The sequence below is a fragment of the Amblyomma maculatum genome, chromosome 5, assembly GCF_055883805.1.
Source record: "Amblyomma maculatum isolate TAMU_Amacu chromosome 5, ASM5588380v1, whole genome shotgun sequence".
Lineage (NCBI taxonomy): Eukaryota > Metazoa > Arthropoda > Arachnida > Ixodida > Ixodidae > Amblyomma > Amblyomma maculatum.
The window spans coordinates 96,757,673-96,886,700 of NC_139348.1; the positions used below are offsets into that span (position 1 = coordinate 96,757,673).

The window sequence follows — 129,028 nt, forward strand, 5'->3', positions numbered from 1 at the left end:
CCGCCGCAAGCGGCGACGACCCACCTGTACCAGCCCCATCAGGGGAGATGCTCAAGGAAAGTTCACCAGACGCCTCTCGTAACACTCTAGGAGCGCAGAACGGACGCGCCATTCGCCGTCTGTATATCAGTGTCGTGCCGCCTGATACATGCATGCGGGCGGTCGTAGATTTTGGGCACCTTTAATATGCATCTTATGCTCAGTCGAGCAGTTTACGCAATCTAAATTGTCATTTTCTCGTCTCCTGTACAGAGCATGGCTGACGTGTTGAACGTGAACATGGAAACACTTCTAGCCTCATACAGCGTAAGTGGGAGTCTTTTTTGGGGTGCTCAGGATGGGATCAGTTCTGGTGTTCAAAAGCAGAAGTCCCATTCTATCTGGAACAATGTTGTTACACTCTAGATGCTTGTTATCTCTACTCCAATCTCCAGCAGACAACTTTGGTGCATCGATAACTTGTTCTCCATAAAAAAGCATGCTTTTGACTATTGCTGCGCTTAGATTCATGACTATTTTCAAATTCATCAGGTACTGACTTTATAAGGAATAATTCTACTTCACACGCATCGAAGCCCATCAGTTCAGGTGTCGAGTTCATCACATCGCATGTTCAAACAGCTGGCAAATGCCCAGATAATGATCTTGTTGATGTAAGTGAATGCATGAAGTAATTAGTGCCATGTGTGAATACAACGCGTTAAGTGATGGTATTTTATGGAAATAACTTATTTGCCATAGAAAAAAATTGGCAATATCTCAGCTCTGATATGCCAGTATATACGAAGCGGAAGCTTAGTTTATCTTCTTGGAGCGCCACGATTGGTGTAATGCGAGGAAGGCAGGTGATGACTACAGTGCCTAGAGTGATGACCCTCATTGTCTCTCGATTTGTAGCTTCCAGTCGATCCCATTGTGCCCTTGTCAAATGCTGAAATCGGGCTTGATAAACATGGCTTGTTCGAAGATTACCCTCTGCTGGAGACACACGATAAAGTTTCTATCGGATGGGTGCTGTATAGTGGCAGTGTTAATCTGAGGTTTTAGACGAGAAACTGGCAGCGAATGGGGAGTGGTTGGCTGAGCGAAGTCAAACAACGACACATGCTGGGCGAGAGCATGCTGCAATACAAGACGCTCGGATGACGGAATCGATTTGTCGATCATGCCGTCGATATTGGCCGACAACCCAGTGGCTGTCTAGGCAGCTTGCCTGTCGAAACAGAACGGATGTTCAGAGCGTGATATGCATCAAAGTCATGCCAGATAGAAGTACAACAGGGGCCCTATATATATTCTCGACAATTCGCCATTTTGTTCAAATTGTGGCGTACTCGTGGCGTGTACAGTAGGACGGTGCCAGGTTACGTAAGCACACAATCGGGTTACGCATTCTGAAGAAAAAGAGAAATAAAGTGACAGAAAAAGCGCGCTGTGGTCTGCTGCTATATATTGGCGCCAAGTATGAAAAACGGCGAAGCTCCTGAAGGAACCCTGCCGCTGAGGTGCATTCCGCGATTCGGAAGCCTCGGGTTGCAGTGAGGCGAGTGAATTGTATGTTGTGACGTTGCGGTATCAGTGTGTCATAACATACTTACGATCGAACATTCAGCATCAGCTACGCACGGAAAGGCTGTTGCGAGTTTCTGCTGAAGAGCAAGAACGGCAACGAAATACTCGCAGTGGTTAAAAATGGGAGCGGAAAGTAGCATTGCTGTTCATAAGCGCCGATGACCTCTCACGTTCACTTATCAGTGACTTTTAAATGCAGGAAATAAAACATTTAAGGACTTGGTCGTAAACAGAAGGAATCGACAGATTTCCAAAGTAGCTTCAGCACTGAAGAAGAGGCGCTGGCGCAGCCGGCATTGTCCATGTCTGAGAACAACGCTCGTAGTCTCAAAGTATCAATTACTGTTAGGTGCTGGCTGGGCTAACACCTTTTTCGAAAAGCCGCGTTATGACCAGCTACCGTCAGGTCACCAAGACTGCTTAAGTTTCTAACATATTGTCTCGGCATGAGTTGTTTAGAGCGCGGAAAGCAGCGCAGAGTAAGAGAGAGATGGAGAGAGACAGAGAAGAGAATGAGAGTCTTCCGCACACACACGAAGTGGAAGGCATACGCTGGGCCTTACACCTAGTCGGTTAAATTTTCATGCGCTGGCGTGCGAAAGGCTCTTGCGAAACGCAAAAGACGTCCGAGAAAGAGAAAGAAACAGAAGAACGAAATAACAGGAAGTTTAATTAGGCTATTCCCAGACTACAGCGCACATGCAGAGGGGGATAAACGTAGAATAAGGAAAGAAAGCGAAAGATTGCAGAGGAAATCGTGGTATGAAGCTAGGGCGGCGCCGCACGCGCGTATTCCTTACTGTCGAAACGGTAAATTGCAAATCAATAAAGGGAGATTATTTTCAGGCTGTATTAAAAAAAGTAATCAGCACAAAATGTCAATCAACTACATCATATGATTACAGCGTACCGTCATAACGTCCTTTTTTTTTTTTTTCTAAAAAATAAGCAAATGGTGAGCCCGCATGCACAATAAAAGAAAGCTTCCAACTTTGCCTTCTGTTGCTCTTTGAAATGCCTCGTTTTGCACAGATCAACCGCTTGAGTTAGCGGGCCGCATTGCTGCGCTTGGCAACGACGGCGCGGATCAATGGTTTCATTATGAGAGCAAAGCATTCGCAACGGGAGGGTAGCTACGACCCTCGTGCGGCTGTAACTTTGCGTTTTCATTATTAATCCTCTCTTCTAGAAGCGTTCTTATCGATGCCCAAAACGCAAGAGAATTGTCCTCTTCAATATCAATCGAATATTATTTTCACACGAAATATTTATTACTTGCAGCGCTGTGCCGCCCTTCATCTTCCTAAGGATGTCCGGTACATGCTGAGAACGATCACCTACTACATGGATTTTATTAGTGGCTAAACAACGGCCATCTTTCAGCCGCGTTTTCATGCTTTGAATAAAACCGTTTATAGCAAGTTTGTTTTGCAGCAGCGAAACCGATCTGTGATTCTTTGATGTGAGAATTCTGACACGACAAAACTGTACAGACGTACTCAATCGCGTCTCACTTTTGCGAGCTGTTTGTACGCACTTTTGTAGCACTTTGTAGCATTGTTTGTAGCACTTTTGTACGCGATATCGAGCTGTTTGACTGTTTTCTTTTTCAGAGTTCATAAAGAAGGAATATTACCTGCAGTGCAATTTTCCAACACAGTCTCTATGGCTTTATTTTATTATTACCGAATAAAATTCACTGCCGTGTATGGATCCTGATAGGTGATGTTTCTTTAGGGGAAAGTATTGCGGAAAAACTGAGATACAGTGACGGCAATTGATAGCTCCAGTGTTTTCTGATAAGCATTTATATTGGTACACTAGGCATATTCAGTGCACCACTCCGTGCATAAAATGTGCAAATTTGCGGAGAAAAATAAGTGTTTTGTTAACGGTACTCGGTGGTGCACTACCAGAGGTGACTAAATTACGCGGCGGCAAATAAAGTCGCTACCTTTAGATGCATGTATTGTTAGCGTATTTGGGTTTGCTCGGTACGGTGCCTCCGCAAGAGAGAAAACGACAGAAGAGACGAAGAAATCGGGCTGTTCTGACTAGCATCTACAGCCCCCAGGAGCCGAGCGGCCTAGCGATTCGCGGCGCATGCTTTTTCAATAGGCGTCATGTTGGCCGCGGCACTACTACAGTGGCTAGAGCACTACCTTGAGAGAGCCAATAATAATAATAATAATAATAATAATAATAATAATAATAATAATAATAATAATAATAATAATAATAATAATAATAATAATAATAATAATAATAATATTATTATTATTATTATTATTATTATTATTATTATTATTATTATTATTATTATTATTATTATTATTATTATTAATTGGTTCACAGGAAGGAAAAGGCGCCGCATCTGTTACACTTGTTTCTCTGGACACCTGAACCGCTTGCGCTGCCTCTGGGGGCGGTAGATGCTAGTCGGAACAGCCCGCTTTCTTCGTCTCTTCTGTCGTTTTCTCTCTTGCGGAGCCACCGTATCGAGCAAACCCAAATACGCGTATTGTTATAGGTTTGGTTTGTTTGTAGAGTTTAATGTCCCGAAGCGACTCAGGCTATGAGACTCCGTAGTGGAGGGCACCAGTCGTTTCGACCACCTGCGGTCTTTTAGCGCGCACTGATATTGCACAGCACACGGGCGCCTTGCTTTTCGCCGCCCACCGAAATCGGCCGCCGCTGCCGAGATTCAATCCCGCATCCTTGGGGACAGTAGTTTAGCGCCCTAACCACTGCACCACCATGGCGGGGCAGGTGTGTTGTATAGAAGGTGTATTTTTGTCACCCGTTAATAAATAAGGATTATTAACGATGCGCCCTCAATGGTGCGCACACTCACATGCAAGCAAAAACGCTAGCGATTTGTGCCGCGGTGGCGCAAAAACCTGCTTGGAGCGGCGGGGGCAGCTTCTGCGGCGCGAGCGGCGAGGTTCGGGAAAGTTGGAATCCCATCGCCGCGAACGAGCGGCAGCACCGCTTGTCAACCAATGAGACGGCCGCGCGTTGCCACGTGACCAGTGCGAAACTTGCGCGGGAAACCCTGGAAATGAGGCTGTGTTTATTTCCTCGCGTGCTGCTGGTGGTGCTGAAAAAAAATGTATATAAACAATAGATAGTAATCATGATTTAATTCTTAAAACGCAAGATTTGCATTTATTTATACAAATGTTTAGAAGAAGTGACGAAATCATATTTAAAACTGAGCTTGTTCGTTCTTGCAAGCCACCGAAACCGACTGCGAGCGTGCGTTGTTTACTAGCAACGTTGGTTTTCGTAGCGATGAAAATCGCGCTGACGCGACGCGTGTGAAACGAAGCCTCGCGAAAAGCTTCGCAGCGCCGCGCCGCTGTTCGCTCAGTTCGCTCAATCGCTTGCATGTGAACCGCGCTTTAGAGTGAGGGGGGAGGGGGGTAGCTATTCCGGTCGCAAAGGAGATGCCCTCGACTTGCGTGGTAAGCTCAGCCGGAATTCAACTACCTTGAGTTGACAGAAGGAGGTGGCCGTTTGGTACCAAGCTTTCGCCGATTCAAGCCAGAGTAAGGGTCGGAGTCAGAAGTAACAAACAAAACAAACTTTATACACAGCAAGAGACGATACTGAGAAATTCACACTAAAACTTAAAAAATACACAAACGAGATGCTCACAGAAAGCAACGCTAAGCATGCAACAAAAGTGGTATTGAATAACACAGAGGCTTACAACACAGAGGCTTATGAGAGAGTCAAATAAACAAACACCAAATTGTTCACTGGGCACCGGGCACTGTTGCAGACCGACACCTCGAGAGTCACGATGCGGCCGCCATTTAAGACGAGCGCCGCCTCCTCGCAAGTCTGTGGGCTTGCCAGCACCGGGTAAACCCCGGGCGTCGAGCCGTAGCACTTGCGAACACGCCGAAAAACTAGCTCAAACGCACTGACTCACAAAAGCGACGCGACCTCCATAAATAGGGCGTGCCGCGTATGTCTGTTAACGCGCCAATGCTAGCGCGCACACACACTTAGCTTCGCTTGTTGAAGCGTCCCCTTTTCCTCTCGTCGAGCTGCGCGTCGTCATCGGCTAGGCGCCGCCGCAAAATTTAGGGAAGTCTAGGGCTTTCTGCCACTTCATGGATCTGCCTTGTCGTGGCGGAGGGGCTTGCGAAACTCGATGAAGTCGTGAGCTTTGCTGTGTAGGGCCACCCAAGATAGACAGGTCACGGCAGAGAGTTCTGACAAAATGTGATTCACTCGAGAAGGTAACGGCAACCCACTCCAGTATTTCCTGCCAAGAAAACCCTATGGCCAGTCACAATACCATTAATGATATGGCGCCGGAAGATGAGTCCCCCAGGTTGGAAGGCGTCCCACGTGTTACTGGGGATGAACAAAGGGCGATTCCTAGTAGCTCCGGAACGAATGAAGCGGCTGGGATAACTGAGCCAAAAGGACGCTCAGTTGTGGATGCGTCGGGAAGCGACCGGAAAGTCCGATGTTGCAAGGAGATATATCACATAGCAACATGGAATGTAAGATTTATGACGCAAGGTAAATTGGATGTCGCCAAGCGAGAAATGGACAGAATGAACATTGATATCTTGGGTATCAGCGAGCTCAAGTGGACCGGAATGGGAGAATTTAACTCCGGCGACCATTATGTCTTTTATTGTGGGCACGAATCCAAGAGAAGGAATGGGGTCGCTCTCATAGTAAACAGAAGAATGGGCAATGCAGTGCTAGGGTACAACCCCAAAAACGACCGAATGATTTCACTTCGAATCCAAGGTCACCCTTTCAACATAACAGTTATCCACATCTATGCACCAACCACTACTGCTGAAGAAGGTGACGCTCAGAGATTTTATGCGGAACTGCAATGCCTTTTAGACCGCACTCCATCATCAGATGTCGTTTTTCTCATAGGAGACTGGAATGCTAATGTCGGAGTGAGAAATATCCGGTATTATAGGCAAGTTCGGTCTTGGCGAGCCAAATGAAGCTGGGCAGAGGCTAGTAGAGTTTTGTCAAGAAAACAACCTGACCGTAGCGAATACTCATCAACAACAGCACAAGAGGCGCCTGTACACATGGACTTCACCGGACGGTCTGTACAGGAATCAGATCGATTATATTCTTTGCCGCCAGAGATGGAGAAGCGCCATACAGGCAGTAAAAACAAGGCCTGGGGCCGATAGTGGCACCGATCATCAGCTTCTTGTTGCCAAAATTAAGCTTCGATTGAGGAAAACGCAGAAAACTAGAAGGCCTTTCAGGTATGATCTTGATCAAATTCCATCAGAATATGCTGTGGAAGTGAGGAATCGCTTTCAAGAATGAGATCTAGAAGACAGAGAGCTTGAAGAGATGTGGACTGATGTTCGTGATATATTACAAGAAGTTGCTACTAAGGTAGTTCCAAAGCAAAAGAACTGCAAGAAAACTGGTTATCTGAAGAGGCTTTGCAAATAGCTGCGGAAAAGAGGATGGCAAAAGTTATGGGGGAAAGAGAAAGATACAAGGTTCTCAGTGCGGATTTTCAGAAAATAGCAAGGAGAGATAAGAATGCCTTCCTGAACATAGAGTGCCAAGCAGTTGAGGACAACAGCCAATTAAGGAACACTAGGGCTCCGTATAAGACAATCAAAGATATCAAAGGAAGCTTCTGTGCTAAGCTGGGCGTGATAAAGAACAAACGAGGCAAGGACCTTACTGAAGCCTCAGAGATAAAAAAGAGGTGGCAGGATTACACAGAATTGTACAAGAAGGACCCGGATGTGCAAACCCAACATAAGACGGTTGTGATTACTGATCTCGAGCCGGGCATCTTGAAGAGTGAAGTTGAATGGGCCTTAGCCAGCCTTGCTAAGAACAAAGCTAGCGGAGTTGATGGCATTCCAGCTGAGTTGCTTCAAAACCTCAACCATGACGCTGTTAACATTCTGCATACATTATGTCAGAAGATTTGGACAACCCTGCAGTGGCCACAGGATTGGAGGAGGTCAGTTTACATCCCCATTCCAAAGAAAGGCAGTGCCAAAGATTGTTCCAACTAACGCACGATCGCGCTTATTTCGCATGCTAGCAAGGTGATGTTGAAAATCCTCCAAGGTAGACTGCAGCAGTATGTGGATCGGGAGCTTCCGGACGTTCAAGCTGGGTTTCGCAAGGGCAGACGAACTAGAGACCAAATTGCCAACCTTTTCTGGGTCATAGAAAGAGCAAGAGAGTTCCAGAAACCCATCTACTTCTGTTTTATTGATTATGCGAAAGCGTTTGACTGTGTAGATCACAGCAAGCAAGATTGTGGCAAGCTCTCCAAGAGATGGGAGTTCCAATTCACCTCATCTGTCTCCTCAGGAAGCCGCATGAAGGGCAAGAGGCCACAGTCAGAACTGGACATGGTCTTACTGATTGGTTTCCGATTGAGAAAGATGCAAGGCAAGGCTCTATACTGTCGTCCTGCCTATTTAACCTATATGCAGAGTGCATCATGAGGAAGGCCGGTCTGGACGAGTCTTCAGCTGGAGTGAAGATTGCTGGAAAACGTATCAACAACCTTAGATATGCGGATGATACCACTTTAATGGCAGAAAGTGAAGTAGAACTCAAGAGACATCTGATGCGCGTACAAGAAGAGAGTGAGAAGTTTGGGCTTAAACTGAACATTAAAAAGACAAAGATCATGGCGCCTTGCCCTATTAAGTCCTGGAGCATCAAGGGACAAGAAGTGGAAGCTGCGACAGATTTTCTCTTCTTGGGCTCCAAGATTACCCCGGAAGGAGACTGCAGCCATGAAATTAGGAGACGCCTGCTTCTGGGAAAGAGAGCCATGGTTAGCCTTGACCGCCTAGTAAAGAGCAGAGACATTAGTCTGTCAACCAAGATCCGTATAACTCGTGCTATGGTCTTTCCAGTTGTGATGTATGGATACGAGAGTTGGACTGTGAAGAAGGCTGACCGCCGAAGAATTGACGCGTTTGAATTGTGGTGCTGGCGGAGAGTCTTGGGAGTCCCTTGGACTGCCAGAAGATCAAATAAGTCGATATTGTCGACCATAAACCCTGACTGCTCAGTGGAGGGTCAAATTCTAAAGTTAAAGCTCAGCTACTTTGGTCATCTGATGAGAAGAGAGGAGTCGCTGGAGAAAGATTTGATGTTGGGAAAGGTTGAATGTCGCCGGATAAGGGGTAGGCAGCGAATGCGATGGTTAAATGGCATCCTCGAGGCGCTGCAGATGAAGTTATGTAATGATAGGAAGATAGTAAGATACCGGAAAGCGTGGCGTGACATTGTCTATAGGGTCATGAAGAGTCGGACACGACTGAACGACTGAACTGAACTGAGAGCTTTCTGGCCGGTAGAGTTCTTCGTTGTCGCATGATGAGAAATATGGTGACGTCGATGCGTACAAGGCAATGCGCTCTCCTCGCGCGGAAAAGGAGGCGTTTCTGGAATGTCGTCGAACCTTCGATGCGGCCAGAATAACAACTTGGGCTTGTTGCTTATGCATCTTGAGGAAACAGCATGGAACGTGGACGGGAGCACAAGATTAGAAGACGACACAACGAGCGCTGACTTTTAACAACGTTTATTTTGGAAAACTCACAACTTCTTATACCATTGCGCCACACATCACGTACAAGTGACTTGCACATCTCAGCATAGTTATAATCAAAGATAGATAGATCGATTTATTGAAAGCAAAAGGCAGAGAGGTTGGCCCGAATAATTCACATCTGGCCTGCTATTCTGCACTGGGGAAGGGGAAGGAGAGAAGAAAAAAGGTCATGATGGGTGACGATGTGGGAGAAGGCATATGATATATATATATATATACAGACACAGCAGCTTGCTTTGCAAGAGCGAATAAAGTCCGCTGGCGCTCAAATAACGGCAAAGAGCGCGCACTGCCTGGACGCCCTTCCCCTTGTCCTGTCAAGCGCCCAGCAGCAGTTCCTCCGATAGAGGCCTCTTGTCTAAACGCTTCAAGGAAGCAGCTAGCACATTTCTTTCGTTCGCATACTCTGGGCACACCAATAATACATGGTCCACAGTCTCTGGGATGCCACAAGTTGAACATTCCGGTGAGTCCATCTGTCCAATTAAATGTAAGTACTTGCGCGTGAAAGCCACGTTTAAACGAAGTCTATGTATCAAGCATGCCTGATGACGCGGAATATCACGCGGAACATTAATTTTAAATGTTCGATCGAGCCTTCTTAGACGGATGTGTCGGGCGTCTGGTTGAGCCCAGTAAGCTGCTGTAGCAATATTCACACAACTCTTTAGAAGATACGTCGTATCCGCTCTTGAAAAAGGCACAGCTGTTTAAAAGCCATTGATGAGTGCGCTTTTCGCTTCAACATCGGCGCTTCAACATTCCCATGGAGGCCGCAGTGGGCAGGGATCCATTGAAACATTATCATGTGGCCTTGCAGCTGGGCAGATGTGATGAGCTCCATAATGTTTAGTGCCAGGGACTGATAGGCAGTGTGGCGTAAGAAGTTTTCCAAAATTTGTAATGCAGTCTTCGAGTCCGTGAATATACACCATTTTTGAGGTGGTTCCCCACATATATAGCGAATAGATTCCCGAATGGCTACAAGTTCGACAGCGGTTGATGCAGAGGTATGTCCCAAAAGGAAATGCAGAGTCGTTTTCTGAGCTGGTATGACCACAGCTGCAGCGGCTGCACTTTCGTGTTCCCGGAATACTGAAGAAATCAATGGTACCAATTAGTGGACTCAAACAACTTACTCTGGCACACATCTGGTCAGAATATAATCAAAATACACGTGCCGCATAACCTTCTCTTGCACATAGCGTGGTACACTCACTTCTGAACACTCACGAAAAAGATTATGCATTTAGCAGCTCGATTTCTTTTTGTGTTAGCAGTAGGGACGGTTTGCTTACACGTTATTCCCGCAGTCTGGCCATTTCAGCAGCTTCAATTACCTCACGAACCAGCTGCTAGCACTTTACATTGTGTGAATTGCACGGAGCAAGTTCTCGATGCGCAGTCTCTTACACGGATCCCCAAATGCCTGTTTTCTTGTTCGACATTGTTTTTATGTTCTTTCAGCCTGTCAATGACAGGCTGAAATAACACGAAAGCAAGAGCGCCGAACCTTAGAGCAAGAGCGCTTAACCTGTAGTTTTGAAGAATATCCGTATAATTTTGCAGGCGCTCGTCCATGTTCCGGCAGTCGGACGGCTCCACAGTTACCCGCGGTAGTAGAGAGCTCGGGCTAACTCGTGGGCCGCTTCGTTGCCAGGAACGGACGTGTGTGCAGGGGTCCAAATTAGGCGAATTTTCCTGTTGAGTAGTCTACTGGCCAGAATCCTTGCCGCTTCCGGCAAGATTCTACCCTTTCCAAAATTACAAATACCTGTTTTGCTATCGCTGATTATGAAATTGGCTTGCGTTCCGACGCAAGCGAGCGCTATTGCAACTACTTCAGCCGTTTCCGTATTGTGGCTTCTAATGGTGGCGGCTGATACCGGGGCACCTCGGTCGTCGACCACCGAGGCGACCGCCGCCCCCGTTTTTCCACTTGCCGCATCCACGTACGCAGCCGACTTGCTGTCCATCGAATCGAAGCGTCTGATTAGTGCTTCTGCTCTCTTCTCCCTCCTCTCTGTGTTGAATATTGCCTGTTACGAGGGAGCGGGGGAATGATTAGATTTCCTCGGCAGTCCTGTGGGATGCTTGATTTTTTTTGGTGGACCCCTATCTGTCTGCAGGCCTACCACTTCGAGTATACTTCTGCCCGTGGTCGTTCGACTTAATATTTCCAGCTGCGAAACTCTGACAGCCTCCGCTATTTCGTCCAAGCTATTGTGGACTCCCATAGAAAGAAGCTTCTCTGCGAATGTGGTAATTGGTAAGCCAAGGCCCTCTTTATGCACCGTCGAATGAGAGAGTCTAATCTGTTCGTCTCCTCCGACCTGATATTTAAGAATGGAGTAGCATAACTCACGCGACCTAATTACTTAAGCTGGGGCTAGTTTAAGCAAGCTTCTTTCCTCCAGGCCTCGTCTTTTCAACGCGATCCTTCTAAATATACCAATGGCTTGCGTGGCGAATCCCTCTAGTTATTTGATTGTTCCATCATTATATCCATTCTCCTGAATGAATACTCCTACGATTCTGATTTGATCTACCTTTGCAACTGGTTTCCCTTCTACTTTAATGTCAAATTCCCAGCGGCGCTTGCTTCGGAGTTACTTTGGGTTATAGATGAATAATTCCGATTTTTGCGGCGAGCATGATAGACCACTTCTGGCAGCGTAGTCTGCGACAGTGTCCGCCGCCTGCAAGCGCTTCTCAATGCTCGCATCACTACCCTGGTTAATCCAGAACAAACTCAGTTTCACAGCTCAGCCCGGAGAGGTGTCCCCGGTGGCGGTCGCGTAAACTAACAGCGCTGCAGTTGACTCCAACAAGTATCTAGTAACGTTGGTTGACTCTTGCTCCTTGCCGGGCGCGTCGTCTGCTACACGCGGCACGGAAGCATGGAGCGGTAGTACAGTGCACGTAGCTTCGAAGGCATACATTACCTCAGAGAGCGCGTTTGTGTGATGCAAAATTTAATGCTGTGAAACAAGTGTGACAGCGTTGTCGACTTGCTCGCCAGAACCAGCGTTCTAGTAACGTTGTCTGCTCTTCGGTTTCTTTTCTGTTTATTACGCGATATCTGACGCGTGTCATTTCGTAATAAATTATGACGTAGTCGTTCACTGCGCAGCGTTCAGCGTGCTGTCATACAATGTTTCGCTTCTTATTTAGCATCTACCTTCTTTTCCAATTTGCGACAGGGATTCAAGCCGCCGGCATGTGTGCCTCTAATTCTATGCCATTCACTGTAAACTTAGGGTGTGCGCCGAGAAGATGCTGCGTCTTTTCCCTAAAATCAAAAACAAATAGACGTACGTTTTGCCAACTACGTGCCAGCCTCTAGATTCCTAAAATTGGCGGAATGAAGCGTCCTCTCTTAAGACGAAGCTTTCTGCTATATTTTGCTTTAGACGACAAAAGAATATATATATATATATATATATATATATATATATATATATATATATATATATATATATATATATATATATATATATATATATATATATATATATATATATATATATATATATATATATATATATATATATATACATATATTGCTATATACGGGAGTGCGAGAGTGCCGATTCGGAGCTTTGTTTCAAGCCATACCTCGAAAGAGACGTTATATATAAGAAAAGCGCTTGTGATTAGGCGACAACAGAGGCCGTTTACTGATGCGGAACCATTGCTTCGCTATGTTCACAGATTTCTGTCCGCAGAACGTGTCCGCAAAAATCGTGTCCGCAGCAGTTGTCATTGATGAGTGGTAGAGGCTAAATGAGCGGTGTCAATCGATAGAGGGTGACGTAATCTTGCGGCCGGAAAAATAATTAGGTCAATAAGTTATTAAAATTAAGGTAATTAATTAAAATAACTGGTTCACAGGAAAGGGAAGGCGCAATGTCTGCCACACTTGTTCTGTGGACGTCTGAACCGCGCCGTAAGGGTAGGGAGGAAGATGGGAGTGAAAGCGGAAAGAGAAAAGGTGCCGTAGTGAATATGACGTAAAGGATGTGACGTCACGCAACCGGAACTAGAGCCGAAAAAGGGCATAGGTAGGGATTGCCGCACAATTTCAAAGTACCAAAGAATAAAATGGGCAAACAAGAAGAGAATTAAGCGACTAGAAGCAACCAACAGCATCATCCGTGCTTTCGCATTACTCCGATGTAGATTCTGCAGTGCTCTTTAATTTTTTTTTGTAATCTATGTTCCCTATATCGTTTGACGCGAGTCGCCAGACTTCATGCACTGCATGAACAGGCTGCCCAAGCTAGCAGGTTTCTGCCTTAATGGAGGCAATCTGAGCAGCGCAGCAGTAAACGTGACACCCACTGATTTACTTTCTAATGTTAGAGTGTTCCTATGCACTGAAAATTTGAGTAATTTGTTTACATGAAAGGATCTATGCCCTGAAAGAACATACTACAAAACACAGGCCAGAGAGTAAAACAAGAAACAGTGCTTGTGAGCAAGCCGACGGCGCTCACACTTGTCCTAAAACATTAACAAGTGAATTTCGCATTACACAAACGCGTTCTCCATGGTAATGCGTAGCTTCGAAGACAAAGCTTTCGTAATGTAGTTATAATTATACTGCAGCCATGTAAAGTGCAATGGCAGTACGCAAAAGCTACGTGTGAGCTGGCCACTCCATGCTTTCACACCGCGTGTAGCAGACGACGCGCCCAGCAAGGAGGAGTTGACAGCAGTGCCGCTAGTTCTCGCGACCGCCACCTGGGACACACTCCTCTGAAGTCGTAGTAGTAGGTAGTAGTAGTAGTAGTAACTTTATTAAAACAGAGGAGTTTGGGGAGTGCATGTCCCTGGGTATGGAGGAAGAAAAGAACTTAGGAGATGCCCTGACGTCATTTTTTTGAAGCTAGGGACCCTGGCCTAGGGCCCTTAGCAACGCTGTTGCTAGTGGCCCGAGTTTTCATAGCAACAGCGTCGTCGTTGCTAATTGCCCGACTTGGCTAACCCTAAATTTTGACGTCACTTCCGCCACACTTTCTTCAATGCATTGGGAATGGCAAGGGCCTCATAGCCTCTCCTAAGTTGTTTCCTTCCTCCATGCCCCTGGCATGGTAGAAGAACAAATGGTAGCGTAACTCCCATAGAAGCCTGCGTGTCGACTCTGAGCGAGGCTTTAGTTTCCCAGCGCCCCCTGCGAACTGTGAGGCACAACAAACACGTGACGTTGCTTGTGACGTCACAGGGACGTACTTTTGGCGGGGAATTTGATCGCCTTTGTACTTATGAACGAAAAACAAGGCCAACAACGACGCAGGCAGAACGATGCTCGGATAAGGCAGAAAAATGGACACCGTAACTGTTCAGCCAACTTTACTTGACATGGATTTCTACAGTCAAGTTTTACGTTAACTGAAATGTTACGGCATCTTTAACCACCTTATCATAGCATCGTTCTGCCTCCGTCGTCGTTAGCCTAGTCTTTCGCCGCGCGTCATGTAAACGCATTCTGGGGCTTATTTCTTCGGGCACGTTTGTGAACAAGGGCCTTCAAGTGAATTCGGCAAGCACATGGATAGAATCACATGGCTTGAGGCATTTCACTAAGGGCATAAATGAGTGAAGCTGTGCTGCATAGAAAGCCAGGCTTTATTAATTCACGATTACTTACATAGACACTTCACGACAATGAAATCTTTAAGTGTAGGAAAGCGACCACCGCTCATTCGTCACGGTCTTCATGAAATCCTCGTGATAACAAAATGACTGCAGCGTAGGTCTCCTAACGAGACGCGGTGAGATTGGGTAAAAAAATCTTGCTAACAAAGTACATATCAGTGTCAAAGAACAACAAAAACAAACGAACGGAATAACTAACGCTAGCGCTAGAACGCCAACCTGTAAGAGCTTAGGTAAGCAATTCAAATTGGGATTGCGAGTATTTAGAAGTTAATGCGTCTGAGAAGTCAAAATATCTACGATATAGCTTTGCTCCAATAAATCTCGCCCTGTTCATGATTCCATTATTTTACTCGCGCTTCATTTGCAACTGAGAGGAGTCAATGTGAGGTTACAAATTTACAACTTAAGCATTTAACATGTTCATGAGAAAGATCCCATTGACAATAGGAACACCACTGAAATAAAAGCTAAAGCACGTTCAGCGAACGTTGGTGCGGTAATACGACGCAGTAAGCAAAACACGCAGCAAAGGGAGCGGAACGAAAGGCTTTGAGCAATGCGACACGCGTCTTGGGGGCAATAAAATCTCACCTTCACCGCTCAATTAAAACATGCAGCGATACGCCGCTCATGCAGACGTGTATCCGTAAAACAAGCCACCACTTTTGCGACGTGCCTGGGAGACCGAGCCGAGCCGCCGAGCTGTGACGCAGCATTGTCCCATCGTCCGGAAATGCGCACATGCAGCGGCAATCAGTTTCTCATCGAGCACAGACAGGGGCCGTATTACAGACGGCTCACACTCACAATCACACTCACACTCACAATCTTCCTATTGGCCAGCGGCAAAACGGTGGGAGTGGCCGTCCTTTACATCATCGACGTCTGCTGTTTACGTCATGAACACACTTGAAGTGGTGACGTCGACTACGGGCCAATTGTGAGCGGGGGATGTGAGCGACGCGAGCCGCTCACAACTCGTTTGTGAGCGCGCTCACAAAGGAAAAATGGCGGCGGTCTATGCGGCGGCCGGCGTTCTCGTGAGGCGGTAGCGGCGGCGCCCCGACGCGATCATCGGCAAAGGACGGTGTACGAAGACTGTTTGACGTGCCGGGCGAGATGTTTCGACGCATGTTGCTACTCGAGAAGGATAAAGGACAGTGACTGTGCGACGCGACGAACTGAGATAGGTGTGTGCGGCCGAGTGCGCTGTCTGTGTGGCGGCAGATAATGTGTGCACTGCGCTTTTTCCGAGCTCCTAGTGGCTTCCAAACCCCTACTGGCAACGAGGCGAACATCGGCCTCGCGCAGCCGACACTTCGAAAGCGTTTGCGGCATGCAGCAAGGCGGCGGCGAAGAAAGGCTTCCTTCGTCACGGCAGCATACCGGGCGTCGTCGGGTTTGTCGACGGCCCATCGGGCGTCTACGAGTAGCCTTGTGATGTCCCTGTTTTCAGATATGAGATGGCGACATGATTTGGGCCATGAACCTCCCTACGTGGTATCTTGGCATGATGCTTTCTTCTGGCGGCCTTCTCGGCTGCACACAGGCATGACACAGGCCGAGGAAGGCCTTCTGCGAGGCGTCGAATTCACGACAGTGAGCCGTGCTGCTCTTTGCAAGATAAGTTACGGTAGGCTCCGCATGCCTCACATGTATTGCCGTTCTTGGGCTTTTATAAAAGCTGAAACGTAAGACACGTCGTACATTTTTGAAATGCCTACGTAAGAAACGAATATGGGAATGCGTGTGTTTGATGCCTGTATTGAGTAGGAATATGGCACCATTTATACCGATATGAAGTGCAAGGCTGTCCTTACAGCAGTGTTGCTGAAACTTTCAATCATTCATTGTCTGCACTCCCATGAATGTCATCGTCAGCAAGACCTGGCAATGAGCTACTTGATGCGACTCTTCCATTGTGTCAGCAAGGCTGTTAAAGTTTATGAGGTTGTTGAGGTCGACAACGACGAAGAATGTGCTTAACAGCGTGCCACTTTCGGTTATGCTGGTGAAAGGGGCACCTGTTGGAGACATGGCTGCCAGTGTCATGGCATCCCGGTCCGGACTCTCCATAACGGCTATAGAACAAGGCATACACCTCCACAAGGTTAATGGTGGATAACTGTGTAGGCGTGCTGAAGAGCCGCTTCCAGTGCTTGCATAAATACTACACGCTCCTCTACCAGCCAGAGCGTGTAACATGTGCCGTGTTGCATAACTTCTTTGGATGTCTTCCTGCCTGCAGACGAGGAGGGTGCTGCTGGCTTGGACAAGAAAGGGTCACATCTGTGTACCGGCTACTTGGAAGTGGGATCACTATTGCCATGCATACCTCTAGGGAAAAGCCATACAGAATCATGTTAGCCTGTTCCACAGAACCTGCCACCAGAGCTGGCTGGCACAGCTGCGGCGTCAATGCCAGCACAACAATCGGCTATGATATACCACACGTAGCTGACCAACTCATCGCAGGCAGCCAAGTGCAGCGCCTTCTCGTTTCATGCCTGTGCCAGAAACCTTTGTGATAATGATGAATCTTCTCGAACCTCATCTGTCAAGTCAAATTTGTCTTCGTACCCCCCCCCCCCCCCCCCATTCACTGTTGCTTGCAACCGCGCATGTTGGTGTTTGTGTGTGTGTGCCTGTGTTTGAGTACATAATTAAAGTGTTTCACAACGAGGCAGCAATTGTGATGCCTATCGGAATGGGAAAGTCTCACAGAAGTTTTTTAGAAGCACGTGTATCAACTGTGCCCCTTTATTTTCCTGCAGCGTTTCACACGCTTGAATATGCAGCAGCGAAACCAACTGCCTGCAATAGCACAGGCAGTTATTTGCACGTGCTGCACGATTGTGCTACACAGAGAAGACATACACGAATAATTTTTTAGAGCCTGTAAGCTGGCACTGTACTCATCGCAGGTCTGACACGACACACTTCAGAAACAAGAAATGAAAGTATTGTGCATAAAACTGCGACTCAGAGGCATGACACAAAATAATAGTTGCTTAATGATTACAGGCTTGCATAGTAGTTGTCATAGGTTTGGCACATTTCAGAAGCAGGAAACAAAGTATGGCTCTTAACAGTGCAGAAACATGACACAAGTAGTGCTATGTACAATGTTTGCATAAGGTAGTCTCCATTAGTGAACCTTCCAGGACTACAGGCCTGCATATACTGTTAGGACGCATAGAAAGCATTTGCTTAATGCTAAAATGCTAAACAGAGTAAAGCTGACAAATTGAATGCATAATATTGCGAGTTTTAGTGCTCACAGTGATTGTAGCGTACGCAGAAAAACATCACATATGCATCAAGCAAATGGTGTGTGGGTAGAAGGTATCGCTCAAAAACAAAGCAACTCAGTCATGAGAACAAAGAAAAAAAAAAATACAGAGCACACTACAACGAAAGCTACATCGAAAGCCCTGTCACGGTGGCACTGCAGTGAATGAAGGCTTCGGGTTCAGTCACGGCAGGGGCGGAAGCATTCCCATGATCATGTTCTTTCCTAAACTATCCAGCTACATGCAAACAGATGATAATGCAAGGACAGAGCTTCATTTTGGCCTACACTACATGCTTCACAGTCGTCTTGCATTTCCTAAAGAGAAACAAATAGAACCACGGAGCCTGCACGTTGCACTTTAAGCACTTTTCTCATCGATACTAGTAGGCGCCGACCGAAAACACCTTCGCAAGTTGTCTTTGTCCATTTCCGTGTCAAGCGCTCCATGAAATTTTATCGCTGCAGGCCCTGGACTTCGACTGCATTCTATTAGATTTTCAGCATGCTCACGGCACTTGCACGGTACTTCGATTACCGACGACACTAAAAAAAGCAGCACCTTCTCGGGGAATCAGCTGTTTGCTTGCAGGCCGCCATGTGCACGCCATGACGCCGCCTGCGCACCCTCGCGGCAACAAAAGTTACCTAATAGCAAGTATAACTACACAACTAAGAACGCTTCAACTTGAGCTCAATGTTAATCAATACTAAAAATAGTATCTTGCCAAAATAAACCTTTGTTTGTTTTATTTATTGCGTATTAGTTGCGTCGTGTTAGAAAAAGTTAGGAGACGGTCCCTGCTCAGTTTTGTGCCACACTGTGGCATCAACGTTTGCCGAGAATTCGGGACTACCGGGGCGGAGCTACGCTAAAAGTCGCTGGTAATTGGAGGATTTCGCATTCACGTCACGATTGACGTCTCAAGGCTGCGTCACAGCTTCGTAATTTTGACGTCACGCTCACAAACTTGTGAGCGGAGTCCGTAATTCGGCCCCAGTCTTCGCCTTGCTGTAAAGCTCTACCACAACCAGCGTAATAAAATACTGACTGTTTGTTACAGATAACCCCCTCTGTACGCAGCACGCAGCGATGAACGTTGAACCGGGGCCGATGACGCACTGTACGTCACTCCGTCAAAAGTACGTCACTGTGACGTCACAAGCAACGTCACGTGTTTGTTGTGCCTCACAGTTCGCAGGGGGCGCTGGGAAACTAAAGCCTCGCTCAGAGTCGACACGCAGGCTTCTATGGGAGTTACGCTACCATTTGTTCTTCTACCATGGTTTAGCTACGAGTAGCTGTTTTAGCTCTTTTCTTCAAAATCTAGCTACAAATCTAGCTATTTTGGTGAAATCTAGCTTAAATCTGGCTACATTTTGGAAAATTACTATTCTGGCGTGAAAAATCTTCCCACAGACGCTACACATCATGCTACACATTATGAAACTGACGTCAGGCACATAGCGTCATCTGGTAGTTTTTAAACAAGACGCAGACCAGACAAAGATACCTTGCGAGAAAGAAGGAAACACTTGAAAAGAGAGAGGAGGATACATGCCTCGCCGCCTCTGCCTCCATGAGCTTCCTTCATGTCTGCCTCAATGGGAAAAAGAAAAAAATAGCTCACAAAGTAAAGAGGCGAGGCGATGCGGCTGATGCGGCGGCGCAGCTTGTGACGGGTGTCGCCTATCGCGCAGCGCTGGGGCTCCGATGAGCGTCGAAATCGTGCTCGCGGTACACTATTGTGCATGTGTGTACGCATTCTTGTTACTTAAACTCTTAACGTTCTTTGCACGCCTAACATAAGGCGCCTGGAATTGACTGTCTGATTCGACTCTCTCTGCGGATCATGCGCGGTCAACACCGAGCGGATAAAAGAGGCCAAGAGGCCCACCGGTCCGAGTTACGCCGAGTCGCGGAGTGAAGATATCGCCTGGACAGTCATTAAACATTTCATAACTCTCCGTTCATAGGCCTCTGTGTACACGCTAAAAGTAGATAAAAGACCATTCTTTACATGTTTACAGAGCAGTGATGCATTCGCACCTCGTCTTTTCTTAGCGCGCAAGCCTTAACGCTTTGCGAAATCGTCTGCGTAAATTATCAGAATCGAAACCTGAGCACATTCATCATTCGTTATTCGTTAGTTAGCACTTGTCATGCGTAGTCGCCTGCAGGAAACCATATCTTGATAGCTGTGTTTAATTTTTACAATAATAGAGCTGCCTATAAATGCGTTATATATGCAAAATATAAAATAAAATTTCTTAAGAAAAAATCTAGCTACCTTTAGTTCCTTGCTTGATTTTTTAGCTACTTTTAGCTACTTTCACGCTGCCATCTAGCTACTTTTGCTCGTCGACATTTGGCAACACTGGCACCAGCGCAGCCAAGCAAGCATTCGAATCAGTTCGATCCGATCGAAGCATGTTAGGAAGTATCAGTATCATGTAGGATGTCATAGGAGAAAACGGTAATGTATATGTACTTGGGGAAAAGAATCGAAAGAGTCGCGCGCGACAGTTTAAGTCCATGACATGACCGGCGCGGCGTATAAAGAGTGGTAAACTACAACGGCGTGCATTTCAATTCCATTGTTGTGGGTTCAACGGCTATCGTGACAGTATCGCAAGTTTTTAAAGGAAGAAATGCAGGATTTTGTGGACAAATGCTGGAACCTTTAGCCTCGTCGGAGGTCTTGAGAGTCATGGCATTCTCGTTGCTTTTCGGTGGGTTATGCAGTCGCACGAAATGTTTTGCTGCAAACCAGTGGGTAGCAGCAGGTAGCGGTCTATGAACACGTGGGTCAGACCAGCCCAAAGTAGCCCAAAGCGTACAGCAGTGCCATCGTCGTAGGTGATTACTTTATTTAGGAGCGCGGCATGTGTGCCTGACACTATGAGGTATGAAGCAGTGTGAAAAATAACCTACAATTCATTGCTGTAAATCCGGAGCGTCTAGCTTGGCTGCGCCGCGAAGGTTGCAATGTTATTTTAGCGCTTCGGTTTTTTGCGAGTGCGAGTAACATTTTGTTTAGATATGTAGTTGGCACCTGGAACTCGTCATTCTTTGCAAATTGTTCGAATATCAGAGACTTGTGGAGTTAGTGGCTGTGGTGTCATCTCAGAGAAAAAAAAAAGCAATTGTGGGGAAATACTCGTGGAAGCAATGACAGTCACACAGGTGAGCTACTGTGAAAGTGAAATGACAGACCATTGAGAGGTGAGAACGTAGTTTCAATGTTTCCTAGAAACAAGTGATTTGCAGTCTACGAAAGCCATTTTTGCAGGCAGGTTATGTGACCAAGTGCTCACAAAGAGGGTAACTATTTTTTTGACTGTTGAGTAAACTCAGTTGCCTTCTTGGCCAACTGTCAGTGTACATGCTTTACATTGCAAGTTGCTTTAGATTCTTTTGTTAAGTAGCTTTGTTGTCTTGCGCTTATCTTAAGTGGACGTGAGTGCAGATGCGGCTTTCAAGTCTACTTGTTTCTTTGCCAAATGTTTCCTGCTCTTCGGATTTCTTTGCCGTGCATTGATGTTACCAACTTTGACTTGCCATTTTGATGCAGGCACTGTTTCTGGACTTGTGCCCAACAGCTGGGGCAACGCACACCCATCCACAGCTTTATTCGTGTATGAACGCAGCTGGGCGATGTGTCCTTGGAGTAGATCACTTGCAGAATGAAGCAGCAACGGCTCAAGCTCACCAGGTTAGTTACATGGGTGACTCATCTTACGCAAAAAAAAAAAATGCTTCTCAGTACATTTTGAGACGGAGAATATCTCTCTCTCTCTTTCAAAACGTACTGCTCAGTTTGTGTAATTACATGATGCAGCTGTATGACGGCAGATGAAGCATGTAAGTGCTGCCTTTTTTTTTTTTTTCTTCAATGTTTTGCCGGTGAAATCCAGGAAATGTCACATCCAATGTCTTCGTCATGCCAAAGAGTAGTTAGTTCCCTGTCTGTTGCCGCGGCCTTGCATGCCTTGTGTGGAAATCCTGTGGAGTGAAAGGCCGAGTGACAGCCAAATGGAGCATGGCCTTACATCTGTGCATGTGGCTTGCCTGTCCTATTATTCATTGCATATTTTTGAGGGGGCCTCATTTCAACACGTTTGTTATGCCAGGTTTAATATGTGACTGCAGCAGACTAACTTATGCAGTGCTGTGTATGCATTTGGTTTGGTTTGGTGTGCAGTGTTGTTGGTATAGTAGTACTAAACAGTGATATCATAGATGAGTGGTTACACGGGGAGCAGTTCTTGCTCTTTGCTTAAACAGCAACCTTCATGTCATTGTTTAATCTGCATTACAGCAGATGCATTACAGCAGTTGCGCCACTAAAGGCTGGGCCTGAATGGTTGAATGGCCATCATTTTCGTTGCTTCATCGTGCACTGTGGTAACAATGTGTGTCGGGCCCATTGTTGCTTCCATTACATCTTAGCTATCTGCACATGATGTTGGCCATGTAGTGGATCGGGTTATTGTCTGTGGACATGCTTGCTTCCATTCCTCCTAGCTTGCTTGTTATTGGTGCTGTTACAAATAAAGGGTGGGGCTTTACTCCCACTCACCTGATCTGAAACCTCAAGTGTATTCCATCTCTGTCGAGCACGAATGGAGAGATATTTGCGAATCCTTTTTCTACAGGAGGTGTAGACAGGGTAACGATGACATGTTTTGTTTCATGCTGGTGGTTTGAAATTGCTGTAGAATCAAGAGCCTCCGAAATTCATAATCATGTTTGAACTCAAAGAAGTTAATGCGTTGATTGATGAGGCAGCAAGAATATGAAAAGACTGAACTTCGTGATTTGTCACAGTGACAGATGGAACTGTGTGCCACTGTGGCATTGGGCATCATTAGATTTTCGCAATAGCCAATTTTGGATATCTTAAAGATAAACAGCTGGCCATGCAAAGTAACAGAATTATGCAACAGAACTACAAAATCCGAAACGCGTCAAGGAGAAATAAGACAAGCAGTTATTTTCCTAAGGCTGGCCAGCCCCTGAAATTTTCACATGTCGTTTTCCAGTGAGGATCGTGGAGAAACTTCGTGATTTGTAATGTAATTAATTTTTAGGGGGATCGTCATTCCTCTTTTACCTGCTCTCGAAAGATTGAAAGCTACAGTCAAACGCGAATATATTGAACTCGAAGGGGATTGAAAAATAGTTCGATATATCAATAATTCAGTATACAGCAATCGGCTTGAGACACCTCTTGCAATTGTGAAAAAGGATTACAGATTTGTCACATAATCAAATCACTCGCATAATGAACCCACCCTGCACTTTTGCCCCGAGGATTTAATAAAAAAAAAGCATTAGTCGGTGGCGCGTTCCTCCATGCCAAGATGCTGCTCAGCGATAAAGGCACGGGTGTTTATCTTTTGACTATACTTTTGGTAGCTCCTGCGGTGGTGGGGAGTGAACTTGGCAGAATGCCCTGGTTCGATTTATCACGCCGCGCTTAGGGTGGGCTTAGTCCACTACCACAAAATCATTGGCAAGCGTGATAGCTGCAAAGGCCAGCTGCAAAGGCCGTTTGAAGTGAACAATGCTAAAAGCCGGTGTAATGATCGCAGTTGACCGTATGCTTTCATTGATTCATAGATGCGAGGATGGACTATTCTTGCAAAAATTAAAACAAAATGACGCTTCTTAATGTTCGCAGCCAACATGGTTCCTCTATGCCTCACATTCAGCAAAAAAAGAACAACAGAAAAACAAGAAAAATCTGCCACTTCTTGATGTCTGGAGCCGCCATAGGTTACGCTACGCTGCACATTCTGAACAAGGATGGTCGACTCTAGCAAAAAAAACAAAGCAAATTTGATGCTTCCTAATGTCCACTGTCGCCATAGCTTACGCTACGCCGCACGTTCAGCATGACGACAAAGATGGAACCCTCGAAAAAAAAAAAAAAATCTGCTGCTTTTTAATGTTCGCAGCCGCCATAGCTTTCACTGTGCTGCACGTTCAGCACAAGGATGGAATCGCAAAAGAAGAGCAAACAAAGAAACAGACCTGCTTCTTAACGTCTGCGGCGGCCATAGCTTACGCACGTTCAGCACGACGGCACGAGACGCGTATCGCACGTCAACCGCCGTGCTCAGAGTGTCGCAACACAAACTGGAGAAAGCATCTGACGTTCTGTCTTCCACTTGCTGAGCTGGCTTGTTGGCGCATGCGTAGTGCGTGCTGCTGCGAACGAAGATTGGGAGAGAGAAAGGAAGGAGTGAAAGCGCGGCAGAAGAATGGGCACACTCTTGCGCTTTTCCCCTCTCCCGAGCACCACGGCTGCATTGGCTGCCTCTGCTTTGTACCTGCGGTAACGCACATGGCTTGGCTTGCAAACGTCCTGTGCTGGCGCGTGGCAAACGATCACTGCAGATGCGGGTGCCTTTAAGGAAAGGGTGCGGCGCTGCTCTAAATCAGCAGTCTCTGAACTAATCCATCTCTTTTCTTCCGCGCGTGGGTTGAAAACGTCGCGCAGCAAACGGCCGAGAGTAATGCGATCGTCTTTGGGGAAGGCGCACCTTCCAGTGCGTGGTGCAGAGTTCGATGTATTGAATGACTGGTGAAATTGAGTTCGATATACGATGCAGCTTTCCTATACTTTTGCGTGGAATTTTGAAGGGGATATTCCGCGAGTTCGATATAACTAAAATTCGAATTATCCGTGTTCGGTATATCTGGGTTCGAATGTATAACGATTGATTATCGGCGGTACATCGAATACAATGATAGCTTTATCGCCGCCCGATAGGTGTTTACCACGAAACTTTGACCGAATATTCAATGAAAGATAAAACGAAGAGTGCTGCTGTGGCCGTATTGTCATCGCCATTACTGATTTTGCGTCTGTAAAAGATGGCGGCGACCACATTGCGAACTTTGTTTGCGATAGCTCACGAGATGAAGCGGTATACTCATCAGGATTTTTGACAGGGTTTCAAGGTTGGAAGCCTCGTGAAAAGTACAGACATTCACGCTCTACGAGTTTAACTATCAAGGCTGGTAATGTCCTTCAATTTATCCAGCCGGTAATCGGTTTTGTGCACGCAAAAAGGACTGCCGCCAGCGTACACGCTGCTGTAAGTGAGGCTCACAGCAGTTGTCAAGCTTCACCTGCTGCTTAAGCGAGCGCAAAGTTCTGACTTCTTTAAGTATGCTTAAGTTATTTTAGGGCTATTGATGTATACTGCAATAAAGTGTTTATTGCTCTTTGCGATGATTACCGTTGTTCAAACTGATTTACTCATCGCAGGCAAGCCTTCATGCATGGGAAAATACGTGGGTGTGCTTTCTTTTTTTTTTTTGCCGGTCCAGATATAACGATTGGATTTTCAGGTTTTCTCAATATCGTTATAAGTGGACTGCAGTGTAGACTGGACAACTTCGCCTTTATAGGCTACTGGGCTGTATTTAACAAAAACTTACATTAAAGGGCAGGAAGGTGATGCAGGTAACGAGTGCGACAGGTAACTTCCTTTTTCGTAGCATGGGGATGGCTTCTGCATGGTCCAAAAAACTCCATTTGAGCAGGAACCCAGTTGATTAGCTGGTCTAGTTTTTTTTAGAGGTTAAAATATCAAATTTGTCTACGCCGCATTTCACTATGATTGAAGATTGAACGAGTCCTTCGTTGCTAGGATGACTCTTGTCTTAAAGGAGTGGTGCATCGGTGCCAATCACGGGTCTGTTCCCTGCTGCAAAGAAGCTGGGCATCCAAGCAGACTGCACCGATAGATAGGGGAGCTGTGCTAGCTGCGAGCCCAAACAAGCATTGGCGCTGATCGCTTATGTGAACCATGGCGAGAAATGGTGCAAGTTGTGCTAGCCACAGGCCTAAAGAACATTGACACTGATTGCGAATACAGTTGCATGAATAGGGGAAATGCTAGAGGTGCTGCATACCCGGTAGCAATAACATTGGCAAAAACCTCATCTTCGAATCCAATGAAGACACCTTGGCATTTAGAGTTTGTTAAAACTGCTGGCTCAAAGTTGGAGTAAATATGGCAACTGCAGGGTAGGGTATGCACATTTTATTGTTTCTTTTTTTGCTCCAGTGTGGTCTTCACCTCGCTGGCTGAGAGCAGTCGGCCAACCATGGTTTCACTCAGAAGTGGTCAGCGTGGCCCCTGCCTGGAGCTGCAAGCACGGCTTATTTCAAACAGTGCACCTCGAGACTAACTGCGGCAGCCACTGTAACAAGTAAGGTTTTGAAACTACGGCTAGTGCCATACATTAATAGTCTGTAGGCAGCCCTCTCTGTCAGAGGCATGATGGAAGAAACAGATGTCCTCTGATGGTGCAGCCATACTGCTGAGAGAATGACTGCTCAGTGGGATCTAGTGAGTGCTGCCACTACTAGAAGCACATGTTCAGGGTTTCGGCTGATTTTGCTGGAATTCCCTTAGAGCGGCACATTCACAGATTGATTTTCAACCTCAGCCAACATTCAAGGGCCCCAACCATGAGGTATACCTCTTTTCAGTGTTTAGACGCTTAATTCTGGCCAAGGAGAAGGTAACATGCCTCTTACTGTTCAGTACCTGAATTTCTGACTGCAAAGGGACATGACTGAAGTGGACTATACGCTGTGCTCACCATCTTGGAGGATGCATCGGTGGTACTTCTAGTGAATTGCATCTTTGTTTGACCAATTAAAGGGAGATGCTCCCCGAAAAAGCTTTTTTTTTAATATTTGACCTACAATCATGAAACCTGGGTCATTGATAGTGATTTTAGTGCTGATTCCAAACATGGTCTTAGTTTTTATATATCATAAACAGTTTTTGTGTAATAGAGTCCTCAAGAGTAAAATATAGGGCTTTTTGTGCACACTTTTTTTAGTAGTAAAATTATGTTTAAAGCAGCCTGCTATAGCTCATTTTGCTGCTTAGGTGTAGTAGAATGAGCAAAACTAGGTGAAATTTATTCACAGTATACTTCATATGCAAAAAAAGTCATGAACACCAAAAGTGCATATTCTGAGTGCTGCTAGTCAAAGTTTTGAATTTTTTCAAAAAAATATATGAGAGATGATGATAATTCAGATAGATACTCCCATTCTGCACACCTAGAAGCAGCTGTGTACAAAATTTCATCCAAATCCGACAACATTAAGTACTTGGAAAAGTGTGCACAAAATGGCAAACATACTGAAAACTGCAAACGGAGAAAAACGCATCTGAAAGTTTGAAATGCCTGTATTCTTATGAAACATGACACAAGCACATGAAATTCCTTCCTATAATACAAAAATGGGTCTCCAACACAGCCAGGTTGTTCAAAATTCACCTGCCCCATACGTTAACCCCTCACGGTCTTCCCGAGTGGAGTCAGTCAAACGTGCCCTTTTGGCCGTGTTGCGGCGATGCGCGCGGGCTTCGGCTGTTTGGCGGTCAGCCATCTTTCTCATTCTTCGCTGATCACTGGAGCTTCCTAGCACAACAAGCTCGTCTGGTGGCAGCACTCCAAGCTCCTGGAGAACTTGCTCAAAGCTACTGTGTCCTCTATTGAACCACAACACAGCAATGGCAGTTGCAGTCTCGACAACAGTTCTCGAGGCAAACCTGGTTTTAGGACACAGTAGCCAGATTTTGCTGTTTAAGGACTCTGCTGCATTTTGCGTTTTTCCCTGTAGGCACCGGGTGAGCAGCTTTTCATCAGTCAGACGCTTATATATGGATAGCACCGCCAGCCCCTGCGCTTTCGTCAAAAGCGGAGTGTGGTCTGGTGCAGGCTCTCCCAGCGCTGTGGCTCGCTGGTGCTTGCACCAAGATTCTGCTCCTTCAGGGCAGTATTTATGGCTGTGGGCAGCATCCGTTGAGCAAGAATGAAAATATGATGCCCAAATGGCACGATACATTTTCTGGACTCTGCCCCTGTGATGGCTACCCTATAATAGTTTTGAAGTTTTTGAATAACTCCATCTTTCAACTTTTCCCCACGTGGGAGAGGAGTTTTTAGTTTGCGCAGAGCAGTGCCAAGACGCTTGGCCACATTGATTGATTGATTGAAAACTTTATTTGTCTTTTGGAAGTTTGTTAGCGGTGGAGGACGAGGCTTCTTCTGGAAGTCCGTCACCTCCCTGGCCGTGGTTGGGCCCCTAGTCCAGGGCTCCACTGAGTCGGGCCACCTCGCTTGCGTGTGCTATGAGTGCCTTCTGGGCCTCTAGCTCACAGCTGGTGAGCCGGCTCTCCCATTGCTCCGCACTTGGTGTTTTCTGTTTGTGAAATGCATGATTTCTCTCGCATTCCCATGTGATGTGATATAGTGTTGGTTTTGATCCGCACCATGGGCAGCTGGCGCTATATTGTGTTGGAAAAATCTTGTTTAGTATGTGTAGGTTTGGGAAGGAGCCCGTTTGTAGTCTCCTCCATCCCGTGGCCTCTTCCTTGGTTAGTTGTTTGTGTGGCGGAGGGTAGTGGAACCTCAGCCCCTTATATAGGTTTAGTAGGTCTGAATAGCTCTCTCTTCATCTGATCTGGGGGTCCTCCGGGGTGCGCGACGCTCCCGCTCGGCTGGTCATCCCTCATGATTCGTGCAATCTCCTTTCTTGACTGAAGTTCCACCATACACCTTCGCCTCTGAGACAGCACTAAATGCTTTGCTGTCCCCGTCACTCAGAAACTTGGTGAAGCGCAGTGGTGTCTTCTGTGATTGTGTCCTTGTCCATATTCGCACTGCTGCCTCGGTCTCCATTGCATGAGACGAACATTCCGTATTCTTCTCGCAAACAGGGCTGTGGTACGCCTGCCATATCTCCTCGTCAGTTTCGAGGTGTTGGTGACGACTGCACGCGAGGCAGAAGTTGGAAAGCACTTCAAAATCCAGGCATAAACCAGTGTCTACTGACACAGCTGTGCCAACGCCGTTATGGCTTTTGTGGCCCCGCTTTTGCCATGTGCCGTCAAACATTACGGCAACATCGCTGTCACCTACCTTGCTCTTTGTGAGAGCTCTAGCTGTTTCCATGTTTTCCGCTGCAGCTTTCATGGCCGCAGCGTGAACTTTCTTCCCGATCGCCGCAAAGTTTTTGTGATGCAACGGCGTCGGCAAGCCGAGAATGCCACAAAACCGGGACATCTGTTCATGCCCGATGCCTATCGCGCGCGCAGCTACGACCACCTTGATATTCACAGCGAAGCTGTCGCGGGAGCTCCCACTTCGATAGCTGCGGCTTTCGCTGACCCGATCCACAACTCCACTAGGCACAGCACGACTTGACGTATAAGTAGACGAAAGTACCGATGCAGGGCACTCGCTATTTTCACAGTGGAGCTCAAGAAATGCCGAAAGGCCCTTCCGCTTTTCAAGCGGCTCGCGTACTGCAAGACCACAAGTACGGCACATTGGGCAAGCAGCCCCGCTTACCAGTAACGTAAGCGCACTGACGTCACATATCACTGCACTTGATGAATGACAACTGTCCGCTGCTCTGTCGTTCTCGAAAAGTCCAGGCACTGACGAAGTTCACTGCGGCTTCAATTTCATCCAAGTGGCCGTTGCTCCGGTTAGGGCTAGCTGGCGTCGGGCGACTGCCTTCGGGGGTCGTTTTCGGTCGAAACTTGCGACGGCGTCCCCGGTACGCTTTCTTCGTGTGACCTTTCCGCGCTTGGAAATCTCGCTGCTTTCGTTCGTCCATCATCTCGCGCTGTTTAAAGAAACAGACTGTAGATGCTGTGGAGATCGAAATGAACGTGCACAATGCAAAAGCAGACGGTAGGAAAAGGACGGCTTCACCACAGTTGCGCATCAGTCTCGGCCAATGGCGGCTACGCTAGAGCCCCACGTGATTTAAAGGGCCAGTAGAAGCGCTGGAAATAGGTGTCGAAAATGTTTTTTTTTTTTATTATATTGAGTCAAAATACGGAACTGTGGAAGGTGCTCTCCGTGAGAAGAAGGCTTACTCTACCTCCCTCAGCAAACAACAATGGCGGGCGACGCCGCGTTCTCGAGCGGCAGACGCTCGAAAGTTTACAAAATCCGCTTAGTGCAGCAGTTTCTCAAGCCACCATGGCTCAATAAAATGCACTTTTTACTAATTTTGCGTTCGAATTTTGCCTTGATTTTTCGGGGAATTGTAGCTGAATGCCCAAAGATAATTTTAGTCAGAAACTCAAAACTGGAAATTTTCGCGAAAAACTCGCTTTTTCGACGCGCATCTCCCCTTAACTCTTTCGCTACCACGGGAAAAAAGGCAGTTTTTACTAGGTGCTAGGAAATATTTTTTGGCGACTAGACACTAATGCCTTATTTACATTGTTTAGTATCAAAATGTAGCTAAGAGAATCTTCTACTCAATAACACAAGCGTTGCATATATATTTATTACACAAATTAGTGAAAAAAAGTTTATAATTCAAAAATTTATACAGTGAGGGTATCATTCTTCTTGAAAAAACAGCAAAACTTAAAAAATACCAAGAGTAAAAAGTTTTGAAGATATACATTTTGTAGCTAATTATGTAACAAAAAGATGGTACAATTGTCGGAGGGTATTGCGCAAAAGTGTTATTTTGGCAAAAAAAAAAGTTAGCGGTGGTGTGTTGCGTGCCATTGTCCAAAGCAGTCCCTCGTAGGGATGAAACACAAATAAACACCACAGGGCTGACAGAAAACTCCAGTTTTCCTTCCCACTTTGCTTCTTTCATAGCAAAGCTTGCAGTTACGGCGCTTTTCATGCACCTGGGGCTTGTGCTCAGACTTCTTTGGAGGAGGGGGAGGGTGAACATGTCTGTCATCCATTCCAAAAATCTGGTTGACCAGCTCAACTCGGAATGCGAGCTGGTCAAAGCCACTCTTTCTAGTGAGCTCCTCTATCTCAGGGTGGTGTTGCCTATGTCCTTGGAATATGATAAAGCTGTTGACGACAGCAATGTCTATACAGTGAAAAAACAGTGTCTTCCACCACCTGACACACTTCATCAACACATTATAAGAAGCAATAAGCTGATCGGACTTATCAACACCAAGCATGCCATTATTGTAGTCCTCTATCAAGAGCGGCTTCCTGATGGGGATCTTTGTCCATCGGTCTCCTTGCTTTACTTTTCGCATTGCAGTGACGTGACTATTGGCAGTGTGTGCTGTGCTCATCATGTTTACGGCGCGCTTGTCTTTCCACTGCAAATACAGCACATCATGGCACCGCAGCCAGCGAATGTCCCCTCGCGTTGCTCTTTTCTCCCAAGTGGTGTCTTTCAACTGGGAGGGAAATCCCCGACGATCTTTGCGTGTTGTTCCACAAGAGAGAGTTTTCCTCTCAAGGAGATGTTCAAAGAGGGAGGTGGACGTATAGAAGTTATCAAGGTAGATAATGTAGCCTTGATCTAAATATGCATCACACAGGCGGGTTACAACGTCATAAGCTAGACCATTTGAGCTGGGTGTTTCTCGCTTCCCGGTGTAAACACTGAATTGCACAGTGTAGCCTGTGCTTGAGTCTGCAAGGACCCACAGCTTGTACCCCCATTTGACCCCCTTGTCACGCATATACTGCCGAATTCCCGATCGACCTTTTGATTTCACCATTCGTTCGTCCACGCACAAATTTCGGTATGACTGAAAATGCTGACGTGACACATCATTCATATGCTGCAGTAGATGTGCTATCCTGTGCAGCTTGCCGTCGCGGACGGGGTCGGTCTTCTCCGGGTCCATGACATTGAGAAAGGCAAGGAACGCAAAAAATCGGCTCCTGGGCATAATCTTAGAAGGAATGAGGCCCGAAAATAACTCTGAAGTGTTCCAGTATAGATGGAGGCGAGGAAGTTCCACAATTCCCATGTAGATCAGGATTCCTATGCACTGCATCACTTCGTCGGGACCAAAATTTTTCCATGAGCCGTCCTTTTCTGCGTACGACTGCCTCTCTAAAATATGCGTCCATGCATATTTGTTCGTGTTGTCGCAGATCGTGTTGATCAGCTCAGCGGTGAAGAATAGCTTGAAGACATCAAGGGCCCGCACGAAGCGCCGTGCGTCACTCCGGACTGCGCCGCCAACTTCGACTCCCGGGTTTCGCTTCGGTAAAAACTGCACGCGCTTCACAGCTGCTGGCAAGGAATCACGTCCGTATGACATTGAGACCCTGAAAATAAATACCACAGCTGTGAGCACATGCTCCGCCGCTCATAACTATTTATTAGTAACCGAAATATGCGCCGCGCATAGAGCCGACACTCACCCGCTGGATGTCCCAGCTTGGCTTGACACATCCTCCTCATCGGTGCTGAAATCAGACGGGTCCACATCTTCTTCTGGCTCACTACTGCTGACTGAATCCGTAAAATCAGCTCCCGAAGCGCTCGATTGGCGAGAAACACGACGTCTTCTAGGAGCGCCCGCGCGCGATGACGACGCCATGATCGAAGCGCGCGCTCGGCAACCCGAAACTTTCCCGGCACGTGGAGAAGCGCCGCAAAGCGAAAAACCAACAAAACAAGGCGGAGCACGTTGTTTGTTTCTTACTTTATAACCTAGATGGCACTAGGTGCCCGCAAACCGCGCGAGTGCGCGAGCGCGCGAAAATTTGAAACGTCGATCAGATTGATCGATTTGAATAGGCGCGGTAGCGAAAGAGTTAAGGAGTTCCTTTATCACATCGTGTCACCGATAGCTCTCCCCAATTGGGTGAGTGGCAGGTTGGCTGATAGGTGTGTATGCCAGTGCAGGAGATTCCCTTGCTCATTCCCTTCAGCTGTGGCTGTAAAGATGTGCTTTGACTCACTCTCGAATTTATTTGTGCATTTAGCTACCGCAGGGACTGCATTATGCGCTGATGTAGGCACTAATTGGTTTACTTTACACAAAGCTTCGCTAACCAACACCCCGGACAAGTTTTCGGGACAAGTGACGGCTGGCCGGCTTTACCGGTACACTTGCACCCGCTGTGGGCACTTGAGCATCGAACAGGAAGCATCAGCACTATACGGTCATGTATTCTGTGTTCTATGCAAAATAGGAAATTTATAGATGTGAAGGAATGCATGCTTCTGGTTCAAGGCCATGACTTTCACTCGGCGTTCATTTATTGAACGGACGTTCCATGAAGAAACAGATTGTTAAAACGGAAAATCGAGTAACATCATCATCGCCTATCTTTTGAGCGAGTTGCTGTCACAGACGATGGCTGCCGCTCTTTACCCGATATTTCCCAAACCCCCAAAAAACTGTTTTCGGAACAGTATGAAGCTCCTCGCCATATACAGTAAATGCTCGTTAAGGGGAGAGGCTACCCTTGAACACCAACCTTTTTAATTCTTGAGATGTTTGAATGAAATTTTCAGGGTATGCTCATAGTACACACATTTGAAGAACTACCAAGCTTCATGGAGCTGGGCTCATCAGTTCTCAAGTTAAAGGAGTATATCAAGATAGTTTACATAGGTCTCTAGGGGCAGTCCTGGAGAATTTGCAAAATGTGCTAGCAGTGTGAAATTTGTTATGGTCATTCCTGGATAGTTTCCCCAGGGCAAGACAATTCCTTTTTTTCAAATGTCCTCTCTGAAAAATTTTAGTACAGCCCCAAGTTTAGTGTTAAAATTTACACCTGACTTAATAATATTTTAATTGACTGCCCCTAATTGCGCATGAAATATTTTGAAAAAAAAAAAAAAACGAATTGTTTTGCCCTCAGAAATTCACTTAGGTATGTAACAAAAAAAAAATAAAAACTCATGAAAATCCAATAAGCGATTCTTGAGATATGACTTTCCCTAGCAGCCACACCCTGCAAAAAATTGATTCTGAGTAAACGGCTCTCAAAGGTTGAGAGAACAATAAGTTTTTTGTTTCTCAAGTTATTGTGATGAAATTTTCAGGACAGGCTCATGACATTAACAAATGAAAACCACCAAGTTTCATAGTATTGTGCATGCTTGTTCTCAAGTTACAGAAGCATATCAAATTGGTTCGGATAGGTCCTTTATATAGGGCCTGGAGAAATTGCGAAAGGCACTGGCATTGTGCAGTTTGTCATGCTCATTCCTTGAGAGGTTCCTCAGGGCAAGACAATGCCCTTGTTCTAAATTTTCTTGCTGAAAAATAGCATAGCACTGAATTTTTTGTTATCAATTAGTTGATAAATCAAATTAATTATGACAAATTTCAGACATAACATTTTGAATACATGGGCTTCCCTTGCCCTCAGAAATTTATTCAGGTACAGTCGAGCCCACTTCGGCCCCTGGGACACTGGTCTTAAAGCTATTTTCCTTAAATCTGAGCCAATTAAAATGAAATTGCACCATCTTGCTCAGTTTTTTGTGCAGATTTCAAATATGCCTTTATTATTTTTCCACATTAATTAGCACCAATGTTAGGCAATAATAATTACTCATTAATTAAGACCTCAGTAGAGAGAGAATGGCAAAGTAAAAATTAAATTTTTATGCGTGGCTACATAGTCTAATCAGTAGAGAATGCAATGTTCAAGGCAGTTTTTCCATTTTATCTATCTGTGTAATTTAATGGAACACTGAACATCTACATTCAAGATGTGCTTGTGAAGCATTCAAAAGTTTGCATAATCATTAATTTTTGAAGCCCGATAGAGTAATTCTGCCTTGAACATTGCTACATCTGCACCTTCAGCTTCCTTTAGCAAAAAAAATTACACCTCTATCTGCTCTAGATGCAGAGATATCAATGTCCCAAACCTGATGGGCATCCAAAATTAGCAATTTGAGAAAAATGAGAAAAACCCAAATGGGCCACAATTTATTAATATTCACGATAATATGTGCATATTTACATTCCCTAAAGGGTTAATAAGCGCCAGGCATGTAGTCTGAGTGCTGCTTGTGGGTGGAGTGCCGCTTTTTCAGTGCCTGGTGCACACTTGCAGAAGAGGCACGTTTGCGTGTAGACTCGACAGTTCGTCGCCTATCCTTCTCAGCCATCCTCTTCCTGGTATTGAGGCCAGGGTTGACGTCTAGCTCCCTCAATATTTGTGAGGATGATTGAAGGTTGCCCGCATTGAACCGGACAACAGCCTCTGCAACAGCTGATTGAACAGCAAATAATGATGCATGGCGTTCCTTTGGTGCCAGTGACCATATTAGCGAGTGCAAACTCTCGTTGCTATTTTGAGTTTTGCCACGTTGGCAACGCTCCAGCAGCTTTGGCTCTGCCAAGCGCTGGTAGATTGGCAGTAGTGCCTTGCACACATGTGGTGGCAAACTATATCTATGCTTGGGAGTGGGCTCTCCCTTTGCTGCGGCAGCATTTTGGCGGCACCATGAGTTTGGGCCTGTCGGGCACAGGCTGTGGTTCGACACGTCATCATTTGAGGTAATGTGATGAAATGTGGCCATCACTGCCTGCTGCATTGCTTGGACATCTCCGGCGTGAGACTTCAGAGCCCAGCTGTAATATGAAGTCAACTTATTCACAAGGTCGCCCGTGAGCTTACCTTTGCCACTGAGGCTCTGTTTTCCCTCGCCTTTGTGCTTTGCAATCACATTGCGCAGGGCCGTGCCCATGCGCTTCTGAACATGGTTTATACAGTCTTCTTTCGTTACTTTTATGAAGCCGTACACATCAGCCTCCTGCAGTGCCAGAAATGAGTGGCTGTCTCCATCAGACAGCACAGTAGTGTATCGAAGGCCATGCTTCTGCAAGGACCTTTGAAACAAAACAAGTGCAGCCTGCACTTCCATCTCGCCAGATTTTTTTTCGGTGTTTTTTTGACACCTGTGGCTGGCCTTCCACACCTGATACGATGGGTCGCGTTCCGCAGGCCCGCGCTCGCACCCCGCACAAAAGTTGCTCAACACAACATAGTCAACTACCAGTCCGGTGAACAGTTCAATCACTGCGCCCACACCAATGTGCGATGAATGTCCCCGGGTCATCCACGAACCGTCAAAAGAGACAGCGATGTTTCCAGGATGATCGAGGTGCAACTCTTGGTAGAGCTCCCGAACGGAACGGGCACTGTCCATCATCACTTTTTCGGCTGCGCGTGTAGTCGCGGGCGTCCGCTTATTTTTCAAATAACCTTGCCAGGTTTTATTATGGAGCCCCCTATGAGAAATATTCATTATTGCGAACACGTCGTTCTGCGCAGTTTGCCGATTTCCTGTAGCTTGCATTGCCCGTGCAGCAAGAATATTTACAGTAAATGGACTTATTTTTTGACTGCATTGGGCACGCGGCGAACTCCACGCTGCTGAAATGCCACCGCAGTTCACGCAAGTGAGAGTGAGCTTCACGGCGAGACCGTATTCACGACCTCCTTTTGAAACTTTAACGCCCTCCCCACCACAAACCTTGCACTTGACAGCCATCAACATTTCGTTGAAACATTCCAAATCCACAACAGTGAACGCGGTATCGTCCAGACCGCCGTCCGTATCCCGAAGCGGGCGGTCGTCACAGTCGTTGACGAAATCCAATTTCCTCTTGGTCGCTGCGGCCGAATCCAATTCTTGAAGCTTTTCTTGAGCTTTCGTTTCCAATTCCCGCAAGTCTGAAGGCTGAAGCATCGTAGTGTCGCAGCGTACGCGGCCGCTGCGTGTAGCTGTAGCTGTCACCGTCGCCGAGCTCGTTAGGCCTACTTGGCCTACTTCGACATCCGCTGACACTCCTTCAACTGCTGCTGGCTCTTGCACGTTCTTGGAGCGTTCCGATGACACATGACGCGTAGGAAGGTTGTTAACGCGCCTATTTCTCTTCTTTTGGCCGAACTTGTGGCGCGAGTGAAATTTGCTGGGTGGCATCGCTGTGCGTCGGTCTCTCGCCTTTCAACAAAATGGCGCCGGGGACGCGTCCGCTCACCCGCCGCGGCAAGCCTAGCAGACGATGCGTGCGGGAATTCGCCAATGGAACAGCTCGTTTCAGTCACGTGCGCGTATTAGCGAATCGGACCCCGCGGTTTTTTCGTTGTTTACGCTTCTTTTTCTCGGTGGCCATTCCGGGCAAGCAAGCAAGAGTGGCGGAAAATTGAAGCCTAGAGAGGCCTCTTTCAAACGAGCCCAAGATGGCTGTGATCGGCGCGGTGAAACGAGAGTTCGAAGGAGTAGAAAATGTACCGTTTTTATCGTCTGCTGACGCGAAAAATCAGGTGACGCGATGATTTAAATTCAGTAACACGCAAAAATATTGCTGTCCGGGAGACAAAAATTTGTAGACTTGAAGATTAATAGCTGTAGTTTGCAAAAATGCCATTTTCAAAAATTTGATTTTTGGGTCATTTTTTGGTCCCAAAGACCCGTGTCTCCCCTTAAGACGAACACTTTTTTCGCAAAAGCGGCATTGTGCTTACACCATGAGTTGGCACCACTCGGGCAAAGGCTGTGGTCATATTTCACATCATTCGATGTAATGTGGTTGTATGTCGCCATGACTGCTCTGCATATTGTCAACATCATCAATGTGCGATTTGAGCTCCCAACTGTAATAGCTGGTTAGTTTAATAATAAGGTCACCAGTGAGTCGGCCCTTGCCGCCGATGCGCTCGCTGTCCGACTTATTCTTTGAAACAAGGTTTCGCAGTGCTGTCATGATTCATTTCTGAACGTGGTTCACACAGTCCTCCTTCTCTTGAACTGTTAGGTATGACCTGCTGTCACCATTGCACAGCATCGTTGTGTATCTAAGGCCATGATGGGAGAGTTATCGCTGAAACAGAATAAGGGCCGCTTCAGCCTCCATTTGGCCTGATTTGCTGCTTGTGTTCTTTTGGCAAATGTGGTTTGTTTTCCTTTCCGCATACTCTGGGCTGCTGGGTTCTAGTCCGCACTCACACCCGAGACAGAAATTGGAAAGGACTACATAGTCTAGCACATAGCCAGAAAACAGTTCTATAACTGTGGCCACTCCAATGAGCGATGAATGCCCACGTGTGTGCCAGGTCCCATCGAAACAAACTGCTATGTTCCCAGGGTTCCCAAAGTTCAACTGTTGGTAGAGTTTTGTAACTGCTTTTGCACATTCCCCCAAACTCTCGCGGCATGCTCGTATCGCCGCTGGATTTAATTTGTCCTTCAAATAGTGCTGGTAGGTCTTTCTGTGGAGGCCTCTAGGCGACACTCCAAGATTTGCAAAAATGTCATTTAGAGGTGCCGCAAGTAGGTTAATTTCAAATGGCTTGCAGTTTGCCGCCGACTTCGTTGCGAGCCGAGGAGAGCTCCATTCTGTACATCGTCCACCACAGTTGCTGCATTCCATTTTTAGCTTTGCAGCCAATCCGTACTCACGCTCATCTTTCGTTATTTTTACTGTCCTACGACACACCCTGCAGGCAGCGCACTCGAGCAAACTGTTCACTGTGCGGAGATCTACAAGCGTGTACGCCGTTGATGAAGAGCTCAGCGCACTAGGCATCGCCGCAGGAAGCTCAGTTTTCCGTGTCGTCGTCGAAAGATGCCAGCTCAGTAGTTGCTTCCGCGGCTCGCTTCGTCAAAACGTCACATTCTTCACTTGTTAAAAAGTGCGTGTCAATTCTACTACGCTCTGGTTGAAGGTTTTCACTGACGGAAACCGTCGCATCGGCAACTCTCACGGCAGCGGCTGTCTCACGTCCAGAGTTGCGTTCGGCTGGCGTCGAGCATTCTGGCGTTCCAGGCGTGTCCGCAGTGATTACCGCAGGTGACGGTGGCTGTTTGTGCCAATTTTCGGCACATTTGTTGCGCTCTGATTGAAAGTTTTCACTGACGGAGATCGTCGCATTGGCAACTCTCACGGCAGCGGCTGTCTCGCCTCCCGTGTCGCGTTCTGCTGACGTCAAGCGTTCCAGGCGGGTCCGCAGAGGTTACCACTGATGACACCGGCTGTTTGCGACGCTTTTGGGCGCATTTCTTTCGCTTTTTGCCAAACTTGTGCACAGTATGAAATTTGCGAGGCATAGCAGCGGTAGATGTTTTGACAAGATGGGGCCGTCTTGGTGGCTGCGCTCGAATCACATGCAGAGAATTTATCACATGACGTGTGAGAACCAATAGCGTAGCTTTATACTCCGTTCAGCTTTTGCCTTGTATTTTGCTTGCTGGGCAGCTTGGGCTGGCTTGACTTTGTGGGAAAGCAAGTCAAAAGGAGCCTTTTTCGAATGAGCCCAAGATGGCCGCGATCCGGCAATTAGTTTCGAAGTTATGTATGCTGCAAAACAGACTACTTTCGCGCATTGCTCGCGCATATTTCTCATTACTTCGACCCTTTAATGATTCATATTAATTTAAAAGCGCATCTTTGGGCAATTAATTTTCACTAATAGATGCAAGAAGTCATGAGGAATCCAAATACAGTCGATGACAGATTTTTCGGACCCTCAACGGACCGCGAAAATGTCCGAAAAAACAAATGTGCACCAAAAAAGCTCAATTTATTGGGAAAAAGTCATGAATGCTTTTCTGCACCACGCTAGACTTCCATGATAACAGGTCCGCCTGAATTTCGGCGAGAGTCGTGTCGCCGTAAGCCGATGAAAGGGTTGCAACCGCTTGCATCAGCTCAGCTTGCGTCGGCTGCGCTGCTGCAGGTGCGCCGTCGTCGCTGTTCGACTCTGCAAGCACTTAACGAATAATTTCGGCATCTGTGAGCCCAGCGCACAGTTCCAACTCGCGGTCCACGTCTGCGAACTCTGAAAACAAAACGGTCGATGAAATTTTGACACCTGCAGCGCAAAGGTCGTCAATGAGCTGCTCACCACCCGACAGCAGCTCAACGACGCTCTCCTTGTCCAAGGCAGCCGACTCGTCTTTCAGCACAAATCCTGCATGGCGGAAGCGATTGCGCAGTGTTGAGGAACACAAGGAACACAATAAAACAAGTTTTGTGCTCCTGCCTTACTACAAGCCAAAGTTATGGAAGTTTTAAGTTTCAGCTTCACAAGTGCAACCACCCCCTTTCTACATCTTCTTATGTTTAAAAATTTTTTATGCAGTTGAGACATTGTATAATAGCTTTATTGTGTTCCTTTAACACTCACGAGCCAGTAAAAAAAAAATCATTACAATCTAACGAGTAGGAGAGCCACAATGCCACCCGCAAAATAGAAGGGTAGGCAAAATTTTCATTTTGAGAAAAATGGAAAAAACGAATTGCAATGTCAAACACTAATTTAATCAAACAAAAACTATAGAAATGCAGGCCACTGTGGCCTAGAAGGCTCCTGGACAGTAATCTGCATTGGGTTTGCCCTTCTGCTTTCGTTTTGCTGCAGTCTGAAAAGCTGCAGAGGAAGCACGCTTCCTCTCTGCTCTCACACTGCGGTGCAGATCTTTTTCAGCTGCTCTCTGGCTGCTTTTTTCATTTTGATTTAGCTGAAGCTCTTTCAAAATGTGTGAGCTGGCTTTATGGTTTCCCTCATTGAACCGCATTATTGCTTCTGCGACAGCTGTCTCCACAGCAAACAACGACACATTTTTGTCTTTTGGAACAAGACTCCATATCAAGGAGTGCAAAGCCTCATTTGCATTCTGAGTCTTGTTCCTTTGGCAACGTTGTAAAAGAGCCTTGTCAGCCAAACGCTAATACAGTGGCAACAGTGCGGTGCTGACACACTCGGGCAGCTTGTACTTATGTTTTGGTGGTTGCTCATTTTTTGCCACGGCAGCATTATGTTTGCACCAAGAATCTTCACCACTGGGGCAGAGACTGTGGTTGGGCCTGTCATCTGTTGAAGTAATGTGGTGGTAGGTAGCCATCACAGCTGAATGCATGGCCTCTAGATTGCCTGCATGAGATTTTAGGGCCCAACTATAGTAGCTAGATAACTTGGTGATCAAATCACCAGTCAGCCGTCCCTTGCCACTGATGCGCTCCCCATCAGAGCTCTGCTTGTGCACCAAGTTACGAAGCGCAGTGCCCATACGCTTTTGTACGTGATTAATGCAGTCCTCTTTATCAACATCAATAAATCCGTACACCTTGGCCTCCCTGACGGCGTTGTAGGAGCGGCTGTCGCCATCGCACAACATTGTTGTGTACTGTCACCCGCAAAAGTTTGCGGGATCTCCAGCGCTTGGCTGAGCGGCGGGAAACTGCATTCCTGCGCCATCTGCCGTCAAAGAGCACGGCGTCGAGGCTCACGGAAATGGCGCGCCAGGGGCGCTTTGCGCATGCCTGTCCTTTCTTCGCTATCAAGCATGTCTCGTCGCTCGCTTCCCCGTGATGCGTCCTTGCACCGCAGCAGCCGCTGATGCGCCGCGTGTCTGCTTTGGCGGGTAAGAGGAACGACAGAGCAAGCCGGTGTGTTTTGCTCGACGCGCAACGTTGTCTGAAATACTTGTATTACATTCCAAGGGACTTGCAGGTGGAGCATTTCTTCCCATTTGTTTTCAACTACGCTAAAGTATGTGTTCCTATTTACTACGAGCACACCTTACCTTCATCACAGGAAAACCTAACACTAACTTGAATGATATTTGTAATGAATTACCAGTTCCGAGTCTTGGTTCAGTTAAGATGAGGGTCGTGAAAGATGCAACTGATCAACTTCCGCTTTCACGAGATAATTTCACGAGATAATAAATGTTTTATCCAGTCATGAAATCTATCTGCACATTCTACACTGATTTGAATAATTTCTTTTTTATCGCTATTTTTCTCATTGCGCTCCGCACGTTGTTTTTTTTTTTGGAAGACCAAGCGGTAGATCACAAGACCTAACTGTAAATCATATATAACCAAGTTGTACGAAAGTACTTGCGCAGCCTAGGAGTAGCATGCTTGACACGGAATACAAGTGTCCTGGAGGGTTTGATTCCGCTTACTCTTCCATTTGATATGAGAAACCCAAGTTGTCAGCGCCTGCCAAATCAGCCATGCCATGTGGTCGTGTGATGTCGCAAACCCTACATCAAATCGGTGCGTGGCCATGTAAATTGCAAGCTCCGAATTCTATAGTCATGCCCATGATACATCGTTCACAACGCCGACAGCGAATTTTGTTGAGAAAGCAGCTTTAACGATGTCACATTAGAAACGTCACAATCGCCGCCTTAATTTATGGCGTCATCATAGAATATCCCCTGAATGCATACATCACTGAGCATCCATGGGGTTTCCAGACGTGAAAGAATACAATGTACGCGCCGAAGTCTGATTTTTGTAAATGTGGGAGTACCAAGGGATTTGCAAACATGAAAAGGATGCACCCGTTCGAGTGATAACGAAAAGTCACATTGATATTTATGTGCCTTACTCAAAGAAATATAATGACAACATTATGTCAGGTGTCAGTTAGTGACGAGTGTAGTGCCCTTCTGCATAGATGACTTCTGAGATTCGCTGCGGCATCGACTCGTACAAAGCTCTCACAGTTGAATGCTCTGCGCTGAGAGCACCCCATGCTTCCTGAATTTCACACCAAAGAGCATCCGCGTTGGGGATACGAAGATTTCTCCTGGCCAGGCGTGTTTTCATTATGCCCCACAAATTCTCTATAGGATTAAGGTCAGCACCGCTTGGTGGCCATGGTAACCGCAGCACACCGCATGAGTTCAGAGTGGCTTCTGTAAAGCGCGCAGTATGCACGGGACTGCGGTCGTGCTGGAGCCAGTAAAACCCATCAGGGAATGGACCGTCCAGGGCATACGGCACCAAAGTCTCCTTGATTATGGCGCAGTAGGACGGAGCATTGAAGGTCCCATTGATTCGGACTAGTGGGCCAAGTCCATCTCTGCTGACAGCCCCCCAGACGGCAACGCTGCACCGACCACTTGAAAGCACACTTTGTGTGTACTCCGGTCGGTACCTGTGAGGGAAAAGGAAGAGCAGCCAATATAAAACTCGCCCTGCCGTCTTCCTTTTGCCGTCTCAGAGAATGAATTTCCTTAAAACGAATCAGTGCGCGATAACGATAACTAAAACATTCTGAAAGCATATTGACTGCTTACCTAGTTGAAAAATTTGTGCTTCTGAGAAAAATTGCGAAAATTAAGAAAAATATCATGTGATATCGATGCTGCAAGAGGAATTAGTAAATTACTCTCAATTATGCCTGATAAAGCGAGTACAGTGGTTATTCACTTGAGAACTTATTAGGGTAGGAACTGCTCGCCAAAGACAATGAGGATAATTGTTATTCATTTTTCGTTATTGGTTTCAGTATATCGGATATCTAAAAACGTTAATTAGGTTAAATATGTCAACTTCAATCATACCTGCAATTCAGAGGCCGCCAAACACGCTGCTGTTGGTCCCATCTTGTACAAAAGGTGGATTCATCCGTAAAGATGACTTCGCTCCAGTCATCAACAGCCCAGTGCTGATATGCTCGAGCAAATTCCAACCTCTGTCGGCGTTGCTTGTCGGTTAAGTAAGGTTTTTGGGCCGCAGCACAGTTTTGCAACCCTGCTTCCTTTAGGCGCCTACGAATTGTGTCGCAGGACACATTCAGACCAAGTTCTTCCTTAATTTCTTGTGCACTTAAGAAAGGGTCCACCACGGCCGCGGCAACAATTAGCTCATCATCGATGTCTTCAGTCACCCTTGGCCGCCCGCTGCGGGGTGCATCCGCAATCCTCCCTTGATCTCGTAAAGCTTTTACGACTCTTGTGACTGCCGATTTAGATCTGCCTGTTATGCTGCATATCTCTTTCTGGGGTACGCCTTCCAGAAAGAGGCGAGCGATGTACCTTCTTTGTTCCTCTGGAACTCGAGGTGGCATTGTCGTATGACACGCAGTAACACTGAGTCGCAGTGACAGAATACTGATCATCGTGTTGTACCTGGTCTAAAAAAACACGCTCGAACGGCAGTACCTCTGGGAAGATAACATTTATTCAGACAACGTTGCGCGTCGAGCAAAACACACCGGCTTGCTTCGTCGTTCATCTTACCCGCCAAAGCAGACACGCGACGATGATGACGCGGCGCATCAGCGGCTGCCGCGAGTGGCAAAAGCACATCACGGGGAAGCTAGTGACGAGACATGCTTGATAGCGAAGAAAGGACAGGCATGCGCAAAGCGCCCCTGGCGTGCCATTTCCGTGAGCCTCGACGCCGTGCTCTTTGACGGCAGATGGCGCAGGAATGCAGTTTCCCGCCGCTCAGCCACGCGCTGGAGATTCCGCAAACTTTTGCGGGTGACAGTACCTGAGGCCATGGAGGGAGAGAGATCGCTGGAAAAAGATCAGTTCTGCTTCAGCCTCCATTTGACCTGCCTTACTGTCTGTGTTCTTCTGGCAGACATGGCGAGTTTTCCATTCTGTGTATTTTGGGCTGTCAGAATGTTGCGCACACTCACAGCCCAAGCAAAAATTCGACAAAACTACATAGTCAAGCACGTAGCCTGAAAACAGTTCAATGGCTGTAGCCACCCCTATGTGGGAGGTATGGCCTCTTGTGTGCCACGTGTCATCAAAACAAATGGCAATGTTACCTGGGCTGCTGAAAGCCAGCTCTTTATATAAGTCTTTCACGGCTGTGGCACACACAGACAAGTTCTTTTTGCAAGCTGCTGTTGCTGCTGGTTGCATCTTTGTTTTCAGGTAATGCTGAAAAGTCTTATTGTGCAGACCTCTATGCGAGATAGCTAGACCAGCAAAGATGTCATTAAGTGCCGTTTGTCCATTCCCAGTGCTTTGCATAGCACGCACCGCTAGCAGGTTAATTTCGAAGGGTTTGCAGTTTGCCTTGCTTTTGACTCGACTCGAGCTCCACACCGACGCGACTTCGTCACAGTTGGCACGTTTCAATTTGAGCTTGACGGCCACACCGTATTCGCGCACGTCTCTTTCAATGTGCACTGCACCGCGGCACACACGGCACGAAGTAAGCTCCAAAAGGCTGTTCACCAAATCCAAATCGACGATAGTGTACGCCGCGGGCGACGAACTCGGTGCCTCATGCTCGGTGGTCAGCAATTTCATTTTGCGCTTCGTCCCCGATACAGACGACAATTCCGCAGTTTTGGCTTCATCCCGTCGCAGCAAATCTTCGCGCTCGGCACTTGTCATGTACTTCGCATCGATCCTGACGCGGTCCGAGCGGCAGCCTCCGCTGTCTGAAGCCGACGCGCTGGGGATCGCTCCACGGACTGCCGCCTCGCCCGTCGTTCCGCGTTGCGTCGATGTCGTCATGGAAGCTTCGTCGGCTTCGTACCGCCGCCGCAGATCTCCGCAATCGGCACTTGTGCATGTTGCGTCGATCCTCGCGCAGTCCGTGCAGCTGCCTCCGCTGTCGGAAACTGACGCGCCGGGCACCACCGCAAAGTCGACCGTGTCGTCCGCCGCTGCGCGTTGCGTCGATTTCGTCGTTGAAGCTTCGTTGGTGTCCCACTGCCGCAGATCTCCGCAATCGGCATGCTGCATCGATTCTTACATGGTCCGAGCGGCTGCCTCCGCTGTTCGCAGCTGACGCGCCAGGCACCGCCGTAGCGGTGTCCGTCTCGCCCGCCGTTGCACGTTGTGTCCACGTCGTACTTTCCTTTGCGGTGCGAGTGTCCGCGGCCACCGTCCTTGATGACAGTGATGTCTCATTGCGCTTCGCAGCACGTTTTTTTCCAAACTTATGCACGGTAGCAAACTTCCGACGGTCGTCAGGCATAGCGCAAGCAGGCGAAACTCAAAATGGCGCGGCCCGTACGCGGCGGTTTTCATCACGTGATGGCTGAGGGCCAATAGAAGAGCGCGACTGTGTGTTCGTTTTTGCTTTGTATCTTCCATGTGGGGTCGCTTTGGCGGCTGATGTTTGGCGGGAAAGCATGCCCAAGGAACGCTCTTTCGAACGAGACCAAGATGGCTGCGCTCCGACTAGTTGTTTTAGAATAATGGGCGATGCAAAATGGGTTATTTCCCGGAGTTTCTCGGGGGTGTTCACAAGTTTTTGCCTTATAAAATCGCGCTTATTTTAATAAAACAGGGCACTATTAGTCTCAATTTTTGGCAGGTGGGTGCGGAAGAGCGAGAAGAATTCAAAGAGAATAAAATTGAAAAATCGATTTTTTCGCGATTTTTTCGTCTCCAAGACCCGTGTCCCCCCTTAAACATCGGGACCTCTTCGTTTTTCCTATCACAAGCGCACCTTGTCGGGTCCGTCCATGTTTGCACAAAACAAAACAGTTACACGCTTCTTTGACACCTTGTGGCCGGAGCAAGGGCCACCTTTCAGTGCTACGGTTCGGTTGGGAAGCATGTTGTAGCACACACCAGCCTAATCGACATTGTACACGTCTTTGTCCGTGTACGCTGAGAGTAGTGTCTCAAGATTAACGTCGAACCACTGGTTATCTTTAAATCACTGAATCCATCCATTCAGTGGATTGAAGCCATCATTCCAAACAGGTGCGCGAAGTTCCTAGCCTTCGTTTGGAGCATCGGGTCACTTACTGGGACGTTCTGTGCTCGCACTTCGCGGAACCACCTAAACAAGGCCTCACCAACGTCTTCATACTTGAGCGTATGAATCCTTTTTCTTGTGAGAGATGCGCAGTCTCTTTCTATCTGATTCCGTATGTTTTCACGGTTCTTCCAGATTGCGGAAACTTGTGTCAGCGACACCATACCTCCTAGCAACTGAAGCTTTCGCCGTACCGCTTTCAGTGTCCTTGATTATGCGCTCCTTCCTTTCAAGAGATAAGGCCTGTTGTTTCCCGGGCTTTTTTTTTGAGACACGGACGCCATAAAGATAGTAGCAAAACAACGTCGGGGAGAGAGAAGCATAGCTGTTGCGCAATCTTCTGCAAGACGAAGCAACTCGTGGGGCGTGGTGGGCCTGGGAAGAAAAAATTGGCAGTGGTTTACCTGTGGTTAAACCTGGATGATTGCGCAAGCAACGGCTGCACGTCTCCGGTGTGCACAGCTGGCAGGCAGCGGCGACTCCAAGTCACCCACGCAGCGACGGCGGCGGCAACTCTGAGTCACCCACACAGCAACGGCAGCGGCTCCGACGCACCAGCTGTGAGTCATGTGACATCACTGCCCCTCGTGCATGTGCAGTGTGGCATTTCTTGGGCTCTGCGAAATGGCTCAGCGACGAGCGTAGGGTTGCTTTTGCAACAAGAGTGGCGCGCCTACGGAGCCTGTAGTTGTGCCGCGCAGGGAAGCGCGATGCCGCGTAGGGATACACACATGCTGTTCCGCGCTCTCAGCGAGCGAATTTCAAAACTGCACTATAACTGGTATTTCGGTTCGTGCCACCGCATTATAAATGGTTTGATTTTACTTGGGTTCTATGAGAATCACACCGGCGGCCGGCAAAAAGTGCATTATATCCGGTCCCGCACTAGAAGCGGTTACGTTGTAAGTGGTCTCCACTGTATGAGCATAGGCTACAGGCTCTACCTAAAATGCTTTTTTATCTCAGAAGAACATAAAACAGCGCACTCTTGAGACATGGACATGGAGTGTTGTTGTTTCTCTGTCCGTCTCTCAAGAGTGCACTGTTTTTTTTTTTTGTTTTTTGTTTCCAAGCTAAAATGCTTACCTGATAACTTCATCTGGCGCTTCTTTTGGTACATAAAATTATAACTGGAATGCTCTATGTAGCCTCTCCACCTTTGCGCATAACTTAATGTGAGGGATAAACTGCATTCAAAACGACATAGTGAAGAACAAAGTTCACGGCACTACTGAGAGCCCTAATAGGCAGTTTCCCAATTAACAATTCAAGGAGAAACTGCATCCAAACAGCGTAATATGTGCTCGCAACAAAATATACCCATTGTTTACATGAACAAGCAGCAAAAACAGAGTACAACATGCTAGGTATACCTTACATGTGCCAGCGATAGTTTCTGTGATTTGTGATGACAGTTCGACTGGTGTGACAGAAATTCGACGAAAACAAATGAAAATATCTTAGCCAAGCGCAGCAAAGTAAAGCATCAAGTAAATTGCTTTCCCTATATTTTCAGCAGCCACCGGCTCGAGGTGGGCTGCGTTGGGCTGGTCGCTGCCTGCCTCCACTTTCAAATCGCTGGCTAGAGGATAGAATATGAAATGATTATCCAGGTTTGAAGTAGCGGGATCATCGTTTCCACAGTCACCAGCACTGCTATCACTGTTGATGTCACCATAGTCAGTGTTCTCGCAAAAATTAAATTCTGTCTTGTCAACATCAGACTCCGAGCGGGACATTTTTCCTAACTCCGTGTGCAGTGCGTGTTACCACGTGCACTTCAAGCAGACGGATGCGTCTACTCGTTGAGACGGATGCGTCTACTCGTTGACGTCACGAGTTTTGGGTCCAGATGACTTTTTCATGTTAGTCTTCTGTGCTCTGACGTCAAGCAAAAACCTAGCAACTACGAACGGAAATTGAAGCTGCTGCCTGCTAATAATGCAATAATAAATTCTATAATGTGAATTCGTGCTTCTAACACCGTGTTCTGTGCTTATGGAATCACTACGTACTGTTTACAACACAAAAATTTGATGTCCTTACCCCTTTAAATAATGCCCAGTTTCTTCTTCGCTTCTTTAAGCGAACCAAGCCAAAAGTTTTCCCTCTCCTCCGTGGTTTTCTTGAGAATGCGTTTTGATACTTGCACTTCCTTTTCACCTCTTGGACTGAGGAAACATTGGGCTTGACGTAAACGTTCGAAGTCATACAGCTAGGCGAAAAGGGCGAATTCATGACTGGAGAATTATGGGCCATTATCTGCGCATACCTCCATTGGGATTCCGAATCGAGCAAACATCGCTCCAAATTTCTCGATGATGCCAGCTGTCATTCGATCCTGGAGGTCCTCAACATCTGGAAAATTCAACATTGTATCGTAAGCGATGAGGTAGTATTTTCCATCATCATATTGGACTATTTCCACACCTGCACGGTGCCAGGCTTGGGCTGGAATGGCACGGATTATCAGCTACTCTGATGATTGGTTATAAGCACACTTTCTGCAGGCTGAACAACTCTTAATCATTGATGCAACGTCTGCGTTGATGTACGGCTAGTACACCAGCTGCCTTGCCGTTGCTCGGCACTTGGCAATTCCAGGGTGGCCAGCATGAATGTGTTTCAACGTCTCGGCCCTCATGCTTTTAGGTATAACGAACTTTGTTCCCTTAAGCAGTATTCCACCCACTACTGTAAGTTCAGCAGTCACATATTCGAGCGGACCTTCAACCGCGTTCCCATCTGCAATATTTTGCACTACCGCTTTCAGATAGTTATCGGATGTAGTCTCACGCGCAAGTAGTGCAGCTGTTCAGTTACGAGCACTGACTGCATGAGCGTTCGCATCTCGTGTCCAAAGGGCTGATGTCTGCAGGATCCAATGGCCTTGATAGCATGTCTGCCAACTCCATCTCTTCTCCGGGAACAAATGTTAGAATATAATCATATTCTAACATTTGCGCATCACTTTGCGCAACACTCACTGTTGTAGGCTACTCTGCTGACGGTAGGCAAACAGACGGTGTTTAGGCAAAATAAAAAAACACGTTTAAAACAGCACGGAAGTGCAGCCGCACACTGAAACATGCAAAACCACGTGCGAAGTGCCGCGCCACGCCGGCATAGCGTGGGCCCGCGTTTCGCAGCGCCCTCTAAGTTAGCGACCGGTTGCCATGGCCACGCCAAAAAAAGAATTCACGTCACTTGTGCGCAATTATCTGAGAACTGTCCACAAATGACTGTGCGTGAGCGGCCATTGCAGTTGTTTACGTTATAATCACAAAGCTGTATATACATATCTGTGCACGCGTTGCGTCCTGTCACAAACAGTTCGCAAGTACACGGCCGCTCGGTCTCCCTTAAGGTATGTCACCACCTTTTTTAAAGTTTTTTAAAATTTTGACCTTTAAATTTTTATTTCACACTGACCTTATAAAGCATCGTTTTATATGATATTCAAAAGCAAAAAAGAGTTTAAAAAATGATGCTAGAATTTGTTATTGACAAAAAATGGTCCAAACATAGCTGTTACGCAAACGTTCATAACTAGCCAATGGAGTGCAGAAATTCTAAACTTTTTGCCACAGAGTTCATGACCTCTTTCATGACCGAAGTTCATGACCTGTTCCAAGACAAAATTTCGCGGTCTTGTCACCATCTGCTGCAGCTTTGGACATGTTCATTGCAACCTGCGCAGCTCGATCATCTTCATAACGCTTCAGTCGTTGGCGGACTTCGTCGTGACTTTCTTGTAACTTTTGCAGTCGCTCATTAAGTCTTCGGGCTTGCATTTCAAAGCGATTAGCTCTTTTTTTAGTATCGTCGAAAAAGGCTGTCAAATCTAATGACGTCTGACATTCTTCATCTTTACACACCTTTATTTGGCGTACTTCTATAGTCAAGCACTCGTCCGAAGCAGGGCTTTCTTCTACACCTGACTGGACGAGGAAACTTTCACTCCCGCCGTGTTCAGCACTAGACTGATTGCACAAATTCCTGCTCCGCAAACATACCGCTCATCTGAGATGTGAGAGTTAGAGATTGCGCACGAGAAAGCGTTCTCCGCTTTTTTGAAGTCACCGGCTGCTTGTATGTGGGATAGAAAGGAAACTGCATCGGAACCGCCGCCGGCCTGAGCAACTTACGTTTCGTTCCTTCCCTATAATCGTCCTTATTAAAATGCAGTGAGCACACAACAGCTCTGGAGCTCGGTTGCCACTGGCTGCCCTTCTCACTACCTTGCCGCGAGATGTTGCGTAGCCACTCCTCCCGAAGGTTTGCATTGGACGGTATTTCATGGTAACAAAGCTCCGGGTTTCTTGCAGCATTTGATAGGCAGCGCGGCACACAACAGTTCCTAGGCATTTTCGGAAGCTCCTTAAATAATGTGGCAAAAGACATAGCTGATGCAATCACGGTCATAGTATGTGCAACAGTGCTTACCGGGGAGCATTCTTTCGCTCGTCGAAGTCATACGACAAGGAACCCCGTTTCCAACTCTTTGGATGCATGTATTGCGCAGCTTCGCTCGGATAAACAAGTTCGCAGTATCTGCTTTTGACGCACGTCTGTTTACGCAGTGAAGTTCAAGCAGGAACACTCAGAACACGTAAAAGAAAAGCACACACAGCCGCAGATTTCCAGCCTCCCGCCGCGCCGGCCCCCCAGGAGCTTTCACCGATGCCATGCGCCTCTAGTGACCGAAAGGGCAACCAGGCTCATCACACCCTCTCTTTTGTCCAGGCCGCGACTTGGCAGGCCGCACCCAAGGGAGATCGAGCGGCCGTGGCAAGTATGACACAATGCACAAGCTACTGAGGTGGGGCACTCGGCAGCATACGTCTGAAGTAGCACACAGAGTGTTCGTGTTACATGCGCACTACCTCGCAAAGAGCAAGTGGTACTTCAAGCCTACCTGCTCGACGAACGCAGTGTCCTGTCACAAGTGCATGCACTGCTGCGCGGCCACAGAAGCATCTCGATGCTGTTGGAAATGTCCGAGCGCCCTATAGGCTGCGAGCATCTCGTGATGTGGCTCTGCGGATGCGGTACAGCGAAGCATCATGCGTAATGCTTGCGTAATGGAGAAGGGCACTTTTGAACACTGTTGTTAATTATCCGAATGATTTTTCTGCCACCTTTAGGAGCTGGACGTTTTCCCTCTTTTATAGCATTGAGCACCACGTGCCCTAATGTCTCCACTGCATCTCAATCACCGCATGCCTCGCTTGACAAAAGTTCGTGGCAAACCCGTCTTACCTTGGACCACGTGCATTTGATGTGCACTCGGATGATCATTGCATGCTGACGGCATCACACTGAGCCCGCGCCGACTACAAAAGTGCACTCTCCGCACGTGATGAATGGGTCCGAGTGATGCTGGCGGAGGTAGTCATCGATCAATCACTACACACACGTCCTGAGCGAGAGATTTGTCGCCGAGAGGGAGCTGATGTATGGCGGTACGAGGTTGTTGGCGTGCTCATTGCCATTTATGCCACAGTGACCGGGCGCCCACTGTGCGCGAATGCTGCATTTGTGCCCTGCGAGACATTGAGGGCACAGCAGCGGTGTGCCACAGCCAGGAGTCTGCAGGTGGCTGAGGGCAGCGCGAGAGTCTCAGAGCAGTGCACATCTGGGTAGTGGGATAGCAGTGGTGGGCAAAATGTCCAGGCCCAGGTATGTCATTCTTCGCTGACGGTGCAACTGCTATCAGGGATGGCAGCTGCTGCGGTGAGCGAGCAAATTTTGCTTTCCACGGAGCCGTGAGTGAAAACCAAGCAGGGGGTTACTCAATTGCTCCTGTATGAAGGCTCTGGTTAGCTGTTGCACCGCGCAGAGTGGTATGCGGCGTTTTCCCGCGATGCCAACGATCTCCCTGTACCTTCATCATGAGGGGCAGGGGAGAGCAGGGGCCCGTAGGGTGATGTGGCGCACGTCAGCTGGTCATATTCCTAGAGCGCCGCACCCATTCTTGAGTGTGGGAAATGCCAAAGGCACTGCAGGAGTTTGCTGCGATCTGTTAACCTGGTTACCTTCCTTGTTTCGAGAGTCTTCCCTCCTGATGTCAGTGTGTGCGACAAGCTTGTTCAGCAAAGAATCATAGCCAGTTCTGATAAGTGTACCATCGAAAATGTCTTTAAAGGATGTTGGACGGGACATCCGTACTGCTTTTGCAATGACAGGAACTTGCTTGTGTAATGGAGAAGGGCACTTTTTGAACACCGTTGTTAATGATCCGAATCATTTTCCTGAGGCCTTTAGGAGCTACGTTTTCCCTCTTTCACAGCATTGAGTAGTGGTGTTTTTGGCATCGGGTCCCATGGTATGCTGAACGTCTCTGCCCAGTTTGGGCTAATTAATGCTCAGGTACCACTGCATTCTTGCTCCTGTATTGGTTCGTCTTGGCACATTGACGACCCTGATGCAAGTTCACCTTGCGCACCCTTTTTTTCCAGCTTCTTGGTTCTTTTGTGGAACTTCCAGGCACTGGGAATCTGCGCACAAATGTAAACATGAATTATGCAAATTTGCATTACTGGGGAGAAATAACCGCTCAGTGGACTGTTATTTAAAATGGTGCACTTTTACAACAGCTGTACCTTGCTCAGGAGTCACCAAAAAGGCACATAATGTGTGCCATTTCATGCCAACACAAGTTTTACAGTAATGGATAATATTGAGCATAAGAATTTGATGAATCGGGTTACTTAACCCTTTGAGGGTTGTTGCCATACATGTATGGCGGCGGTTTTCTTCCCGCAAGGCTTTTGCCGTACTGGTGCGATTTCACTTCTCGTTCACCGTACACACACACACTTTTCGAATAATTGACACAATGCTTGATTCAGCTCCACTCTATTTTTCTGCTGTGAATCTTCCAAAAAAAAAAAAACTGCACACAGTGACGACTATTCAGAATCTAATTGGCAAATAGGTATTATTTGCACTCCCTTACAAATCCTACTTCTGTACAGACATTATTAACATGACCACGCATCACCACAGTCACCACCACCTCCTCCGCCGCCACCACCACGTCCTTCACATCCACATCACCTCCTACACTGCAAGTTACTGCCTGATACTAGTTGATCCTAATGATCATGTGCTTTTACACAGATGCAGACACAAGTGATCACAGCATCCCAATGAGTCCTCTGTCTTTCCCTGGTAGACTGATCAACACACCCACATGCACACATTTTCACCTTTCCACCCACACACGCACAAAAGTGATCACAACACTCTGATGAGTCATCTCTCTCTTAGTGGCGTGAGTTTTACACATATATTCGAAGTCTGACAAGTTCCTCAATGACACTTAATCTTCATCATTCAAATGTGTGCTCAACCAACACCCTCTCAATGCTAAGGCCTCTCCACCGGCCGCGTGACGTCACGCCAAGGGACCGTGCCGGCCCTGCGCTCCGCGATTTCAGCGCGCCGCGCCCGTCTGCACTATTCAGGTACTGCCGTACGTAGCTGCCTTATAAGTGATTCCTTCATTTTCATTTTTGTCGTTGCTGCAGAAAAGAAATTCGCGAGTTTGTGCGCGCCTTAGGCTATCATTTTTTCTGCTTTATATATATATTTTTTATTGCACAACACCTTATTGTCAAGAAAGTTCGAGCTGCTAATCCAGTTTTTTATAATAAACAATTTAGCATACGGCCGCCAATTTCGCATTATTGGTCATTATAATAAAAAATTGATTAGTTAATTTCAATTAATCATCTAATTATTAGGCTCTATCACGTACATGATGTCTGCCGTGCGGTAAAACCCATCTGCACAGACCTCACATGTGTATATCTAGTTGTTAAAGTAGAAGTTCGTGAACATTGAAAAAAAAAAAACGCCGTCTACTGCGCATTGTGGTAGTTTTATTCAGTATTGTGTTTTGCTTAAAGCTTTCACACACAGCTATAATGACACTCACAGTAATGTTGCGCTGTTGAGTATTTGTACAGCTAATCTGACCCTTACAATAAAAAACGACGAGACACCAGCAATGAAGTGTGCGCAAAGCATTTTTATTGCTTTGGGAGTAAAACTTACTTCTTCTTAAGCATTGCTGCTTTCCGGGCTGCGGCCTTCTGCTGCGCATTGTCTTGTATGGCATCATTTCTTAGTTTGCAAAAGTTGTTTAAAACAACATTGGTTGCAACGCGTACTACCAAGCGCAGGAGAGTTTGTGCAGTGTGGCCATTTTCACATGTCTTAATGTCGTGTTCGTCCAGGAGGGAAATCTGTGAAATCACGACACCACGTTGATTTCTACAGGAGAGAAAATCTTCCGCGGTTGCTCCAAAAGACAACTTTTCTGCAACTACTTTAGTCATCAGTACCATGTGAACTGTGCATGGCTGGGGAAACTTCAGCCCTCCTCTCGACAGGTTAGCTATCATGGCAGTATTTTCCGCTTCGGTCTCTCGATTTTCAATCACCAATTTGCTGAAGCAAGCAGAACATGAAAGCTTCTTTAAAGCAGCATGAGCAGCGTATCCTGCAATGTAGACAATAGCATCCATGTCAGAGTGGGCGTGTGTAATATCGTCGTCGCTGACAGCCACAGAAAAGTTGCATGGGACAAGATCCTCACTTACGTCTTCAAACTCTGTTTCCTCGCGTGGAAATGTCAAAAGTTTTTGAAGACGAAGCTTGTTCTCACATTCGTAGAGCTGACGCACGGAAATGTGGTACTGTGATCCTGCCAGCTGGTGGTAACGGCCGAACCGGTCTTCTAGCGCATCCGTCTGAAATTCGCCCAGCAGTACGTACTTGAAGTGAAGTTCTTCTAAGCAGTAGCGCGAGAGTTCTACCAGAGAATAGCATGTCAGTCGCAAAGCACTGTGAGTCTCTTTCGTCAGCGAGCCACTGGTGATGTTTATTCTTGCCCAAGCGTCCAACCAGTCCACAACGCCGCTCAGGAAAGCTAACTGTGTGTCATCAGCAGACCTTACAGGGTCTTGCATGCTGTCCCTTAGCCTCTGGCCTTTGCAAGGGGTCTTAACGTTGACTATTTGCCATGTGAGGATAACGTCAATGAAAAGAGCAGTCGACTCAGCTTGAGGAATCTTGAACGCGGAACCATGTGTCCTGAGGGCATTTGAAACAAACTGATTAATGACGTTGAGAACAAGCTTTACATTTTGCCGCTCCGTTGAGGTTGGATTCACGGCTTTTGCGTTCAGTCTGTAAGCAGCCTTCACAAGCGACGTCTTCTCTGAAGAATAAAGCTGCCGCACAGCTGCGAAAGAAGCAGCTTTCATACGAGGAGGCCCTGCAGGCATTGCTCCACTCAAGTCCATTTCAGGGAAATAGAGGCATGTTCCAGGGTTTTTCTGGTTAATCCAATTGTTCCTGATGCACTTCAAGAGATGCACAGGATCGACCACGTAGAAAAGAGGGCGAGCGTTATCGGCTGGATGGGGAGAGACAGTGCTCACCTGAGGACTTGTAGCAAATAACGACATCATCTTGCGGTTCAGAGCATTGTTGTCTGTTATCGCAGCGATAATTTTAAGCCCCATTTTCTCAACATTAATGATTATGTTCTTAGCATGCTCGTGCAAAATTTCTGCGCTCAGTTTGCTCACAGGTAATATGTGAATGATGTCCTTGTTTGCAGAAAGGAGTGATTGTACCATGAACACATGGGCTGTTGTTGCTGGTTCCGTTGAATGAACCGACGATCCTACTATTGTGCCCCCTTTGTAGTCGAAGTATGGTTTTATGTGGATCTTATCGATCATCAGGGTCACTGTCTTCTCGTGGTCTTTCATTGATTTCACTCGTTCTCGGATGTAGGAGAGACAGTGCGGTTGATTTTGCTCCACAAGAGGGTCAGCTTTGTAATTTGAGCAAACACGGTGCAGTGTGGAAGGATGGGGCAGAATGATTCTTGATGCAGCTCTTGTGAAGTGATATGCGTGAGGAGAAATCGAATTCAAAATACTGGCGAATACCAGCAGCTCTGCGCTATACACATGCTGTTTCGCGAGGAGAAGCTCTATCTGCTCAACCAGAAATTTCAGCAAAGAAGACTTTTCTTTCGTCGTATCACTGTCCTCAATGAGGTCTGCAAGCAGTGAACCGACAAACTGCAATACTTTAGTATGTTTCGACTCTTTCGTCACCTCAGGTATATTATGCAAGCCTATCTCGAGTTCTTCTAGCAGCAAAGACAGGCTGGAATTGTCGCATACTTGAGTTGGCAGAATCCTGCCTGAAGGAAGCGATAGAAGCTTCACTCCATTCAAGAAAACAGAAAGTGACAGATCAGGGAGAACTACCAAGGCGCATTTCACATTAGGTGAAGGATCATTCTCGATGAGAAGGAACCTAACGCACTGCTCATCGACATAAACGGTCCAGAATTTTGTGTTGCAGATCCCAGACAGCTTAGATTTGAAGTCCTGGTAAGATGAAACTTTGTTTCTTTTCTGTTCAAGGTTATTAGACTGAAGTGACTTCCTCATAGCCTCCTGCAAAGCAGCGTTTTCCCTTCTTGCTTTTTTTGTCTCCGGCGATTCACTCTGTCCAGGCGTTGAGGACAAGTATTTTGGACAGTTTGGAAACACAGAAGGCGCAGCATCAATCTTCAACTGTAGTTTGTCGCGCTTCACCCCTATTATTTTCCCTGTCAGTTCATTTTGGTGTGACAACTTTGTAATGAAGTCGCCTGCGTGGAAGTGCAGTTCACACACCTGCACGAGAAAATGAAGCAAGGCCATTCGCCATGACTCTCCATTGCCTAAAACAAGTAAAAAGAGTTTGAATAGTGCACAGCTTTTACATATTTAATCAGCTTTTACACAAGCCTTATGCACATCCACAGAACTAAATGCTTCCTGGACAATTCATACATAAGTTAAAGAAGTGATATCATTGCCTACAAAGACAGCATGCCTTTCCGGGAGCGACAGCTCACAACTAAGATAATTACCAGCGCCTATTAAGCAATATTTGTCTTACCCTCGAATGCTCTGTAGGTGTGAAATCCTTCCGTGGAATGGCTCGCAACCAGGCTTTTCTTCGTACTTCGTCTCTTGGAAAGCAATAAACACATACTTTTGGGCCATTCTGGTAGTTCCCGCGGCACCCAGGAACACAGCACCGGCCAATGTTTCACGAAGTTGCACTCGCTACACGGCAGGCATTCAGTTTCCCATTCGTGCGCTAGCACAGGCACGCACGCCACACAAGAAACGGCCACACGAAACAGATACAGCCGTGCGAGGAACGAACAGAAATGCACCCAACGCCAGACTGAAAGACTCAAGTAGCAGCTAGACGCTCACTGCAAGACTGCGTTCGTGTCTGTGCTTGCCCGGGTAAGCGCGAGCACATCGAGGGAGACAACCGAGCGGAGCCGCGCTTGGTGAGCAGCCGGACCGGACACTTGGCGTGACGTAGCACGTGTAGAAAGGAGGGCCTGGAGAGGCCTGAAGAAAGTATTTAGAGGGTGTTGGCTCAACTCATCAGAAGAGGAGGTGCACATGTCACAAATGCTAAGACAAACAGTTCACTTTCAGTGTCGGCAATTTTATCGCGTTACCACGCTTCAGCCTCAACTTGCTTCACTTGAACACAACAGTTATGCCAGTTTTTCTGGCTTATAGATGCCAGCGCTTCTGGCAGGAGCTTTTCCACTTCAGTCAAAGTAAAACATTTGTTGCGACTAGCGATGTATCCCTACACCTGACTTCAAACAAGTTGAATGGGGTTGAACTCACAGTGGTACGGGGGTAAACGAAGCACTACGTGGCCGAGTGTCGATGCGGTACACAATGCTGGGTGTGTTTACCTTTTGAGAAAGCTCCAGCATTTCTCTTCATCAGGTCCTTTTTGACTATGGAACACCTCCCTTTGTGAGCCAAAGTTGAATATCAACTTTGCGCGCAGACTCGATAGGTGCTTTTTCAAGAGCCAAGCTATGATATAGAGCATTGTTCATGACAACACTGCTATTGATCAGAATGTTTGGCAAAAGCTTGTTTGTGAAACACTTCTCAAAGTAGTTGCCGTCCATCTCAGATTGGTAGTCAACATAGTTGCCTTTTTTTGATCTGAAGAAGTCAGTAGTGTCTTGCACGAATCCTGCTGGACTGCTCCCAGCATGTACAAGAATCAAACGGGCCCCTTTGCCCAAAGCCACTGCCAATCCCGTAGTTAAACCTTTCAGGAAGGTATCCTGCGGTGACTTGACAGTCTTGTCCTGCCAGACGTATTTTTTTGTGTGCCCTGCATTGACACAGGTTTGCTCTAGGTAGATGATGCACTGACATTTTTGGCAGTTGTTGATTTTGCTTGCCGCACCAATTGGGATTAAGTGATTAAATCTGACCCATGCAGACACGTGCGCCACCCAAACGTAGCGCAGAACTGGCTGTGAAATGTCACCTTTACACAAAAGTCAATTACTTTTAAATGTGTTGTTCTGAAGCAACACTTATGAGGTTGCAGTGCTAACATCAAGCTTGTTTTCTTGAAACCGCACTGGTGAATGTCCAGCAGTTCTTGAGATTCGAGAACAAACATCAGTCTTATATTTAGAATGCTTTCAATAATTGGCCTGGGGAGTTTGGCAACTTCCCAGGCTTCAACAGAGGCACTATAATAGCATTCTTCCAGGCCTTTGGAATTTTCCCGGATATCCGGATTTTATTAGAGCTTCAATAGTGCTTCTACTGAGGTTTCAGATAAATGAGCTAACATTACATAATGGACTTCATCGGGCCCTGGAGCAGTGTTTTTGCCTGATAACAGCACTATTTTTAATTCTTCAAGTGTAAGTCAGCATTAAAGGTTTCATTTACACTACCAGTCATTTGGGAGTTTTTGTTTTTAAGCTATTGATTTCTGCTTTAAAGAAAAATGTGTATAGTTTGCAGAACTTGAAATTGCAGCAAAATGTTTTTCTAATATGTCTGCTCGTTCTTGTGTACTCGTTTGTGCCAGGGGCTGTCAGTAGTGGCATTGCAAAGGGGGAGTATTTTCCGTCCAGTTTATGAACTTGCTCCCACATCTTTTTGGATGTAGTGGAGCTGTTTATCGATGACACATAATTCTGCCAGGATATTTTCCCGGCGCATCGGCGAGTGTGTCGTGACTTCGCTCTCGCCTTTCTGAAATTAATAAGATTTTCGTGAAGCCAATCTAAACGTGCTGCGTAAGAAAATAAGCAAGGAACGACCCGTACCTGCCTTGTCCTCGGAATTCCTTGATCGCCTGCAGCTGCCTGCGATGCCAGGAAATTTTCACTGCTCGTCAGCGCAAGGTTCCATGCGAATTCAATGTCCTTCACAACGTCGTTTTCTTGAATTTCTGCAGGTTGCCATCCTCATTGATAGCCTTTAGCACACTGTCCAGTGTTGTGACTTCCTTCTTCGCGTACATGCTGTGCACTCTCAAACGGATGGCATGGATTGCGTAGCTGTCATTCTTGACTGTCCGCGAGCTTGAAATCTTCATGACACAAGGCCTTTTCTTTGGAGACGCCAAAGGCCCACGCAGACACTCCGCCTTGATTTTGGCAATCATAAGGGGAGGTACTCCGGTGTCCTCACTCGCAGCATTCAGTACTTCCCGAACAGACTTCTCCGGAAAACGGATCTTGGTACGGGAGTACACGTTTGCAATTACTTGCTTAGCGTGCCTTAACAGCTTGGATGTACGAGCCTTTGAGAAAATGCATACAGGAGAAATGACTGGGGCCGCTGAACTGGACGCCATTTTCTCAAAAGTGAAAGGGAGCCGGAAAGATTAAAAATGACGGCCAGGGTTGCGAGGACAGCAAAAACATGAAATGAAAAAAAGCAAACGTTAAATACAAAATCACAGATCTCGATCGATTCGCTCTCAATAAGAGCGTTTTTGTCATGCTGATTACAAAGGTATTATTCACGAAGCCTGTCAGCAAAGCATTTGTTATTTTTCACTCACCACAAGCAACGCAATATTTTGTGCCGCGGATGCAGGTTGCACAGAAAATAGCGCTAGCTTTGGCAGTGTGCACCTGATGTATGAAATGGAGTTTACTTGAGTCTAAAGGTATTCATATAAATAGCAACAATAAACTTTTTATTTCATTAGTTATACATATGCATTCGTTACTTGTGCCTGTCAAGCAGCTGGACATGTCTGAGCGAATTTGCATGGTAGTTTGCTGCATGTAAGCCCTGCGGCATCACTGACTGCGCCAAATACTTTCACTGCAGTAGCAGCGCCTGAAATAGCCCTGGGACTTGCGTTCTTGCCAAAAGGATATCTGGCATCAACTTAAAGAGCGGAGAAGGAATAAAATAATCCAGTTCCGTGAGGACGCTGCCGAGTTTAAATTTCTTTTGGCTTGGTCTTGGCAATCTATTCTTCCTCACTGCATCACCCCATTGCCATGTTCTTTCTAAGCCTGCCTTGAACATATGTGTGCATGTCAGTGGTCCAGGGGAGCAAAGAGCATACCATATCAGAGTCCAAGTTCTATTTCATAAATCTGGATAATAAATGAGCGAGGGGCTAGTTTTATTTGGTTTTGTTTGTTCTTGACTAGTGGTCACTGATGCTCGGTCATCCGTGCGCGAGGCTTCTGGACCGGTGGCCCAACAACGGGTGCACTTGTGGAGTGCCTCAGAGCCTTGACGTTGTGGATGCAAGCTTTGGGGATTAGTTAGGTTGAACTACTTCGCGTTTTTTTTTCTAGGTCGACAAAAATCTTGAAAACAAGTTCTTCGAGCATTTTTTTTTTGCATCAAGCAGTGGTTATAATTTCAATAGATCGGATGGCACATCCTAGACAAAAATTTGTATCAATTTTTGATTGAATGCTTATAAACTCCTGGCAACATAATATATTGAGATCTAATTGAGAGCTTATAGAATTCTTGTTTCGAGTTTGTTTAAAATTGGCCACCATGTTTTAATTCACTACTTATTAGCTTATTAACATTAGAAAATAGGCCACCACGGCCTTACACCATCCTCTAAATCTCCAATTTGTACCAATATTAAGTGGCTAGTTACAATATGCAGTCATATGAAAGGTGACGTACCAAGGACAGGATTAAGCCGCACTGGATCGAAGGCTTCCTTGGGCTGCAGGTCCTTGCACACATTGCACTGCCTCCCGTAAAGGGATTTACCCTACAGCTTCTCTACTGCAAAGATAAGGCGGAGCAAGCCCCTTGCAAATTTTGGACACTGCCAGGGCATGTGCTTCTGAGCCGCCCAAATAGCACTCCTCTGCCAATGTCCACCTGTGCAGATAAGTGAGAGAGGGGTCAAATGTGTGTCGATTTTTATATACACAGATGAGTACCAATATAAAGTAGCTAGTTACATTATGCAGTCATATGAAAGGTGACATACCAAGGACAGGATTAAGCAGCACTGGATCCAAGGCTTCCTTGGGCTGTAGGTCCTTGCACACATCACACTGCCTGACATAAAGGGATTTACCCCACAGCGTCTCCGTTGCGAAGACAAGGCGGAGCAAGCCCCTTGCAAATTTCGGACGCTGCCAGGGCATGGGCTTCTGAACCGCCCAAATAGCACTCCTCTGCCAATGTCCACCTGTGCAGATAATTGAGAGAGGGGTCAAACGTGTGTCGATTTTTATGTACACAGATAAAAATGTGTGCTAGGAAATGAAAAACATTCACAAAATGGGCCTACTCTTTTTAAAAAGGCACCATTACAAGAGGAGCCTAAAATGGCTGCCTGTTAAGGGGGGACACGGGTATTAAAACTATTTTCGTTATATACTGACCATATTTGGTGAAACTTCACAGAATTGTTCAGTTTCTTTTGCTGATTTCAAATATGCAAAAATTTTATTCCTAAGACATTTAGTTCCAGAGACAGAATAATACTAGGAAATTATTGCTATTGTCTGCCCAAACAATAGAGAAATAAATGCTCCTCAGAAATTAATTTTTAATACAGGTGTTGCGAGTACGGGTACCCGGGGAGATGTCCGAGAGAAGTTTACGACTCAGTAGACTCTTTGCGTTTTGTAGCGCAAGCTGCTCCTGATTCCGACAAAGCTACTCCGTAGTTCTAATTTCGGACTGTGCTCAGGCGCATCTTTGACTTAGGACAGCGGGTGTTCGAGCTGTCGCTGGCATCTACAACAGCCGGTCGATGTCGTGGCTAAGGCTGCGAGACTTAGGACAGCGAGGAGCTGTCACTGGCGTCTGCAGCGGCGACTCCGACGACGAGACTTAGGACAGCGGGGAGCTGTCACTGGCGTCTTCGTCGACGGCTCGTTCGGGCGCTTCGGGAGGAGGTCAGGGTCAACCCAAGACTCTCGCTCTCGAACGCTCCCGGACGAGGTTTCTCTGGCCTCGTTTTCTGGTTCTCTTTATACCCCCTTCAGTGCCGAGGGCGTGGGGAGAGGTACTCCCTGCAAAGCGAGGGACGCTGCTTCCTTGCATAACCTTTCGTCCTTTCTATATTTTTGCTTCCCTTTCGACTGTCCTTGCCCTCTCTGTCGGGATGAGCAGCAAGCGCGTTTCTTTATTTCTCTCCACAACTCCCAGGTGGCGTGCGCCACGTTACAATCCTTCCCGGTGGAAAAAGATGGGCAAGTGTCCTCACTCACCTTACAATAATTATCATACATCAAAAGTACAGAAAGTCACATACCACAATGTAAGTCATACACCACAATGTAGCTAGTCACACACCACAATGTAGCACAGAGGTAAATCACCTGTGCGAGAGTTTGGAGTTCGTAAAAATGTTCTGATGTCCACTCAATCTTGTCGCTGTCACAATTAATGTCCTAGAGTCAGTGGATAATTTAGTCACAGCACACTGTCGCCGCGGTCTGAGAGTTTTTGTCCCTGGCTCGCACTGTGGCAGTCTGAGTCACATATACCCGCGCACACTTCTGTCGGTGAGTGAGTCTCGCTAGTTCCGATGATGAGAAAAAACAATAAATGGCACACATGGGCACACACGCAAAGCACTGTCGAATCCAGCCTGCACGGCTAGTAATAGACGAAGTTGTCTCGTCGGGGTGGCACTGCACTGCGGCGTGATCTTGTCCGAAGGGTTGGTTGTTGGGGTGGCACTGTATCTAGTGCATCGAAGAACTCGTCGTCGCTATCCGAGTCGGGTGTAGCAGGGTCCTGTCGGGCCGGGCATTGGGCTTCGCGGCAGGAGACAGCTTGCTTGGTCACCTCGGTCTCGGTCTTCTCGCCGCGGTCAACGTAAGGTTTAAGCCGGCTTACGTTTATCACATCACGGCGTCCACGACGATTCTCAACTTCCCAGTCGCTTTCTGCGGTTTGTCTCACCAACCGGTACGGTCCATGGTATGGATGAAGGAACTTTGAAGTTCGCCCCCGCTTTGCCACTGGTTTTCGTACATAAACGAGATCACCTGCCGTGAGTTGCTGCGTCCGGCGCGTCTTGTCATAGCGCTCTTTGTTAGTCTCCTGTGCCCTCATTTCACGTTCTAGCACCAGCTCCCTTGTTGTGTTCCATCGGCGCAGAAACTCTTCGTTCGAAGGTGCCGTGATACCCTCAGGATTTATCTGGAGCGCTGCGTCGATTGGCAGCGTCGGCTCGCGCCCATATAGCAGAAAGAACGGGGAATAGCCTGTTGTCTCATGTACCGAGGAGTTATAAGCAAACGTCGCGAACGGGAGGAATTGGTCCCAGTCACTGTGGTCGGAGGAGACGTACTGACTTATGATTTCCGCTATAGTTCGATTAAAACGCTCACAGAGGCCATTTGTTTGTGGGTGGTAGGCAGTTGTCCGGGTGTGATTCGTTTCGGTCAATCGAAAGAGTTCCTCCATCATATCGGCTACGAAGTGGCGTCCCCTATCCGTGATAATCTGTTCCGGAGCCCCATGCCGGAGAACTATCGCCTCCAGGAAAGCTTTGGCCGCACACGCTGCAGTGGCTTCTGGCGTAGCGACGGCTTCCACCCACTTGGTGTGGTAGTCGATCATGACGATCACATGCCGATTACCGCCTTACGATGCTGTGAGTGGACCCAAGAAATCCATTCCGATGCGCTGAAACGGCCGTTGGGCTGGTGGCACGGGCTGTAGCAACCCCGATGGTCTGGTGGGCGGGGTCTTCCGCGTCTGACAGTCTGTACACGAAGAGATGTACCTTGTGATATTGTAGAACATCTTCAGCCAAAAGTAGCGCTGGCGAATCTTGTCGAGGGTCCTCTTCATGCCCAAGTGGCCTGCCGTTATGTCATCGTGACAGGACACTAGGATTTCGTGTCGAAGTGACCAAGGTACAACCAGGGCCAATCTTTCTTCCTGGAAGCCTTTTGCTCTCCTGAGCAGCACCCCGTTTTCCAAGCAGAAGGCCCTTGCGGCGCGGCGTATTTTTCTTGAAGCCGGTTCGTCCTGGTGAGTCAGATGTGGGATGATTGGTTTCAGGAAGGGGTCGTCTTGTTGGAGGCTGGCTATGTTAGCTCTTTGCTCCTCAGCAATGAAGAGCGGCATCCGCTCTTCGTCAAAGGGGGCTTCGTCATGGGGAAGTTGTGACAGGGCATCGGAGTTTGAGTTCTTGCTTCCCGGTCTGTGCCGCAAGCTAATGTACTCTTGCAGGAGGAGACTCCACCGTGTGAGGCGACCCCTAGGGTTCTTGGTATTCATAAGCCATGTGAGACTGGCCTGATCTGTGACTACGGTGAACGGGATTCCAAAAAGATAGGGACGGAATTGTCTTGCTGCAAATACTACCGCAAGGCATTCCTGCTCCGTGGCACTGTAGTTTTGCTCAGCTTTGTTCAGATGCCGACTGGCGTGGTTGACGACATGTTCGTGGCTTCCATTCTTCTGGACCAGTACTGCACCGATGCCATATCCGCATGCATCGGTGTCAACCTCTACGGGTAAGCTTGGGTTAAACTGCAGCACCGGTGAACTGGTTAGGTGCTGCTTGAGCTGCTCAAACGCTGACTGGCATTCGTCATTCCATTCCCAGTTTTTCTCCGTCTTTGTAAGTTCAGTGAGTGGTCGGGCAATTCGGGAAAAATGTTTGACGAAGCGTCGGTAGTAATTGCATAGGCCCAGAAAGCTGCGAACTTGTTTCACATTCTTGGGTGCCGCCACCTGAGCGACTGCACATATGTTTTCCGAGTCTGGCCTCACCGTTCTTCCGTCGATGATATGCCCCAGATACTTTATACTGTCGGCAGCTACGTGGCGTTTCTTCGGCTGCAAGCATAAGCCAGCTGAACTAAGGGCATCGAAAACGCACTGCAGATCTCTTAAATGGTCGTCGGCGCTCTTGGAAAAAACGATGTCATCCAGATAAGCAAGGCATACTCTCCATAGCTGACTTGTCAAGACTTTGTTGATCATGCATTGGAAAGTAGCGGGGCATTACATAGTCCAAAGGGCAGCACGTTGAACTCATAGATCCCTGATCCCGTCGAGAACGCTGTTTTCTCTCTGTCTGCTTCTCGTATGGGCACCTGCCAGTATCCCGAGGCCATGTCAAGCGTTGTGAAGAAGCGAGAGCCCTGTAGCCTATCCAAGACGTCGTCTACCCGAGGTAGCGGATGTACATCCTTCTTCGTTATCAGTTGATTTTTCGGTAATCCACGCAGAAGCGCCACGCCCCGTCACGCTTTCGGACGAGTACTACTGGTGACGACCACGGGCTTGTCGACTCTCTGATGACCCCCTTCTCCAACATTTCGCCGACCTGTTCCTCAATGATTCGTCTCTCCATTGCAGAGTTGCGGTACGGGTTCTGTCGCACAGGTTTTGAACCGTTAGTGTCAATCTCGTGTTCGACTATTTCCGTGCGTCCCAAGTTTTGACCGGCGCTGGGGAAAAGGTCATATTCCCTGAGTAGTGCTTCAAATTTTTGTGCCAAACTAGGATCTAGGTTTTCTCTGTATGTAACCTCGCCTACCCCTCCTTTAGGAGCGCTAGGTGGCCCCATGGAGATTTCAACGTTCCGGAGGGGAGTCACTTGCTATGGCATTCCCCTTCACGACAGTCACATTGCTGGCTGTGGGGTTTGCGACACGTATCCGCGTGGTCTGCTCTCTTCTAACGTTGGTCAGCTTTCGTGCTACGCTTGGACGTATCTTTTCTGATAGTTGTTTTAATGGCTCGACGAAGCCTACACCCACTTCTGCGATCGTTACCGGCAATGTAACCTCCGAGAAAGGTGAGACTTGGGTGTCCGCTTGGCAGTACGCCGTGGTCCTATTCTTCATGAGGAGATCTGAATCGTCCAAATTAAGTTTTAGATTCTGTCTGCAAAAAGTGACCGTCCTCTCGGGGAAACTAATCACCATCTCCGAATGTCTGCAAGAGGGAGGCCGCCAGGGATGTCGTACGGAAATGCCTCAAGAACGAGTAGCTGCTCTTGTATCTCGTCCCGACCCACTCTAATGATAAGCTCCACCTCACCAGCAGCGCTGACTAATTTCGTTCACGTCCTTGATGAGTGCCGTACTGGGGCGCATTGCAGCGCCAATTCTTGACACAAAGCTGCGTGAGGCAACATTCACAGATGCTCTGGTATCAATTATCATTACTACGTCCCTGCCGTTGACAGACACTGGGATTGAAATTAGATGGGAGGGGTGATAGGTCGCGCAGATGGAGTTTTCTTGGGCTTCCCGGGGCGTAACTCCTAAGCCCCGACTCGTTAGTTTCCCTGGTATTGAGTTGGGCCGGTTCGCTCTGCTGGTTGCCTGCACTGCCGCATGATGTGGCCGGGCCGCTTGCACTGAAAACAGACCACTTGGCCGGAGAGATTTCTGTTTTGGCGAGACTGGAATCTCCGTGGCGCCGGCAGGGCCATTTTTTCGACAGCCGATGTGAGAGCTTTCATGCTCTCTTGAAGCGCCGCAAGCACTTGGGACGCGTCTGCTGATGCTATCTGTTGCACGGGGCGGCTTTCCCTACCCCCGCTGCCAACGGGCCCACCCGCTGAGCCGGCCGTTCCCTCTCCGATCTCGGGGTGAGATAGGGGCGGGGTTGTTGCGACTAGCCCCGGCAACGCATGCGCGGGTACGGCTGCCATTGCGTGGGCCATAGTGGTTACGTGGGTTAGGCGCTGCAGATGCTGCAGGAAATCCATCGTCTTTTCGGGTTAGAAATGGCCATTTTCTCCATCATAACGGCCGGTAGACCCCGCAGTAGGCATCATACCTTTTCTGCTTCCGTCATTGATGTGTTGGCCCGGGAGCAGAGCTGCAATATGCTGGATACGTACTGCCTTGGTGTTTCCTCTGGGAGTTCGTCTCTCCTGCAGCTGCCTGTAAGCCCAGTCTTGCACGTGTTCCCCGGCAAAGTCCTGTCGAAGGGTCTCCTGCCATTGCTGCCAATTCTCTAGTTGTCGCGTGCCTGACTCCTCCCGTAGGACGGCGTTATACCATCGCTGGGCCTCTCCCGGGAACGCAAATATGATATTATCCGCCTTCTGTGCCTCCGACCAACCGAGCGCCTTCGCGTACCGTACCGTTCGTGCAGGCGGATCCAATCCTCCATGTCCTCGTCTGCTTTACCCTGGAAGCAGGGGGGTGGGCCGTAGGGTCGCGCCCCGCTTTCTGGTGTGCTATGAGAGTTCATTGTCAGAACGGTTTGGCTCCTTAATATCCTCTCGGTGCTCATTGACTCACTGATGAAACGTTTTTGGACGCAATTCTGAAAATGTCAGCAAAGCGGTCATTAATGCTCCGGGGCGTTTCTTCAGAGTCCCTGTCGCACCATTTCTCTGCCGGGTCGATCCGTTCATCGTGAGTTTTAGTGCGCGTGCGTCGGGTGCGACGTTTCTGTCCGGAAGATAGCCAGTCCATATGTGTAACGTAGGTGATTCTGTACCCTGCACCTCCACCGCTTGTCGTGAGTACGGGTACCCGCGAAGATGTCCGAGAGAAGTTCAAGACTCAGTAGACTCTGCGTTTTGTAGCGCAAGCTGCTCCCGATCCCGACAAAGCTACTCCGTAGTTCTAATTTCTTTGACTTAGGACAGCGGGTGTTCGAGCTGTAGCTGGCGTCTACAACGGCCGGTTGATGTCGTGGCTAGGGCTACGAGACTTAGGACAGCGAGGAGCTGTCACTGGCGTCTGCAGCGGTGACTCCGACGACGAGACTTAGGACAGCGGGGAGCTGTCGCTGGCGTCTTCGCCGACGGCTCGTTCGGGCGCTTCGGGAGGAGGTCAGGGTCAACCCAAGACTCTCGCTCTCGAACGCTCCCGGGCGAGGTTTCTCTGGCCTCGTTTTCTGGTTCTCTTAATACCCCCTTCAGTGCCGAGGGCGTGGGGAGGGGTACTCCCTGCAAAGCGAGGGACACTGCTTCCTTGCGTAACCTTTCGTCCTTTCTATATTGTTGCTTCCCTTTCGACTGTTCTTGCCCCCTCTGTCGGGATGAGCAGCAAGCGCGTTTCTTTATTTCTCTCCACAACTCCCAGGTGGCGTGCGCCACGTTACACAGGGTTAGATACAGTAAAGTTGAAGGAATGCAATGTTGGAAATAGTTTTCAAATTGAGCTAAAATTTGAGATTTAGCGGCCCACTGAACTTGGGGCTCACAGCAGTGGCAACTATACAAGAGTTTCAAGATGAAATAAAAACAAATTACAGGTGAAAATAAGAAATCTGCTTCCAGCATTGCATGCATTGTACTTTCAGCTTCACAATGCAAAAGGAATTATAGCTTTAGATACTCCAGGTGCATAGATATCCTTTCAGCAAACATGTAATTCAACTAAAAACACAGTTTTGAGAAAAAGGCAAAAAACGCACAAAACTAATTTTAATGGCTGAAAGCATGAAATATGTACACAACTGCATTAGCAAAGGCTTAATAATTAATAAGCCCCAGATATATAGTCCGAATTGCCTTTGCCACCAACATGGCACTTTCTCAAGGATTGCTGCAGGTGGACACTGGATGCACGCTTGCGTGCCGATTCTCAGCTTCTACGCAAGTCTTTTTCCTGCATACGTTTTGCACTTTCGGCAGTTGGGGTCAGGCTGAGCTCGCTGAGGATGGCTGCCGATATTTTTTTTTGCGTTGCCAGCATTGAACTTTATGATGGCTTCAACTACAGCACCCTCCACTGTAAACAATGAAGCATGGGACTGTTTAGAAGCTAGCGCCCATATCATAGAGTGAAGGCTTTCATTACTTTTTGCGTTTTGCCACGCAAACAACGCTCTAGGAGCTTCTCTTCGGAAAGGCACGCGCATATAGGGGGCAGGGCCTCACAGACGTGGGGAGGCAGGTTGCGGGGATGCCGTATTGTTGGCTCACCCCTGGCCTTTGCCGCATTCTGCTTGCACCACGAGCTAGGTCCTGGGGGGCAAAATGTGTGATTAGCCTTTGTCTCATTAGAGGTGATGTGGTAAAATGTGGCCATCACTGCCTTGTGCATGGCATCCACATCCTTGTGAGTCTTCAGCGCCCATCCATAGTAGGAGCTCATTTTGTTGATGAGGTCATCAGTCAGTTTTCCTCTTCCAATAAGGTTCTCGGAGCCAGAGCCTTTGTGCTTGACCACTGCATTGCGAAGAACTGTACCCATGTGCTTTTGGACGTGGTTTACACGGTCTTTTTTTTTCCATGGGTATGTACCCATAAACCTTCTGTTCCTCCTAGGCAAGATGCGTCCTGCTGTCCCCATCAAAAAGTACCGTTGTGTACCTCAGGTTGTGGCACTCAAGTGACCTCTTGAAAAGTATGAGTGCAGCCTCCACTTTCATTTCTCCTGGCTTCTTTGAAGTATTTTTTTGGCAGAGATGGGTTGCCTACTTTGCTTGATAAGGGCCCGACTCACATCCAGCACAGTAATTGCGGAATACAACGAATCAAGCACCAAGCTACTGAAGAGCTCAGTCACCATGCTGATGCTGATATGGGACGAGTGCCCGCGTGTCATCCATGATCCATCCTAGGAAACAAATGTTTCCTGGATTACTGACATTGAATTCGACGTACAACTTGCGAACCGACTGCGCGCATTCGATCGGGAGTTTTTCAGCCGCACGACTGGCAGCAGGCATCAGCTTGTTTTTGACATAAGCGTGCCACATTTTTGTATGCAGGCCGCAATGGCTGATATTCATTTCAGAAAATACATCATTTAAAGCTGTTTGGCGGCAGCCAGTAGCCTGCATTGCCCGTGCAGCAAGCACGTTAACTACGAAGGGGTTCTGTTTTTGAGCGCCCTCGACGCTCAGCGAACTCCACGATGACGTCTCGCCGCAGCCTTCACACACAAAATGCAACTTGAATGCAAGTCTGTATTCTCGCTCATCTCTAATTAGTTTTATATAGGGGTGTGCGAATAGTACTTTTTCCAAACCGAATCGAATACAAATAGTGCACTCTTGCTATCGAATCGAATACGAATAATGTAGCTAAAAAGCGAATTGAATATGAATCGAATAGTGAAAGCAGCGAATCGAATACGAATCGAATAGTGAAAGCAGCAAATCGAATACGAATCGAATAGTGAAAGCAGCAAATCGAATACGAATCGAATACTCTGCAAGTTATGTTCATATCATTTGTACGTTGATTACAAAACATTAAAAGTGTCTGAAATTCAATTTTATTCAAAATGCTGTTTGATATATAGTTCACAACCATGTACAGTTGTGTCAACCTTGACTACAGCCGAGATAAAGCCTAAATATTTAAAAGCAAAAAGATTGCACAGAGCCATAAGCAAAAGAAAATAGCACTCAGTAAAGTCAAGTGGAGTTGGCAGGAGTTAATAAAATTACTAGATGCAGCTTGGATAGAAGTACAGCCTGGCACTATAGAATGCACAACTAGAAATTGAGTACTGTCAACATGGCATCAGTCAAACAACATCACATCAACTAAGACAAGACTTTCTCAGACTAGTCATCAAAAATTTTAAAAATGCTTGACTAGATTAAGGCTCTAACACTGCGGGGAAATCGCACAGAAAATGCAGATACATGTCTAGATTAATCTGCAGTTTTTATTTGAGCCTTTAATGACTAGGACTGAAACTTGTTGCAACAGTTATGAGAAACGACCATTCACAAAGATAAAATTTGATATCCCAAAAGGTGGAACATTAGAAGTAGTGCAGATGCAGTGAAACAAAGCGCATTTCACAAAGATTTAAATGAGTATATGGAACACTGGGCATGTTGCAATGGCAGCACTATACGTAAAAAAAGTGTTTTAACTATGGGAACAAAATAAAGGCAGTCTTGTGCATCATAATGTAACTAGGGATATTCACCAACAAATGGTTCTGGACTGTAAAATCGCACATTTCCATGCGAATGGACCGTGTCGCGGCCACGCTGAAGCATGTAGGCTCCCTAAGACGGTGATCTCTGCTTCTCGCCCAGGTTTATTGCGGAAGCAAGCTGTGCCTGCTCGGAGCTGACGCTGCCTTCGCGAGAATGGTCAGAGGTAACCGAGACGTTAATTCGTGCCAGTTATTGGAAAAGTATTAGAAAATTATTTGAAAATTTGCGAAGATATTCGAACAGTTTCGAATAATTTTCAATTTCCACTATTTGATTCGTTTAACGAATCGAATATTATGATATTCGATTCGATATTTGAAAATTTTGAATATTTGCACACCCCTAGTTTTAGAGCACCACAACACATTTTGCACTCTGCAAGTGATGCAAGCAAATCGTTCAACAAATATAAACTCACGAAGGAGAACGAAGTTCCGCCGAGTGGTTGGGTCCCAGTGTAGGCACTGTCAGAAGTTCTCTCTTCCAGTCCGTTGCCGCATTTTAAGCCAGCTGTTCGAGCTTCTCTGCTGCTTTCTTTTGCTGCTCTTCAGTTTCTGAAGGCTGTAGAAATGCCGTGTCGTGGCGTACGCAGCTGTTGCCAGAGCTACTTTCGGCCGTCGAGCACTTTACGCCTACAGTGGCTGCTCTGATGTCGGCTTCTACGCCACCGTCACCAGACGCAGGTTTATCGGCTTGTGCGTCCCGCGGTGTCCTCTTCGTGAAGCTTTTGCTCCGTGAACGGTTTTGTTTTTTACCAAACTTGTTTGTGGAGCGAAATTTCGCCAATGGTTGATACATCGCATACTGCTTTGATCACAACACAGAAAGAAAATGGCTCTGCCTTGCGTGCTGCGGCTGCCATTGAGCGCGTCCGTGCAGACGACAGAGGCTGATTCAGCCAATCGGGTAGTACGCTCATGTCACATACCTCGAGTAACAAATAAGATTGCGCTTTGGGACCTTCTTTTGGTGTTTTTTTTTCTATGGCCAATGAACAGGCGAGGACGTCGATGGCAGGAATTTGTAGAGGGAAAGCTGCTGATTCAATCGAGACCAAGATGGCTCCAGTAGAATGGATGAAACAGGAGCTGCGCGATGCAGGAAAATTGCCATTTTGGCATCGAATTCGGTTGAAATTCTGTCAATAGTGACACTATAAATCATTCTTGCGAGCAAAATACTGAGCTTAGAAGTGTGAAAGTTTGCAGACGGGTGCAGAACTGACTGAAGGCTTCGAAAATCACATTTTCAAAAAATTTATTTTTTATCAATTTTTTGGTTTCTAAACCCTTTGTCCCCCCTTAAGCGATTACCCCCTAGCAGACATGGGCTAGTCAGGCTCGTCACAAGCTGGCTCTTAATTCTGGCCCTTGAGCTGTCCAGTTCATGTATTTTGTGGCTTTCAGTGTTCAGTTTGCAGCCACTAGGACTCATCCAACAGAAATTTTAGATGAGACTGATGCTGTTGTGTGCACTAAAATACCACTCGCTTTGTTGACATTTGTCCAGGCACAAAAGTAGATTTATTTCTGAGAGATCTGGTTGAAACCTGAGACTCCCTAATTATGAAATAGCCAATACCACAAAGTGATGTAAAATGACATAAGTGAAGACTGTGATTGCTGGTATCAAGTGGCGCAGCCTAGCAGCAACTGTGAAAACTCTGCCACAGGCCTTATGAGCTTTCCCTACATTGTTAGATCATTTATGTTTGCACCAGCTTTAATATGGATCACATTCCCAATTGCAACTCGGAAAAACTGCTGTCCACACTTGGCCCAATACAGCATGTGAAGCTTTAGGGCTGCGGTGGTGTGCCTAGCAGGATAGGCCAAGCACCCAGAAAGCAGCATTTGGAGCAAGCCGGGCTATTGGTGCAGCAGTCGCTACCGAGCCACTGTCATGATTGACGACGAGTAGGCTTCCATGTAGAAATGAAAATTATGTAACAACTGTATTTGTAGCACTAGCTGTGCAGTCCATTTGTGGAGACTCATGCAACATTAGCTTGCCAAAGCTTTTTTCCTTCTCGCAGATGTGTGCCAATGAATGTCACATTAGAAACACCTAGATGGGCACTTTTCTCTGCTGTTCTGTACCGGTAAATCGAAGTGTGTCAACAATGGAACCATGCGGGCATGCAAAGTGCATAGCTGCAAAGTACTGGGTAATTGGCAATCAACTGGAGAAATATCCTGAAGTGGACGCCGTTGATCAGTTAAAACTGCTATACATGATATTGCGGTTGATAGAATTGCTTTTAACCACACCGAAGTCGTCTTAAGAAAAGCAAAATAAAATTAAATGCCAGGTCATATCTCAGAAAAGTTATGGTAGACATATTTTTTATATGGCTTAACATTGTCAGCCAATTGGTTTAGACGACAGAAGGCAAAAATTACTTTTACGCACTGATTTTCAACGCAAATTACATAAATGTTTTTAAGCTTACCATGGGATAGGGGCATGCAACTGTCTCCTTTCCTGCTGTCTGTTTTTGAGCCTTTTCATGAATGACTTCAAGGCGTTGCACAAGCTTCGAAGACTGAAATGTGGCAGTAAGGCAGTCGACACTCACAACGAATCTAGTGCATGAAAAACAAAGCTCAAGTGTTGAGAAACATTACACATAAATTGCAGCAACTTCATTTTTATAAAGAGAAATTTATATGGTGACATCTTGCTGTCTCCATGACAGCTTGCACTGTTCACATAACTGAACACATCTCTCACTGCAGCCTACATAGATGTATCGGTAACGATGAACTTGTCATTCAGTTTGTAATTGTTTTGCAATAACTGCTTTGCTTTCATGTTGCAGCAAAGCCTTGTAGCACTGCAAACTCAAATCACTGCTGACTAACCTTGAAAATTGTCCAAACTTGCCAATTGTTGCTTGAGAGCTTCATTTTCAGTACGGAGCAGTTCATTCTCTGTAACCTGTCAACATCAACAGAAGATGGAGTGCTTGGTGGGTCTGGCTGAAATAACATTTTTTACACTTGATGACAACACTCCTTGCCACTGCACTATGTATAATACTAAAATAACTAGGCATAGCTCCGTAAGTAATAAAAATTAAAAATTTTAAAAACACTTGCAATTTTTAATTGCATTTCCAAGAATATTTAAAAATGAGAAAATGAAAGTGTGTCATTTTTGTTGCTATTTAAAGGATATCGACTTGCTCTTGGGGATTCGGAAATAGCCATTTTGATTTCCTAGATTTGTGTTTAAATAACCAATGCTACAGCTGATGAAGCTGCGTTCTTGCAAAATAGCTACTGAAGCCTTCCTGTTGCCTGCATTAAAATGCATGACTGCCTCAGCCACAGCAGCTTGAACAGTATACAGCGATGCGTGGCGCTCCTTTGGTGCCAGGGCCCAGATCAGAGAGTGTAGGCTCTCATTGCTATTTTTGGGTTTTACCCCTATGGCACCGCTCCAGAAGCTTCCTCTCTGACAGTCGCTCATAAACTAGACGCAACGCTTTCCACATATGGGTTGGAAGGTTGTAGCTGTGCTTCGGAGGCTCACCTCGGGCTGCTACCGCATTGTGCTGGAACCAAGCGTCAGGTCCTGATGTGCACAAACTATGGTCAAATATCTCATCATTAGAAGTAACATGATTGTATGTTGTTATCACAGCCTTGTGGGTTGCCTCGACATCCCCCTTATGAGATTTTAATGCCCAAGCATAGTGTGAGCTCAGCTTTGTCATCAGGCTCCCTGTAAGTTTCCCTTTGCCTCCAAGGTTCTCCGTTCCCTTTGTTCTTTGAGAGCAAAGTCTGCACCTTGATGTATCCATATACATCTGCCTGCAGCGCAAAAAAAGCATGGCTGTCGCCATCTGACGACATAGTAGTGTAGCGAAGGCCATTCTTCTTCAGAGACCTCTCAAAAAGTATTAGGGCTGCCTCAACTTCGATTTCGCCTGCTTTTTTCTGTGTGCTTTTTTTGACAGGTGCCCAGCCCTCTAGGCTTGGTAAGATGGGTCACTTTCTTTGGGACCTTGCTCGCAGTCAACACATAAATTGCATAAAACAACATCGTCACTATGAAGGTACGGTATTCCAGGCCATGCATCTCTCTGCTCATTTTGAACCATTCCACAATGATTTCAGCTTCCATAGCACCTGAGCTTGCAGTCCAATTTTTATAGCAAGCATGCTCTTAGACCTCCTTCTGTTCCCTTGTGTAGTACTCACAGGTACTACACAGTTTGTTTCTCACAGCCAGGTAAAGCAGCTTCTGCGTGCATTCTCCAATGACTACTGCAACCCCAGAATTTGCTGAATATCTGTGGCCATGGCTTCTGTGTGACCAGCCGCCGTCAACTACCACAGTGATGCATGGGGTGGTCTGATCCTCACAGAACTCACCTGCTTCAGCAGCCAGCATTCGCTCCTCCTGGCCAGCTTTGAGCATCTGATCAATGAGCACATTCTTCCAATGCTGGAAACAGAACAGGTGGATCATATGAGTAAAGAAATTACCACACACAAGGCATAGTGCACAAACATTGTAAAGTGCACGTTAATAGGTGATTCATGCTTTCAAAGTGCAAATGACAAGTACAAAAAGACAGGCCTTGACAGAAAGCACGTGGTACATATCTCCAAGTGACATGACCAAATGCAAGCCCTGTGCTTCCACACCAGCAGCTTGCATGTGGTGGACTTCCCTGTGCATTGTTTACGACCTAAGCTTCGGGCTTCTGTTTGGTGGGAAGAGCTAAGTCAGTTACAAGTCAGGTGTGCAGTAGCAAATGACCCAAAGAGAACTGGTTTCAACCCTCTACCCAATGTCTATTGCCTGCTTCTGTGATGCCACTATGTAGGGTCAGTGCCTCATGTTTACTCTACTATTTTGTCATTGTCACTTTTACTGTTCGAATGCACAAATATGCCTCTCAAATACATCATTTGTGGCTCAACAGCAGTTTAGTTATCTCTGAAAAAAAAAAAGAAAGAAAGAAATTTGCAGAAGTGTCTTTACAGATTCTGCTGTCTGAAAGGTTGTGGCATCGTATACAACGTACGACTGCTTTCCCATGCCTCAGCACAGGTTTTACATTGCGACTACAACACCAGACTATTGCCAAAGAGGAACACAAGCATGCTTGTATATGAGTAAGAGCCCATGTCTGACTACCTATAAATGCTTTCCTCACCGCTTTCTCTTTTATACATTATGGTATCACGAGCTACAACACTGAGGAAAGCAATGCTAACAGTGCAAATATGTGCTAAGATTCCATTTCATGCTTGCTGTAAGTCATACCTGTGGACACATGTGCTTACAGTTATGAGGCAAAACAAGGCATGCAGTGCAGAAAAATGAGCAGCCTATTGCTAGCATGACAAGTCCAGAAGCACGTTTTCCGCTCCTCCCCCCAAATGCATGGTTAGCTGGGGTGTCGAGCCTGTTTCCAAAGACACTAGTAGTAATGAAACATACCATTTTTTATATTATTATTTTAAGCTATATTTATATCTTTAGCAAAATGGATGGGCAGGTAGTAAAACACTCAAAAATATGCTTCCTAAATGCAGAGATATCCAAGAAGTTTTGTTCATTTGACGTATGAACAACTGTCCCCAAACGTCAATGCTTAGAATTAATGCAGACATGCCGAGCACATTTGTAAACAATAGTTTGAAAAACAAAAGCATTTTATAAGAATATGCATCGTCCTACCTTTCCAATGCAGTCCTCCCTGCGCATAAATGCTCCTTTGCTCATGACTGGGACTTCAATAACTGACATCACCTCCTCCATGTGAGAATGGCCACACCCTATGCTCATAAATGCCCAGACAGCAGCATCATTGACACCAAGCTGCAGGTTGTCTGCAAGGGGCGTTGGTTCTTGAACAGGGTCTGTAGTGACCTTTCTGACCTCATCACAGCTACGTCACTGAAAGGTCAGCTCAGACCACAGTCCTACTTTTCGCTCTTTTTGAAAGACAAAGCCTCCTTCTTTTAACTGAGGACAATTATGAGGGTCAAGGTGCCGTATGGCAGCAATGAAGTGTGTTAGTGACACCACCCTCCTTCCCGCCATGGCCCGAGACTGGCGTCTCCACTGCGCTCCCCTGTGTTTCAAAGGAGACGTCTGGCAAGGGCTCGTTGTTAACTCCTTCTGCATCTGTGAGGCCTATATTAGGTTCCACACGTGAAGCAGTGCCCATTTCTGCGCTACCTCTGCTGGTGCTGATTTCTGGCATGCCTGCTTCGCTCCTGAAATATAAAGTTAACTCTTTTAGTGGTAACATATGATGGCATTCCTAAAAACTCATGGGTGTACTGCAGTGAAATAAACCTTACAAATGAAGCCGATAGTGGTCTTGAAAGGGAATTGGGAAACATGCAGCCGCCAAAGGCAACCGTTCAGTGGTATCACGAAGTAATGAAACCATAAATTGTTGCCCATGCTCATAAGCGTGCAGTCTCATTGACTAGAATAAACAGATTGTCCATTTATTGAAAATTCCGTAGAAGACGTGGTAAAGCTGTTTCGTACAAATCCTTGCTGTGTTCCACATCTAGCGAATGCTACCCTCACAGAGTAGCTATAATCTACTTTCCCCTTGTGAAGTTTTTATAATTTTGGTAGCATTGGACAGGTGCTTTGCATTAGATTCATTCTGTTTATTTTTTCATTTCGCTCATATGTTGTTATACTTAGCAATAGTAAAAGCACAAGGGGCATAAAAGTGATAAGAGCAGGTTAATTATTTTCACACTTCATCTAATTTGTCTTTTGATGGCTTTTGCTTTCTACTAACCCTATAATGTGGAATAGAAATGATGGCTATCAGTGTTCTCGAGTCAGCCTAATATTTATGGACAGCAGCCATGATAAGGGTTTGATGTTCGCAAGGCTAGTGCGGTAGACATGTATGACTACAAGTGTTTATCCATACAGAAGTAATTATGCTTTCCGTAACTAAATTAGTGCAGGTTAGTTATAATCACTCGTACCATGCCCGCCGATACTGTGCTGTTTTGGCAGTTTGCATCATTTTTTTGACCTGGGGTGCCTAATTTCTCTACCTCTTGGTACAGCCACACACAACATAAATTGTTTGCCTTATTCAAGGCAGGCTTTGTTCTTAATTGTGTCAAAAGAAATGCAATGGCTAGTGCACAGAACACAAAGTTATCATCTGGGGAACAAGGGTGCCTATCACTTCCATTGCAAGTTTTGCTCTCTATGCACTTTTTCAACACTTCAGCCAATAAAAAGTCAGCAGAGGTGAGGCTTTTTTCACCGCTAGTTCAAAATGCGATGGGGTGAATAACAACTTTTCTTAAACATCTGATTTTGTGTCTGCAGTGTGAATGCATTCTTCCAGCAAAAGACTAGAAAATCATTTTCACTGAGCAAGGAAAAAACTCGGCATTGACAAGCACACTTCTCCTGCAACAGTTATGTAATACATATGAAAAAATTCGTCTCGACGTCCAAAACTCAACATATATTTCTTTGAAGCACAATACTGGCCACAATTGAGGTTTTACTCACGTAATGAACCCAGTTTTCTAACAAACAAGTTTCACATAAATTGAGGGGGGCCTTCAATATGCGAGGGGAAAACTTCCAATCAACATTTCTGCGAGTGAAAATGTTATGTCTGCCCTCCCGCCTGCTGACCCGTCCATGCGTACACCCATACATCAACAAACGGCGCGGTCAGCTGCGTTCGTGCCGTTCAGCATCGTTCGCTTCTAAGATGTTTGCTGCATCACGGTGAGTTACGATGATTTGGTCGCCGGCGATAACCAATCGTGGCGACTGACGGTTACAGCGCAGGACGATTACTATGTATTTAATGCGATGTTAGATATGGTTTGTTTGTTTGATACAGGTTGGGCATTTCGTTCTCGATCTCAAATTCAAAAAAGCGCTTGAGGAGCTCGAGGTCCTGCCTCCACCATGGCATTTCACCTCCGAGCCCCGAGCGCCCGCCGACTTTGTAGGCACACACGGCGCACAGCAGTGCGCTGAGCAAGCCATCCTCACTTCTGCCAAGGGCGCACAGCCAATTTCGCCGAGCGTGCCGCACCCGCAGGCGCTCTCGTCCAAATACAGCGTGATGTTATCAGTGAGCTGCCGTGGTCTGCGCTGCGAACGGAGCGAAACTGCGGTAATGAAATATAGTGCGTAGATCTCAAGACAAAAGTGGGTTCATTATGCGAGTAAGTAAACTATGCGAGTAATTACGGTACATGCATGAAGATAACAACACTACAAGAAAATTTAACAAAGCAAAGGCGAGTTTAGGATGTGCGTTCTCCTTTATGACATAGGTTTCTGACTTCCATTTTAAAAAGTTTATACTTGGCATGTGCAAGCAGAATCTGATTGCGAAGTGCAAAACGCATAGAGGTCCAAAATGCTCGTTTTCCGGAACAAAACTTTTCATGACCAAATAAGGGCTGCCTTTCCATTCGTCGATTCAGCAGTGTGATGACTCTTTCCACATCGCACCGATAGCCTAATCATGAAAAAAAAAGTCCTACTCTCTCACAGTTTTCCAGCCGCATCACCGGGCGCCAATGCTGAATAGTTTTACTTTCACCTGTGCCTTCATCTGCCCGGCCACCCATCTGCCCCACAGAACAAAAACGTAAACAGAACAGAAGAGCAATATAATGTATTGGACCTCTTACCTCAAATTTTCTTCTTTTTGCAAAAGCAGCTCTTGGCGGCGGAGAGGTGCTCTTGTGTGCGAAGACAGAAGGCACAGCACCGGTTTTCAATCGCGCAGATTTGATCGGTATCCCAAAAGATCCCATCAACGACAAGCTTTGGTGATAGTCACTGTCGCGAAAATCATCTGAGCAGATCACCGACGATTTTGTTGGCTTGAAATCCTTCCTCTTGACCGCAGCAACCCAAAGCGCCGATAGCTTGCGCTCCTTTGGGAATTTATGAAATGCGACATCCTCTCGGCCGCCAGTGTTCGTGCAGCCATAGGCTGCGCAGAACCACGGCATGGTCGTTCTTTTCGTGAAGAACGGTGCAAGATGCACTTAAAAAGCTTGCGGTAACGTTCGCAAGAAGAAAACAAGCGCAAGACAAGAAAAAGGTTGCACTGCGTAGCCTGCAAGCGACAGGTGATGCACGGCCTGCTTGGGCAATAGAAGCAGAACAGAGGTAGACGCCGTCCTTGACGTCACTACCGCTTGTCGTACTTCTGTCGTCTGCTACTGACATCCCCCCTCCAGCACTGTGCACTGCGGAGAAGCCTGAACGGGGTAGCAACTTTAATCGATGATTACGTCACTATTTCAAAAGCTAAAGCCAAAATATTTCGTATACTTAACATACAAACCCTGCAGATTCGACCCTCTGAAGCGCATCAAATTCTAAAACTGGTGCAGCTTCCCTTTAAGGCACGGCTTGAAATTCAGGAGCAGACAATTTCAAACGAAGAGTGCAAGTACACACATACCAACATTGTTACTTACCCAAAGACCTAGGAGTTATGAAATCAATGTATTAACGTAAAATTAGCTATCGCAGGCATTTCATAGATAAAATTAAAACTTTCCCAAGCATGCAGCCAAGCAACTTGCACTATAGGTTAGAAACTAGTTCTGTAGTCAAAGCTTTGCTCATTGTGATCTTTGCGATGGCATACACGATTCCTTGTACAAATCATATCTGAGCATTTTCATTGCATATATGCATGCATTTATTTGTATTTAGAATAAAGACTGGCGCCTTCTTAATTTGGCGAACAACTACCATAATAATGTTTTGGAGGCAAAGGGTATTGTAGATAACTTGACCATTACTGCACAAACCTCTTGACTTTGTAACTATAAAACAATTTCTCCATTTTTCTTGAATGTTATGCAGCAGGCCCTCTAGGTCAGGTACCATAAGCTGGCATACATCTAGGCCGTAAGTCTCCAGTACAGCTTCAAGTGCTTGCGAGATGAAACATCCAGCAGCGTTAGGCCTTCTTAGATCTGCTTTTTTGCGCCCCTCATTGATTTTATACCTTTGTTGAGTAGCATTGCACTTTGTTGCGATTTCTATTTTTCATTTTGCTGCTCAAGGCTAAGACACTTAGCCTCACAGTAAAGATGGTGTCTCTGAGCTCATTTCTGGCCTTTTCCAAAACCATTTCCATTTTCTCGAGCCCTTCTTGTAGAGCAGAAATTATATTCTCTGTGAATTCTTCTTTTCTCGTTTCAGGTGGGCTATATTGAAACTCGAAATCAATATTTATGTACTTCTTCTTGTTTGAGAAGTACACTTTTATGGCCTGTCAAACCTCAGTAGAGCCTATCGGCACCAATGCACCGCAACGCAATTCGGTCCTCAAATTATATGCCATAATGGAAAGCCTAACGTTCAGTGGCAAAAATGATTAAACAGTTTTGAAGTGATCTTTTTTTTAAAATCCTTTCCTGTCGTCTTTATAGCTGTCCCCACTGGTAAGTTCTTGGCCATTTCACAGAACTATAAAAATAAATGAAAAATAGGAAAGCAACCAGAGTATGTTACGGTAGGTCTTGCAAGGTCACACATTTTGCAGAACAAGACGAAACATAAGAAAGCAACAAATAGAGCTGTCTCAGAATAAAAACTTATAATAGGATTACCATACACCAGAAGTCATCTTTGTCATGAAGAAAACCTATGGTTTCATGAGTAAATACACTTGGAAAACTCTTACAAGAGTGGAGACTTCCGACATGTTACCACACCCTTAAGTCGTACTGGAAGCTCGCTCAATAGCGACCGTGCTTTCAAGTTTCATTTTCTGCACAGGCCATGCAGACAGAAATTTGAGCCTCAAAAAGGCTGCTTCCTCACAGAGTAGCCAATTTTGTCCAAATAGTTGGCTCTTGCCGTTAAGAACACTTCAAAAAACGTTCTGCTTAACGTTCCCCTTGAGTAAGCGCGCTTGATCATCGGTGGTGTAATTAAGAGCTTTTCTGGGTTTCATAAGGAAATTTTCACATGCAGGTGTCTGTTCGACGGTTTCCCAAGTAAAGTTCACTTGCGGAGGATGTCATTTATCTGAAAGGTTGGGGGAGAGGTGGTGGTGAAACCAAAAGTGGAAAACTTAAACAGTCTGATCAATATGTTTGTTTTGTTGTTTGGCAACCTATCAGAAAAATCTGCATGTTATCTCATAAAATAAAAATATTCTGCTGCAATTATGAAGGCAGTTTCATTTTCTGCACAGGCCATGCAGACGGAAATTTGAGCCTCAAAAAGGCTGCTTCCTCACAGAGTAGCCAATTTTGTCCAAATAGTTGGCTCTTGCCGTTAAGAACACTTCAAAAAACGTTCTGCTTAACGTTCCCCTTGAGTAAGCGCGCTTGATCATCGGTGGTGTAATTAAGAGCTTTTCTGGGTTTCATAAGGAAATTTTCACATGCAGGTGTCTGTTCGACGGTTTCCCAAGTAAAGTTCACTTGCGGAGGATGTCATTTATCTGAAAGGTTGGGGGAGAGGTGGTGGTGAAACCAAAAGTGGAAAACTTAAACAGTCTGATCAATATGTTTGTTTTGTTGTTTGGCAACCTATCAGAAAAATCTGCATGTTATCTCATAAAATAAAAATATTCTGCTGCAATTATGAAGGCAGTTTCATTTTCTGCACAGGCCATGCAGACGGAAATTTGAGCCTCAAAAAGGCTGCTTCCTCACAGAGTAGCCAATTTTGTCCAAATAGTTGGCTCTTGCCGTTAAGAACACTTCAAAAAACGTTCTGCTTAACGTTCCCCTTGAGTAAGCGCGCTTGATCATCGGTGGTGTAATTAAGAGCTTTTCTGGGTTTCATAAGGAAATTTTCACATGCAGGTGTCTGTTCGACGGTTTCCCAAGTAAAGTTCACTTGCGGAGGATGTCATTTATCTGAAAGGTTGGGGGAGAGGTGGTGGTGAAACCAAAAGTGGAAAACTTAAACAGTCTGATCAATATGTTTGTTTTGTTGTTTGGCAACCTATCAGAAAAATCTGCATGTTATCTCATAAAATAAAAATATTCTGCTGCAATTATGAAGGCAGTTTCATTTTCTGCACAGGCCATGCAGACGGAAATTTGAGCCTCAAAAAGGCTGCTTCCTCACAGAGTAGCCAATTTTGTCCAAATAGTTGGCTCTTGCCGTTAAGAACACTTCAAAAAACGTTCTGCTTAACGTTCCCCTTGAGTAAGCGCGCTTGATCATCGGTGGTGTAATTAAGAGCTTTTCTGGGTTTCATAAGGAAATTTTCACATGCAGGTGTCTGTTCGACGGTTTCCCAAGTAAAGTTCACTTGCGGAGGATGTCATTTATCTGAAAGGTTGGGGGAGAGGTGGTGGTGAAACCAAAAGTGGAAAACTTAAACAGTCTGATCAATATGTTTGTTTTGTTGTTTGGCAACCTATCAGAAAAATCTGCATGTTATCTCATAAAATAAAAATATTCTGCTGCAATTATGAACGCAGTTTCATTTTCTGCACAGGCCATGCAGATGGAAATTTGAGCCTCAAAAAGGCTGCTTCCTCACAGAGTAGCCAATTTTGTCCAAATTTGGCGTGGTGTAATTAAGAGCTTTTCTGGGTTTCATAAGGAAATTTTCACATGCAGGTGTCTGTTCGACTGTTTCCCAAGTAAGGTTAACTTGCCGAGGATGTCATTTATCTGAAAGGTTGGGAGGGAGAGGTGGTGGTTAAACCAAAAGTGGAAAACTGAAACAGTCTCACCAATATTTTTGTTTTGTTGTTTTGCAACGTATGAGAAAAGTCTGCATGTTATCTCATAAAATAAAAATATCCTGCCTCAAATATGCAGGCAGCATTTCTCTATAAACAGTTCAAGTTTAGTGAAGGACCAAGTTGAAAGTGTTAGATATCACATTCGACATTGTTCAGGTCAAGGCACGGCTTGAAATTCAAGAGCAGACAATTTCGCACGAAGAGTGCAAGTACACACATACCAACATTGTTACTTACCCAATGACCTAGGAGTTACGAAATCAATGTATTAACGTAAAATTAGCTATCACAGGCATTTCATAGATAAAACAAAAGCTTTCCCAAGCATGCAACCAAACAACTTGCACTATAAGTTAGAAACTAGTTCTGAGTCAAAGCTTTGCTCATTGTGATCTTTGCGATGGCATACACGATTCCTTGTACAAATCATATCTGAGCATTTTCTTTGCATATATGCATGCATTTATTTGTATTTAGAATAAAGACTGGCGCCTTCCTAATTTGGCAAACAACTACCATAATAATGTTTTGGAGGCAAAGGGTATTGTAGATAACTTGACCATTACTGCACAAACCTCTTGACTTTGTAACTATAAAACAATTTCTCCATTTTTCTTGAATGTTATGCAGCAGGCCCTCTAGGTCAGGTACCATAAGCTGGCATACATCTAGGCCGTAAGTCTCCAGTACAGCTTCAAGTGCTTGCGAGATGAAACATCCAGCAGCGTTAGGCCTTCTTAGATCTGCTTTTTTGCGCCCCTCATTGATTTTATACCTTTGTTGAGTAGCATTGCACTTTGTTGCGATTTCTATTTTTCATTTTGCTGCTCAAGGCTAAGACACTTAGCCTCACAGTAAAGATGGTGTCTCTGAGCTCATTTCTGGCCTTTTCCAAAACCATTTCCATTTTCTCGAGCCCTTCTTGTAGAGCAGAAATTTTATTCTCTGTGAATTCTTCTTTTCTCGTTTCAGGTGGGCTATATTGAAACTCGAAATCAATATTTATGTACCTCTTCTTGTTTGAGAAGTACACTTTTATGGCCTGTCAAACCTCAGTAGAGCCTATCGGCACCAATGCACCGCAACGCAATTCGGTCCTCAAATTATATGCCATAATAATGGAAAGCCTAACGTTCAGTGGCAAAAATGATTAAACAGTTTTGAAGTGATCTTTTTTTTAAAATCCTTTCCTGTCGTCTTTATAGCTGTCCCCACTGGTAAGTTCTTGGCCATTTCACAGAACTATAAAAATAAATGAAAAATAGGAAAGCAACCAGAGTATGTTACGGTAGGTCTTGCAAGGTCACACATTTTGCAGAACAAGACGAAACATAAGAAAGCAACAAATAGAGCTGTCTCAGAATAAAAACTTATAATAGGATTACCATACACCAGAAGTCATCTTTGTCATGAAGAAAACTTATGGTTTTATGAGTGAATACACTTGGAAACCTCTTACAAGACTGCAGACTTCTGACATGTCACCACACCCTTAAGTCGTACTGGAAGCTCGCTCAATAGCGACCGTGCTTTCAAGTTTCATTTTCTGCACAATCCATGCAGACGGAAATTTGAGCCTCAAAAAGGGTGCTTCCTCACAGAGTAGCCAATTTTGTCCAAATAGTTGGCTCTTGCCGTTAAGAACACTTCAAAAAACGTTCTGCTTAACGTTCCCCTTGAGTAAGCGCGCTTGATCATCGGTGGTGTAATTAAGAGCTTTTCTGGGTTTCATAAGGAAATTTTCACATGCAGGTGTCTGTTCGACGGTTTCCCAAGTAAGGTTCACTTGCAGAGGATGTCATTTATCTTAAAGATTGGGAGGGAGAGGTGGTGGTGAAACCAAAAGTGAAAAACTGAAACAGTCTCATCATTATGTTTGTTTTGTTGTTTTGCAACCTATGAGAAAAATCTGCATGTTATCTCATAAAATAAAAATATTCTGCTGCAAATATGAAGGCAGCATTTCTCTATAAGCAGTTCAAATTTACTGAAGGACCAAGTTGAAAGCGTTAGATATCACATTGTACAGGGTTAGGCACGGGTTTAAATTGAAGAGCAGACAATTTCACACCAAGAAACAGTGCAAGTACACATACCAACATTGTAACTTACCTAAAAGATCAAGGATTTATGAAATCGTTTTTGACATAAGATTGGCTATACATAGGCATTTCATAGAATAAAGAAAAACTTTCCCAAGCATGCAACCAAGCCACTTGTTCTAGGAGGTATTCATATGATGTAGTAGCAACGTCTCTGCCCACCCGACGCCATTTTGATATTCATTGGGTATCGGTCGCATAGCGCAGCTGTCTGCACATGCGTACGTGCATCACCATATTTTTGTCCAAGCTCGCTCACCTTTCTGCTGCAGATCAGATGAAAGCTAGGAAACCTATATGGAAGTGACCATTTCCTGATCTCTGTAAAATATGCAGGCAATATCTTACCCTAGAAAGTTTAAAGAACATGCAGCCAACTGGGACATGTTCAGGAAACACTTATTATTGCCTTGTTCGTCAGTTGCTGACTTAGGCATTGATGAAACTCTGCACCTAAATAACGCTGCACGTTATAGAGGTAGCTGAAAAATACATCCCACAAACGCCACGTAAGACAAGAAATAAACGACCCTGGTGGAACGCAGAATATAGGAATATAATAAGACTGCTTGTGAACCTCAAAACGGGGCTTGATCGAAGCTACTCCGATACCCACACCCGAAAACCTAATAGTCTTTAACCTTTAAAAGCCCATAGTGCTTCTACTATGAAATAATCTAAATGTTTCAAAAACGCTCTTTATTAATCTGTGAACACATTTTCAACAACAAAAAAACGCATCAGCTTATAATTAGCGGAAAGACAAGTGTGGGAATATTCTTCCCTATGGGCTTTGAGCACTGACCTACTTCTGGTGAAACTTCATGAAGCAGGGAACAATGCAGCGGTGAACCTTGCATACTGAACAGATGATCCTTGACCTCTTATCATTCTTGGCAGTTGAACAGTATCTGCAGCGCTTGTATGAATTTGCCGCATGCGGGAAGTGGGGTGTGGCTGAAAGAGAAGGTCGTCGTGGAGCAGGGGCAGCTGATCTTTTCCTGCTACTGTAACCATTCACAAGCTGCCTTGACAGCCTTATCAGGAAGCGTAGGTGGTCATCGCAGCCAACGTTTGAAAGTTGGTACAGCAAATAGCTGTTTACAAGAGCGCAGTCTAAAATGAATTAAAACAGGTGCATCCGCCACTTTCGAGACTTTCTGCTGACAGTGTAATACTCCCTAAGCTGGTCAAAGCGGTCTACTCCGCGCATGTACTTTGTGTACTCGATAACAGCCAGAGGATATTGGATGTCAATTTCAGAGCCGTCCTTTGCTTTTTTGGAAACTGTCACTGTGTGCGAGGGATTGTGGGCAGTCGTGAGTACATTCACAAGCCTCTTGTCCTGCCACTGCAGAGCTGCAACATTACCCTTTACACGGTAGGTATGGTCCCTTTCTTTCATCTTTTTTTCTTGAGAGTGTCGGGAAGCCCGCTCTTTTGCTGTCGCACAGTGGCAACTGAATATATCCCTTCTTCAAACAGGTTTTGCAGCAGTTCTGGTGAAGAAAAGAAGTTGTCGAACACCACTAGGCACTCGGTTTGTTCAAGTCCCTCAGTGAACTTCTTCACCACACAAGTGCCTAACCCGCTGCCATCACTCTCTTTTCCAGTGTACACATTAAACTGGATCACAAAATCAGTAGTGGCATCTGCGCGCACCCAGACTTTGAAGCCGCGCTTGATCGGTTTTAGAGGCATATACTGCTTGAAGGACTTCCGTCCCTTGAAACGAACCATGCTCTCGTCGATTGAGTAGCAGGCAGATGGAGTGATGTTAAGTTCGTGTTCGGCAGGTAGAGAAGCAGAAAACGATGATCTGATGATGGTCAGGAGGAGATATATATTTACAGAAGCAAAATAGTTTACATTGGCAAACTGCAAGTTACAGTAACAAGAGTCACACAGACAACTGCAACTTAAAACAAAATAGACTCTCACACAGAGAAGTCACTCTACAAGCCCTTACTTTTCTACCGAGCATTTCGGTTAACGCCTAGGGACATTAAATACGTGCTAAGCACGGAGCCTCAATCTTGACTGTCGAACATGGTCCGAGGACCACTTTTTGATACCAGACATCAACAAAGACCCAAGGGCGGTCACCTTAGGTGATCCGCCCCGAAAATGAAGCAGCCAATCAAATTATTTAAAAACATGCCACAACCCCAGTGGGCTGGGAATAATCTCAAACCCAGGTCCTTAATTACGTCAAATAAAAATACAACATTCAAAACACACTCTTTCCACTCGCCGGTCCCCAAACCCTCTCACATGGCGCCTGTCTTGCCTCCCCTCCTCAGCGTGTTTGCGACGCGACCCCGCATCTGGCGCCTTTGTGAAAGAAATGCCGCGGGGGCTCTGGAGACTAGGCCACCCCGCCGTCCCGTTCGAGAAAAGGGGGAAGGGGGGGGGCAGCACCGTCCCAGAGAACTGTAGCGTCGTCGTTGCTCGCACCCGATGAGCCGCTGCGTGGGGGCTAAGTGCCGTGCCCATTGTCGCCTTCTACAGGGCGTTTAGTGAGCGCTTGGGGCAGGGCAAAACGGCTTCATTATCGGGGTCTCTCTGCCCCGATGTTTCGCGACACAGCGGGAGATCGCTGGGCTGATTGCCTACTTGGGAGGACCGAGGGTCGTGCCTATTGTCGCCTTCTGCAGGACATTTAGTGAGCGCTTGTGGCAGTGCAAACAGCTTCATTAACGGCGTCTCCCTGTACCCATGCTTGGCGCCACGGCGGGACATCGCTGAGATTGCTGGACGAGCTGGCCGTAAAGTGGTTCGCAGAAGCGTGCCACTGTTGTTCCCGGCTGATAATTGGATGCGTCTGTCGTTCGCTTCTTGGCGACGCCTCGGGGCGAAAGGACGAAACAAACCAGGCCTCCCGTGCACCCCGTGAGCCCGCTCCCAAGAAAAGGGGAGAAAAGGAGAAAAAAACAACAGCGCTCGCTCCTTGGCCTCGGCGCGGGGGGGGTTCGACCGCCAGCTCGACTCCACGTGCGAATCGCTTTTCACTGCGGCCTTACAGATGGTTCGTAGCAGTCCTCAAATTTCCTCATTACTGATGTCATAAGTAGCCGGATCTTGTGCAATGGCTCATGCCCTGGCTCACCTTTTGGCACTGAAGTTGCGTTGTCATTGGCATGAAGAGCCCGCAAAAGCATAAAGAACCGGGATCTTGGCATGATGCAATTTATAGAAGGTACGGTCAGGTCGCTGTCGGTGCACCAGTAACCTCTTCTGTTCTCGAGCTTGTGAAAACCCATCTTTATAATCACACCTAGGAGCGCACGCATCTGTTCGTTTGTAGTGTCTTGCCACACTTTCAACTTCGCTTGTTTTGCAAACAAGTTAGTTTCACGCACAAGATTTTCCACAGCTTCACCGAACAGTGCATCAAAAATCTGCAAAGGTGTGAAGTTCTCAGGGAGCTTTGATGAAGCTGGTGGTAGAGAAGAAAACTTTGGAATGCTTTTTTCTTGCATAAGAGAGCGTATTCCCCAGTCTTCGTCATCACTCTCCAAATTTTTTTCTGGGCTGCAAATAATTCATGCTAAGCTGTTGCTGCACGGGCTTGCTGGCACTTTAACCTTCGCAGCTTCCAGGTTTTTTCCAGATATGTATTATACTGCATTTTTCTTGCAGTTGCCATGCTTTGCTTTTGCTTCTGTCGGATGAAAACAAAAATGCACAAGAAGTGGCATGAACATAACTAAGCACATACAAAACACATCGTTGTCGATATTCTACTGCATTTTTAAAAACTGCATGTGTGCTTACCTTTTTTTTCTGGGCTGGCGTCTCTGCAGCTTCATCGCTCAACAATTCCTCTGCAGCCTTGGGGATTTTAGGCAGAGCCAACCTTTGTGCAGCCATTTTGCCTCTAGTTTCATTTTCCGTCTCTGCAGTGAGAAGTGTGTACATAATTATCCCATGCAGTGAAAAAATCTGATACAAAATTCAGTCCTACCTCCCCAGCATGAGGACTTGGGCACTGAATTGCCACTGTCTTTATCAGCAGGGACCTGCCAGAATGTAGAGTACACAGTGTGCTTATTGAAATCTGTCTTGTTCCTTGGATGAAAATTCACTATATCCTTTGCTGGGATGACATACAGTTTTTGGTCGATGGCGCGAACGAATCGCACAACAAACATAATTCACGTGATCGACGTGTTCACAGCAACAGCAGACAAAGAACGACAGAAACCACAGCAGAGCCAGAAACTGGTTGGATTGGATAGGTATGGCAGTGGTGATATGGCACGTTAGTCACGTACCATAATGGGTAGTCACGTTTGTAATCTTTATAATACATAACTTGTTCCCAGTTATTTAGATAATAGAATAAGTCTTGTCAATATGTGGACGCGGAGCATAAACGATGGCATGAATATTCCTACGTCTAATAAACTTCCTTAAAGAGTTCTGGAAGGCTAAAAACATCCTGTGCTAGAATAAAATGTCTCACAGATGTCGACGAAAATAAGCTTCCTGGAAAACTTCTGTAGCACATCTATACTATGACGTTTTTTCCTCAGAGATGTTTTTCCGGAGATGTCAATTAGATGGTTTTCACAGACCTCTCAGAGATGTTTATTCAGTAACGTTTCAGAAATGCTATGTAGAAATGGTTCGCAAACTTCTAAATGTCCACAAAAAATACTTCTTGTTTCCCTTATTCAGAATGTTGAAGCCATATACAGTACCGTATTTTCCGATGTATAAGACGCACCCACCACATATGCAGGGTTTCAATGAAAAAGTTGGTATATAAGACGCACCCCAATTTATCTAGATAGGCTAACGAAACTAATTAAACACGGTTTTGCTACCATCGCGAAATGCACCGTACCTGTTAAAAGTCCTTATGCAGCGCAATGTGATCGAAAAAGCCACACGCCCCACCCACCCACCCCTTAGCAAAAAATAATAAAAAAAGAACTCTCATATGCCCAAAACATTTTATTTCTACTCAAAACCTTCGAAGTCTTCATCTTTGGACTCACTGTCAAAAAGTTCCGCAATTTCTGGCGGCAACTCTGCTGTGACAGTCTCTTCACACTCGCTCAGGTCGTCGTCGTCTTCATGCTCAGGCAGCGCTGGCTCAGGTGGCGATGAATGTAGCAGGCCAGCTTTACGGAAGCCTCCACTTATGGTTGCCACTGTAATTGCACTCCAGGCCTCATGGACCCACTTTGCAACTTCGCTAAACGAAGCGCGCCTCATGCGCCCAGTTGCGGTGTAGCTGTGCTCGCCTTCCGTCATCCATGCCTCCCAAATGCGTCGCAAAACAGCTTTAAAGCTGTGGTAGCAGGCCAGCTTTACGGAAGCCTCCACTTATGGTTGCCACTGTAATTGCACTCCAGGCCTCATGGACCCACTTTACGGAAGCCTCCACTTATGGTTGCCACTGTAATTGCACTCCAGGCCTCATGGACCCACTTTGCAACTTCGCTAAACGAAGCGCGCCTCATGCGCCCAGTTGCGGTGTAGCTGTGCTCGCCTTCCGTCATCCATGCCTCCCAAATGCGTCGCAAAACAGCTTTAAAGCTGTGGTTTACAGATATATCTAAAGGCTGTAAAATCTTACTCATGCCGCCGGGTATTATCGTGGGCATGCAGTTCTTCGCCTTCACCTTTCTTAGTGTCAAGTCTGTCATGTGTGCCCGCATGCTATCCATGACTAGAAGGCCCTTCTGGGCATGAAAAAATCCATCCGGGCGCTTCGAAAAGCAGTTTTCGAGCCAGGCTGCCATCATTTGCTCGTCCATCCAAGAGCTCACTGAGGCGATGGATGTGCTGGGTGCCACGGGACACATACGACGACTACGTCGCAATGGATGCTGCCGTCGTGACATCGGAGTGCCGGAGTATTGGTGATATTGTTGCGAGCTCGGTCGCGAGTGAAGCCGCAGATTGTGATGACGAGCTCGAGCCACACAATTCCAAGGATTTGTCAGATCCGAGCTTTGGAGAAGCGGTCGCGGCTCTGGACCTCCTTCGTAGGTATGTCGCACCTCAAAGCAACGCGGACAGCAGTGCAGTTTTCCAGGCTATTGAGAAGCGCCTGGTATTTTCTAGCGAGCGAAAGAAACGGCAGTCTATTATTCTTGATTTTTTACTTCCTAACGTCACTTTGCGGAAATAAATTGTTTGAAGTGAAAGCTGCACCGTTCTCGTTCCTTTTCGGAGCCTTGCTCACTGTTGCGTTTTCCCGGCTGTTACGTTTTTTTTTCTCGGACTGGTGAAGAACGTATGAAAGGGATTCTACTGTACAAAATATGTTCACGAATCACAGCGAACATTTCGTAACGCATGGTTTATTGCAGCCACAGAATATATGATAAGTACAGCACAAATTGTTACACAGCTTTGCAATACTCCAATGTCTGAATTTGATTATTTGATAAGCAGGAACAAAACGTAAAAGTCTGTTTTTACCCTTGAACTCTCAAACTGGTTTGTTCTAGTGAGAACCAGTCTCGTCAATTACTGTCCAGCTAACCTACTGCTCTTAAGGCTGTACTGGGGTTACACGTGGGTCCTGAAAGATGAGGGGAGGCACGCGAATGACAGCACTTCTTTCATGCTACGAATGTCTCTTCATTCCGGTTTGCCTGGCTGGCACAAGAAAACCACCATATTTGCGCTCTTAAGGCTGCGCTGGTATTGTACACGGGTCCTGAAAAACGAGGGGAGGCACGCGAATGACATGTTTTTTCATTCCGGCTTGCCTGGCCAGCACGAGAAAACCACTGTACTGTCAGTAAATGCATGGCAAATTGTATCAATTATATTGCTTTGACAGGAGACCAGTCACCAGGAGAGCCGGTGGCGCGCACAAGCATCGTTCCGCACGCTGAAGCCTGCTGCGTGGTGGCGCTCTGCTCGATGCCAATGCAATGTACAATTTGTCAACATTGTTTCACTGTTTCAGGCTTTTTTTGGTAAACCATTAGCTTTACATTTAAGCAAAAAATATTAAACTAAATTGGTAACTGTTTCTTGTAGTTGTTGGCCTTTTTAAGCAAGTATTGCTTTATTAGCATCTTGGCATTGCAGTCACTGGTGACTACTGGCTACCCGCGCCCACCTAATCTTTTCTCGCCTCTCGACACGCCGCTCAACCATAGCTCAACATGCTTTCGATGGTGTGTGTTTGGTGTGCTGTCTTGTCTTTGTTTCCCGTGCTTGGCTATTTACGCTGATTTTTGCGCTGTATTTTACAGCCACTGCTACACTAATATGGAGCTCATTTTCCTCAACAGTAACTTTCCACTTCTCTTATATGGTGAAGCAGCACGCCAAGGTTTAGCCGCAAATGCATCTCACTAGCTGTATTGTATTGGCCTTGTTAACTGCACTGACTCATGCTAAAGTATGTGCGGTAGTAAATGTAGAACTGAAGTAATATATTGTTACGGTGCTCAATATCTAGATGACGCACTGGTGTGGTGTTGTGAAGAAGACGACGCTCAGGCTAAGCTGGGTTCATGCTGGTGGTGTGTGCTTCTGAGAGTTATCTGGCGTTTACCGCTGTGTAAGTTTTCCTTAACATTTGGTGGAGGATTGCTGGAAGTGCACCCGTAGGAAACCTGGATCTCCGTAGTGGCCGCCAGATTGGTACCATCACTATGCCATCCGATGTAACATCAACTTCAGCTACACCACCGGCTTCCACAGTCGTCATGACGCAGCCTCGTAACCCGGGCACCTTTTGCGGCACCGATCATGTCGACGTAGAAGACTGGATCGGTATGTACGAGCGCGTAAGCAAGCACAATCATTGGGATGCGGCCCTCATGCTCGCAAACGTCATCTTCTATCTGGTGGCTACGGCGCGCGTCTGGTTTGAGACGCATGAAGATGATATCACATCCTGGGATATGTGCAAAGAGAAGCTTCGCGATCTATTCGGCAAGTCGATCGGACGCAAGCTTGGCGCACAAAAGGACCTCGCATCCCGTGCCCAGTCTTCCACGGAATCATATTTGTCTTATATTCAAGATATTCTATCCTTATGCCAAAAAGTGGACAGTGCCATGTCCGAGTCGGACAAAGTGGGCCACATATTAAAGGGCATTGCAAATAATGTTTACAGTCTGCTGCTTTGCAAAGACTGTCAGACGGTCAGCTCAGTCATCCAAGTTTGCCGGCAGTTTGAGCAAGCAAAACACCGTCGCATTACTCCCCACTTCGACCGCTTGCCAAACACAGCTGCTACGTCTTCGTGCGAAGACAGTCCAACACTGCAGCAGCCATCTCATCCCTCCAACTTGACCAGGATTGTTCGCCGAGAGATAGAAGCTATGGCGCCCGTTGCGTTCGCTCCTCAGCCAGCAGATGCTACTATAGCTTTAATACAATCTGTCGTTCGCCAGGAGTTCACAAACGTGGGCCTCAACACGAACGTGGGCTTCAACTCTGGCCAGTCTTCCGCACAGCCCTCGTTCCAACCTAACGCACAGCCATCTGTCGAACTCACCGTTTCGGTGGTAGCAGCTGCGGCTCCAACTGCGCCCTTGCCGACGCGATACCTCTACCGCAATCCGGACGAATGGCGAACCTCGGATGACTGACCCATCTGCTTCAACTGTTCACGTGTCGGCCATATTTCTCGTCATTGCCGTAGCCGTTGGATTCCGCCGCCTCGACCCTGCTACTTTCCTGATCGCAGTGCCGAATATCCACACCCAAACCATTTCCAGGATACGCGCTCTCGTGACTAACTCGCCAGCCTCGCGCATGTCCAGCCGCTCACCGTCGCCTCAGACCTGGAGGTCCGCCCGCCCCTACCTCACCGTCCATCTCTTCACTTCTCTGGCTCTCTTCCGGAAAACTAACCAATGCAGCTCCCAGAGGTGATGCTGCATTGACGACCCGGCCCGTAAATCCTCTGCTGACCCTCGCTCATCGCCGCAACCTTCTAGACATCTGTGTAGATGGTGCACCTGTTACTGCCCTCATTGACACTGGTGCCCAAATTTCAGTCCTCAGCTCATCCTTTTGCCGCCGTCTCAGAAAGGTTGTCACACCCGCCGCTTCATCCGCTGTTTGTTCGTCTTGCCGATGGAAGCGTCGCTGCCGTTGTGGGACTGCACTGCGCGCGTCAGTATTTCCGGTCGTACTACCCCTGTCCTCTTCACTGTTATCGACCGCTGCCCTCACGACGTGATCTTCGGCATCGACTTTTTAACGGACCATTCTGCCCTGATTGATTGCTCAACTGGCCTTCTTCGCTTAGACCTGCCCTACTGCCCCGAAAACACCGATGTCAAGCCCTGCCTCCGATCTGCCGAATTTGTTCTTTTACCACCTGAAGCTGCTATTTATGTTGCACTGGCCCCGTTCCCCGCAGTTCCTGACGGCACATACGTCACTTTCCCAATTACCGATGTTCTGCGTCGCAACATCATACTCCCTCATACCGTTGTTACTCACTGCTAACCGCACCTCTCTTCTCGTCCTTAACTTCAGCCGCTCGACCCAAGTTTAACCCCATGGCGTCGCACTTGCTGATCTGGTTCCTTTGGCGGACTGCGAAGTTGCTGCTCTAACACCTCAGCATCTGTCGGAGCAGCATATATCAGCTTCACATTCGAACCTCTTTTCAAGCATGATATCTTCGGATCTGCCAGATGACCAAGCCAGAGCTCTCTCCAACCTTTTGCTGTCGTACGCTGATATATTTGATTTTGGGGACCGACCATTGGGCCAAACATCCGTTGTGACCCATCTAATCAATACGGGTGACGCCAGCCCCATCCACAGACGGCCTTATCGTGTTTCCCTTACTTAGCGGCATGCTATACAGAAAGAAGTTGACAAGATGCTGACGCAAAACATTATTGAGCCTTCCTGCAGTCCCTGGGCATCCCATGTCGTATTGGTCAAAAAGAAAGACCAAAGTTGGAGATTTTGTGTGGACTATCGCCACCTTAATCAAATAACAAAGTAGGATGTTTACCCTCTTCCGCGAATTGATGACGCGCTTGACTGCTTGCATGGTGCCAGCTATTTTTCTTCCATCGACATGTGTTCAGGCTACTGGCAAATTGCTGTATATTCAAAATTTACACTTAGCTCGTGTCATTATTCAGCTGCTGGTGATTCAAAGTAACCCATAGCTTATAAGAGACCATTCGTTATGTATAAAATGCATGGAGGAGGAGTTCTTGGGAGGTGGCTCGGGCCATCCAGGGGCGGGAACAGTGCCCATATGGAGAGGATGCATGGAAATCTGGCGACCATTTGAAGAGGAAATCCTGGGAATCAGAAGCAGCCATTCCTTGCTTTCACTGTGGCACCTGCAAAAAAAAAAACAAGCATTAATGAACCACGTAAAAATCCATTTATTGTTGAATTACGAAAGCAAGTAAGGGGGAGCATAAATGTCATTTCTAACAATGAGTCCCATGCTGCAAGCATAATGCAGTCAATTATTAATTTTAAAATGTGACAAAGGTCTTTCATAAAAGGCTGCATGAGCTATTGCCACGACTTCGTTGTTCTTGCGCTGGTTGGTATGCTGGGTTTAATGATGTCAAAATGGCATTGTAGGCGGCTGAAAATTTGCAATAGCACCTTGACAACAGATTGATTCGAATGGCAGCAGAACTCTATGCCGATGTTAGGGCATCTACTCTTCCACTATTGAGTTGTTTGCAGTTCTAAAGTCTCCATAATTAAGTACACAAAGGACTTATTTATCTCCGCATACAAAACATTGGAAGGGTTGTGAAAATTGAAAGTGAACGGGAAACAAATTGCAGGAATACATGCTAAATGTAAAAGAAGTATGTCAGTATTTTTGGAATGTATATCTATGCTAATTAACTGTCTGGTATCTAATTGCTCTGAATAGAGGGAGAATGTTTTACCCGCCTAAATCCATGGAATGCATGAATTTCAATGCCGCTTTGTTTTGTACAGCATAATTTAAAGCAAACACGAATCTACGTCGCTCATGCCATAGCACAGAAGAAAACAATTTGAAAAATCACATGCGACAACCTCCTGATAAAGCAGATATGGATTTCTCATGGAAAAAAAACTTAGGCAGAAAAAGCTGGAAGTATGAATTTATTTTTGTTTACGAAAGTATTCGATGCTCTAGGCATACTAGACAAGGTTCAAGTGCAGTGTGCCTTTGTATAGTAACCATGCATGGGGTGAGCGGTGCCATATTTTTTGAGTTCACTTTTCTTGGCTGTTTCCTAAATAAACATTATATATCCATTGGTCACTGTCTTTCTCTGTGTCTAAAGAGCCGCTCTGTCCAAACCACGTAGCGATGGATTGCACCGCGGCAGTATGGCTTTGCTCCAAGTTTAACAAAACAGTTCAGGCCAAGTCAAAATCAGAAATTACATTTCCAACTTAGACATGGGCCCCCGGGCATTTAGCTCCCAATCAATTTTTACCGATTTTAAATGGGACGTCCTTAACAATCCTCTTAGAAGTGATCATTTGCCTGTCATTATCACCGAACACCCTCACCCTCCTTCACTCTAAACAAACCCAAGTGGTGGAAGCTGCACCTTGCGAACTGGGCTCTATTCCAGTCTGAAGCCAACCTGGCAAAGGTCTTTTCCGAAAACCTCAGTGTTAACGAGTTAAATGAAAAATTTACGGCCTGCATCATTGACGCAGCACTTGTAACTATACCGCAGTCTTCAGGAGTGGTACTGAAAAATCGCAGTCTGGTATTCTCAGGAGTGCAGAGAAGCAAAAAAGAAACAAAACAAAGCTTGGGGAACCTTTCGCAGGTACCCTACAAACTAAAACCTCTTAAAATTCCAGCAAGCGAAAGCGAGGACACGGTATGTCGACCTTAACGCTGAGAAGGCTTGTTGAGCTACCGGATTGTTTACCTAGTATTGCCCTCTGCCTCCTTGGTACCTGGTTCCTGCAGTCTGCGACCTCTCACACTGTTCCAAAAAACTAACCCCACGAGAGCACATCATACAAGAATTCCTTCAGCTGAAAGAAAAATACAGTAGCTTCATGGACTTTTACACGGATGGCTCGAAAACAGATCATTATGTCAGAAGCACAGTTGTTCAAGGCGAATGGAAGGAGATAAGACTTCCACAGTGCGCATCCATCTTTACTGCTGAATGTTATGCTGTCTTTGTTGCCATAGAGAAAAAAAAGAAAACCTCAGGAGAAGTATTATTTACACAGATTCCGTAAGTATTGTCACAGCCCTTCACCCAAGAATTGAAAGCTGTACCAATACTGAGAAACATCATACACAGCATAGCAACACTTACAGATGAAGGACGAAGCATAAAAATTTGCTGGGTCCTGTAATGTAGGAATCCAAGGTAATGAAAAAGTAGATATGTGCGCTGCCAAAGCTCGAGACAAGAAAGTAAAAGAAGTGCAGATACCATCTCAATACTGCATGAAATTGATACAAAGTAAACTGATGCAAATATGGCAGTCCACTTGGAACACTGAAAGAAATAAACTACACCTCATAAAGCCTGTCATAGAAGAGTGGAAGTCGAGTACCCGCCTCGAATGTTCCAAAGTGGCTCTATGTCGTCTTCGCATAGGACACACACATTTAACACATAGCTTCATTTTAACAAAACAGGGTAAGCCCCTGTGTGATTCATGCGGGCACGAGCTAACAGTCACCCGCATTTTACTCATGCAGACAACTTGAACTAAGAAAAAAACATTTTACGCAGTTTTACAAAGAACACATTCCTCTTCATCCAGGGTTGCTTTTAGGTGAAAATGCGCTCGTCGATTTGTCCTGTTTTTTCAGGTTTATAATAGAAGCAAACATTCTAAACAGAATGCAAGTTTAAATTACGTAAATGCAACACTCCTAGCCTTGAAGTTGGCACATTATAGCCTAAGTTGCTTATGCACCAAATACAACATCAGCAGTTCAATTTAATGGCAACAGTTGGAGTTCTATTCAGCTCTGCCAACATTTCTTACAAGGGAGTCGAAATTCTGGGAATGGCATGCATTTGTGAAAGTCGAACAAATATGCTTCACCTCCAATGAACACCATGTCACGAATGCTAATAACATAAAAGCTAATATTCTATCAGGGAGCACTTCACGCAATCTGCTAGAGCATGGAGCATGCGTTAGATATCTTGAATTACGCACACTCGCAAAGGTATTGAAAATGATTGAAACAATGTGTGCTGATGATAATAGCGTGTTTATTACTGGCTTTGATCTCGATGAGGCTGCTTTACATTGAAATGATTTACTTGAAAACTTGTTTGCCTGGTCCAATTTCATAAAGAAATAAATGCAGAAAAAACTTGTTTTGAGCCTGCAATAAGAAATTGATCGGAGATGGCTAATGATCTGTGATATAATATCGACCTTGTAGAAACTCTCATGAATCTTAGTGTGAATGTTTTTCATTTTAGATGGGATATTAATGTAAACTGAAAAAAAAAGATTTCAGCTTTATCCTGATGCGGTACTGTCCTTGCCTAAAAGGTTAAACTTTAATTAGCCCCGCACATAAGGTATTGCAGTTTTGTGTGGGCAAGCACCACAAGAGCAAATATCAACAGGTAACGCAAAACGTTGCTTGAACATTATCTGAATGGTCACAAGTGTCTGAGAGTAATGTTGCCTGATTATTGCTAATGTCTTTATTTTTGATCACCAGATAATGTCGTAGAATAATGTTTATGCTACATTCAGGGGACGTTGACGTGACATTATTATGACATTATACTAACAAATTATATTAAAAGTTACGTTGCCTGAATGTTAGTAGAATGTAATCTGATGCAATGCATGCACTAGCTCCTTGAGGAACATATGGGTAAAAGCTACATAACCAGCACTGTCCGTTCATACTAGGGAAAGTGTGGCCAGTGCTGACGAATTGTACGTGTTCCTGCTGCCTTCCAGAAGTGGCTAATGTGTATGCGCTCGCACATAGACGAGGCACACACTGAGATGTGGTTACACAATAATTGTGGTCTATAATAGAATTACTCCAGCACTGCTCACCGGTCACATTGAATGACAGGCACTACAGTGCAAAAATTGCACACGGTGGACATGTGAGAGCCCTTTACATCATTTGTTTTGCATTACACATCATTCGGGTCATCCATTCCATGAATGAGACTGCACATCGCTGGGTTATCCACTCCACTAGAGCCACTGGATTAAAAGAACAAAAACAAAAATTACCATTCAGCCAAAGTTCGAGAGCACTTACAAACTACTAAGATATCTAAATAATTTGTAGGGTCAGAATTGTGTATGAAATGTGCCAATATTTATTAGAGATAATGCAGAAACCAAGAAGACTAACCCCTTCTGAATTTCTGCTTTTAAAACCATCAAAATTGCCACTCATGCAACACTGACGGCTTTGCATTCAACACTCATGCTTTCCAAGTTTAACATGTCTAACCAAGTCGCCCGAACGCAGCCATTATTTATATTGTAACCTTAATTTTTACTTGCATTTCCCATAGGTTTTGCCTCTTCTGTCCCATATGACATACTTCGCACTAGAAAGCCAAGTGGCTGTGAGCAGTTGTTGCAGAGCTCGACACATGAGCTCTGGTAGTCCAGCTTCCCTACACAAGTATAATAGACTTGCCGTTTTTTGCAGCGTGCTGGCGCATGACGAAAATGGCCCCCATATCACGTCTTAAGTCCACTTTGCCCAACAGGCAAGACCACCGCAGGGCCACTGCAAAAACAAACCAATATGACTGACTTACAGCAGTAAACCTAGAAACTGATATTTGCTACAAATATATCAACCCCCCTTACATCTTTTATGAACTATGAACATGCATACATTGAACCGTGCACCTCATTTTATTACATGACTCAAAATTCACTTTCAAATTGGAATCTAAAGTAACCTACCTGAGTACGAATTCATCTCTAAAATAACATATACAAGGCTGCCTGCCCTTGACTTGATCGATATTGTGACATGCAAACTGAGTCTTTTTTTTCCGTGACGATTCCAAATCACAGATTCCTGCAAAAATGAATTTCCTCTGCTGTGAAAAGAAAATTGGTACACACCCATAATTACGCTCATGATATTAAGGTTTGACTCCGCAGGGGGCACCTGTTAAAGCATGTGTTTGCGTGTACTGTGCGACACCACGGACCCCAGCACCCACGCTTAGCCGTGCGTGGCATCGCCGTGTCCGGGGAAAAGGGGATCCTGGTGGTTGAGCCGATGCCGAGTGTTCGGACCTTTAAGGCCCCTCGGCGGAGGCAACACACCACTTTGGCCCCAGCTTCACGTAGACGGCACCTCCGGGCTGACCCACCCGGGGGAAATCGGCAGTCGCCTTTTCCTATCCTCCCCTCCATCTTTCACTTTCCTATCCTCTTTCTCAGAACTTTCCTGTCTTCTCCTCCCTTCTCGCTTTTTCCTGGCGGCGAGGGTTAACCTTGTGTGGCTAACCACCCTGCGTTACGCCGTATTTGGTTATAGTTAGAGTGTACAGCTGACGTGGTTAGGACTCTTTGTACAAGCTCCTTTCCCGTCCCCTTGTTGGGCTCCATGGTGGGTGGCTGCCACTTTGGCCGAAAAATATCACATTTTATGGCTGCTTCTCTTTCTGGAACTGATCGCCCTCTCAAAAGAGGGCGGACCGATGTAACCCATGAATTTTTCCAAAAAAACAAAGAAGTTTTGCCAAAGTACTATGTGATACATAGTGAAGAAGAGCAAAAATCAGCGAGAATTATCTCCCCATTCATAGTTGAGAAATCACTGACAAGTGCACTAGGTACAGGTTACAAGGTGAAAAAACTTGCAAGTGGAGACCTACTGCTTGAATTGAAAGACTACATGCAATACTTGAAACTGTCCAACATTGAGTCTATCGGGGACATACCTGTCTCGATCACTGCTCATCGATCACTGAACACTGTCCGAGGTGTGATTTCAGAAAATGATTTCATACACTTGACAGAAAAAGAACTGTTAGAAGGACTTGCTGATCAGAACGTTGTAAATGTCCAGAGGATTAAGATAAGAAAAGAAAACAAAGAAATCCCGACAAAGCACATTGTCCTTACATTTGCTTCCAGTGCTCTCCCTGACACCATTGAAGTAGGCTATCTGAAGATAAGTGTAAGACATTATATACCGAACCCTAGACGATGCTTTAACTGCCAGAAATTCGGCCACGGCTCACAGAGTTGTCGCGGTCGCCGAACTTGTGCGAAATGCGCTTCAAAAGAACACTCAACGGATGAATGCACCGAAACCACATTGCAGTGTGCTAACTGTGAAGGAGAACACCCTGCTTATTCAAGGTCTTGCCCCACGTGGAAAACTGAAAACGAAGTAATCACTATCAAAACAAAAGAAAACTTGTCATATAAAGAAGCGCGACAAAAACTGGCCACTACTCCTGCTTTTCAGTTCACTGCAAAACCAAGTTATTCTGGTACGGCACAACAGCGCGGGGTGCCACACCAACATTTAGCACCTGCCCAGGCCACACAGAGTGAGCCTCGGGCAGGGCTACCCGCGCCCCAGGTGGAAGTGGCTCATGCTGCTCCCCCACCTCCATCTCAAAAGAAGGCTATGCAGCCCTCCGGGTTGACAAGCCTGAAGGTCTCTCCTCATGAGGCGAGGCCTAACACGAAAGAACACTTATCTGGGGCGCGCTCCTCCGCTGCCTCTGAAGAGGAGGCAATGGACACGAGCCCCGGTAGGGCTGTGCCTTCGACGTCAGACGGACGACGGCACAGCTTAGACCGTCAAAAAAAAGACAGGCCCCGAGTCGTTGGGCCAAAAAAAACCTAAGCTAGTTTTTTACATTTTTCATAAAATAAGATGGCGTGTATAATACATTGGAATTGTAGAGGACTACTAAATAATTACAGCGACATAAAGGACATCCTGGCTACATTCTCCCCATTGGCTTTGTGTCTCCAGGAAACCAACTTAGGTCCTCAGAACAAAAATTTCCTTAAAAATTATAAAATCATCCGCCGGGACCGGGAGCTGTCCAGCAGACTCTCGGGTGGTGTAGCCATCGTCGTGAAAACTGGAATCGCTGCTCAGGAGCTGACTCTTAATACCAGACTTGAAGCGGTAGCAGCCACATTATTAACACTTAAAACCATCACAGTATGTTCAGTATACCTCCAACCACACATCAAGATAACACTAGATGATTTAGAAGACCTTTTACAACAGCTTCCCGAGCCATATCTTTTAGTTGGTGATTTTAATGCCCATTCGTGTCTTTGGGGCAGCGAGCAAACAGATACTCGGGGTCAGCTTATAGAAGATTTTATTTTATGCAGCAACGTGTGTCTCCTAAACTCTGGCAATCCAACATACTACTCCCCAGCCACAGGCAAAGCGAGTTGTTTAGATCTGTCTTTTAGTTCACCTTCTATTTTTACCGATTTTAAATGGGAAGTTTTAAATAATCCGTATGGAAGCGACCATCTTCCTGTCATGATCAGCTTATCCTCACCATCAGTCATCCCGACAAAACCCAGGCGGTGGAAACTGCATTTAGCTGACTGGTCTTTGTTCAGGCAAGAAGCCAGTCTAAATGAAATATATTCAGAGAAAATTGATATAGACAAAATGAATGAAATATTTACAGCATGCATTCTTGCGGCAGCACGTCTATCTATTCCCCAATCCACAGGAGTAGTGCACCAAAACCACAAAGTCTGGTGGACACAGGACTGTAAAGAAGCCAAAAAAGAACAAAATAAAGCCTGGGGTATTTTTCGGAGATACCCAACATATGAAAATCTGACAGTTTTTAAGAAAGCAAGAGCCAAAGCTCGATATATTCGTCGTAATGCCGAAAAAAAATCATGGCAGAAGTATGTTACATCTATAAACAGCTCCACAACATCAAAAAAAATGTGGGAACAAATTCATAAACTAAATGGCAGCTTCTCCCCATTCACAATTCCAATACTCACAGCTCCTAATACACAGACAAGCATCGAAGAACAAGCTAATATATTAGGTGTGCATTTCCACAAAATTTCGAGTTCTGAACACTATACAAAAACATTCTTAAAGTACAAGGACAGGATTGAAAAATATAGGCTTCCTACGAGGGGCAGCACGAACACACCTTACAATAGGCTGATTACGCTGCAAGAACTGAAAGATGTTCTCGCTTGCGGTAAAAAAACTGCACCTGGTCCTGATGAGATTCATTATGAGATGCTCGCCCATCTATCAGAAGCATCTGTAGAAGCGCTTCGAAAGTTTTTTAACAAAATCTGGGTACTAGCTAAAATACCGGAGACTTGGAAAAGAGCCATAATTGTGCCGTTCCTAAAACCCGGCAAGCCGCCGACCTGTCCTGGGAGTTACAGGCCTATAGCCCTAACTAGCTGTTTAGCAAAATCTTTTGAAAGTATTTTAAACACTAGATTAACCTTTATTTTAGAATCAAGTAAACTTCTTAATATTCATCAGTGCGGTTTTAAGAAAGGATGCTCAACTACGGACCACCTAGTACGCCTCGAAAACACTGTCCGCGAGGCGTTTATACATAGACAGCATTGTCTTGCTGTTTTCTTCGATCTAGAAAAGGCATATGATACAACTTGGAGATTCGGCATCCTACGTGATCTAGCAGCTTTGGGCATCCGTGGTCGAATGCTCAGTGTTTTAAAAGACTTTCTTTCACATCGTTCATTCCAAGTGCGCCTCGGTACCACCTTGTCAAGAAGCTTCATTCAGGAGAATGGAGTACCTCAGGGGTGCATTCTAAGCACAACGCTTTTTGTTGTAAAAATCAATTCCATTATCAATGAAATCCCAAATTCCATTATGTGTTCACTCTACGTAGATGACCTCCAGATAGCCTACACCTCTGCCAATATATCAACGTGTGAGAGACAAATACAAATAACAATAAATAAACTAGTGGCATGGGCCGACAAAAATGGGTTTCAGTTTTCCCCCCAAAAGACGGTGGCAGTTATGTTTTCACTCAAACGGGGTATTCAGAACAACCCTGTCTTGCACTTAAATAGAACCGAATTACCATTAAAAGAAGAGCACAAATTCCTAGGCATTACTTTTGATAAAAAACTCACATTTCTACCTCACATAAACACACTAAAAAAGAAAGCCTCAAAATCTCTTAACATACTGAAAGTTCTTTCGCGGAAACATTGGGGTTCCGACAGGGCATGTCTTTTACATGTATACCGTTCTGTTGTACGCTCCCGCGTGGACTATGGGAGTATAGTGTACGGCTCAGCTAGGCCTTCATATCTAAAAAAACTGAACCCTGTACAGGTCTGCGCCTTGCATGCGGTGCATACAGAACATCCCCTATAAGCAGCCTGTATGTAGAAACAAATGAGCCTTCACTGGAAGACAGACGAATAGCCATCACATGTGCTTACATTCTAAGAATAAGGTCACAGGAAAAACACCTCTGCTATCCAGTTGTCACAACTTGCCCCTCTCGATTAATTTTCACAAATAAACCCAAAGCAACAAGACCACTGATCATGCGATTCGAAGGAATGTGCAGTGAGCTGCAGATCCTGGACACCTTGCCTGATGTCGCACAAAACAACAGCCCTCTACCTCCATGGTACAGTTTTCCTGAAATCTGTGACCTCACTCTCACACAGTTTCCAAAAACCAAAACCCCACAAGAGCACATTATTCAGGAATTCCTGAACTTGCAGGAAAAGTACAAAAACTTCACAGACTTTTATACCGATGGATCTAAAACTGCTGTGTACACAGGAAGTGCAGTTGTGCAAGGAGATTCTGTGGAACTCATAAGACTTCCACACTGTGCGTCTATTTTCACTGCTGAATCCTATGCCATTTCTGTTGCCGTAGAGAAAATATTAAAAGAGAATGTCATAAACAGCATTATATTTACAGACTCTCTAAGTGTTCTCACAGCTCTAAATTCCAGAAATGCAGCTGCTCCTTTACTTGGAAACATAATACACAATATAACAACAGCCATAGCTCGAGGATACAACGTAAAATTCTGCTGGGTCCCGAGTCACGTGGGCATTAAAGGCAATGACAGAGCAGACACATGTGCTGCTGAAGCCCGCGACAAGCAAATAAAGAGTATAAGCATACCTTACAAAGACTGTACGAAACTTGTACATCTCAAATTAAAAGAAAAATGGCAGTCTGCCTGGGACAGTGAAGTGGGAAATAAACTACACTTAGTAAAGCCCATTTTGGGAGAATGGATGTCGTGCCGGCATCAGGAGCGTTTTATAGAAGTGATCCTATGCCGTCTCCGCATTGGACACACGCACCTGACACACAATTTTTTGTTGAAAAAAGAAGAGAAACCACGATGCGAAAAATGCGGAGAGGAACTAACTATTAACCACATTTTATTCACATGCGCAAGTCTTGAAAGGATAAGAAAAAAATTTTTTGCAAAATTTTACAAAGAATACATTCCTTTTCACCCTAAACTGATTTTAGATGATGATGGGCTTGTTGATTTATCTTGTGTTTTTAGTTTCATAAGGGAAGCAAATGTTTTACACAAACTGTAGGAAAAAATGAAACATACGTCACTAAGAGAAACTGAAACCTTGTGCTAGGCACATCATGGTGTTGGCAGCTTAAGCGCCATTGGATCTAAAACAACCCAAGTTTTTAAAAGGAGATTTTTTAAACAAATTAGTTTTTAACACACTCATTTTCCCATTTCTTGCAAAACAAAACTTTCACCTTGCTCGTGGCGCATGATAGCCTTAGTTGCTTATGCGCCAAAAAACCCAACACAACACAACACAAATAAGGTTTGAAAATGGCTTCTTGCCCTTTCGGCCAGTTAGGCAATATTCCTTTGCCAACTCGTCCGTGATGCAGTGCTTCATCATTTGGTGCACTATGTTCGTTTGCCACGACCCTCTAAATAAAGCAAGGTGCAAAATCTGAACAGAAAAAAATACAAGCAACTTTTAGATGGTGATCTAAACACAACTAAAATTGGGGCCGTAGTGAATAATGCATCAATAGCTAATAAGTCCTTTACTCACAACTATATACCCCAAAATGCTGGCATTATGCGTTATTAGCTGTTTTAACAGCCCAAAGCAGAGCACAGGCTGAGAAAATTGTAAGAGAGCTTGATTATTTAAAAGATCTTGTATACTTCACTGTACGCTAACATTGCACAGCATTTTTTGCTCCTCCAAATGAGGCCATCGCAGCTAGAACTTGATACTGCATTTGGATTTTGCAGCTAAGCCTTACAACTATTAGATCATCACAGCAAGTAAACTGCCTTTTCTCACAAGTGACAGCAATTGAAAATAATAGTGTAGCTCTGCAGTAAGAAAAAAAAGCCCACTAGCAGAACTGACATGAGCTAAATATGCACTTGTCAAGGTTTTTTGCTTTCTTCATCGCCCAGTGTGTTCCATACTGGACACTCCTGCATTTTTGAGAGGCAAATACTGAAGGACCTCTACTTTTGCTGAAGGATCCACTGCACTTTCCCGAGCTTGTGCTATTCTGTTGACCTTTTCTGTTAGGGAATCAATTTTTTTCTTCTACCTTTGCCATCACTTGTGCAAGGTTCTTTAGAAGCCCTAGAATGAGCAAAAGCAAGGAATTGAAAAAAAAAAAGAAATACCACAGCCCAAATGGACTGCTGGCCAGAATTTCGAAACTAGCCAAACTTTTATTTGTGCCAAAATGAGCACATATAATAGGGGCTTTGCAAAAATTCAGGCAACACTGTGCGTAGCAGACCGCCGGCGCCATTGTAAAGGGTTGGCGGCAGAGAACACGCAGTCGCTCGCAGCAACTCGTCTCCGTATTGCCAGCTTTTACATCACTCTGACCGCTTTATTCGTCCCCGCAGGGGGCACCTGTTAAAGCAGGTGTTTGTGTGTTTTGTGCGACACCACGGACCCCGAGCACCCACGCTTAGCCGTGCGTGGCATCGTCGTGTCTGGGGAAAAGGGGATCCTGGTGGTTGAGCCGATGCCGAGTGTTTGGACCTTTAAGGCCCCTCGGCGGAGGCAACACACCACTTTGGCCCACGCTTCCCATAGACGGCACCTCCGGGCTGACCCACCCGGGGGAAATCGGCAGTCGCCTTTTCCTGTCCTCCTCTCCATCTTTCACTTTCCTGTCATCTATCCTACAACTCTCCTGTCCTCTACTCTCTTCTTGGTTTTTTCCTTACTTCCCGGCGGCGAGGGTTAACCTTGTGTGGCTGACTACCTTGAGTTGAGCCATATTAGGTTATATTTAAGGTATACAGCTGGCGTGGGCAGGGCTTTTTTTAGGCACCTGTCCCGTCCCCTTGTTGGACTCCATGGTGGGTGGCTGGTACCATAACCGAACAATAAAATAAATTTTATGGCTTCTTCCCTTTCCGCAACTGATCGCCCTCCCGCCAAGAGAGGGCGCACCGATGTGACGAACAAGTTTTTCACTAAAAATGTAAACAGCTTCCCCCACTTTCATGTCATTCACTCTGAACAAGCAGAAAAAACTGCCCGTCAAGTCTCACCGTTCCTTGTGACAAAGACTCTCACAGACACAATAGGTCCAGGCTACAAAGTCAAAAAGCTACCAAATGGTGACCTCCTCTTAGAAGTGCTGTACAACCACCAGTGCGAAAAGCTAGCAGCTGTTACATCATTCGGTGATGTCCCTGTCACAATCTCACCACACCGCTCACTCAATACAGTTCGTGGGTTCATTTCAGATAATGACCTCAAGTTTCTGACCGAAGAAGAATTGCTCGAAGGACTCAAGGACCAAAATGTCATCAACGTTTACCGAATCAAGATCAGGCGAGACAACAAAGAGATCCAAACTAAGCACATCGTCTTGACATTTGCGCTGAGCACCCTTCCAGACTCCGTTGAAGTAGGATACACAAAGCTGCAACTCAGACTGTACATACCTAACCCACGTCGCTGTTATAACTGCCAGAGATATGGCCACAGCTGCCGAGGCCGACTCACCTGCGCAAAATGTGCTTCAAATGAACATGCCACTGACAACTGCCAAACTGAACCAAACCTTTGCGTAAACTGTGAGGGCAACCACCCAGCATACTCAAGATCCTGCCCAACATGGAAGAAAGAAAAAGAAATTGTAACCTTAAAAGTCACTGAGAACATTACATTCGGAGAGGCGAGAAAGCGGCTTTCATTGGTCCAAAGCCCAACTTACTCCGTTGTGACGCAACAGGGCGCAGCGTCACAGCGTGCTTCGGCACCCGCCCAGGTCACGGGTAGTGACCCTGGTGTGGAGCCATCCGCGCCCACGGTGGCTGCAGCTGGCGCTGCTCCACCACCCCCAAAGCAGGCTTCGCGACCTTCCAGGTCTGCGGGGCCCAAGGCCTCTTCTCACACGGGGAGGCCTACTTCAAGCGTTCCGGTGTGTTGTCCGCGGTCATCCAGCGTGTCTGAAGACGCGATGGACACGACAACACAGGGTAGTCCTGTGCCGTCAAGACGGCGGGACTCCTTAGAGCGTGCAAAAAAGGACAAGCCCCGAATCACGGGGCCAAAAACAACGTAGTCTCTATTTTACTCATATAGCTTAAGATGGCTTTTGTAATAAACTGGAATTGCAGGGGACTGCTTAATAACTTAAGCGACATAAAAGACATTTTAGCAACACATTCACCTGTGGCCTTATGTCTGCAGGAAACAAACCTGAGTCCTCTACATGTGAATATTCTTAAAAAATACAAAGTCTTCCGCCGTGATCGAGAGCAGGCATGCAGGCTCTCGGGCGGTGTTGCCATCATAGTTAAAAACAATATTGCATCTCGTGAACATAGGCTCAAAACTCGGCTAGAAGCAGTAGCTGCCACACTTATCACGTATAAAACAATCACAATTTGCAGTATTTATATAGAGCCACACTTAAAAATAACACTCCATGATATCGAAGACCTTTTCAGCCAACTGCCAGATCCATGCGTAGTAGTTGGCGATTTTAACGCCCACTCTTCTTTCTGGGGCAGTGAAAAAACTGACACGAGGGGCCAAATTTTAGAAGACTTTATTCTGTGCAATAATATCTGCTTACTTAACACCGGAAAACCCACTTACTGCTCCCCGAGCTCCGGTAAAATGAGTTTTATTGATTTATCTTTCTGCTCATCATCGGTTCTTAGCGATCTTAAATGGGATGTCTTTGATAATCCGCATGGAAGTGATCACCTACCTACAACAATCAGTCTAACATCATCACCATCTATAATTCAAACCAAACCAAGATGTTGGAAGCTGCATTTAGCAGACTGGAAGCTTTTTAAAGAGAAAGCCGACTTGAGAAAACTATTTGCCGAAGATTTTAATGTCGACGAGTTAAATGAAAGATTTACCTTTTGTATTTTAGCCGCCGCACGCCAAGCCATCCCTCAATCATCTGGAGTTGTGAGACAGAACTGTAAAGTGTGGTGGACAAAAGACTGCAGGGAGGCAAAGAAAAAACAAAATAAGGCGTGGAGTATATTTCGCAGGTACCCCACACAAGAAAATCTCCTAATTTTCAAAAAGGCTAGAGCTAAAGCCTGCTATGTGCGTCGTACTGCTGAAAAAGCTTCATGGCAGCATTACATCTCTTCTATAAACAGTCATATAACATCCAAGGATATGTGGGCACAAGTAAATAAATTAAATGGCAAGTACTCCCCGTTTACAGTTCCTCTCCTTACAGACCCAAATACCCAGACAAGCATTCAAGAGCAAGCGGACATTTTAGGTGAACATTTTTTCATGGTATCTAGCTCATCACATTATTCAGAATCATTTTTAAAGTATAAAAGCCAAGCAGAAAGACAGAAATTACCTACTACTGGCAGCGTTCACGAATCATACAACAGTCCCCTTACACTACAAGAAATAAACACAGTTCTCTCTTCCGGCAAACGTACAGCACCAGGCCCAGATGAAATACACTATCAAATGCTAGCCCATCTTTCTGAATCCTCAGTTGAAGCACTCTTAAAATTTTTTAACAAGGTATGGATGTCAGGAGAAATACCGCAGGCCTGGAAGAAAGCCATTATTGTTCCGTTACTGAAACATGGAAAGCCACCAACATCCCCAAGCAGTTATAGGCCCATAGCACTAACGAGTTGTATCGCTAAATCGTTTGAAAGTGTTCTAAATATCAGGCTCATGTTTACACTTGAATCTCGCAAACTTCTCGACACCCGCCAATGTGGATTTAGAAAAGGATGTTCGACAACTGATCATCTTGTGCGCTTGGAAAATACGGTACGAGAAGCATTTATACGCAGACAACACTGCCTTGCCGTATTTTTTGATTTAGAAAAAGCTTATGACACGACGTGGAGGTATGGAATCCTACGTGACCTGGGAGACCTTGGCATCCGCGGCAGAATGTTAAAATGCTTGAAAGAGTTTTTGTCCGACCGTTCTTTCCAAGTTCGTCTCGGTGCTACTCTGTCAAAACGTTTCACTCAGGAGAATGGTGTCCCTCAGGGGTGCATCTTGAGTACCACGCTGTTTATAGTAAAAATGAACTCCATAGTAAAAATAATCCCAACGACCATCATGCATTCAGTCTATGTCGATGACCTACAAACAGCATGTACATCCTCTAATGTATCAACGTGTGAGAGACAAATTCTATTAACAGTGAATAAACTAGCGACATGGGCAGATAAAAATGGTTTCAGGTTCTCTGCACAGAAATCAATAGCCGTTTTATTCTCACTTAGACGAGGTTTGCAAGTGGACCCTGCAGTTTACCTCGATGACATTGCTCTCCCAGTAAAACACGAAAATAATTTTCTAGGCATTACTTTCGACAGAAAGCTTACCTTCCTCCCCCACATAAACACCCTTAAAAAGAAAGCCTCCCAATCTTTAAATATACTCAAAGTGCTGTCACGTAAACGCTGGGGAGCCGACAGGACATGCCTTCTGCAGATTTATCGTTCAGTTGTACGTTCGAGCTTGGACTACGGTTGCATAGTCTACGGTTCCGCAAGACCCTCATACCTAAAACGACTAGACCCAGTCCACAACCTAGGTCTGCGTCTTTCGACCGGGGCATACAGGACGTCGCCTGTGCGAAGTCTGTATGTAGAAACCAACGAACCATCTCTTGAGGACAGAAGAACCATGCTAACTTGTTCATACATTCTTAAGATCCGTTCGCTACCAACACACCTCTGCTACCCCATAGTAACAAAGTGCCCGTCCAGAACCCTGTTCAACAACAAACCGCAAGCAGTCAGACCCCTCCTCCTCCGCTTCGAACAGATGTGCGAAGAAATAAAAATACTCGATACACTCCCCGACATTGCACAATGCCCTGATCCATTACCCCCTTGGTATAAATTTCCCTGTGTATGCGACCTTACTTTAACACAGTTTGACAAACAACAAACTCCACACGAACACATATTACAAGAATTCCTGACATTAGAGGAAAAATACAAAGACCACAATACATTTTATACCGACGGTTCTAAAACTACCTCATATGTTGGTAGCGGTGTCGTAGAAAACAATCGCCAGAAAACAGTTAGGTTGCCCAATTGTGCATCAGTGTTCACTGCAGAAAGTTATGCCATATCCATAGCTGTGGAAAAAATAATAAAATGCAATATTGAAAAGAGTATAATCTACACTGACTCCCTCAGCTTAATCACAGCATTACACTCTAAAAATGCAACAGAACCTGTAGTGGGAAAAATAATACATTGTATAACATCAGCCGAAACACGAGGTTACAAAATTAAATTCTGCTGGGTACCTAGCCATGTCGGAATCGTAGGTAACGAGACAGCTGACGAATGTGCAGCAGCTGCCCGAAAAGCAAAAATAGAAAAAGTAAATGTACCACGCAAAGATGTTTTGAAATTCATACAAAAAAAGCTCAGGGAAAAATGGCAAGCCTCATGGAAAAATGAAATAAACAACAAACTACACGTCGTGAAACCAGTTGTCGAAGAATGGAAGTCATGCAGTCACCAGAAACGCTTCATGGAGGTAATATTATGTCGCCTTCGAATAGGACACACGCATCTTACTCATAGTTACATTCTCAAAAAAGAAGATGAACCCATATGTGAAGACTGTGGACATGGACTGACGATAAACCACATTTTAATTTCATGTAAAAAACTCGAAAAGCTACGGAAAAAGCATTTCACTCTATTTTACACCAAACAGATACCATTCCATCCATCACTTCTCCTAGGAGAGAATGCAATTGTAGACATTTCATGTGTTTTTAGTTTCTTAGAAGAAACATCCTTCCTGAACAAACTATGATATCTTAACACTTCATTCCTTTTAAAAAAAACCATAATATACCTTGTGCTTGGCGCATGATAGCCTGAGTTGCTTATGCGCCATAAAACACAACACAACAACATAACTTTCTGCTAATGAAATATAACAAACCGACCTGTGAAGAATGCGACGAGATACTCACTGTAAACCACATTCTAATTACATGCTCAAAACTTGAGGCACTACGGAGAAAACATTTTACTATATTTTACAATCATACCTTCCCATTCCATCCCACCTTGCTTTTAGGAGAAAGAGCACTTGTAAACCTAACATCTGTTCTCAGTTTCCTAGAAGAAGGAAGCTTTTTAAATAAACTATAGATTAAACATATCCATTTCCTCTTTTGCAACCAGAACATACATTAACCTCGCTCTTGGCGCATGATAGCCTTAGTTGCTTATGCGCCATAAAACCCAACGCAACACAAGCTTTATTCGTGTTTTTTTGCCGCACCATGCTGTTCTGGCGGACTCGATATGCCTACTTACTGTTGTGTACCCTTATGCAACCAGTCCGGATATCTGGACGAAGCGGGGAACAAGGTATAGTATGCGTGCACACGGTGCTCGAAACGGCGCTGTTTTTTTACGCTTTTGAATATGAATCGAAACATCCGTAATTGTCTCTGCGGCCAAACTGCTGTTCTCGAAGAGCCTGCATAGCTTGGCAAGGTGTGTTTCTTGCCCGTGTCGATCGCTACTGAGCTTTACCGAGGGATATACACGGTCGCTTTTTCTAGCTTCGATTTTTAGTTACCGTACCTCTGGAGCAGATGTAGTTTGTGGGGTTTAATGTCTCTAAACAACTGAGGCTATACGGATTGCCGTAGTGGAATGCTCTGGATTCTTTAGACTACCCGGTGTTCTTCAGTGTGCTCCGAAATCACGTGGCGCACGGGCGCGTTGAGCATTTCGCCTCCATTGAAACGCGGCCTCCGTGGTCGTGGTCGAGCCCGTGTATTCAGCTTATGGATACGTTCCGCGGTAATGCAGTGGTCTGTTGAGGGCTGCAGCTATTTCTAGCTAGGTCACGGTCATGTTTAAAAAGCGGAAAGGACCTGGTCCCTTAATCAAACCGTCCCGATCCCACCAGGACGGCGTCTTTATCATGCCTTGTGTTTAGCTCCTGCCACAAATGCCCTGAGGACTAGTCAAAGGTATTCAGCTGGCACTATGGTTCTCTATGGTTTTTCAGTTGACCTCCAGAAATTTTCAGTGTGCTGTGGTCAAGTTGCGTTTTACTTTTTGTGTTGATAAAAGAGACAAGAGCACATTTTCAACCGAGCCTTTGATTTGCAGGTTTCGTTCCACAGATTTCCTGCAGATGAAGGAATGAAACAACGGTGGATAGTGGCCATCAAGCGGGACGAAGGGCTACTGTTCAAGGTGTCAAAGGCAACTAAAGTCTGCTCAAAACATCTCATTGATTCCGACTTTTGGATAAGTGTGGCCAGTGGCTTACGTTTACTGCGTCAGACAGCCGTGCCATCTGTGTCTGCATTCAGTCAATCAAAAACATCAAGGAAACCGCCAAGTCAACGTACTGAGTGCCCACGACCTGCCAAGCGGCGGCGAAAGACAACAAAGCAAAATGATGCTCAGGAAAATGTCGAAAATGAGAATGATGTTCCATCATTGGCTGCATCTCCCACTGTTCAATATACAGAGCAGCAGAGCAGAAGCCCTACGAACTCATTCGATGAAAATTACACTCCACCTAGAGAGCAACAAAGCAGAACCCCACTGCAGGAAATTTCCCCCATGAACATGGCTTCACTTCATGAACTGCAAGTACAGCTTGCAACAAGCAAGGAAAGAGTGGCAGAGCTTGAAGCACACAAAATCAATTACATAAGGCTCGAAAAGAAGCTACAAGACTCTGAGCTAAATCTCCACATGCAAAAGCAGGAGCTAAGCCTTGTTCGAAATGAGCTTATAAGGTCTCGGAACCAAACAGAACAACTCAGACAGGATTCTATGCCCTTAGGAGTTGAAAAATTTCAAGAGCGGGATGATGACTCAGTTTAATACTGACTACCCAGCTACGAGTGCTTCAACTCTCTTTTCATGCTGTTGAACCCTGGAAAAAATGGGGAAAATATCAAAGACGAGACACAAGCCATTAGTCAGATGACTACAGTGGCCGACCACGTAAGTTAACCGTGCAGAATGAGCTGTTTCTTGTTCTTGTAAAGCTATGCCTGAATCTTTTTCACAAGCATCTCGGCCACCTATTAATCTCGACAAGCACAGTCTCACGAATCTTCTCATCATGGATGGATTTTATGTATCTGCAGATGACAGAATTGCCAATATGGCAGTCACGAAAAGCCATAAACCGAAGTATGCCAGAGGCATTCATTGAGAATTATGCTGCCACACGCGTGTTGCTTGATGCGACAGAAATACGCTGCAATGTACCAACATCGTTTGTCACTCAGAGCTGTATTCACGCTACAAATCAACACATACATTGAAGGGGCTCATTGGAGTATCCCCTAATGGCTTTGTAACTTTTGTGTCCGAGCTTTTCTCTGGATGTACATCGGACAGAGAGTGCGTAGTTAAAAGTGGTTTTTTAGACTTGCAATTTGGTAAAGACGACGTAGTCATGGCTGACAAAGGTTTCCGCATTGGAGATCTGCAGGAAATTGGTGCCGAGCTCAACTTGCCACCCTTTTTGCAAAATTACCAATTCACTGCCGAAGAAGTTGAAAAGACTCAAGAAATTGCGGCACTTCGTATTCATGTTGAAAGGAGAATTCAGCGCATCAAGAGTTATCACATTTTGATCGACCCTTGCCAATTTCACTGGCTCCATTGGCCAACCAGATGTGGACTGTGCGCGCAATTCTGAGCAATCTTCAAGGACCACTTCTGCGACAGTATGGTGATGCTGATGAAGATTGAATCCTGCTTTTATTTCTGATGTTCTGGTCACTATTTTCTGATATTGATATATAAAATATTTTTCATACCTGTGCAACAAGTCTACCATCATGGATTCACATTTTACTTAAGCCCTTCAACCCATTAATGCCCATTGTAGGGCATGAGTAACAGGCAAGTTGTGTTTTCTCACATACTACGTGAGTGTAGGTTTCTCTGGAACTCACTGCTATAAAGGCCTATCGAAGTGCATGAAAGACAAAGAGTACAGCACGACTGTTGTTCTAAGGTTCTGTTCATCTATTCTAACAGAGGCAAGCAAAATCTTGCTAACATGACAACAGAACATATTACAGAGACACCATACTGCATTCTAGCATTAAAGCTGTCACATGCATTGCAGATAGTCATGTTCAGCTTTGGACTGACAAGTTTAAAAGTGTACTATTTGTGTTTGTCTAGCATGAAAAACAAAGGAAACTAAGGAAAAACGAAAAAAAAATGAACATATGTTGAAAAAGCACTAGTCATTAACGCATAAAGCATATTCGTTCCTTTATTATGATAAAGTGGCCTTCAACAATAGTACAAAGCCTGAACATTTATGAAGGTGCTGTGCCAGGCAGCTATTTTACAGAAACCTGAACCATTTCACCTGTAGTAATGCGCATCCCGGCGGTGTGGGCTGGGCACTTATTTTTCGGTCCACTCCAACATGCTAAAACTGCATCATGTGCATTCCCATTTTCCGAGTTTTGAGCTCTGTAGTGCAGGCTAACAAATTGTCGATGACTTATTTTTGTCTGATTGTTGCACAGCGCGTGTAAATAAATTACCACTGCACCTAATAAACACTGACATGCACGTGCAACATCGCCGATCATAAACGGACACACTGATGTCCGTCCGGACATCGGCGCACTGATCACAGCACTCTTCATAGTCTCACACAGCACTCTAGTAGGACGTAATCCGTACATCACAGCATCTCACGGTAAGCACAAACCACACCTCCAACAAACACGAACGACGCGATGCTTGGGCTAGAGACACGCCGGCGGCACCCAGCTTTTTCAGCGCCGCTTATATATGTACTACGTAGAACTTGCAGCACCAAGCCTCAATGCGAGCAGAAAGCGATGCGTTACGTGACGCATCTCATCACAGATGGAAGTGACGAAACGTTGAAGAATCAAAACTACATAACGACCGTCGTAGACGTTAATCCACATAATAACGAGGACCAAATGAGCGGGCGGTGCGGGCCGCGGGCTGGCCGTCAACACCGCGATTACATGCGCTTGCGCTCTGGTCGTGCTTGCCACCCTGCCGCGGTCCAACTCACGTAAACCTATCATCATGCCATCACGTAGTATATCACCCATTCTAGGCACTATTCTTGCCACTGTACTATTCTTTGTAATGTCACATTTCACATATGCAGTATCTAGTACATAATTCTTGCACCTCGCACGTACACCTCATACCAACTTCGATTTGGCTACATATATGGCTACCATGTTGTTGCTACCAACGTTACTAGTTGCTACAACCACATCTGGGGATCTCGGATCCGTCCGGCTTTCCCGATGGATCCCAAGGCCCATATCGGAGAAAAATGCGTTGGGTCCGTCGGATGAACCCTACCGATCGGGTCCGTCCGCCGTACCTCTGAAAAATATTTCCCGGATCCGTCCGTCGTATCCCGAAGACAAACGCACCGGGTCCGCCGGACGTACCGTCTTTGCCAAAAGTAACCAGGCTGCTCCGAAGGCTGCCGGAGCAAGCGCGGGGCCGTGTGGCGGCGTTGCGCTCTCTGTGGCTTATCGGTGCTCGTCAGCTCCGAGGGTACAACAGCTGACGTAACTTCGCACCCTCACTCTCGCCCGTTGGATGATAAAAACTAGGCCTGAGCTTGCCATATTTGGCTATAGTCACGGTATATGGTTGGCATAGGCATGACTAATATGAAAGTTCTTGTCGTGTCCCCTAGTTGGGCTTCATGGTGGGTGGCTGCCACCGTGGCCGAACACTAATTCCTTTCATGGTTCCTTTATTTTCAAAGCACGATCGTCCTCTGATGCGAGCACGGACCGATGTAACTGCAGAGTTTTTGCCAAAAACAAAAGAGACATTTCCTAAGTATCACATTGTTCGTAGCGAAGAGCCTGATAAACTAGCGAGGACAATTTCCCCTTTCATCGTTGCAAAGTGCCTCAAAGAAGCCCTAGGCCCCTTTTACAAGATTACAAAACTTGCTAGTGTAGGCTTGCTCTTAGAACTGAACGAGAAGCACCAAGTGTCCAAACTGTCTAACATCAAGGCATTTGGGTACTTTGAAGTGTCGATTACACCCCACAGGTCTTTAAATACAGTCCGCGGTGTTATCTCAGAGGTTTTCATTGAACTCAGTGAAGAAATGCAGGAAGGGCTCGCTAACGAAAACGTAATCAAAGTGCAGAGGATAAAGATCCGCAAAGACAACAAGAAAATTCCAACCAAGCATCTTTTTACGTTCACCAGTTCCACGCTCCCAGAATCAATTGCAGTGGGCTACACAACAATTTATGTCCGTCCATACATACCAAATCCTCGCCAATGTTACAACTGCAAGAGATTTAGCCACGGATCTCAAAGTTGTCGCAGCCACCAGACATGCGCCAAATGTTCTGCGAAAGACCACAGCTCAGAGAACTGTGCAGCAGCACCACGCTGCACTAATTGTGAAGGGGAGCGCCCAGCCTATTCTAGGTCTTGCCCGTCATGGAAAAAAGAAAAAGACATAATTACACTGAAAACAACAGAAAATATAACATATAAATAAGCTAGAACGTGCATTGCAACCTCGAAGACATTCTCTCTAACTCCGAACACTAACTTCGCCGGTACACATATATGAAGCGACGCATCGCACGGGCTTTCGGCACCTGCACAGACCGCAGACCGCGGGGCTGTGGCAGGGCCATTCTTGCTCCAGGTGGAAGCAGTTCATGCAGCTCCACCACCTTCAAAGCAGGCCACGCAGCCCCCAGGGTCAGCAGGCCCCAAGACCTCGGCCCACGGGACGAGCCAAGGTCTACTGGAAACTACAACGTGCAGCATGCACGCACGTCCAGCGTCTCTGATGACGCAATGGACGCGACCCAAGGTAGTTTTCTGTCGTCACAGAGATTGCAGAACTTCTGGATCAGCCAAAAAAAGACAAGGCCCAAATCACAGGGCCTGAAATAATTTAATTTTTCCTTTCATACACAAAAGATGGCATAAATAATTCATTGGAATTGTAGAGGAATTTTAAATAAATTAACTTACATAAAAGACATTTTAGCATCCTTTTCTCCTGTGGCCCTGTGCTTGCAGGAAACAAACTTATGCTTGAAACACACTAGCCTACTGAAAAAATAATGTCTTCCGCCACGACCGGGAGCAGACAAACAGACTGTCAGGAGGAGTAACCATAATTGTGCAGAGGCATCGCAGCGCGTGAAGTTCAACTAAAAACCAGGTTTGAAGCTGTAGCAGCCACCCTCCTTACAAGACCATTACAGTGTGTTCTATATACTTACAACCACACCTGAAAATAATGTTAAAAGAATTGGAAAACCTTTTAAGCCAACTACCACAACCATATTTAGTTGTTGGGGATTTTAAAGCACATTCTGTATTTTGAGGAAGCAAAAAAATGCACAGCAGAGGCGAAATTTTAGAGGAACTTATTTTTTCCAATAACGTTTGTTTGCTCAACTCCGGTAAACCAACATACTGCTCTACATCATCTGGAAAAATGAGCTGTTTAGACTTGTCATTTTGTTCACCAACTGTGTTTAATGATTTTACATGGGACGTTTTAGATAACCCATACGGGAGTGACCACTTGCCTGTATTTATTAATCTATCATCACCACCTGCTGTCATCCCAACGAAACCGCAGCACTGGAAACTGAATTTAGCAGATTGGGAAATTTATAAGGAAAAAGCCAGATTACACGAAATATATTCAGAAAGTCTTGACATTGATGAACTGAACGAAAGGTTCACAAATTGTATTCTCGCTGCAGCACAAATTGCCATCCCACAGTCTTCCGGAATAGTAAAGTCAAACCACAAAATGTGGTATAATAAAGAATGCAGGGAAGCAAAAAAGATGCAAAATAAAGCTTGGGGAACATTCAGGAGGTATCCAACCTATGAGAACCTAATAAACTATTTAAAAAGCAAGAGCAAAAGCACGGTACATCCGAAGAAATGCCGAAAAAAAACTCGTGGAAAAGTTGGGTTGTCCATAAACAGCTCAGCTTCGTCAAAGATAATCCAAGCAACCCTGGAGGAGCAGGCAAACATATTGGGGGAACATTTCGAGGCAGTTTTTAGTTGTTTCCACTACACACAGTCATTTTTAAAATACAAAAACATCTCTGAAAAACACAGACTTCTAACACAGACTTGAAAAACACAAAGTTGTAGCATTCAACTGCCATGTTTTGGGCATCCAATTTATTATGGCATTGTTTAGTTCACAACAAGAGCACACTGCAGCAGAATATAAATAAATATAGTGTGTTAAATATTTTCTGTCTCTATATTTCATCTAAAACAGTGCGCATAAAACACGAAACACAGAGCAGAGCAGGACGGACAAGAGCACACTAGCAACTGATGCTTAGTCGAAGAAACAACTCTCACTCAGTGAGCATGCACCAGGAAATTCAGCACGTGTTTAAAACAAAACCAAATCCAAAACATGACATAGTTATGCTAAGAACATATGGAAGAACCCCCCACCAGTAGAAGAAAAACCTAAAACCATAGTGTGACCAGAGCAAACAATCAGTACATGAGAGAAGCGAAAACTGGATGTGTGCTACAAATTTGGCAGTCAGCTACCCAGGATTCTGCGTTCTTACTCGAGCAATAATACCGATGTAGAACTAACGCACACGTCGTTACCTGCGGCGATTGCGTTCCAGGCCTCCAATATCTCTGTCAATTCTTTGCCTTCCACGCCCGATGATGCTTGTCGTTCCCAAGTTGGGCACACACCCGCCTTCATAGTCCTTGCATTTTTTGCAATTCAGAGGAAGGTTCAAACCATCACCTGTCCATAGTGATATAGCATGGTCGCGCAGCCTCTCGTTCACGCATTTCCCCATCTGTCCCACGTAAATACGGCCGCAGCTAAGGGGAATGTTATACACGACACCTTTTGCGCAAGGAACAAACCTATTCTGGTGGTTTACCCTACAGGAAGCTTCTTTGTGTGCCCTTCATGAACTAGCCTGCACAGTTTTGAAAGCTTAAGCGGAGCGGAAAGCACAAGACGAACACCCGCCTTCTCGGCTACCTTCTTTAGATTATGCGACACCCTATGCACGTAGGGTATCACCTCAAAGGCCTGTTTGGGAGTATTCTGTTCCTGAGTGCACGGTTCACTCACCATTTTTTTTCCTCTTTAGGTAGCCCCTCAGTTATTACTCAAAGGCTACTTAAACCTTCTGTCAAGAACAAAAATTATCTGAAGAATGGGCCACAACCAGAGGAGGCCTATACTAAATATAGTTATATATTTAGCGGGCTGCAAGAAATGGCGAGCTTTTTCATGCGTCTGAACAATGGAAAGATACTGAAGACTACAGGTAAAAAAGCGTGATGCTTCACTGGTACTTGAATATTACCTCTCTGGTGAGCACTTGTCTCACCTTGTTTTTGCAGTTCTTTTCATTAATTATCTTTACGATGTGATGGACCCTGATTTTCAGGTACATGTTAGCAACCTTTTTGGACAGGACGTAAATGTGATTATCGAGGGGGTCGCAGTCCAAAAGGTGAGGTTCAACCTCGCGAAACAGCGCCTGCTCAAACACAGTTGTCACCATCTGCCAAGATACTTTGGCATCTTATATGCAGGGTTTTGACATCTTTGCACTAATGTTGAAGAAGTCGTATGCTCTTTTCCACAATGTTACATATCTTTACGACATCCTTGGATGGTGCAACGAGACCGCCTCGGCTTTTTGCGGCTACCAAAGCCGGGCACTCGGTTGACTGTAATGCCATGCAGCACTCCTCACATGAAGTCGCATTGCGCACTCTACGGGCCACAAACCCTGCGAGCGAACTCCGACAGGCTCTTTGGGAGATCCACGTGATCTGTAAAGTCGTGCTCATAATCCCAGGCTTCAAGCACAGACAATCTCCTTTGCGTTGCAATCTCTGTAGACGATTCGGCATAAGTTACAGTGCTTGACACGTTAAGATCTTTAGAGCAGTACTAGATCTTTAGAGCAGTACTGCTCTAGATCTTTAGAGCAGTAACCGGCTTCAGATGAGGTGACCTCTGTCTGTATCAGAAGCCTTTTGTATGCAGCTCTGAACTGACAGGCAGTGGGGTTGTTATTGTAACCACCCCTTCCTCTTACACAACCAAAAAATGTTTCCAAATGGTCCTGTGACATCTTATGTGTCAGCAAGTACCTGAGTTTTCCAGTAGCCACCAGAGTGTCGAAAATAGCTGTCACGCTTTGAATGCAAATGCTCCGTTCAGTTGTTCAGTCGTGTCCGAATCTTCGTGACCCTATCAGGCTCATGTTTACACTTGAATCTCGCAAACTTCTCGACACCCGCCAATGTGGATTCAGAAAAGGATGTTCGACAACTGATCATCTTGTGCGCTTGGAAAATACGGTACGAGAAGCATTTATATGCAGACAAAACTGCCTTGCCGTATTTTTTGATTTAGAAAAAGCTTATGACAGGACGTGGAGGTATGGAATCCTACGTGACCTGGGAGACCTTGGCGTCCGCGGCAGAATGTTAAAATGCTTGAAAGAGTTTTTGTCCGACCGTTCTTTCCAAGTTCGTCTCGGTGCTACTCTGTCAAAACGTTTCACTCAGGAGAATGGTGTCCCTCAGGGGTGCATCTTGAGTACCACGCTGTTTATAGTAAAAATGAACTCCATAGTAAAAATAATCCCAACGACCATCATGCATTCAGTCTATGTCGATGACCTACAAATAGCATGTACATCCTCTAATGTATCAACGTGTGAGAGACAAATTCAATTAACAGTGAATAAACTAGCGACATGGGCAGGTAGAAATGGTTTCAGGTTCTCTGCACAGAAATCAATAGCCGTTTTATTCTCACTTAGACGAGGTTTGCAAGTGGCCCCTGCAGTTTACCTCGATGACATTGCTCTCCCAGTAAAACACGAAAATAATTTTCTAGGCATTACTTTCGACAGAAAGCTTACCTTCCTCCCCCACATAAACACCCTTAAAAAGAAAGCCTCCCAATCTTTAAATATACTTAAAGTGCTGTCACGTAAACGCTGGGGATCCGACAGGACATGCCTTCTGCAGATTTATCGTTCAGTTGTACGTTCGAGCTTGGACTACGGTTGCATAGTCTACGGTTCCGCAAGACCCTCATACCTAAAACGAGTAGACCCAGTCCACAACCTAGGTCTGCGTCTTTCGACCGGGGCATACAGGACGTCGCCTGTGCGAAGTCTGTATGTAGAAACCAACGAACCATCTCTTGAGGACAGAAGAACCATGCTAACTTGTTCATACATTCTTAAGATCCGTTCGCTACCAACACACCTCTGCTACCCCATAGTAACAAAGTGCCCGTCCAGAACCCTGTTTAACAACAAACCGCAAGCAGTCAGACCCCTCCTCCTCCGCTTTGAACAGATGTGCGAAGATATAAAAATACTCGATACACTCCCCGTCATTGCACAATGCCCTGATCCATTACCCCCTTGGTATAAATTTCCCTGTGTATGCTACCTTACTTTAACACAGTTTGACAATCAACAAACTCCACACGAACACATATTACAAGAATTCCTGACATTAGAGGAAAAATACAAAGACCACAATACATTTTATACCGATGGTTCTAAAACGACCTCATATGTTGGTAGTGGTGTCGTAGAAAACAATCGCCAGAAAACAGTTAGGTTGCCCAATTGTGCATCAGTGTTCACTGCAGAAAGTTATGCCATATCCATAGCTGTGGAAAAAATAATAAAATGCAATATTCAAAAGAGTAATATCTACACTGACTCCCTCAGCTTAATCACAGCATTACACTCTAAAAATGCAACAGAACCTTTAGTGGGAAAAATAATACATTGTATAACATCAGCCGAAACACGAGGTTACAAAATTAAATTCTGCTGGGTACCTAGCCATGTCGGAATCGTAGGTAACGAGACAGCTGACGAATGTGCAGCAGCCGCCCGAAAAGCAAAAATAGAAAAAGTAAATGTACCGCGCAAAGATGTTTTGAAATTCATACAAAAAAAGCTCAGGGAAAAATGGCAAGCCTCATGGAAAAATGAAATAAACAACAAACTACACGTCGTGAAACCAGTTGTCGAAGAATGGAAGTCATGCAGTCACCAGAAACGCTTCATGGAGGTAATATTACGTAGCCTTCGAATAGGACACACGCATCTTACTCATAGTTTCATTCTCAAAAAAGACGATGAACCCATATGTGAAGACTGTGGACATGGACTGACAATAAACCACATTTTAATTTCATGTAAAAAACTCGAAAAGCTGCGGAAAAAGCATTTCACTCAATTTTACACCGAACGGATACCATTCCATCCATCACTTCTCCTAGGAGAGAATGCAATTGTAGACATTTCATGTGTTTTTAGTCTCTTAGAAGAAACATTTCCTGAACAAGCTATGATATCTTAACACTTCATTCCTTCTCAAAAAAAAACATAATATACCTTGTGCTTGGCGCATGATAGCCTGAGTTGCTTATGCGCCATAAAACAACACAACACAACACTCTTCGTGACCCTATGGACCATGTCAAGCCACGCTTTCCGGTCTCTCACTATCTTCCTAACATCACATAACTTAATCTGCAGTGCCTCGAGGATGCCATCTTACCATCGCGTTCGCTGCCTACCCCTTCTCCGGTGACCCTCAACCTTTCCCAACATCAAATCTTTCTCCAGCGACTCCTCTCTTCTCATCAGATGACCTAAGTAGCTGAGCTTTAACTTTAGAATTTGACCCTCCAATGAGCAGTCAGGGTTTATGGTCGACAATATCGACTGATTTGATCTTCTGGCAGTCCGAGGAACTCTCAAGAGTCTTCGCCAGCACCCCAATTCAAAAGCATCAATTCTTCGGTGGTCAGCCTTTTTCACAGTCCAACTCTCGCATCCATACATCACAACTGGAAAGACCATAGCACGAGTTATACGGATCTTGGTTGGCAGACTAATATGTCTCTGCTCTTTACTAGGCGGTCAAGGCTAGCCATTGCTCTCTTTCCCAGAAGCAGGCGTCTCCTAATTTCATGGCTGCAGTCTCCTTCCGAGGTAATCTTGGAGCCCAAGAAGAGAAAATCTGTCACAGCTTCCACTTCTTCTCCATTGATGCTCCAGGACTTGATAGGGCAAGACGCCATGATCTTTGTCTTTTTAATGTTCAGTTTAAGCCCAAACTTCTCACTTTCTTCTTGTACGCGCATCAGAAGTCTCTTCAGTTCCACTTCACTTTCTTGCCATTAAAGTGGTATCATCCGCATATCTAAGATTGTTGATACGTTTTCCAGCAATCTTCACTCCAGCTGAAGACTCGTCCAGACCGGCCTTCCTCATGATGCACTCTGCATATAGGTTAAATAGGCAGGGCGACAGTATGCAGCCTTGTCGCACTCCTTTCTCAATCGGAAACCAATCAGCAAGACCATGCCCAGTTCTGACTGTGGCCTCTTGCCCTTCATACAGGTTCCTGAGGAGACAGATGAGGTGAATTGGAACTCCCATCTCTTGGAGAGCTTGCCACAATCTGCTGTGATCTACACAGTCAAACGCTTTCGCATAATCAATAAAGCAGAAGCCTGAAAATCCAGTTTTCTTCAGTCCTTCGATCATAGGTCGTCCCGCAGCATCTTTGAGCCCTCTTATATAGGCCTCTGCTGTGTGACAAAATGCCTTCCACGTGGCTGCATTCTCTTTGCGGAGGGGGGCTTTATATGACCGTGCTAGAGGATTCCTAGAGTTGAGAATGTCAAAAAGATGGTCAAAAATGCGAATGAATTCTGCTGTAGCGTGCGCCCCTTGGAACTGCGGCAATTTCAGCGGGAACTCGCAGAAGTCAAGTGCATCTGCAATGGATGAACTCAGGGTTTGAACTGCCAATTTGACTCATTTTCTGCTTAGCCCACTCTATGTGAACCTTTTTCAGTTTGTTGCAAAGGTGGAGTCTTTCTTGCTGTTGCAGTGCTTCCAATTCTTCAATATATAGCCATTTCACATGTGAGGATCCCCGAGGTAAGGAACCGATCCTATGTAGTTCCGTATCAATTTTATCATGTAATAGGCATCTAGTAAGATATCTACTCTTTCTGCATCTTCTGAGAACTGGAAACTGGTGTTGAATGCCGTCCAGTTGCAGTTCAACTCTGCACCGAGACATTTGGCCATAGAAAAACTTGACGCTGCCCCATCAAATGTAAGCGAAACTATTTCGATGCCTAGTGATGATAGTCTGGAGAGGCATTCTCTTGCGAGCTCAGCTCTCTCAGATCCGGAAAGGGAATCTATGAAAAAGTATGCAAGTGGCAATTTCAGCCTCATATCCATGGCCACAAGCATAGAAACACAAGCATTTGTGGCTTCCGGCAAGCTGTCGTCCGAGGTTTCAATTGCAAGGTCCACATAGCCAAACACTTTGTGGCCCACAAGTTGTACATACATGCTTTCTAATAGCCATGCAGTCAATCAGTAGTGCAACGAGTAGTGGCTTCGCTCGGCTCTGCACTATTATTCTTCAGGAAGGCAAAGGCTTCAGAGGTAAAACCTGGTTCGCCGTTAACTGACCTGTAATATTAGCGCAGCGTACGTTGAGATGGCAAAGCGTTATTGAACTTCAGTCGCACATACTCACAAGCAGCTGGAGAGTAGTAGTGCAGTGTTAGGGCGAATGCACGAAGTTCCGGGGGATACTTAGTGCTCCTGGGCTCGTGCAAGAAGCTGCTGAATATAAGGTGAAAAGGTAGCTTCACAAACCTCAAGGCCCTTCTCTGATAAGTTTTTGTTTCTGCGTTTCGATGGAAGCGAAACGAAGTGGCGTCCGTGTGCTGTGCGATGTCAGCGCACGTTAAAGGTCCTCAGGTGGTCGAAATTACTCCGTAGCCCTCCACTACGGCTCCTCTTTCTCTCTTTCCACTTTCACTCCCATCTTCCTCCTTTCCCTTTCGGCGCGGTTCAGGTGTCCACAGAGCAAGTGTGACAGATACTGCGCCTTTCCCTTCCTATGAACCAACCAACCATCAGTTCATCGATAAAATTCTCGGAATCGTCACAGCGCTTTGGTAACCTTCGTTTGGACTGCTGCAGTATTTTCACTTTTTTCTTCAACTATTGAACCTCATCAGCTGACTGCTGCCTTCCGCTTGTACCATTCTTTCGTCGGAGAAGATGGCTCTGAGATGACTTCTGTTGCTTCTTCGTAAACTGCAGGCAGAGGTGATGGAGACGGTACCCGGGACTTTGGAGGAGCTCGCTTTCGTTTTTGCTGTCAGGAAAAAAATACGTTCGACAATGTTACATCTTTTTCTCCCTCCATATTTACAGCCGTGTAAAGTAATTAAGGAACCAGTAATGAGACAGCTGTGAGGCTGATGTATTAACACTTTCCGAGCTAAGACCTGGAAGTAATTCAAAACTTTATTCGTACTTACTGGCTGCCGAAGATAGGCTGGGAACTCCGGAAATATTGTGGGAATGCTGCCTGCTCGCAGCCTCGTTGTTTGTCCTGTTCTATCGAAACAGCTAGCTTCGAAATAAACAGAACACAGAACATCAGTTTTCTTGGGTGTCCAGCCAACTCGCCGCACTGCGCGCTCCCAGGCTGCACGCTGGGCGGCATCTTCGGGGAACCTGTGATTCACGAACAAAGGTCCACGTACAGTATAAATCCTCAGGCATGTCTTTAACAATGTCTAGTGCTCCTACGGATTCGCGCTATAGATAAAGGGTATACGATGCAATAGTGTTAATAGCTCCTGTCTTATACCTCTGTCACACGAGTAAATTTAATGTCATTCGAATCGAATGACATTCGATGCATCGAATGTCATTCGTTTTCATTTGGTGCTACACGGTGAAAAATAATGTCATTCGCAAATGATGGCAATGACGATCAAGAACTCTAAAACTGTGCAGTTTAAAAAATTAGGTGCGCTATAAAATCGTTTAAAAACTTTCTTAGTATTTTTTAAAGGAAGGAAAAAATATTTATTGAAGTTAACCGTCAAAA

The 129,028-nt window shown here is 45.8% G+C and overlaps 1 long non-coding RNA gene and 4 pseudogenes across 9 annotated transcripts; 2 read left to right on the forward strand and 3 right to left on the reverse strand.

Moving 5' to 3' along the window:
- The first annotated feature begins 20,518 nt into the window (after positions 1 to 20,518).
- Positions 20,519 to 115,155, forward strand: LOC146188851 (uncharacterized). Of its 8 annotated transcripts, none has more exons than XR_014707609.1 (4): positions 20,519 to 20,617; positions 21,716 to 21,856; positions 26,229 to 26,373; positions 115,136 to 115,155. It is a non-coding gene; the product is annotated as an uncharacterized LOC146188851 (long non-coding RNA). The 8 variants fall into 8 exon arrangements; XR_014707608.1 differs by lacking the exon at positions 115,136 to 115,155 and adding an exon at positions 93,346 to 93,470; XR_014707607.1 differs by lacking the exon at positions 115,136 to 115,155 and adding an exon at positions 81,920 to 84,270.
- Positions 27,452 to 29,812, reverse strand: LOC146188852 (uncharacterized; annotated as a pseudogene).
- On the reverse strand, positions 51,864 to 57,057 carry LOC146188853 (uncharacterized; annotated as a pseudogene).
- Positions 72,053 to 77,770, reverse strand: LOC146188854 (uncharacterized; annotated as a pseudogene). The gene is made up of 3 exons (XR_014707345.1): positions 77,405 to 77,770; positions 75,761 to 76,159; positions 72,053 to 72,079 (listed from the first exon to the last, which is right to left on the reverse strand). The product of XR_014707345.1 is annotated as an uncharacterized LOC146188854 (transcript).
- Positions 115,156 to 115,168: 13 nt separating the features above from the next.
- Positions 115,169 to 116,816, forward strand: LOC146188855 (uncharacterized; annotated as a pseudogene).
- Positions 116,817 to 129,028: the final 12,212 nt, after the last annotated feature.